Source organism: Podarcis erhardii (assembly GCF_964252035.2).
Source record: "Podarcis erhardii genome assembly, chromosome: 11".
NCBI classification, from domain to species: Eukaryota; Metazoa; Chordata; class Lepidosauria; order Squamata; family Lacertidae; genus Podarcis; species Podarcis erhardii.
In genome coordinates this window covers 2,191,430-2,313,325 of record NC_138501.1, presented here as the reverse complement: position 1 = coordinate 2,313,325, position 121,896 = coordinate 2,191,430, and the positions used below count along the sequence as shown (strand labels likewise).

The 121,896-nt window shown below is 43.3% G+C and overlaps 2 protein-coding genes across 2 annotated transcripts in view; one reads left to right on the top strand and one right to left on the bottom strand.

Annotated features, from left to right (window-relative positions):
- The first annotated feature begins 7,438 nt into the window (after positions 1-7,438).
- On the top strand, positions 7,439-69,675 carry ALDH1A1 (aldehyde dehydrogenase 1 family member A1). The gene is made up of 14 exons (XM_081881021.1): positions 7,439-7,562; positions 28,442-28,515; positions 45,306-45,410; positions 48,059-48,199; positions 50,974-51,103; positions 52,017-52,078; positions 53,813-53,941; positions 57,667-57,780; positions 59,127-59,229; positions 59,436-59,620; positions 61,629-61,793; positions 65,988-66,145; positions 67,492-67,566; positions 69,061-69,675. Exons 2-14 carry the CDS (start codon positions 28,456-28,458, stop codon positions 69,131-69,133), a joined length of 1,500 nt encoding a protein of 499 aa, XP_081737147.1. The 5' UTR covers positions 7,439-7,562; positions 28,442-28,455; the 3' UTR covers positions 69,134-69,675.
- Positions 69,676-82,884: 13,209 nt separating this feature from the next.
- The window catches only part of TMC1 (transmembrane channel like 1), a 70,954-nt gene continuing 31,942 nt past the window's right edge, over positions 82,885-121,896 (bottom strand). Inside the window, exons 9-20 of the mRNA XM_081880952.1 lie at positions 119,871-120,013; positions 115,711-115,855; positions 114,552-114,746; positions 108,627-108,806; positions 104,450-104,602; positions 103,139-103,267; positions 91,836-91,903; positions 89,599-89,838; positions 86,038-86,163; positions 84,796-84,874; positions 84,568-84,682; positions 82,885-83,144 (exon numbers count right to left, since the gene is read on the bottom strand). Of these exons, the coding sequence (XP_081737078.1) occupies positions 82,984-83,144; positions 84,568-84,682; positions 84,796-84,874; positions 86,038-86,163; positions 89,599-89,838; positions 91,836-91,903; positions 103,139-103,267; positions 104,450-104,602; positions 108,627-108,806; positions 114,552-114,746; positions 115,711-115,855; positions 119,871-120,013 (1,734 nt within the window). The 3' untranslated portion in view covers positions 82,885-82,983. The remainder of the gene's footprint in view (positions 83,145-84,567; positions 84,683-84,795; positions 84,875-86,037; positions 86,164-89,598; positions 89,839-91,835; positions 91,904-103,138; positions 103,268-104,449; positions 104,603-108,626; positions 108,807-114,551; positions 114,747-115,710; positions 115,856-119,870; positions 120,014-121,896) is intronic.

Below are 121,896 nucleotides of genomic sequence, written 5' to 3'. Positions count from 1 at the left end.
ACTGCATAATATATAACATTCCAAAAATGTAAAAAAAATCAAAAGGCCACACAAAAGGTAGGTAAGTGAAGAATGATATTGTGAAATTAATTGATTACAGATCACAAAACAATTGTTTCAAAGCTACTTTCATCCACATGAAATTCTTTAGTAAGATGTAGCTCCTCCAGACTCTTGAAAGGATTCAAGAACCTGAGCCAATGGTATAAGGGGGTTGTAGCTGAGTGTGAGCTTCTAAACCAACTGAATTTTCATCCCTTTACTTAAGATGCCCAGTGTACATTCCACCATTCACGCTTATTCCAGGCAGGTCTTTCCCCCTGTTTGTCACCGCTATGTGACAAGCAGAAAGGCAGCTAGTATAGCATTACTTAACATGGATGTATGATGGCAGGAAAAGCTGGATTTTTTGTTGTTTTGTTTTTACATATCACACAGCTATCGATGGCACAGAAACTTTCAAGAAAAATGTACTAATCCAACCAGCAATATTTAACACTAAATGTCAGCAATAGGCTGCTGCTGCTGAGGCAATTACTTACAATGTTCTCTCTTTCTTTTGGAACTTGGGTTATAAGTGAAGTTTGCCCCAGTACATGCAGGTATTTTTGAAACACAACCTGCCCCATTGGTTCTAATTTGCAACAGGGAGTTGAGCTGTGTGGATTGCATAAATACTGGCATGCAGTAAGAGGAGCATTTTGTGTGGACAGCAGGATTCTAGCTACAGAGTCTCAGCCTTCAACCGCTAACCTGTCCTCCAGCAAAATAGTTAATTTTTACAGCAGTTCACTGCTAATCAGTGATGAATTATTTGTAACACTGGAAATCCCTTTTGCATAAGATGCCCTCATAAAAGTCCTAGAAAAGACTTTTGTCCTTCCTATTGAGATCTACTATTCTATACTCTGTCGACGAAGTGAAACTCTTTGTTTCCTTGAAATCATCTCTCTCTGGTCTTCCTTCTTTTCTTACAGAGGGCCCAGCCACTTTCACTACCGTGCAACCAGCAATACAAACTATTATGGTAGCAATATAATCACTGGTGTGGCACAAAGAACCCCCATTTATGGTTTTCCTAAATCCAGCGGGATGTTTTGCTGTGTTCTCCCTCCCTTTCTAATACAATTATGAGATTATAGCTTTACCCTTCAAAAAATAATAATCTGAAGGTTTTCAAAAGGAGCTAAAAATCAAAGGAAGTTAGTAGAACTTATTTGCAGTGTTTATGAGTAAAATGTCCATGTTTTTGGTGTATTCAAGGTTATCATCTAAACTTAAAATGCAAGGGTAAAGACTGATGTGAATTTTAAAAAGAGTTTATTCTTCAGCTATAGTGGAAACGTGCAAGGTCTCCTTATGTCTAAGAAATTATTATGCAGAAATTACTGGATTTAATATTCCTTTGGATTTTCAACTCAATTCTACTTCAAAAATAAAAGAATGGTATCTACAAACTCATGATATGGAAAGAAGTGGAAATTTATAATATGAATGATAAAAGCATGGACCATTGAAGTGATCGCCAAATTTACAATGTATATACAGTAAAATGGGAAAGATGGGAGGTGAAAATAAAAGAATACTGAGAGAAATAGGCCGCTTAAGGTCTACTATACTGCATTTACAGTGAGAAAGGAATGAGGAATGCAACCTTTGTTGCAACAAAATGCTCTTAACTAGTACATGCAGTAACATTTGTTACAACACACTTTCCCTTCTTCAGAACAGTATATTAAGATTGCCAGGAAGAGACTGGCTTGAACTGAAATTCTGCTGTTTGTGACCCTGCATATTTTCCATACAGTCCTTCCCCTCAGACCTTACCCTCCAACATTCCTCAGATGGAAATAGAGACATTTCTCACTCCCCTAACTGACCCTCCTTGACCCCCCCATTCCCTCCCCTCCCCGCATTTCCTATCAGAAGAAGGGCGAGTGGCGCCACCACGACACCTACAGCACACACGGCCTGCACTGTCCTGTCCTGATTTTATTTTATTTTATTCTTCTTTAGTAGATTTACAAAAAGAACAACACACACACATAAATAAATAAATTTTATAAATTTTTATATTACATGTGGATGCACAAAGCATTTTTATTTTAAATCATGACTTTGTGCTCCATTTCATGCCCTCTTCCCCCCCGCCCCCGGCAGTCCTGCCTTCTGCTTGTCCCTTAGAGCTGGCGCATTACAGGGGGTGGGCCTCAGTGGCGCCAGCCTCTCTTCCTCCTTGCCTGCTCCAGCAACCACTATGAGCTGCCCAAGGGAGGAGGCCAGCAGCAGCGGCCATGGGGGAGGGGTTGCTCCCATGCAGTTGCTGCCACTGCAGCTCGGGACAAGCACTGGCTCATCCTCCTCTCCGAGCTCAGTGGCGGCGGCACGGCTGAGGAAATGGGGACGTTCTGTGATCAAATCAGAAGCCAGGATGTCTTTCATAATTCTGAGGCTGTCCCTGGAAAATTGGGACCTTGGAAGGTATGAATACGTTAAATGCATGGACATGGATGTGTGCACGAAGAGTTAGTCCAGGTTGCTAATCAGACCAGAGCCTATGCAACCAATCACTTTCTGTAATCAATAAAGTTGTGGCCTAAATTCTACCAAAAACCAAACCAAAATTTGAGTCATGTATGAATTTATTTAGGGGGGAGGTTTCTGGGTCTGAACACGCAAATGAATAACCCTCGCCATTGTGAAAGGTGAGCAGCAGCAAAATTGCTGTGCAAGCCTTAAACTGGTGCAGCAATTGGACCAAGTGTGGGGCTGATGCCCTCAAGTGATGATAGCAGAGCGAGCTTAGAATCCAGTGGTTCTGAATCAGGCCTATGCCATCACTGCCATGAAAGCAATTGGGCCAGCTTGAGATCCAGTGAATCCTGGGTTGCGTCGGGCTGGCCCCCTCTTCTGCCTTCTTCTTCAGAAGGAAGCTTTTTCTAGCACATGTGGAGGCTGGTGGAGAACACCAGGGCAGGCAGAGGGACAGTTCCAGAGAGGTCTGGATTGCAGTGTAAAATGAAAAGCATTTTCTCCTTCTTCTTTTTTTTAAAGCATATGGATAAAATTGACCAGATCTCAATGTTTAGGTGTTTCTGGGCCCAGTTTAAAGTGCTGTTTTTGAATCATAAGGCCCCTTATGACTTTATGACTCAGGATCCCAATACCTTTCAGAGCACCTCTCTATATAGGTACTGTACTTATGTGGACCTCTCAGTCTTCACTTGAGGCTTGTCTCCCAAGGCAGAGGGCCTTTTTAGTTGTGGATCCCCATCAGTGGAATGCTCTTCTCTGGCAAGGCCCACCTGGTGCCATCAAGTACATCCTTTTGACACCAGGTTAAAACTTATCTTTTCTCCCACGCATCTGATAGCTGTGTGATGACTGGCTGATGAATGAAACAGTCTTGCTGCTGGAGTTAGTGTTATTTTTCTGCTGGGCTTCCTTGTGTGTTACTGGAATGGTTTTGTTGAAACATATTATTTTATATGTGATGCCATTTCAGCTTTTAACCTTTTTATCAATTGCTTATAGACTCTTTTGTAGTAACCAAGAAGAGGAGGAGAATAAGTTATCTCCCACCTTTTCATGACGTGTTGCATATTGTCATCCTCTTCCTTCATTCCCTTTCTCCGGGTACCCCAAGTCCGGACTTTGGACCCCTCCACCTTTTCACTCTTCTCCCTTGTTCTTCTGACATTGTCTGGGATGGTTAGGATACATCAGGTCACACCTCAGCCTGTCAGGACACGGCGCCTCCTTTGCCTTGCTGGGCCCATCGCTTCATTTCATCTGCAAAGAGGCTGGCGACGAGCTGGCCTCGTTAGACACAAATAACGACAGCAAAGCCAAAGGCAGCCGGCAGTTTCCTTCTCAGTTACCTGTCACATTCCCTTGGTTTTTCCTAAAGCAAGCAGTGCTTTTATTAACCCCGGTCAAGGCCAAGGCTGATGAAGACAGATACACATGTATAGACAACAAAGGCTTTGCCAAAGGCTTTGCTTTCGTTTTGTAACTGACCTGAAACACAGAGAACCTACGACCATCCTCCCCTTCTCCTGCCCCCTTGGGTCCCAGATCTCCTCCTGCTGAAACTCCTCCTACTTTTCTTAATTAACCAAAACCCCACTGCTTGAGATCACTTGCTGCCTTTCAGGAGCGGCATTTTGGAAATTGTTCCAAAGAATTCTTGGCCTAGGCTTCTGCCTCCGATTAATTAATTAGTAGACAAATGCACTAGTCTTTGCTACAGTGTTTTCCACTGGCAATGACTTTTGGCTTTCTGTACCATACACACACACAATAAATATATATCTAAGCCATCTTTCCAGACCATGTCCACCCAAGGTGGCAACAATACAACTGTACTACACACATATATAAACACCACCAAAATATAAAAATAGCAATACACTAAAATGTAAACCAGAATAAAACAATTTCCAACCACAGCAGTAAAATTATCTAATAGCAGCCTATCAAACACATCAGTTGCGAGCCATTTTAAACAGTTTTAAAAGACTTTGAATACCGCACCAGAGTGCCCAGTCATCTAATTTTTAAAGATGAGCCTATGTTCAGGGCTTCCAGTGGGTGGGCTCATATGGATGCGGGTGGAACCTCAAATAGCCTGGCACTAAACCACTTAAGGCTTTAAAGGACAAAGCCAGCACTTCAAATTGGACCTGGAAATGCACTGGTAACCAGCAGAACCAGCACAGAACCACCAGTGTAATGTAATCTGACCACCTGGTCCAACTGAGCACTCTAGCAACCACTTTCCTGCACCAGCTGAAGTTTTCACATAGTCTTCAAAGGCAGCCCCATGTATGTAGTCTAGTATGGGTGTAACAAGGACATGTCTATCCACTACTAGGTCTACTTTTTCTAGGTTGGGTCACAGCTGGCATACCAGGACTCCCATGTGCAAACATGGCCCTTCAAGGAGAATATGGCCCCTGCACACACACCAGTTGCACCCCTCAACCAGTTTCTTTACCCACGGTACTGCCATCTTGTATGGATTAAGCTTCAGCTTGTTCTGTTCACTCTAACCCATATCAAAATCTTGGAAGCTGCACAATTGCCAAGATAAACATCCTGATAAATCTGAAAAGAAAGAAAGAAAGAAAGAAAGAAAGAAAGAAAGAAAGAAAGAAAGAAAGAAAGAAAAGGGTGTGGTGAAACAGGATCAGATTCTTCTCAAAGAAATTTAGTCTAGAGGTGTGGAGGAGCAAAAGTGCTAATTAAGCAGGATACAGAAATCTCTTATGTGATCCCATCTGCTGATCCCTGCTGATCCTCAGTAGACAGCACTGTGAAGGATCAGCAGCCACAAGGCACAACTGATGAACCAGCCCCACTAACCTACTTGGGGGGACACCACAGATGCCACATCCTTTGGGATAACCCCAAACTTGATGCCCATTGCTTTTCTTATAACCTTGTCTAAATATCCCCTTTTACTATTTTATGTTTTATTTGAACAGCAGAAAATTCCTCCACCAGTTGAATGAAATCAAGCTGACACAATTTGTGACCTACTAAAAAGAACTCAAACCTTCCAGACATGCACCCTGTCCAAGGCTTGGTCCATTGGAAATCTGAGGCAAGCAGCAAAACTAAGTGATTTAGTGAGCTGGCATGGCTGCATTCATGTAAATGGTTTGTGCATTAAAACAGGAGAAAGCAGGAATTGTTTGGTCAGGAGCTTTATCACACCTTGAAGGACAAAGCTGAGGTGGGTGGCTGCCATCTCATTCACTTTGCATATGCATCCTCTGTGTGCCATGTCTGCTGCTAAGTGGCCTATTTTGTTCCATACTTTGCAACGCGTGTATCATTGCTTAAGGATACTGAGAGATGCCTGAGAACTCATGGGTTCCAGGCCACCCTATAATTGCACCATAGGTTTCTACCTGTGTCAGGCCAAATCTTTGCACAGCAGGTGCTTTTATCAACAAAGATCTCATAGGATGAATGGTTCTTCTCAGGTCTTAGACTGGTACGTCTGATATACTATGCACTAGCTTAGACCAGGGGAGGACTTTGGTAATATGGCACCCTGAGCAATGACAAAATTTGGTGCCCTGCCCAATATTTTCATGCCCCCTCCCTCTCACCTTCTGTTCTGAGACCCCTTGGCTCAGCGCCTGCACGGGGAAACCTCACACACAGCCCTAAATCCAGTTTTGCGTAGACTATCTTGGGAAAACAAAGCCAAGAGTGTATGGAAATAATGCCATTTAAATTTTTAACTATACATTCTACATATATAGTCTCTATCTTCTGCCACTCTGCATGAAGGATGCTGAAAAATAGTTCTCTCTTTTTTTGTTCAGAGGCCCAAACAAGGCATGCTGCTGACAACATGGATAATAGACATTGTGGAGAAACCACACCGCTCTTGGAGGTTTCTAGTGGAGGCCGGTGCTTTGGTTTTGGATGTATCACAGAAGTTGCCCATAATCAGGCAGGGCTTGATGTTATGGCTCTTAAATAAACCTGTACAGCCTCCACATAAGGACAATAATATGTTGAAATGAAGCAGAATGGGCAGAGTAGGGATAGTAGAAAGCCTTTGGCTTTGGAATCTAGTTTAAAATGCATCCAAATGAAAATAGGAACTGGAATTTAACTCCAGATGGTCTCTGATGGCTTCTCCCAGATGCAAGTTAAATATTTACTTACAGCATCAAAAGAATAGCATTTAGCAAACTTTCCCCCTGCTAAGAATGGAGTCTGGCTGTATCCATTCCTCCACCTAACTCTTAGCTGAAACTGAACCCTTCTTGGTTAATGATCCGTTTTCTTTCTGTAGCCACCCCTCCCCCAACCTTCAATCTCTCCCTCTCCCTCCCCCCACCCTCATTAGTTTAACTTGAGTTAATTAAGACTAGTAGTCAACCTTCAATCTCTTATGTGTTAAAACAGAACAATCCCAAACAGAAAGACACACAGACACAACTATGTGATTTCATTGTCTCAGGGAGACAGAAAGCCAGTGGGGCTTCCTTTATCAAGGCTAACATCTTCTCGATGCTTAATCTGGCTGGTTTTAAAACGTCCTGCAAATACAGGATCTAGGATAACAATCTGTCCATGTTTCCTCTCACCGCCCCCATTTCATCATTGGTAAGAATGAGTGAATTGGATTGACATGGAGGTGATGGAAGAAGAGAAATGGTCTGGACGTCAAAATGACAATGTATATTACATGGTTAACAGAATAAATGGTATGTGCAATAGCTGTGGGTATTTTCATCTGCTATGTCAAAAATAAGATCCTCCTCCCCCTCCTCCTCCAAGTGTATCATTCAGTTTCCTCCCAATGGAGATTTAGTGTTTGCTTGAAGGATCTGTTTCTATGAGTAACCTCACTTGATAAACAGGGGGATGAAGTAGGACTCTCGATAGCCACTTGTTGCGGTGACTGCTGTGTGCATATATAGAGAGAGGTCATGCGTGATGCTTTGACTGCAGTGTTGATCACAGACTATAGGACGCAGTGTGCTTTTGAGCAAAGTGCATCCCATCTAGGAACTCAACGTGCACGGGGAAAGGTAGGACCTTGGGTTCTTGATTATCTTTATATATTTCTTTGGGGGCGGGGGAATTGGTTGAAATTGGCACTTAAATCATGCTTACTTTGGAGCGATCTCAGAGAAGATCCTTTACTGCCTATTTAGGAATGCTCTAATTGTATGTGCAATGCAAACAGCAATGCTATAAAATTGCAGCATGTAGATGTTGGCTTCCAAATACATCTACACAACAGTGAATGGTGTGATATATGAAGACGGTCTGTTCAGTTTTTCTTTGAAAGTGAAAAGCAAACAGAACCATCATGCAAATAGTTTACAGTACACTTGAGAAGGAAGCAGACAGAATTGCTACCCAATGAAATAAAAGGAAATGAATTATATTATATACATTATATATATTATACACATTATATTTATTAGGAAGGATCTCTTGCTTGTTTATACTTCTCATTAGAAATGGCTGAATCTGAAATAGGAAAAAGTGAATTGCTGATGATGCCCAAGGTGCATATTTGTAATTATATCAGATGAAATTAGTAAAGCTGATAGGGGGGAAAAACCCTGCTTAAAAATGCCCCTAGATACTGATGTTTCAGAAGTGTTCCTAGAGTTCCTAAAAGCGATCCAGGCTAGGCAGAACATACTCAAATGCAGACAATGTATTGTTGACTTTAGTGATGTTGAAGTTGAAACATTTATTACAAAAACAGCCACTCTCTCCTATGTGTCCTTAGAATCCTGCATAATAACCCTTGAAGGATAGGCGGACGTCTTATGTAATAACATAATCAAGTGAGCCTTTAAGTGGTTTATTTTTCCATTTCAGCTTTTGAAATGCAGATATGAAATGATTCAAATGGTTCAAAATGTAGCTTTTGAAATTATTCAAAAGAAAACAAATTAGACTTTGGCATTCACCAGAGGTAGGAATCAGTGAAAGATGCTAGTAAATTTAATGTCTTAAGGGCGTGCTACATACAAAAGTAAAATGAAATAAATGGATTGCAACATTTTTGTTTTAAGCAAAGCAGCTTTTTAAAATTTAAACTACTGTAGGAGATTTCCTCTGTGCAAAGAAAGACAGAATAATATTTGCAATGTTAAGAACCCTGTCCTGTTATAATTTAGACTAAAGTTTTGACTTCAGATATTCAAATTTGTTCATGTACTAGACGTACCAATAGTTCTAGTGATGGTTGTCAGAAGAACCTGGAATACTTTTAATACATGTTCTTTGATAAATCACTCATTTGCCTTGCCTCACAATCTATGGAAGTAGGGGAGAAGATTCTGATTAATCAACATATACATTTTACCCATATTGCTTGTGACTGAGTTTTCCTTGTTCTTCTTTGCAACATTTTAATATTCCTCCTGACAGATTAATTTACCCCAGCTGAATGTGCATCTCAAGCTTAACCAGCAAGTCTGAACGTCGGCTGGATTAAAATAAATATACTTAAAAGTAAAATGAGTTATTATAAATAATATGACTAGGCATGTTTAAGATATTGCAGGTCTGAAAAGTCAAGGCAGAGGCACTAACCTTTGATGACTTTGAAGTTCACGGTTCAAACAGAAGCATGTTAGTTTACAACACTACAAATAATTCATTTGTGATTATTTTGCAATCCTAGAACAGTATTTTAAAGGATTTGCTTTGCTTTGCCATTTGCCTTTGTATGTTTCATTGCTTTTTGAAATAAACACATATAAAATGAAATATAATCATTCTTGAGTTTTTCACCCACTTTGACTATTTAATACTTCTTAATAACCTAGGCATAGTATTTACTCTGGGTTAAAATTTTATGGAGACTTCCAATACAAATGTCTCATTTTCAAGCATTTCATTGATTTTCTTATCATGCTTTTATCTGTCTAAACTCAACTGAAATATTAGGCTTTAAGATGATTTACACATCAATTATAAATTATGTTGGAAGTAAATGCCAATATTTTAACAGAATGTACTTCTGTTTTGGATGATACCCTAAGCACATTTTTGGAAGCAATCTCATATAAATAAAAACAGAGACTAAGGCTGCAATTCTAACCCTGCTAAACTGGGAGTAAGCCTCATTGAATTCCATAGGACTTAGTTAAGAGAAGACGAGGTTAGGATCATGCAGCTATTTCTAGATAATGTAGATGACAGTCCCATTAATCTTAATCCTAAGAACATTGACCGTGATCTAACGTATGTACCAATAATTTGCTAATAGAACTTTCTAATTCTAAACTGAAGGTCCATTATAACCCCCATTTAAATTAAAGCTCCCACCATATCCTGCAGGATTTTCTCCTTGAGAATGCTTCCTACCATCCAGTTTGGGACTCCTGCCCTTTCAGTCATTTTAATATTCATGCTATAGATCGCTGAATAGTAGCCAATGTTTCCCTTCTGTTCTTAAATAGTTGGATATAGATTTTGCATAAGCAGTTTGCAGCTGCACAGAAGAATGTTTGCAGATAATAGTACAGTACTGTACACCCTTATCCTGAATGCATTCATTATTAGTTTGTTACTATTAACTGTTTCTATGGTGCTTACTTTGATATAAGGATATTAAGGATGGGCATTCCAGGTCCAAACACATTTACATGGAAGTAAGGCCAAGAGGTTTGGTGGGGTTCCCCTCACCCCAAATTGTACTTGATACTTTTATGATCTAAAACACGCTAACACCCGATCTTAATGCACATTTACAATGTGTTCTGCTGTGTTCAGAGTAGACTTGTTGAAATTAATGAACCCACTGTTTGTGTCCATTAACATCAATGGGTCTACTCTGTGTAGCACTAACTTTGAATACCACTCTCAGTTGTTACGCAGAGCGTATTCCTAGGTAAGTGTACATAGACAGGATTACCACTTCAATGGTTTGTGCAGTTTACCTGGATCTTGTTATCTGTGACTTGCATCCTTCCGTTCCCCCAGCTGTACAAGAGCCCCAACTTTACTTGTAACTGGGTTTTCAGGGGGTTCATAGCACCTCTCAAACACCTGCAGATTTTTTTTAAAGCCCTATTCCAGAAAGTGCTAAGGACAAAGGGAACTGCCTTGTACCAAGATGGACCACTGACCCACTGAGCTCAGGATTGCCTACTCTGGGCTTTCAGAGAAGGGTCATTGGCCAGCCCTCTCTGGAGATACCAGGGATTAGACCTAGGATCTTCTGTGTTGCTCTACCACTGAGCTGTGGCCCTTTCTGAGCCCATTGTGATTCGAAAGTGTTTCTGTCACCTCCGTTGTAAAGCTTTCACGAGAGACCTGCTGCTTGGACACACTTTGGAACAGTTCTTGCAGGAGGTGGTGGGGTTTTTTTTTGTTTTTTTGTTTTCGTTTAACCAATAGTGAGCGTGATGTAGTCCCATAGTATGAGGCTACCATTTCTCCTTTAGCAATACAACACTGTACGTCTAGAGACAATGGATAAAACAAAACCATTAGATGTACTGCTGGAAAGTGTTTCATGGTTAATGTATTTGTATTTCTTTAAAAACCAATTAAAAATTGGTTAAAATAAATAAAGAGATGAAAAGTTTTTTTTTAAAAAAAGAACATGGGGGGGGGGGGGTTGTCTTTTGATGGGTGCGTGCTCTTCCCTCCACCACCATAGTATAATTTTCCTTCTTTTTAAAGAAAGAAACAAGCCCCCCCCCCCTCCGGCAATTTCAATTCCTTATTGCAACATCACATTCTGCTTTCTATCATTCTAATAAGATTGACCCTGAGACTACCAAAGCACTAAGAGGGAAGATGCCTCTGTCTTTCTGCAGGGCATCTGTGGGGCGAATCGTTGCCTATATTGATCCTCTATAAATTTAAGTGCAGTCCCCAACATCGAGACTAGTGGTCATCCCCACATCTTCTTTTCTCTCTTCTGAATCTTCTACCAACCATCTTCATTGCATGACTCTTGGGAAAGGAAGGGGGGAAATGGTATCCACACCGTGGGTTGTTTTATAAATCTGTATCATGTCAGTCAATCCTCACACCCCCCCCCCCAAAACTATGAGGACTCAACCCTTGACCTTTTCTTTTAGGCAAGCTCCTTCAAACTCGTGATGGTTTTGATTGCTTTTTTATTATTTTTCTAGCTCTACTGTTTCATATTTGAGATGTGGTGATCAGAACTAAACACCAGATGCCAGTTGCAGCCACGGCATAGATGTATAAAAATGCATTATGATGCTGTCTGGTCTATTTTCAGTTTTTTTCTTCCTAATCCCAAGCATGGAATTTACCTTTCTCACTACTGCCACACACTAACCATGTTTTCACTGAGCTACTAACCTACCACAATCCCAAGCTCTCTTTCCTGGTCAATCACTGCCATCAGTAAATATGTGAAACTAGGATTTATTTATTTTTGCCCCACTGTGCTTGCTTAACACATATTTACACCAAACCACATTTGCTATTTTGTTGTGCATCCTCCTTTCAACAAAAGATCCTTTGAATCTCTTATGGAACTCATCTGATTGCATGTCTGACAACAACTTCAGTGTGCTTTTTATTAAATATATGTGGTTGTATGCAATGCTGCCCATGTGTGGAAAAAAATGGAAGTCTGCTCACACTGTGGAACTTCACCTTCTTTTCATTCTCCCTAGAGCCCCCTGCACACACTCAACATCTATCCCTGGGGGGTTGGGCGGGGAGCTCTGAAGTAAATTTGGGGGGCATGCAGGGGAAAAGAAAGTGATGATCTAGTGTGTGAACATAAATCTGTTCATTCAACTTATTCTTCTGGATCAGAACAAAAGGCCATCCAGGCAAAGGCATCCTGTTCTCACAGTGGCCAATCATGCCTATGGAAAGTTCAACGGCACTTTCCTCATCTGGATTCAGCCCCTGGACCATTGCCGGACCAGGCATCAGACTTCCCATACCCCAACCAGTATAATAAGAGACCAATAAGACTGGGTTTGGGGTCAAAACAGGCCACAACTTTATAGAATACAGATGAAAGAGGTTTGGCTTGGGCATGGGGCAATCTAAATACTTCTGGTCTGCTTGCCGAAAGTGACGTGTTGCCAATCCAGGTGGGGTTCCCAGACTTACATCCAATAGGATGACCCCCGCAGGGACCACCGTCTGGGGGAGTGCCTTCGGTCCTGGCCCTGCCAGGGCACACGGACATGGCCACTCCCCCCAGATCCCTTTAACGGGATACGCCAGTGTTTGGAGGGGCAGGTGGAGACTACAACCTCCTGTCCATCCAAAACAAAGGATTGCCCCAATGCTCCACCAGTTGTGATGATTGCTATGAGGTAGGCAAAACCACTGGGTCAGTGCCAATTAGCCCAGTGGGCAAATTCCTACCCAGCCCCTTAAAGGACGGTGACCACCGTAGCCACAGCAAAGGCATTGACTCTCAGCTTAAACCGAGGGTGGGTAGGCAGGGAAACCCGGCACAGGAACAAACAGGCTGAGACCCCAGGTGCTGGCTGCTTAAATGGGCAAGGAGCAGATCCGAGAGAAGTCCACCGTTGGCTCCATTGGCTCCACGCCCGGCACAGCCCAAGTCCCATTTGCCAAAGCAGGGTGCAGGTAGGATCCAGTTCCGGATAGGGATGGGATCACAATTTGAAATCCCGCGTCGGGGCCCCAGTGAAGCCTCCTCCATCCCACAATGCTGCCGCACAAAAAGGGGTGAGCGGGCTTATAAAAAATGTTGATATATTTCAGGCAATTTGTTTAAGGCATGTGCTTTTAAGATGTGCATGTCCTTATTTGACCTATCTTGACCAAGCTCTGAAAAACAACAGTAGATCAGCACTGTACACAAGCACAATGCAGTCTTTGCTAAATCATTGCTCAGATGATACAAACTTCCTCTGTAATAAGTTTAGGCTTATCAGTGATTTTCAGCCTTTGGCCTTGAAATAAAATTCTGCCCATATATTGTTTTGCATTTACTAGTTGGCACCAACCCTGACAAGAGTCAATGGAAGTAGCATTAGATTTTCTAGCTTATTTTTATTTTATTTTATTTTGCATGTCTAGCTCAGCATATATTGCTTTGACTGTGGACTATTTATTATAGCCCTTCAAACATCTTTCATTGTGAATTATTACTAGGGCAGAGAAGGATGGGACAATCTGTCAAATTCCTGTTTCTCGTTTTTCCAGTCTTCACATTTCCACATCTGATTGCAATTTTTTAAATGTCCTCATAAAAATTAGTAATAGTTTCCCTTTACATATTTTGTGTGCAATTTTACCTAATATTCACTTGTTCACAAGCAATTTTCCCCAATATATGCAGTTTTGGATTTTATTACACTAATATTTGAGCTTTTATGCTTTTATGCTTTTAAAGGTTCACCTTTAAATGTGAACTGAACCAATTTTTTCTACCGTCTGTCTCTAACCTATGAGTCCTACTGTTGCAACCTCCTTTGGGGTTTTAAAGCATCTCCCTTTTATAGATTATTGGTAGTGGGGACTTTGAGGATAAATAAAGTTCATGCATTATGCTAGAAATATGAGGTAGGGTGTGCTTTTGTTGCCTAGGCAACAAGAGGTCACTTCCCGTGCTCTGCTAGAAATTACAACACAGGAATTACAACACAGGAATTACACGTAAAGGAAGAAAGGGGAATGTCTCTTTCTGATTCACCAGGCAAAGCAAGGATACTTTCTTCTCTTCCTGCACTATAATGCATGTAAGTCACAGCCCAGAGGGGGAAGTGAGGAAGAATCACCCAAGTGTCTTGACAACTGGGTAACTTTCTGTCTCTTCCTTCTGTACACCGCAGCCTGTGTATCCCTGCAACACAGTTCAGAAAGAAAGGGAGATTGCTGCCAGGGTGCAGTGAACCCCACCCCATCTAGCCATAGCAGAAAAACCAAGAACCACCGATAACATTCTTGGATTTAAATTAGGCCACAACTTTATTGATTGCAGATGTAAATGAGTTTTTGCTTGGCACTGGGTAGCTACCATCTCCTCCAGCTTACCTGCTGGAGGGATATCAGGGTTCAAGACTGATTTGGGGTTCACCTATGACATACATCAAATAGGTGCAATTCCCACAGACTTGCCACGTTGGAGAGTGCTATGGTCCTCAGCCATTGCCTGGACGTATGGACCTCCCCATGCATCCCTTTAACGGGGTTCCCCACCACCAAGGAGGTAGAAGCAGAGGTTTCACAATTTCCCCTCTGCCAAAGACTAGGAATTTACCCAATGCCATATCCGCACATGTTGTGATGATTGCTGTGAGGTAGGCGAAACCCGCAAAACAGGCCAGTTCTTCTGATGAGAAATTTTCCTCCCTAACCCCACATACAGCAACCATAAGAACCATAGCAAGGTCTATCAAATACCACACAATTGCACAACAGAACAGTGAAAACCATGAAAATATGGGTGGGAGGGAGGGAGATCTGCAGGCAACTGTGGTCTCAGGTGAAGCCCAGACTAGTTTTTGGACCCAGGGAGTGGACCTGGGTGAAGACTCCACCAGGAAGTCTGCCTCAGGTCCACCCCCATTGCCACTCCCCCAAGCCCAGCTATGATTGGGCCAAATTGCAGGTGGGCAAATTTGTTAGGAGAGACAGGAGAGCCATCTCTCAATGGCTGCTGGAGCCAGAGACTGGGAGCAAGGACAAAGAAGATGGGGAGAGGGGCTATGTTAGGCTGCAAAAACCACATCACATCTGAAGAGACGAGTGGATATTCACCTTGAGGTCTAAGCAGCTGGGTGACTCATCCTGCCCACCCTGCACTGTGCCACAACTTGCTTCTTATATGGTTGTAAAGTTTGCAAACAATCACAGAAGACATGAATTAATTGCATATGTGAAGTTTATATGTGGGTATTTTGAACACCACAAACCCCTTTTCAGTGGTGGAGCTTCATGCTCTGGCACTGGGGGGGGGGGTGGAGAGCAGGCGGGGGCGGGGTGTAGTGTGCGTCCTGGGGGCAGGGCATGCCACCTGCAGGGGCGGGGCACCTAGCACAGGCAGGGGGGCAGCCACGATGGAACCCCACTGGGATCAAGCTGCTGGGGGCGGTGCGCTCCCCCTGCACTCCTCTTCCTCCGCCAGTGCCCGCTTTCATTCTAAAGTCTTCATTTGGTGATGCTTTGACTCAGCACAAATTCTTATTGTAAGAACTAATTCTTACTATGAGTGATTGCTTAAAATGCCCCACATACTTTGCTTACCATGACACTGTATGCATTCGTTTTCAAAATGCAATGTGCAATAATGAGAGCTCACACCTTTCTTTGTGGGCGCCCTTTGCAGGACCACACGCAGCACCTCTGGCCACATAGGACTCACCAGCTGGTTGGGCTGGCCCACCTCCTTGTCATAGTCATTGGGGGTTCCCACCGAACCCCAGTTAACCTATCAGCACCTTTGGGAGGTGTGGCCAGTTGCATAAATAGGAGGCGGAGCTGGCAGCAAGCACGCGGTTGGCTCTGGAGCTTCACCCACACAACCCTCCCTTTGTCTATTGCTTGTTTGCAGGTTAACCATTTTTTCTTCCTGTTCAGTGGGCACTGCTACGGACTTTTGATGGTTGCTGTTGAAGAACCGGGAAGGAATTTCCCTACATTGGCAGGTTTTGCCTTCCCCATAGCAATTCGTCACAACTTTGGCGGTTTGAGGCCTTGGCGGAATCCTTTAGTCTATCTTCTGTATATGGGGGGAGGCGTGAAGTAGTGACTCACCCTGCCCCCCGCAGTGGCGATTCCAGGGTCCCCTCTTAAAGGGGTTTGTAAATAGGAAGTCCCCTTCATGGATCACTGCCTTGCCATGGCAAAGGGGCTTGAATAACTCAGAGAAGCTATGAGCTATGCCGTGCAGGGCCACCCAAGATGGACAGGTCATAGTGGAGAGTTTTGACCAAATGTGATCCACCTGGAGCAGGAACCAGCAAGCCACTCCAGTATCCCTGCCAAGAAAACTCCATGGACAAAGACAACAGGCATATAAAAGTTATGACGCTGGAAGATGAGCCCCTCAGGTCGGAAGGCGTCCAACATGCTACTGAGGAAGAGCGGAGGACAAGTACAAGTAGATTCAGAGCTGATGAAGAGGCTGAGCCAAAGCCGAAAGGTCACTCAGTTGCGGATATGCCTGGAAGCGAAAGGAAAGTCCAATGCTGTAAAGAAAAATATTACATAGGAACCTGGAATGTAAGAACCATGAACCTTGGTAAGTTGGATGTGGTCAAAAATGAGATGGCAAGAATAAATATTGATGGGAATGGACGAATTCAGTTCGGATGACCATCATATCTACTACTGTGGGCAAGAATTCTGTAAAAGAAATGGAGTGGCCCTCATAGTCAACAAAAGAGTGGCGAAAGCTGTACTGGGATGCAATCTCAAAAATGATAGAATGATCTCAATACGAATCCAAGGCAGACCTTTTAACATCACAGTAATCCAAGTTTATGCACCAACCACTGGTGCTGACGAAACTGAAATTGACCAATTCTATGAAGACTTACAACACCTTATAGAAATGACACCAAATAAGGATGTTCTTCTCATTATAGGGGATTGGAATGCTAAAGTAGGGAGTCAAGAGATAAAAGGAACAACTGGCAAGTTTGGCCCTGGAGTTCAAAACGAAGCAGGGCAAAGGCTAATAGAGTTCTGCCAAGAGAACAAGCTGGTCATCACAAACACTCTTTTCCAACAACACAAGAGACGACTCTACACATGGACATCACCAGATGGGCAGCATTGAAATCAGATTGATTATATTCCCTGCAGCCAAAGATGGAGAAGCTCTATACAGTCAGCAAAAACAAGACCTGGAGCTGACTGTGGCTCAGATCATCAGCTTCTTATAGCAAAATTCAAGCTTAAACTGAAGAAAGTAGGAAAAACCACTGGGCTGGTAAGATACAATCTAAGTCAAATCCCTTATGAATACACAGTGGAAGTGAGGAACAGGTTTAAGGATTTAGATTTGGTGGACAGAATGCCTGAAGAACTGGACTATATGGAATTGGTGGAAATGACTGGCAGAATCCAAGACCAGGGAGAAGAGTCGGTGGAAGAAGATTGGAAAAAATTTAAAGATTATTTACAGAAACATTGTAAAATTAATGAATGCTAGAAAATGATGGAATGATGTTATATGGCTTTAGCAGAAAGGTGATAAGGAACTAGGTACAGATAGATTGTTAATGTATTAAAGGGAAAAAATAAGGTTAGAATATGTTAAGATAAATTACAGGACAGGAAACAGAGGAAGATGGAAAGGAGTTGCTGAAACAGTTATTTGAAGTGGAATACAAAATGGGAGGTTGGAGGAGGTCACTGAAACAAGGGAATGAAAGATATGATTTTGAAATTAACTGAGGTGTTTTTAATTGTTTTGTTTGTTTTGTTAATTTAATGTTTTGTGTTGTGTTTCTGTCTTTGTGATGTATTGTATTTTAATGTTTAATTTTTTTCTTTTTTGTATTTTTTTTATTTCTTTGTTTATGTAATCTTTAAACCGTTAATAAATATTATTTAAAAAAACACACAACAGAATGCCTGAAGAACTATGGATGGAGGCTCATAACATTATACAAGAGGCGGCAACTAAAACCATCTCAATGAAAAGGAAATGCAAGAAAGCAAAGTGGCTGTCCAACGAGGCCTTACAAATAGCAGGAGAGAGAAGGCAAGCAAAATGCGAGGGAAATAGTGAAAGATACAGGAAATTGAATGCAGATTTCCAAAAAATAGCAAGGAGAGACAAGAAGGCCTTCTTAAATGAGCAATGCAAAGAAATAGAGGAAAACAATAGAATGGGAAAAACCAGACATCTGTTCAAGAAAATTGGAGATATGAAAGGAACATTTCGTACAAAGATTACCATAATAAAAGACAAAAGTGGAAAGGACCTAACAGAAGCAGAAGACATCAAGAAGAGGTGGCAAGAATACACAGAGGAACTATACCAGAAAGAAATGGATGTCTCGTACACCCCAGGTAGTGTGGTTGCTGACCTTGAGCCAGACATCCTGGAGTGAAGTCAAATGGGCCTTAGAAAGCACTGCTAATAACAAGGCCAGTGGAAGTGATGATATTCCAGCTGAACTATTTAAAATTTTAAAAGATGATGCTGTTAAGGTGCTACACTCAATATGCCAGAAAATTTGGAAAACTCAGCAGTGGCCAGAGGACTGGAGAAGATCAGTCTACATCCCAATCCCAAAGAAGGGAAGTGCCAAAGAATGCTCCAACTACCGCACAGTTGCACTCATTTCACATGCTAGCAAGGTTATGCTTAAAATTCTACAAGGCAGGCTTAAGAACCGAGAACTCCCAGAAGTGCAAACTGGATTTAGAAGAGGCAGAGAAACCAGAGACCAAATTGCAAACATGCGCTGGATTATGGAGAAAGCTAGAGAGTTCCAGAAAGACATCTACTTCTGCTTCACTGACTATGCAAAAGCCTTTGACTGTGTCGACCACAGCAAACTATGGCAAGTTCTTAAAGAAATGGGAGTGCCTGATCACCTCATCTGTCTCCTGAGAAATCTCTATGTGGGACAAGAAGCTATAGTTAGAACTGGATATGAAACGACTGATTGGTTCAAAATTGGGAAAGGAGTACGACAAGGCTGTATATTGTCTCCCTGCTTATTTAACTTATATGCAGAATTCCTCTTGCGAAAGGCTGGGCTGGATGAATCCCAAGCCGGAATTAAGATCGCCGGAAGAAATATCAACAACCTCAGATATGCAGATGACACAACCTTGATGGCAGAAAGTGAGGAGGAATTAAAGAACCTTTTAATGAGGGTGAAAGAGGAGAGCGCAAAATATGCTCTGAAGCTCAACATCAAAAAAACGAAGATCATGGCCACTGGGCCCATCACCTCCTGGCAAATAGAAGGGGAAGAAGTGGAGGCAGTGAGAGATTTTACTTTCTTGGGCTCCATGATCACTGCAGATGGTGACAGCAGTCACGAAATTAGAAGACGACTGCTCCTTGGGAGAAAGGCGATGGCAAACCTAGACAACATCTTAAAAAGCAGAGACATCACCTTACCAACAAAGGTCTGTATAGTTAAAGCCATGGTTTTCCCAGTAGTGATGTACGGAAGTGAGAGCTGGACCATAAAGAAGGCTGATCGCTGAAGAATTGATGCTTTTGAATTATGGTGCTGGAGGAGACTCTTGAGAGTCCCATGGACTGCAAGAAGATCAAACGCATCCATTCTTAAGGAAATCAGCCCTGAGTGCTCACTGGAAGGACAGATCCTGAAGCTGAGGCTCCAATACTTTGGCCACCTCATGAGAAGAGAAGACTCCCTGGAAAAGACCCTGATGCTGGGAAAGATTGAGGGCACAAGGAGAAGGGGACGACAGAGGACAAGATGGTTGGACAGTGTTCTCGAAGCTACAAACATGAGTCTGACCAAACTGCGGGAGGCAGTGGAAAGACAGGAGTGCCTGGCGTTCTCTGGTCGATGGGGTCACGAAGAGTCGGACACGACTAAACGACTAAACAACAACAAAATAGGAAGTCACTGGCCACGCACTGAAAGATTGTCAGTGAACTCCCCTGCGTTGCGGGGATATGGGATGGGCTGCCTGCGTACACAAGCGTCTTGCAGCGCACCCTCCCATATCCCATTCACCTTGAGGAGCCCCCGTTCCCTAGCTGCAGGCTGGGAGGGATACGTGCCCAATGCCTAAGCCAAGGTCTTCCTAAATCTGAAAGGTTTAATAAAGTTGTGGCCAATTTTTAATTCCATAACACGTTGTCACGAGTCATTGTTCCTTCTGGTGGTCTCTTGGGGTCAGGGGGTCTCCGCCTGGGCATGCAAAGAAGAAATTCACCCCTTGCACAAGAGGGTGTATATTTTTAAAGATGTGATTTGCTTGGTGTGAACCACAATACACATTGTGCCATTCCCAAACTACAGAGTTTGAGTGCGAACACTGTAACTCTAGACAAATATTTGCCACGGCAGCGCACAGCCTCATAGGTAAAACATGTCTTGCCTTGGTAGGAACTCTCCCCTGCAAGCAAAACCTTTTCTGTGCACACAGCAGGAAAACTGTTTGTGTACCTGTGCACAGAGCCTTTCCCATAACAGAAGTTAGCAGAAAACTCACCATGCGTGCTTTGGATTGTGTCCAACAAGAACAATTCAAAGAAAGGGGTGCCAAAGTCTCACTGGGATCGATAGGAACTCAGCAGACAATAAAGTCTTCGCATTCCATATCTTCCAGTGACACTCCAGAATACCTAACTTTCTATTAATCATTCCTTGTCTGTTTGGAAACTTGTCCTGGTGGAATCTGATCTGTTTGCTGGCACAATTATTATAACCCACAAGCTTTGTAGTAAGTGGAAAGTCAGTAATATTGGTGGATGCTTAATATATTAAGAAAATTTTAAAATGCCAAATCAAGCATTCATAAGCAGAGCGGGCCCTAGCTGTTTTGCCACCTGAGACAAAGCAGGAAATGGCAACCCTCAAAAAATCAAAGTATATAGCATCCAAGTCCATTTATTTTGACACCTGAAGCAGAAAAATCCCATAACTGCAGCAACCTGTGTCTAGCAGTTAAGTATGGAAAGTGGTTTCAGGAAGACTGCAAGTAGGACTGAACCCAGTGTTGCTCTGGGTCTTATGTCCTGCTCTACCTGGAGAGACCCCTGAAAACTGAAGGGGAAATTGCAGAGCGGGAAGGGGCTCCTGACAGGGGCCTCATATGGCAGCATGTGGCTCATGAAACTGGAAACTCCATGCATCCCCTAACTCCAGAAGGGGTGCATTCAGAGGAGGAGACAATACTAACCAAACCATTTATATATAGTACTAACCAAACAGTTTCACGTGACTTCCAAACCCTGAAATGCAGGCACTGCACATATTATCACAACAATGTATTCTGTCATATCTAATCATGCTGACTGGATATATCTTCCAAATGCTGACTACACCACAGTCTTTCTTCAGGATGTCAAGGTTTTGGAAAACCATATCTTTGTGCTGTGGTACAGTCAGCATTGGAAGATAACATGCAGTCAGTGCGGCTAGAGAGATATATTGTTGTCATCATTTGCACGGTGTCTGTTTTCCAGTGCTGTGAAACTACAATTATTCGCTTACTGTATGTTCTATTGGCTATAGGCCACATACATATTCTTTGTCAAGTTCTTAACTCTTTTCATATCTATGTTATAGAAATACAATATGTTCATTTAAAATCTTAACTTTATGTATTCTTTTGCAATTTGGGGTATTGCCACATCCCAACAGTGTGAGGAAAGTCCTGCTTTGTTCCTTGCATGAATGGTAGGGTCAGCCCAAGACATTTTGCTCTCTGAGGCAAAGGCTGATATGGTGCCTCCTGCCCATTTCTCACATCAATGTCAGCCAGACGGACAGCTGAATCTTACTTCAGCACTGATGACAGAACCAGCACCACACCTGAGGGGAGAAGACTAGCTTAGGGGACACAGGGCAGGCTCACCTCAGGGAGCCACATCACTCCAACACTCAAAGGCTACAGGCTTGAAGTTCTTTCTAGGGACTGAACCCAGATTGTGGTAGTAGCTAAGAATGAAATGCTTTTCACCCGATGCCACTCTTTTTTCCGACAGAAACTGTCTTGCCTTTATGCAGTTGAAGTATGTATTTTGTAACGTGCCCCATGGCTTATTTCTGGAGTGGCTTTGGCACTACCAAGGATTTGCTGGAACAAGCAAAACTATGAGGGCTTTGAGCTAAACTGGAAGGACAGGACAGGACAGGTTGGTGGTGTGGTTCTGGGCAGCTAGCCATCTTGCTCAACAGGTGAACAGACCTTGGTCCTCCTGACTGAGGTATTTGCAGGGTGTGAACCTTGAATCTGGTTTCAATCTCACAGTGCAGCTCTGGGGCTTATAAAGTAATAAAAATAAAGTGTCAACTAGACTTGTGCAGAGTGTTTTTCTTCACCTCCAGTTGACTGCATCCACTTTTCAATCTTTGAATGAGAAAAGACTTGCAGCTTACAGCAGGGTTGCCATTTTTATTGATCCCGTTCCTTTGTCTTTCACAGCAGTCTGGTAGGAGAAATTAAGCAAGTGGAACTGTCTCTGTCGTTAGCTCTGCACACCATGAATTTTAGGTTGCTGATGAAGGCAAAGCAGCAGAGCCAGTAACGGCACAATATTTATGCAAGTGAATTCATGGAAAGCAATGCTTTTCAAATGCACATAAACTGGTTATATTATTCTGCTTTCTAACTACATGCAGGAACAGGGAAAATAAAACCTTGCAGAGGCTGGTGTGTGTGTGTGTGCGCGTGTGTGTGCGTGTGTTTGTGTGTGTTCAGTATATGTGCACAGCATAGTGGTGCATCCGTGCATGAGTACAAGGTTGAATTTGTCCATCTCTTTTTATGAAACATTATATATTAGATAGAAATCTTTAAGAGACGCCATATATGTTATAAGGCGAACAGCTCTGTGCCAACCATCTTGTGTTGCAATATGCAGGGCTAAAGGGCAAGGCTGAGCACTTCAAAACCTTGCTGATGTTTCTGAGCATTACCACACCCTGCATCTAGTTTATACCAAAAAATTGCCAGTCGTGGAGGGAGGGAGAACATTTTGCACAGAAAGGCATGGCAGCCCAATCAACATGACATGCATTTCACAAGGAAGGTTGCCATCTCTATCCCCACCCCAATTTTTTTTCTCCCTTTAAGTGGCAGAAATCCAGTTAATGTAGCATTCTTCCTAAATATTTTTGGATCTTCTTTTTGGGGAGGGACGGGGGAGACTGAACTAGGTCTCTTTTTACCTGCAATGTATAGTCAGGAGAAAGGTTTTGCTGTTTGCCAGAACTTTACTGCCTAGTCTTATGCATCTTTAAGGAATGAACTCTCAAATGTATACTAACCTGATGCCACAATGCCCTGCACAAATGCTGCTTGTCCTGTCACAAAATCCTTCCAGTGGACACCACCTCTTCTACCTTGGCAAAGTGATAATTGCCCCAAGCACCCATCTCTGAAGGTCTCCTGCATACATGACCTGCCTGCTGCTGTCCTAGGTTCCCTCCCATGGATTGGACTCCCCCCCCCCCCTGCAATGAGAAATGGACAAATCTCTTGGTTTCACTTTCCCATTTTCCTAATCTCAAATTCATTTCTGCAATCCATTTGTGATTTTTGTTTGTTCATGGGGTGCCCAGAACACTGTCTAGTGCTGTTATGTTGAATGAATTTCAGTTAGTAAGTTTTGAGGACATGGACAATGTGTTTGGATCAATTAGAACTTGCACTCTGGACCCGTACCTCTCTTGGCTGATAAAAACTAGCAGGGAGGGGACAGCTGGCTGGGCCAGGGAGGTGGTTAATGCCTCTTTACAAGAGGGGGTGGTCCCTGCCTGTTTGAAGGAGGCAGCAGTAAGACCACTCCTTGAGAAGCCCTCCATGGATTCCGAAAAATCTAAGGACTCAGCTACATTAGTCCAAAAACAGTGTTTTGAATTTGTTATAAACATGCAACACCAGATGGCAGCAGAGAGAGAGAAAAAATCTATGCAAATTTTACATAGCATTTTTTTCTTTTGTTATAATGATTTAATTTCTGACTTATTTATAGTGGGGGCGTTTCCCCTGTGTGTAGATTCACCCTACCATCAACCATAGCATCCTACTGGCGCTGTTTTGTTGTGGTTCTGGTCCTACATGAATGGTGATGCTTGAATAATGCTCTTCAGCTCTGTGGAATCCTCAACATGGGGTTCCCCAGGGTTTAATTTTATCCCCTATGCTGTTTAACCTTTGGAGGAGGTTGTCAGCAATGTGCTGACAACATGCAGCTCTACTTCTCCTTTACATCTGCAGCTGAGGCAGTGGAAGTGCTGGATCATTGTCTTTTTTAAAAAGAAAAAATAATATTTATTAACATTTTAAAGACTGCAAAAGAAAGACAAAGAATTAAACAAAACAATACGATACGATACAAAAACAAAAACACCACACAACGCCAACCCCCAAACATTAAATTAACAAAACCAAACAAACACAATTTAAAACACATCTAATAAGTTCAATATCTTAACTTTCATTTACTTGTTTCAACGACCTCCTCACACCTCCCTTTTTGTATTCCACTTTAATTAACTGTTTCAGCAATTCCTTTCCATCTTCCTCTGTTTTCTGTCCTGTAATTTATCTTAACATATTCTAACCTTATTTTTCCCTTTAATATATAATTGTCTTAACATATTTTAACTTTATTTTCCCTTTAATACTCTAATAATCTATTTGTACTTAATTCCTTGTAACATCTCTACTAAAGCCATATAGCTCCTTTCCAACATTTTTCTAACACTCATTAATTTTACAATATTTTTATAAATAGTCTTTAAACTTTTTCCAATCTTCTTCCACCGACTATTCTCCCTGGTCCCGGATTCTGCCAGTCATATCCGCCAATTCTCTATAGTCCATCAACCTGGTGATCTTCTGTCCGATGCTCTTAACTCTTTTCCAAGTCCCTTCTGCGAGTCTTCTTCATATTTATACTTGAACTTTACTTTGTCTTCCACTGATCTTATTTTCATTTTCCTTCCTTTGAGGCTAAAGAGTAGATCTCGGGGGAAACTCCCACCTGAAGATGATTTTATTCCTTCTCGACAGGGCAACCAAATCTCCATAGTTAAATCTAAGATCCGAAAGGTATATCAGGACATCTTTCAAAATTTCCACTCTTGACTATTGTTCTTCTAAGTTCCTCTGGTAGTTCCAACAGTCTCTTATTTTGTTCTTTTCTTTTTTCCCTCCTCTTCCAAGTCCGAGAGCCCTCACAGTTTTAATCTCTTCTTGACCTAAGTCCCGGTCCCAAAAGTCATCAAATTCCTGTGTAAGGAAATCTATCAAACTTTCCTTCTCCAGTTCAGGTAGGGCTCTGATCCTCGAAATCTGATTTTCTTTAAATTCAATCATAGCAGGCATCAACTTATGGTCATCAAATTGCATCTGTAAGGCTGGGACTCTCTCTCTCTCCAATTGTGTTACTTTAGGTTCAACGGCAATAACTTTCTCCCTAGCCTTCTCCGCAGTTTGCCATGTCAAAGCAGATTCCTGTGTCAGTTTCTGAATAGTTTCTATATTGGTGTTCACTTTTTGTCCCAAATTATCAATTTTGGTAGTTACCACATCCACCTGGATCATTGTCTTGCCTCAGTAATGGACTAGATGAGAGCCAACGAACTGAAGCTCAATCCAGATAAGACGGAGGCTCTGTTAGTGTGTGGCTCCCTAGACCGGATGGCTGGGAGGTTGCCTGCTCTTGATGGGGTTACACTTCCTCTGAAGGAGTGGGTATGTAGCTTGGGAGTACTCCTGGATCCTTTGCTGTCACTTGAGGTTCAGGCAGCCTTGGTGGCATGGAGTGCCTTCCATCAGCTTCAGTTGGTGGCCCAGCTGTGCCACTATTTGGACAGGGATAGCCTAAGTTTTGCTGTCTATGTTCTGGTCACCTCTAGGTTATATTACAGTGGTACCTTGGGTTACATATGCTTCAGGTTACATATGCATATAGCAGAGTTACAGACTCCGCTATCCCAGAAATAGTACCTCGGGTTAGGAACTTTGCTTCAGGATGAGAACAGAAATCGTGCTCCAGTGGCGCGGCGGCAGCGGGAGGCCCTATTAGCTAAAGTGGTGCTTCAGGTTAAGAACAGTTTCAGGTTAAGAACAGACCTCCAGAACGAATTAAGTACTTAACCCGAGGTACCACTGTACTGCAAAGTGTTATACAAAGTTACAGATAGGTAGCCGTGTTGGTCTGCCATAGTCAAAACAAAATAAAAAAATTCCTTCCAGTAGCACCTTAAAGACCAACTAAGTTAGTTCTTGGTATGAGCTTTCGTGTGCATGCACACTTCTTCAGATACACTGAAACAGAAGTCACCAGACCCTTCTATATAGTGAGAAGTAATACCCCTCTCCACCTTCTCACTATATAGAAGGGTCTGGTGACTTCTGTTTCAGTGTATCTGAAGAAGTGTGCATGCACACGAAAGCTGGAAGGAATTTTTTTATTTTGTTATACAAAGTGTTACAGACTGTTTGGAAACTTCAGCTGGTGTAAGAATTCATTAGACAGGTCGCTCACCAGGGCAAGATGGTTTGAGCATATAATGCCAATGACTGCATTGGCTGCCAATTAGTTTCCAGGCCCAATTCAAAGTGCTGGTTTTGACCTGTAAAGCATTAAATGGCTCAGAACCACAATACCTGAAGGACCGGCCCATCTGAGGACCTTCTTCGTGTGACCCCTCCATGAGCAGCTCAGAGGGTGGAAACATAAGAACAGGCATTTTAGCAGTGGCTCCCAGTTTATGGAATGCTCTCCTCGGGGGGGCTGCCTGACACCTTCATTACAGATCTTTAGGTGCCCAGTGAAAACATTTCTCTATAACCAGGCCTTGGGCTAATAAACATTATACAGTATAGCCTTTTAAATGTGTTTGTGGGGTGGGGGCTATTGGTTTGTTTTTGTTTTATTATGTATTTCGTGTTTTCATTTTGTATGTTTATGTTGTGTGAACCACCCTGTGATCTTTGGAATTTAATATTAATTTAATAAATGATGAAAATGAAAATTTATCAGTGTTTTAGTGTGATTTTTTCCTAATACATATCCGTTTTTGTATGCTATTTTGCAAGCAATTTCCTCTTATACAATGCATTTTACATGTTATGTTATGTTTTATTTTATTATATATGGCATTATTTTCAATAATAATACATTTATACTTTTCAATGCACACATTTTTGTGCTTATTATTTGCTAGAAGAATAGTTTCACAAAATTTCAGAAAGTATACCTGCTTCAGTTGATATCTTGTTTCAGCAGGAACTGTGAATTAGGTCTGGTCTCATGAGAATCTAAACTAAACCAAATATGCTGCCCATACCTAACTTGCAGCCTAGCTCCAGTAATGTGCTCCAAGATCTTGGCAAACAGGAAACCTGGAGAAGATGGTCTGAATCTTTTTTCTAGTGCCAATTGGAGATTTCCCAGTCCTACAATAAGAGCCTGAAGACTCTGTGTTTGCAACCCACTAGCCTGGAAGTTTAGAAGCAGGGTGATGGCAGTACTACCTAAAGGTTGGAGCCATGGGTAATGCTTTACCCCCTCACAGGCCAGGTGCACACAGAGGGCTCTGACACTGCAGTCATAGCATTGCACTCTGGAAGGCACACGCTTGTATATCTAATTAAGAATAATACATCCTGAAGATATTACTGATGAACCACAAAATCTGATTGTTTTAAAAGTGCTGCAAGGCACTTAGTTGGTTTTGCTGCAAAAGCCAGCATGGTTTCCTGCTTCCTAGAATGTTTCCAAGAGTTATTAAAAATGCATTGATTTGACATATTCAAATTAAACACTCTTTTCAATATTACCACAGCAATTCCTGCCAGGAAAAGCTCAACCTGTGGATTTTCACCTGTCTTGTCACTGCTAGAAAGACAGGAACTATTTAAAAAACAACAACAACAACTAACAACATACAGTTTATATTTGTGTAAATTTCCAAAGCTCTGAAGTATCTTCAGAACTCTTTTTAGGTTATCTATACTGATGTTTCTGAGTGTATGTTATTCTTGCAAGTGAAAAGGAGCTGGCTGCTATTTGCACACATAGAGAGTGCCACGACCTCATATGGACTTTTGCACCCAAGTACACAGCCTGCTTTTCTAGGTGTTGCACATTAGCTGTATTCCCCCCCCCCCCCGCTCTGTGCTGTGCAGTTGTTCGTCCAATCATACTCTTGCATGCAAATATACTATAGCCAGTTCAGATAAAAAGGCACAATTATATCGAAGTGCTCAGTCAGGGCAAATATCACTGAACTTTTCTTACAACCTCCTTTCACCTGTGTTTCAGGAACTAGTCCAAACATGTCAACTACCCCGGCTTTGCCAGAGCCCCTCAAGGATCTGAAGATTCAGTATACTAAGGTTAGTTATATTTATGTGGCTTAACTTCCCTCTAGCTCTGCAACTGAGGCAAATCTTCTCGTGTCTTATTGCTGTAGGTCTGTGCAGGTCTCACTTTGGTGGTGGATCTCAGTGCATATAACTTTGTTGCCTGTTCTTACCTATGGATCTCACTGCAGCTTTATTCCCTGATGTTCTCCCCTGTTTTCGCAGAGTGTGGCTGCTGACAGCCATCCTGTTTCAGAATGGTTGCAATTGTTGCTCTGTGTGAATTATGTCTGAAGCTATGATTCTGTGAGCCCAAAGCATTTTAAGGCTTCAGCCTTAACCATGGTACTATTTGTAGACCTATGCATATATACTTGGGAGAAGCCCCATCAAACTAACAGCTGGATCTTATGCATGTTTACTCAAAGCAAGCCTCACTGGGTTCAGTGGCACCTTCTCTGAAGGAAGTATGCGTGAGATTGGGGCTTTTTTGTTTTGGGAGATGTGTATAGGATTTGACTGATGCCTAGGAACAAGTTCTGCAGAAATTATAGCATTACTTCCACAGCGGTGTTTTCAGGACTGGATTATAACAGAGTATTAATGGTTTACAGAAAGAAAGATAAAATCAGCACAGGGCAAAATCAGAATATGTTACTGTAATAGGGAATGTAACATTGATTTATAATTACAATTCATTCCTGAAATATGTAGACTACAATCTTCTGCACATTTACTTGGGAGTAAGCACCACTGAGCACAATGGTATTCACTTCTCAGTAGACGTGTGTAGGGTTGCACAGTTTCTTGGGGGGAACTCCAGCAGAATTGTTGAAATGTGAACAACACACATGCATCGCCTACGTGCCTGGAAGAGAAGTGCATAAAAGCAGACCAGCCACTTGAGAGCAACAATGAGGTGGACAATCCTTGCTAGTAGACTTTCTACAATCTAAAAAAGGCATTGACATGCAAGGCAAAGGGCTGGGGGAAATAAGAGGGTCCCTGGCTTGAGGGCTTGTCGTTAGCCAGCTAAGCTGGAGGACTTGGATGCAGCAGGATGATTCAACCTCCAGTACTGGACAGAATGGCAATAATCTTATTTGAGCTGAACATGTTGCTCAGGTTCTGCTTACAGCGGCATCTGGTTGGACCTTGTGAGAAGAGGATGCTGGACTAGATAGGCCTTTGGCCTGATCTAGCAAAATCTTCTTATGTTATCATGTCATCTGTAATACTGTGCAAGAAAAGACACCCCCAGGCACATTACGTATATAGTTGTATAGTTGCTGCAGTTCAGCAAAAGTGTTCCTCTGTAGCAAGCTTGGGAATCTGGGTGAGAGACACCTCATGAAATCTGTATTTGCACTGCACATGTGGGATGGGGATGTACATTCCTATCGGCCTTGAGAGCAAAAGGAAATGTGCAGCCCAATCCACTCTCTTGAATCACTGATTGCATAGGGCCTGGCTGCAGCTAGACTCAAGCTAACATATTTAGTATTCAGGCATTAATGTACTAGGAAGCAGAAGGCTTCTCAAAATAAAACTAGATTGTTTTCATGTTCTTCCTATATTCCAAGGACATAATAAACCTGTATATCCAGTTTCCAGAAGCTCTTGAAAGAAAAACAACAGTGGGTTGTATCCATTCCACTCACACAAGAGACTTCCACTTGCACAACCAAACTCCCCCCTCTCCTCTCCCATGTAGCTCCTGTGCACCCTCAGAATCTGCCTCGGGGGGCTGTGAGACCCTTTGGAGCAGATACTGGGAGTGTGAAGGAAGGGGAAATCACACTGCATGAGCAGAACACCACTCAAAACATGCAGCATTGACTGCAACCCAAAGAGTCTTGTGGCACTTTAACATCTGTTATGGGATAAGCTTTAAAGGACTGCAATCTACCGGATCACATGTATGAAATGCTATCCTACGTTGCAGGTGTGTGCGTGCATATGTGAATGCAGGATGGGGAAAGGATTGTAAACAGTGAAGTCAAAAGAAAACAAAATGCAGAGAAGTATGATGGTGATAATTATCTTATTAACTGGGCCTTTCATACAGACACACACAACATACATCCTGGCTTTGGTAAAATGATTTTAAAAAAAAGATTAAAAAAAAATCAATTCTGCAGTTTCAGTCCAGAAAAGACAGCGCTTAACAACACTGCAGTCTTCTTTTGAAGTTCCCGTATTCACGTTATGTTGGTTAGTGTCATTGGAAGCTAAAATGGCCTCTTCCTGTTTTTTCTATATTGCCATGCTGCCATTTTAGAGTAGTGTTGTGTAGAGAAAAGCATGTTTGTCTTATAAGAGAATTCAGAAGTGCCATGTTGGCAGATGATGGCATATCACTGGAAGCTGATCAGGTGAATGAATCTCAAGGGTTGCACATGAATAGAATATAGAATAGAATAGAATAGAATCATATTGGATGGGACCCTGAGGATCATCTAGTCCAACTGTTTTTGGGGGACAGGGGGCAGGCAAGTGGGGGAGCTCCCTGGTCCTGAACCAGGTGCACAGCCTGGGAGTCATTTTGGACTCACAGCTGACCATGGAGGTGCAGGTCAATTCTGTGTCCAGGGAAACTTTCTACCAGCTCCATCTGGTACACCAGCTGCTATAACTTGTGGATTGAATCAGCAGAATGGATTTTTATCACACTACATGTGTTAGTTGGTTTATCAGTGACAGGATGTCTGTGCTATCAGCCCCGCTCTTCTGCGAACAATGTAAATTACCACCACCCATACTTACTTTGGATCTGACAGTTAACTCCTCTAACCATCAAGTACCTGAAACTGAGGATACTTCTTCATATCTCTGGTGAAGTGGACTGTAGCCCACAAAATCTTATAGAATCATAGAATCATAGAATCATAGAGTTGGAAGAGACCACAAGGGCCATCGAGTCCAACCCCCTGCCAAGCAGGAAACACCATCAGAGCACTCCTGACATATGGTTGTCAAGCGTCTGCTTAAAGACCTCCAAAGAAGGAGACTCCACCACACTCCTTGGCAGCAAATTCCACTGTGAAACAGCTCTTACTGTCAGGAAGTTCTTGCTAATGTTTAGGTGGAATCTTCTTTCTTGTAGTTTGGATCCATTGCTCCGTGTCCGCTTCTCTGGAGCAGCAGAAAACAACCTTTCTCCCTCCTCTATGTGACATCCTTTTATATATTTGAACATGGCTATCATATCACCCCTTAACCTCCTCTTCTCCAGGCTAAACATGCCAAGCTCCCTTAGCCGTTCCTCATAAGGCATCGTTTCCAGGCCTTTGACCATTTTGGTTGCCCTCCTCTGGACACATTCCAGTTTGTCAGTGTCCTTCTTGAACAGTGGTGCCCAGAACTGGACACAGTACTCCAGGTGAGGTCTGACCAGAGCAGAATACAGTGGCACTATTACTTCCCTTGATCTAGATGCTATACTCCTATTGATGCAGCCCAGAATTGCATTGGCTTTTTTAGCTGCCACGTCACACTGTTGGCTCATGTGAAGTTTGTGGTCAACCAAGACTCCTAGATCCTTTTCACATGTACTGCTCTCAAGCCAGGTGTCACCCATCTTGTATTTGTGCCTCTCATTTTTTTTGCCCAAGTGCAATACTTTACATTTCTCCCTGTTAAAATTCATCTTGTTTGTTTTGGCCCAGTTCTCTAATCTGTCAAGGTCGTTTTGAAGTGCGATCCTGTCCTCTGGGGTGTTAGCCACCCCTCCCAGTTTGGTGTCATCTGCAAATTCGATCAGGATGCCCTTGAGTCCATCATCCAAGTTGTTGATAAAGATGTTGAATACGACCGCGCCCAAGACAGAACCCTGTGGCACCCCACTATTCACTCTTCTCCAGGATGAAGAGGAACCATTGATGAGCACCCTTTGGGTTCGGTCAGTCAGCCAGTTACAAATCCACTGAGTGGTAGCATAGTCAAGTCCGCATTTTACCAGCTTCTTATCATGGGGCACCTTGTCAAATGCCTTGCTGAAATCAAAGTAGGCTACATCCACTGTGTTCCCTTCATCTACCAGGCTTGTAATTCTGTCAAAAAACGAGATCAGGTTCGTCTGAGATGACTTATTTTTCAGAAATCCATGCTGACTATTGGTGATCACAGCATTCCTTTCTAGGTGCTCACAGACTGTTTGCTTAATGATCTGCTCCAGAATCTTCCCTGGTATTGATGTCAGACTGACTGGGTGGTAATTATTTGGGTCCTCTCTTTCCCCCTTTTTGAAAATAGGGACAACATTTGCCCTCCTCCAGTCTGCCGGGACTTCACCTGTTCTCCAGGAATTCTCAAAGATGACTGTCAGTGGTTCTGAGATCACATCTTTATGTTGTGATAAAGTTGTTAGTCTTTAAGGGACCACAAGATTCTTCGTTGTTTTTTCCATATATCCAGCTAAGTCCTCTGCCTTAAAAAAATCCATGTTGCAAACAAGCTTGCCATACAAGCAAAGGATATCATAGCAAATTCTTTCCATGCTTATGCACAAACAAACGGATAAGCAGAAAGGTATTATCTTATCGAACCGCTAAAGTAGTTCTCTCATCTTACCACCAGCACATTGCTATTCCTTGCATCAGAGTATAATTGCTAAAATAGAAAGTATCTTTGAACTTTGTACAGATTGGCAGCAAACGTTTTGAAGATTTTCAGGTCATCTGAAGGAGAAAGGAAAATAGCTGTGCAATTAAGAGAATCACTAGCAGGGCCCTTTGCTTATCACTTTATTGGCCAGAGATTGCTGTGAGTTGGGGGCAGGTAGGACACAGCAGGCTTTTGAGCATTCCAGCCAGTCTGTGCCTTTCCCAGCAGTTGGGTGTGCAAACTCTGGCAGGTGACGGAAGTTTATCTCCTTGCTGCTGAAGGATCACATGCTGATAGTTACACACAGAAGTGTTGTGCAAGGCAAAAGGGCAGGTCCATCAGGGTGGGCTCCCTCCCGCCCTCCTTCCCTTCGATACCTGTCAGCCCTAAGCCACAGTTTCTCACCTTTAAGCGTGTGCTCAACTCTCTCGCATTGAAATCAGGCTTGGCTGGATCACAGCGCCAAAGGCATAATATTTCACAAAGAAAAGAAGGAGAAATTTGGGAGGCCTCTTCTGGAATGTTGAAAGCATGAGGAAAAGGTCTGGAGTTGTGACTTTATTCTCAAATCTGATCGTTCCCCCTTGGTAAATGTTTGGAAGAAACACCCTGTGGAGGGACCCAATTCTGCAGCCTCTTCACCTGCTCCTGCACCGACCGCTCTGTGCCAATCATGGTGTTAGCATTTCCTTGATAAGGCAGTAGAGATGTGGTGAGAGTTTGGCGATATTTAACAAGTTTCAGAAACTGGCAGCAGCGTTCAGCTTTTTAGGATTATAAAACACTCCAGGAAAGTAGGGAGGGGTGTGCATGTGTTTATGTTGCAGGTATAAGGTTCTTACTTCTTTTCTCTAAAAAAGAAGGAAGGGTGAAAAATGCAGGCTTTCCCTTTGAATTATGTCCAAAATAAAATACTTAGTCAGCATAGGAATTTCTAAAATGTGCTATGTCCAAATCCAGATTAACCACCACATCTGATATTTCAATAATGCCAGCTAACTGCCTAATATTTTACTTTCTGTGATGGTGACACAAGGGATCATGAAACCAATGCAGGCATTGACAAGGCTCCCCAGATCGAAATAAATAGATAGCCAGTGTTGAACTTGAAGCACCCAACTTCTAATTTCAGCAACTTACCGGTATTTGCCACTAGCTGAGACTGGCAGAGGTAAAGAACAAAATTAATTTGAGTGCCTCTAAAGGGAAATGGGACCTGAAACGGTTCAGGGAAGACCTGTAGTAGCTTCTGTTCTCTTCTCCCTACCTGGGACTTTGCAATTTGATATATCCACAAAATTCTATATCTGCTCGCTTAGCACAGCTTTTTTTGGAATTGCGTGACTGATTCTGCATAGGCTTTTATTTATTTATTTATTTATTTTTTTAAAAAATGTTTATTAAAAATTTTAAATACAAGTGTAAAAATAATAAACAATATAACATGTATCGTAACATAGTTTCATAACTTCTTTGGACTCCCTCGCGTCTCCCGCTCCCACTTACATCATTGTAAATTTTTACCAGCAATTTATCATCTTATTTACGTTCTTATGCCCCGTTCATTTAAATATAATCTAATAGTTCTCCAGAAGATTTATATTTCTCACTTGTCATCCCAATTCCGTCTAGTTTAGTGGTGCTCAATTATTTATGATCTAGCATCCTTCTTAACATTCAACCAAATTACAGTATTTTTGCAAATACATCTTAAATTTCTTCCAATCTTCTTCAACCCTCTCCTCTCCCAGGTCTCGGATTCTGCCGGTCATCTCGGCCAGTTCCATATAGTCTATCAGTTGCATCTGCCATTCTTCCAGTGTGGGTAGATCTTGAGTTTTCCAGTGCTTAGCGATGAGTATCCTTGCTGCCGTTGTTGCGTACAGGAAAAAAGTTCTGTCCTTCTTTATCACCCTCTGGCCGACAATACCCAGGAGGAAGGCCTCTGGTTTCTTGGGGTGATTCTGCATAGGCTTTTAATGATTTAAAAAGAAAGAAAGATGGGCACACATTTAGCATGCTAATCCTAATCCATTTTCTCTTTCCAGAGGCATACTGAAGTGTGAACATGGGGTGAAAAACTTAGCCCATAAGTGTCAGGCATAGCCAAGCCTGCCTTTTAGGGGGCAGGTGTGCCACGACTCAGTCTAATGCACAATAAAGTTCCACTTCAGTCTGTCCCTCATCCATATGCAGCCTGCAGCCCATTGATCCCGTTCCTTGGGATGCTTTTGCTTCTGATCGAATAAATGATGGAGCAGACAGCAGTATACCATTGTCCTGATCCACAGATCAGGGATTCCAGAAAAGGATGTCAAAACTGCCAAAAGGATTCATTCTAGTGCTTTGTTATGAAAAGGTGAAAACTTCAATGCAATGCCAGAAACCTTACTGCCTTTACAGACTCGGGATAGACACGAAAACAGCAAACATTCATCATGACTGCCTGCCCCAGGGCAAGCATTTTGTGCATTGCTTATACAGAAAACATCATGTGTCAGTTTGGTTAGAAATCCCCATTGGCCCACCTGGCTCACGAAGGCAGGGATGGCAGGCAGCCAAGCCTCATGGATAGCTCCCCTCCCTAGGCCAAGAGCCAAGCATCCAAAGTCCACAGATAAGCATAGCACCAAAGCAAGCCCAAGAGCATATATCAAAGCAAGCAGACACACATATATGAGCTCATTCTTGCAGCCAATAATAGTTAGTCCCGGGGTTCCCTTGCCTACCAAGATGGCATTTACAGGCCTTTAGAAACATTTTCACAGTTTGGTTCTACACAAAGATGTGTGGTGAATTTGCTACTCAGCTCCAAGCAAAATCCACAACAATGCACAAAACAACACAAAAAAAGCAATCCTATTGCTATAATTGTGACAAAAATCATTAATAAGTGGTGCCACCCCCCCCCCCAAAAACCCTTGGAACCACCATGTTTCCTGTCCCAAATTGGCTATATATTGATGCAACACTTCTCATATATCTATTCTGCTTTACAAACCCCTCCTAGAGCAGCTGTTGCTCAGGACAGCCAGCATAGTCAGCCAGATTCCAGAGCAAGCGTGTGTTGGGCAGAGATGGAGCAACAGCACTGTGGAGGTAGCAGCCAGAGGGCTGCTTATTATTGTTATTGTTATTATTATTATTATTATTATTATTATTTACTTGTACCCTGCCCACCTAGCCAGGTTTCCCCAGCCACTCTGGGCAGCTTCCAACAGAATATTAAAAACACAATAAAACATCAAACATTAAAGACTTCCCTAAACAGGGCTGCCTTCAGATGTCTTCTAAAAGTCAGATAGTTGTTTATTTCCTTGACATCTGATGGGAGGGCATTCCACAGGGTGGGCACCACTACTGAGAAGGCCCTCTGCCTGGTTCCCTGTAATTTCACTTCTTGCAGTGAGGGAACTGCCAGAAGGCTCTCGGCGCTGGACCTCAGTGTCCGGGCAGAACAATGGGGGTGGAGATGCTCCTTCAGGACCGAGGCCATTTAGGGCTTTAAAGGTCAGCACCAACACTTTGAATTGTGCTCAGAAATGTACTGGGAGCCAATGCAGGTCTTTCAGGAACTGGAGTTATATGGTCTCGGCAGCCACTCCCTGTCACCAGTCTAGCTGCCGCATTCTGGATTAATTGCAGTTTCCGGGTCACCTTCAAAGGTAGCATTGCAGGAGTCCAAGCGGCAGATAACTAGAGCATGCACCACTCTGGCGAGACAGTCTGCAGGCAGGCTGTGTACCAGATGGAGCTGTCTCAGCCTGTGTACCAGATGGAGCTGGTAGACAGCTGCCCTGGACACAGAATTAACCTGTGCCTCCATGGACAGCTGTGAGACCAAAATGACTCTCAGGCTACACACCTGGTCCTTCAGGGGCACAATTACCCCATTCAGGACCAGGGAGTCCTCCACACCCGCCCGCCCCCTTTCCCCCCAAAACAGTACTTCTGTCTTGTCAGGATTCAACCTCAATAGACGCCATCCAGACACTCATGCAGGACCTTCACTGGTTCCGATTTGAAAGAGAGGTAGAGCTGGGTATCATCTGCATTCTGATGAACACCCAGCCCAATCCCCCTGATGATCTCTCCCAGCGGCTTCATGTAGATGTTAAAAAGCATGGGGACGGAACCCTGAGGCACCCCACAAATGAGAGCCCAGGGGTCTGAACACTCATCTTCCCACACCACTTTCTGGACACTGCCCAGGAGGAAGGAGTGGGACTACTGTATAACAATGCCCCCAGCTCCTCTAGACAGTCCAGAAGGATGTCATGGTTAATGGTATCAAAGGCTGCTGAGAAATCCAGTAGAACTAGGAAACAGCTTTCACCTTTGCCCCTAGTCCACCAGAGACCATCGACCAGCATGACCAAGGCAGTTTCAGTCCCATGATGAGACCTGAATCCCAATTGGAAGGGATCCAATGGGTCCGCATCCTCCAGGCGTGCCTGGAGTTGTTCAGCAACCACTCACTCAATCATCTTGCCCAGGAATGGAAGATTTGAGACTGGGAGATAGTTGACCATATTGGCCAGGTCCAAAGATTTTTATTTTTTTAAAGAAGTGATTTAATAACCACCTCTTTCAGCGGGTCTAGGAAGGCTCCCTCGCAGAGGGAAGCATTCACCACCCCACGGAGCCCATCACCCTTTTATGAGCCTGGATGGGCAAGGATCAAGGTGAGAGGTAGTTGGTTTCACTCATCCAAGCAACCTGTCTACATCCTTGGAGGTAACAGATCAGAACTGATCCCATGCAACTTGACTAAACAGGACTCTAGCACTCTCCCACCCCTGCCCTGCTCCCGCAGTGGAGTCTACCTCTTTCCGAATCTGAGCCACTTTATCTGCAAAAAAACTTTGCAAAATTATTGCAGGAGATCTTGGGCCCCGATGGCAAAGGTGGTTCCATTAGATTGAGAGCCACCTGAAAGAATCTCCTGCTGCTGTTTTCTGTAGATGCTATCTCCACTTGGTAGGCTCAACGTTGAGTTCTAACCCGTGTCCGGTCTGATTCAGAATGAGTTTTCCGCCACCAGCACTCTAGCCGTCTCGGCAATTGTTCATCACCCTCAGCTGGGGAAAACCACAGCACTATCTGGGCTCCATGCAGTCGGAGAGGGCACTTTGGAGCCAGACAGTCAATAGCTCTGGTTAACTCCGCATTCCAGCGGGCCACCAGCTGAAACATCCCCTACCCTCTGGAAACCATTTAGATCTATTAAGTGGCGGGGGCGAACTATCCAAATCTGTCCCACCTCCATGCATAGAGGAATGGTTGTGGAGAAGTCCAGTTGCACCAGGAAGTGACCCAACCAGGGCACTTCTTTTGTTTCACTTTTACTTAGTGTCAGATCACCCACATCCATAGAGATGAACACCACGTCTAAGGCATGTCCATGACTATGAGTTGGGTCAAACTTATTCAGGGACAGCCCCATGGAGGCCATGCTTTCCACGAAGTCCCAAGCGGCCCCTTGTAAGGTCATATTGGCATGGATGTTAAAATCCCCTAGGATAACCAAACTAGGTGTCTCCAGGAGAACATCTGCCATGACCTGAAGAGGCTTGGGCAGGGAATCCTAGGTGCAGCGGGGAGGTCAGTACACCAAAAGGAATCCTGTACTGCCCCTATTGTCCAACTTCCAGAACATGTACTCAGAAAACTGGGTCTTCCCAATAGGACGACTGGTGTAAGCTAATGACTTCCTATAAACGCCCCCTCCCCACCCATATGACCTGGGTTGCTATGCTTAAGAGAAACCTGGTGGACAAACAGCAGCAAGAACAGGCCCATCTGCTTCATCCAGCCAAGTCTCTGTTACCAGATCAAGTCCTCCATCCATGACATCCGTCTTGTGAATCTTTGACCTGACATTGTACAGCAGCACCTTAAGGCCATGTGGGTCTCCCTTGTTGATTCCAATATCCTTCCGGTCAAGACCACACCCAGAGGCAGGGGTAGTCTTCAAACAACAACTAAACCTGCCTCCTCCATTGTCTGGTTTTAGCATAGCTCCTCCTCCTGCCTGTGATCACTGAGATTGGGTGTCTCAGTGCATTCTCCCCTGTGGAACTTGCCCTGGCCATTCTGAATCCCTGCCTGAAGTGAGGGGCAGTGGGGACCTGTGGTGGTGATTCTGGACAGGCTTGGAGCTCCCCAAGGCTGGTCATCTGCCTAGGTAAATCCATAACTGCTGCCCTCAAGGGGCTGAGTTTAACATGTTACTGAAGCCTGGAGGAAAGAGAAGCAGCTGCAACAGTAGGCTGGCTGTTTCTGTCTGTGTTGAAAACTCAGGGAGATGAGTTAAAGGCTTTGCAGGGGTGGGTGAAGGCTAGAGAGACTGATGTTTCTCTGGAAAGATATATGCAAGCTACCGCCTATGACGTTGTAAGGGATTCAGCTGGAAACTTAGAGAGGCAGGAAAAGCAGTTCCTCACCTTTGGTTGTTGATATGTACGCAAAAGTGGATGGCTGCAGCACCCTGGGGTAAAAGCTCTTGCTCCACCAGGTTGGTCACCATCAGGGTGGGATCCTGAAGCTGAGGATAGCACCTCAACTGACGATGGGGAAGGGGAATTGCCTTCAGGTAGCAAAAGTGAGGGAAGGATGAGGCTGCACATCCTTTGGTGAAGTCTAAAGTGAAACAGCCTCGGGGGCTTGTGCTGCCCCAGCCCCACCAATGTAGGTGAATAGCGTTCACACCTGATGTGCTCATGGTGATGGTTAAGAAATTTCACCAGCAGCCACACAAAACACTGCTGGCCTGGCTGTTACATTTGTGGGATGAAGAGGCAAACGCCTGCTGTCTTGGTCTTCATTCTCTGTCAAGACAGCAAGGCTTTGCCGACTTTTGACAGTTTGCACCTTCTTCTGATAGAGCGCTGGAGCTGATCATTCTGTCATTTTGGGCATCACACGGGCCCCCCTTTGGGCCTGGGGATCAGGACAACCAGGGAAGAAGCAAGCAAGAGTACTGAACAGACTCTGGGCCATAGCCAGAACTGCGGGTCCAGGCTACACTACCCATATATTAGTGGCATCCTGTATATTAGCGAGAAACCCCATGCTGTAGCCCCAGGCCGGCATGAAAAAGAGGAGCCTTATTCGTCAGCTATGATTGATATGCCAGGGTTGATGGCAAGTACAATGAAACAATTGCCTGGCTACTTCATCGCATACCTAAAGTCAGCATGGATAGGTCTATCTGTCATGTGCCACAGCAGTTTGGACATAAGAATTGGGCTGAAATCCATTTAATTCCATGTATTCTCACTTGCAAGCATGGAGGTGGGATTGATGTTAAAACAAACAGACTTTTCACACGGATTTCAACGGGCACTAAGCACATCTAGATTCAGTTCATTTTCCAAAATCAGGGTTTATTCCTGATGTCTCTCCATGCCCCAAACTCATACTAAAAGCCAGTAAAAGCCCTTAATAAGACTCATGTGAGTTTTGGGTTAGTAAGGAATTCAGGAAATGGCCTTTGATATACATACACTAGTAAATATTTTACTTGATTATGCTCCGGAGTTAAATAATGATTATTCAACTAATAATGTTGTCCTTTGATTTTTCTGTTACACTTTCAACCTAGCTTTTTAAAAACAATTAAAAATAATTTATGCTGCAATGTTATAAAGGCTTAACTGGGAGTAAATCTCAATGAATTCAGTGGAACTTCCTTTTGCTGTGGGTTGCATTGCACAGCACTAATTTGTAGTTATGTAGAGCGACTGAAAAAATACTTTTTTGTTGCCTTTGGGAAGCTAAGCTGAAAGGCAACGTAAATGTATTATTTACTAAGCAGAAAGAAAAATATAAGACTCTTAAACCAATATGCTGTGAAAGGTGGTCATTTGTATGCCCGTGGTGTTAAGTCTGAAAGAACTCTGACATTAAACTCTTTGTTTTCTTTATGAGCTAAATTATTGGCAACCTTTTTCTACACAGTTCAAATCTGGTAAAGCCAGTGAGGGTCAAATAAAATTGTTCTGCTTCTGTAAGCCATATCCATATCATGGGAGCATCAACTGGCTATGCTTGGTCTGGGAAAGACTTGCTTGGCTTCATTTACCAGAAGCTGCTCAGCATGGACCTTGAACTTTGCATTCAAGGATCTCCCAAGGCCACCTTCCTAGGGGTAAGCTTCCTGGACAAGGCCTCCTTCTGTGACATTGGATCAACTAAGCCAATGGCAATCAGTGGAGCTATGGTACCTTTGCTTGTATGGCATCCCAGCCATCAAAAGGGGCAGAGGAGACCGGGACTTTGGAGAAGACAAATGTAAGCCGCCTATTATAGATGGATAGGAAGACACACAAACATTTTGCATACTTGAATAATGTTAGGCACACAAAGTCTTCTGAACATGTTTTCATTTTACCAAAATCCAAACTCAGTGAGTCACAGACTTGTACAAGAGAGCCCTTTGAGGAAACTAAACCCACAATTAGCAAAATAACCACCATAGAGGACACCTCATCCATGTTGTGCTTTCGAATACTTGTTCTTGCAAAGAGAACCAGTTCAGACAGGCCCAGAACAGCTGTTGATGATGATCCTGTTTGCTTATTTGTTCATTTCTTCTGCCTGTCAATTATGATATGTCCTTCACAATGGCATGCATTCTGCCTTAGCACAAGGGAGCTCAGCTTCCATGGAAGGCTTATTAGAAAGAAAAGTGATGAGTGTCCCTACCTCTCTGTCATCCCCCTGCAAACTCATGAGGGGAAGCCACAGTTCTTAGGATCATAGGAGGTTGTCTGGATGGAGGATCATGCTAATAATGGCTACCAGCCATGGTGGCTATTTCTGCATCCAGCGACAGAAGCAAGAAGCCTCTGTATATCAGTTGCAGGAAATCACAAGTGGAAAGAGCCCTGTTGCGCTCAGGCCTTGCTTGGGGGCTTCCCTTAGGCTTCTGCTTAGCTGCTTTGAGAACAGCATGCTGGACTAGATGGGCCTTTGACTTGCTCCAGTCGGGCTCTTCTTATGCTCTACAGTTACCAGGTCAGACCGTTTGCCTATTTTGCCTATTTTGCCTATTTTGCTTATCCTCCAGGCTCTCAGGCGGAGGTCCCCGCACTGCCTGTCCCATCTCCTATTATTTTTTCCTATTACAGTGGTACCTCAGGTTACAGACGCTTCAGGTTACATACGCTTCAGGTTACAGACTCCACTAACCCAAAAATATTACCTCGGGTTAAGAACTTTGCTTCAGGATGAGAACAGAAATCATGCAGCAGTGGGAGGCCCCATTAGCTAAAGTGGTGCTTCAGGTTAAGAACAGTTTTAGGTTAAGAGTGGACCTCCAGAACGAATTAAGTACTTAACCCGAGGTACCACTGTATTTTAAAAACCCTGCAGTTAAGGGCACATAGCTAGCATGTCATCTAGTTTTGCCCATGTTGGCTGTGCTGCAGTCAAGCTGTCATTTGGAGGTGATGAGAAGAGGAAATAACATGCTGTACCTGATATAAAAAGCCTTTGAGTCAGTGGCCTAAACGTAGCAGTAAGAACTTCCAAAAAAGGTATGTTTCACAATTGTCTTTTTTCATAAACAGATACGAATTTGACTTACCCTTGCATCACATGGCACTGTTATATTAATATTTACGTTTCACGCACTCTCTCATTTTGGGAGCACACCTTGTTGCCAAGCCTGGGTTTTCATTATTTGACACTCTGCTTGCTATCTTCTTGTGCCTAATTTAGTTTTCATCGTAACAGATCATGGTTCTGCCCTTATGTTTTTTTAATCTACATCTGGGCTTGGCTATCGGTTTCTCTGGAATGGATTTAGGCCATCATCCGCTTCCTGCTTGCTTAAAGGTTAGAACTGCATAGGCAAAATGCTTTCCAGCTATTTGAAAATGGATACTTTTAGCTATCTTACATCTGCTGCTGAGTAAATGAGTATGATCTCTGGGTTGCTCAGAACCAGGATATGTTTAAGATAATATTATTACTAATAGTGGCACTCTTGTCATTGTTTTCATGGTGCACCTGCAGCCTAGGAGGCAAAGGGAGGATTGGGAAAGGAACAGGAGACAGAGGAGGAAAGTCCAGGTGCATCAGCTGACCCCTCTCCTCAATCCAGCCCAGACATATGGGAGCAGGAGAGTACCACCCCCACCCCCAGCCATTCTGCACACCTTTGAAAACAGCCAACACTCATTGGGTTTGACATTCACAGGTTGTCCACCTACATGTAGATATGGGGACAGTGGAGAGGGGGAACTGGCTAGGTGGGTGCAGGCAGAAGATGAGCCCTTGGTTCCTGGGGCCTCACATAGGAGCTGCCTGAGGAGAAGCACCATCCACTTCTGACATTCATTCAGGAGCACTGCACCATCATGGACTCCTGACTGGTCCACGGAAATGAATGAAAGGATGAATTATGATACTTCATTAATAGTATTTTGGTCATTTATGACACAATACATCCTGTGCAAATCCTACTGCAAAGTTGAGAGCCAGTGTGGAATAAGAGAGTGTTGGACCACTCTCTGGGAGACCAGAATTTTAATCCTCTTTCAGCCTTGAAGCACACTGGGTGACCCTGGGCCAATCACTGTCTCTCAAGCCAACCTACCTCACAGGGCTGTTGTGAGGATAAAGCAGGGAGGGGAGAACCACCACTTTGAGCTCCTTGGAGGAAATGATAGTATATAAATGTAAATAATAACAACTGTGGTAAATAGGAAGTGAGGCAACATGCTTCACTCATGACAAGGACTTGAATGACACTGGAGGTGGGGGGAGCAGCTTTGGATGGTGGCAGTGGGACATCCGATGTAAAACAAAAATAGTATAAGGAAGGCATGGGATCCAACCAGGCAGTTGTGACCTTCCAGGTGCTTGACAGCACTTCCTGATTTTTGCTGCCCCAGGGAGGAACTAGAAACAAGGATATCAAGCACCTCCTGGGATGCTGTACATGACAGGTGGGTTCTGTCTGTATTGGCACCAAGTGGGAGCAAGAGAGAAAACAGGCCCGGTGCCAGCAGGCAGTCTGCCTGGGGCCTGGCAAAGGCCCCACCTACTCAGAAAGATCCCTCAGCGGCCTGACTCAGCTGGGCTGCCCTGGGTAAATTTAAATGGCAGAAGCCACCACAGATGCGAGTCAGGCTAGGCATCACTGCCAGCCCCACTCTAAGATAGCATCCAGGGTGCTGGGGAGGAGGACAGTCAGTTATGATACTGCTGTTGCCCTGGTGATGGCAGGGGGGCAACTGCAACTGCATGAGGAGATGTGAGTGCTGTCAGGAGGTACATAAGGGTCCCCTGAAGGCTGAGGAAATAGAAGGTGGTTTTAACAAGCAAATGGAATGGTGGGATGGGGATCTTTAGAAGTCAAGTGAGCGGCTAAAAAAATATTGGCAAGAAAAAAAAATTTTAATTCCATCTCTTCAGTGTAAAACAAATAATTCGCGCATCTCTTTAGTCTGCCATCTCCACTAATTAGCCTTAGGATCAGTTTAAACAACCACTTTGTTTTCAGAAACCAGGAACCAATCTCTCTCTCTCTCTCTCTCTCTCTCTCTCTCTCTCTCTCTCTCACACACACACACACACACACACACACAAAGACATTTGGTTTTAATGGCAATACCAGTATTTTCAGTGCAACTCAACATGAGCCAGGAAGATCTGAAAAAGATATCAGGTATTAGCACTCTTTTCGTATTTTTTTAAAAAATTGTGACAGGGAGATATAGTTGTGTAGAGGCCATAGTTCTGAACTCTCTCTCTAAATAGTTCCTACTTATGACATTTCTTTAAACAAGAGCATGGCTGTTATGTGTTGTTTTTTTCATTTCAGAAAGTTGTGTGTTTTGCAGGGTGGAAAAATAAAAATATTGATTGATTTTATGTTATTTGATTTAATGTTTGTATTCTGCTTTTCCAACAACAAATGTTGAACTCAAAGTGGCTCAAAATAATAACAATAATATTTTTAGAAACCCCAAACATTGCAATCATTATGATATCAGACACAACAACATATAAATAAAAGAAAACTACAGCAACAGATTAATCAAAACAGTTAATACATTTCAATAAAGTCATAGTGACTCGGAGTGTTGCCAGGATGCCCTCTTGGTTATCAGATGCATTGTTTTGCAACACTGCAATGGATGGAAATGGGATAAGGAGTCACATAATGTCATCAATTTATCTGTCTGTCTTCCATTCCCTTGCAGATATTTATAAACAATGAATGGCATGATTCAGCTAGTGGGAAAAAATTCCCAGTCCTTAACCCTGCGACTGGAGAGAAAATTTGTGATGTTTCAGAAGGAGATAAGGTAAGTTTTCCTTTCTATGGACTTTATCTTTATTTGGGTGTAAACCTCTGCCGCAGGTCACTATCTAGGGGAGAAGAAATAATGGCACTGAGAGATAGCTCACTTGGCAGAACAAGACTCTTAATCTCAGGGTTGTGGGTTTGTGCCCCACGTTGGGCAAAAGGTCTCCTGCATTGCAAGGGGTGGACTAGATGGCCTTTGTGGTCCCTTCCAACTCTACAATCCTATGAAATCAGTCACATGGTGTGGCAATCGTCCAAGGACTGGAGAATCAAAGCCACATTCTGGGGCTGTGTGCACATTACCATTGACTCCGACTCCAGTGCCCTCCCATCATTGGTGTTTAAACCCAAGCACACATGACACTTGCCGTAAACTACCTTTCTTGATAAATATTGTTGTTTGATGTGTTTTCTCTTAAACCAGCTTCCATCCAATTTGGAAACCTAAGCCACAGCTAAACTGAGGTGTGTACATTTGAAACATCCATTACGCAGGTGCAGGTGACAGCTTCATTGAATAAGAGTTTGAGGGGCTGCAGGGTTGGGAAAATAAATCAGGTGATAAGCATAGGATGAAGCCATCACTACCCCCTCTCTAGTGTGTACAGTAGTGTAAAAATGTGATTTCAAATTCAGCTGGGGAGGGGGTGACCTTGCTGCATTTTAAGCTCCTGATGTGAACGTAGCCGAGGTAAGTAAGGGCATTCTGGCTCACTTGCAAAAAGTCCTAAGAATGGGACTAACCTGACCCAGGATGGGCTGCCTGCTAACGGGATGACTGAGCTGAGCACCCATCCTTGAAACAACAGATAACTGAAGAAGGGTTCTAAGAAGACTAATGCAACATGTTTTGAACAGATGTAGGGTTGCCACATGTCCGGAATTTGCCGGACATATCCGGCATGTATGGAAACCCATGTTGGCAGTGTCATTTTTGGCGATTTTTTTAATGTGAATGTGCCGAAAAAGCTCAACAATTGTCCAGATTTTCATTGTTTGAAATATGGCAACCCTAAAACAGAGAGGACTGTTTGGACTCCTGATTATTGTGTCCAATCCAAGTGAGCTTTTTAAAAAGCTCTTTTTAAAAATAAATCCTGATTCTGAATGTGTGTAGGAGATGCTAGTTACATGCAGTGCTGATTGGCTAGTGCCTATAATATCATCCAAACTACCCCCACCTAGATCCTAGAGCAATTTATAAAGAAGAAATATGGATAAACTGTCACTTCCGTTTATCACCAGCTTCTTTCCCCAGATAAAGATTGTTACAAATCAGGTGGGTCCGCTGCTTGAGCAATCTTGAATTAAACTGTGCCAGTGATTTACTCAACATTTGGGGCTCTCATAAGGTTTTAAAAAAGAAAGGTTTACAAACCGTTTATTGATTTGTTTGAGCTTTCTCTCTTCCACCCACAAAAAAATTCCTAATGTAGATTGACAATTAAGTAGGCCCTGAATCCAGCAAATTATAAAAAAAATCAGCTAATTATACAAGTAATTGTAAACTTCAGAGCTTAGTACTTAGGCAGTGAGCCAAAAGATTTTAAGACTTTAATCTGGATGTTCAATAGCGCTAACAAAGAATTGTGCATTACTTTAAAAAAAACAACTTGGAAAATCAAAAGGGGATTACAAATCAAAGACACACATGGGAATGGGAAACAGTATCCTTTCAATTAGATTGTTCATTTAGGCTGCGCTCTCTAAGACTAAATGGCTTAAAGCATGATTGCATCTATTTCAAAAATGGTCCATGGGATGTAAAGTACATTTACAGTCTAATATTATGCATGTCTACTCAGAACCAATCTCAATGAGTTTTATGGCGCTTACTCCCAGGAAAGTGTGTATAGGGTTGCAGTGATAGGGATTTACTCCTTGTGGCTGAGGGGTCATAGAATGCTGTGTGTGGACCTCCCTCCCCACCAGCAAAAAGGAAGGTCTGTAGGTGAGAATGGAAAATTCTGCTGCTGCTAGAAATGGGGGATTAGGAGGCACAGTTGCCCCCCTCCCTCAAATGGACTCCTAGTTATGCCTTTCCAGGAGTTTGTTTGCTCAAAACCTATCAAAACAGGACACTTTTAAAAAACTTAAATCAAGCATTTAACTGAACAAAAATCTTCTGCTACTCACAGCAACAACAAAAAGTCCCAGAATTCTTAAGTGTTCTGCAGGCAACATTTAGCACAGCCTCGCCTCTTGCTCATGGACCTAACACAGAGATAAAGAAAAGACAGATATAAGTTCAGAAAAGGATATAAACAGCAGAGTGACAGAAGGCTTTGTGGGGGCCCTGATCCAGCTCAGGGGGTTTATTGGCATCACACTGGCTGAGGGAAGGGGAAGCATCCTCTGCCTCACACCTGCTACTACACACCTCTAGTAAATAATGTCTGCATGTCAGCACTGGGTCGCAGTTTTTAGCACCTATATTACATCCATGGTTTTTCAAGGAAGAAGAAGGCAGGATGGAGCAACAAGGATGTGGTATTCTCAGTGTTGCACTGGCAGTGGCATATGTAAAGCTGGAGATGCACTACTCAGATTTCACTAGAATTCATGTACCACTGGTATGGTTCAGTCAGAATAAATTGAGCATCATATGCTTAATACTTACTGCATTTAAATGGATTTTCTGTACAGGCAGATGTCGACAAAGCTGTTAAAGCAGCAAGAAAAGCTTTTGAACTTGGGTCCTGCTGGCGAACCATGGATGCTTCAGAAAGAGGAAGGCTATTGAACAAACTAGCTGATTTAATTGAAAGGGATCGTCTCCTCTTAGCTGTAAGTCTAAAACATGGACCACATTTTAAACAATTGAAATATTTGGAGACTGGCTTATTCTGAACACAGTTGAGTATATGTTTCAATGTTGTGAAAGACAAATTCCGAAATCTGTTTTAAAAAGTCGGGGAAAGTTGGTAGGGATGAACATTCATTCTAAAATACCTCAGCTGATCGAACGGCATAGTAATATCTAACCACAAACAATCCCATCCTCAGAAACAACGGCTTGTTGTTGTGTTCTGCTTGACATTGGATTTAGACTACTGTCTTCCTTTCTGTATTTAGCAAAACTGACAAAGTTGGCTAATGCCATTTAAAGGTCATGTCTCCCCACTGCTGCTGTAGAAGAAGAATAAAAGGAACCTGTCAATTAGAGCTCCTATAGCCACTTTGAAAGCAAAAGTTGGGATGGGCGAGCAGACCCACATCTCCTCCACTGCCAAATCAGTCAGTGTGCTTCCAACTGACTCTTGACTTCTATACCTATCTAGACCATGGGTGGGGAACTGTGGTTCTCCAAATGTTATTTGACTACAGTCTACAACAAGTGTGGACAACCTTAGGCCCTCTGGACATTGCTGAACTGCAACAAATGTGGCCAACGACTAGGGGTGATGGGAGTAGTAGTTGAGTAACATCTAGATGGTTCACAACTACCAACATGCTGCCTGGAGCTGATGGAAGATTTAGTCCAACAGCATCTGGAGAACTGCAGCCCCTCCCTCCCCTGAAAATCTGGAACTATGGCATATATATAAGTATGTTAATTTTTGGTTTGATTCCAGTGTTGCTATGTCAAGAATTGCTTTGTTTTGCTATATCCTCCCAGAGTTCTTCATTAGTGTGGTGCTGTGTCAGCACTGCAGCCTCATCTCCAATTGCTCTTCTCTGGTGTCTGATAATCAGACATTGAATGTTCAATTCCATTCTTAAAATTTTAACCTGTTATATTTAATGTGAATAATCACTACTAACATATTTGTTGTCTAAATACTACATAATAATTGAAAAAAATATTTGGCCCTGTAACCTGAGAGAAAGAGATTATCATCTCCCAAAGAAGGGGAAAATTTTCAGAAATGGAACAAACTCATGGGCTTATCTCAGATAAAGTAAATGTATTTGCTGGCAGTGGAAACTATCCTTGGGTTTAATCATTTCTTTTCTACTATTTCCTTAGCCAAGAACAACAAATCTACTGTTAGGCTAAAATATGTTTATTTTTCCATAAAGACATACCTTACTAATCACAATTCTTCCAAGCAGGCCCATCTTCTTGTTTTGAATTAGTTCTGCACTTCAAACACTACACATTAAAATCCTTTCAATATTTTTGGGTAGTTTGTCTACTCTTACAGTGTATTTTTACGCATGTCTACTCAGAAATATGCCCCATTAATTTTAATGGGACTTAATCCTGGGTAATTGTGTATAGCATTACAGCCTTACAGTACACTCCTAAGCCCACTGATCTGTGCTGCTGGAGGGGCCAGGATAAGGCCATGTTGGCCCTCCACCTGGCTCAAATGTTTGATCACAAGGCACAAAGCAGATTCCCCCCCCCCCCGAGCCTAGCAGGCCAGGAAGCTACCAATAGTGGTTCTCCTACCAGCAAGAACTAGGGGTGAAGCCTCGAAATAGGCAGCGTAATGATGGCTTTGGATCCACTGGATTCATAATCCTGCATATCCCCCAAGGGGTTCAAAATGAAAAGCCATTGTGAATAGGTGATGTTTTGATTCAGGATGAGGCCACCAACCAAATGCTTCCAGGATCAGACTAAAAATTGAGGCTCAGAGGAAGGGGACAGAACTAAAATAACATCTAACCACATTTGGGCTTATAAATGGTTATAAATTGCCTATCATTCAGTGCCAAAAGATACTTTTTGGACAGAGATGAACAAGGGCTTCTTTTTGTGGCATGTGTGTGTGTGGTTTTTTGTTTTTTGTATATTTGATATACTTGTTTTTCCCAGCTGCTGTAAACCTTTTGGAAGAGAGCACATTAAAAGTTTATGACTGCAAATTCTCTGCACCGTTAAGCTATTAAATCTCACTGAAGTCAATGGGATTTGTACAGCCTAAGTGTTCAGCCTAAGTAAAGTCATAAACAACTTGGTTGGGACTTCATTCAACGTGCAGCCCTTTTTTGTTCTACAAAGAGGCAAATTTTACTCTAGAAATCTTTCTGGTAACATCCTTTGTCAGAATTGTGTAATGGAAGATTGGCAGACCTTAATGTTTACTTCATCCTGCAGTGTTTGATCACAAGGCACAAAGCAGCCATTCTGGATCAGCCACTTAAAAAAGAAGCCCCGTGGGTGTTGCCAAGAGCTGGTCTCTCATGAGTTAAAGATTCAGTTTTCTGCAAGCACTTATTGTGCAAGACATGCCCATGCCTTATGCAACGACAAATTGCTGTGTCATTTATTTGTATTTTTGAAGGTAAGGTTAGTGTGCTACATTAAGACTTTGATGAATACACTAGATTAGCGTCTACAGGCCACACGGAGGGCGATCCTTCCAGTGCTACCTTCAATGCCCACCTTAGTTTCAACAAGATGCCAGGCCTATAAGCCAGAGTTGCAGAACAGTAGCCCTCTGGATGTTCTTGGATTCTAGCTCCCATTAGCCCCAGCCAGCATGGCCCATGGTAGGGATGATGGGAGGTCACTGGTTCCCAACCCCCCCCCCCCACTCAGTGGTTATAGACCACCATATTGTTTTACTTATTTATAATGATTAATTACTCAACATATTTTGTTCTAGACAATGGAGAGCCTTAATGGGGGTAAGCTTTTCCCCACCTCCTACTTAATGGACTTAGGCGGCTGCATTAACACTTTGCGCTACTGTGCAGGCTGGTCGGACAAAATCCAAGGACGGACCATCCCAATGGGTGAGTCATTCTGATAAAAAGTTTCTGAGCAGAGAGCTGATTTGGATGAGATGTTCAGGAACATTTTTCAGCTACATGAATGTGTCATCTGAGAAAAGTGTAACCTTAAAAATCTGTTACATAAGTGCAGAGCTGTGGTGGGTAAAGTTTTATCAGCCAATATTGCCTCTTTTAAAAAAAAACCACCACCACCACCAAAAAAACATTGTTGACATATTTTGTATTACTTAGCTCCATAATGCTTTTTAGTGAACTTCCTACAGCTGCAGCAAATGGCAGAGTCCTGACAGAAATATTTTTTTTAAAGAGGTCAGCAGTCTTAGTCATCACCCTTCTTCCATCCCTAGGTTATGTTTAGGAGTAGCCAATTCTTATATCATGTTTGTATATGATCCTTATATTAGGATTTCTGCTGCACAGTGGTCCTGCTAACAGGAAATGTCACCATTGATTCCATCCATCCCACTTGATTCAGATATTACAGCTGGTTAATTGGACATCTGGGCTAATTTAAATGCTTCACTGCCCTCCTGACTAGCTGCCAATTGGTTGGTTTGTTCTCTGCCTTTCCCCATCTATCTATTTTTTCCTTGTGAGCAGTAACTTTAACTCCCTGCCATGGCAATTTTGTTATGTTTGTGTTGTTAAAATTATCAAAGTGGGGGGAAACTCTGCAGCCTTGTGCAATGGCAAAATACAAGAGCTGAAAGATCTCTCTTCTACATGATTGCTTATAGAATTGGAGCATTCATTCTGCCCTCCAACCTTATGTGTTTGGTCGAATCTAGATATGTTTACCTTTTCTTTTGATAGTATCATATTATAATAGTATGGAACAATGCTGAATAATGTGAGACATTTTCTTTTCCTTAGCTATGCTTGCATCTTACCCATGTGTTCTTATCTTACTTAGATGGAAACTATTTCACATTTACAAGACATGAGCCTGTTGGAGTATGTGGACAAATTATTCCTGTAAGTTAGATCAATTGATATAATGGAGAAAATGGGTTGCATCCAACATTGACCTTGCAAAAGCAGAAGTCTTTCTCTTTGTGGATAGATTTTTTGTCTAGCAGAGGCTTCTGCCAATGGAAAAGGTGGAGTGATTTTGTCTATTTCCCCTCTTCACTGCAGAGTAGATCACCCTCCATGCCCTTTTTGAAGGTCCCCAACCCTCTGGAGCAGATTTTAAGGGCATAGTGGAGAGGAAGAATTGCCAAAAAAAGCTACTGTTACTTACATTAGTAGAAGCCTCTACTAAATCAAATGTTTGTCTACAAATAGAAGGACTCCTTCCATTCACAGAAGGGCATTTTGGAAGCATCCGTGTGTCTTTTATTTATTTAAGTAACATTTGTGGATATTTGGGTAGGGGTACGCACTGACCTCAAGATTCAGTTCATATCTCAATTTGGCACCTCACCTTTGTTGAAGTTTGTTTGTAGGCTGTGCAATTCAACTCATCTGCTTCAGTCCATTTCATTTCCCCATCTTCATTCACAGACATTCTTTTAAAAATAGCATAACTTTCCCTCCACTTCTGCAGACGTGGATAAAATTTCCAGGTACGACAGCCCCTTCAGAGTAGATAAAGCCTGCCTACTAAATTGCTAACAAATAGGTCCAGGGGCTTTTGTTCTCTAAAATATGCTTTCTCCAAAAAATAATCCTTCTCTAACTTTTTTTGTGTGGAGCTGAATTTGATTAAATTTCAAAGCATGGTTGCTCCTTCTGAATTCTGCCAAATTTCAGAATGATGGAGGGTAAAATCCCTTAATGTTTTGTGAGCAATCAGTCTGAAAACTGTGGACATCAGCCAAATTGCAAACAAGAAGGTCTGCAAAGAATCTTGAGAACTGCAGTTTATCCCCAGAAACCCAAAGCATTCTGGGAACTGTAGTTTACCCTTCACAAAGCTACAATTCTGGCACTCTTAACAAACAGTACTTCCCATCATTTTTTTGGAGGGGCAGAGCCATGGTGTGGATGTTATCTAAGTTTTCCATGTATTGATGAGCAGAGTGCATGTGCCATTGTCACATCCTAGATGCTGCCTTCTCTTGGTTAGATAGACAGGCTGCTCGCAATCATAAAGACCTTACACACTGATTGCAGCTCAGCAGCCAACTGTGTTGTAATATGATTGAGACCCCAAAAGGAGCTATTTTGTTGTGACCATCAAAGCAACCTGCAATGTCCTCCTTCAGTTCCTGCAAGAGGTCCATTTCACAAAGGGAATCGGGGAGGGAGCTGTTTATCAGTTCAATTAACACACTTCCAGTTCAGAAGTTGTTTCAGGATTTGGAAAGAATGAGCTTATCTTCCATGAACTGGAAGGGTGGGTCTGCTTAGCAGATGTCATAACCAAAGCCCAGGAGGTGTTCTCAGGGAAACAAAGATTGTGTCATCCTAGGCCACTGCCACACAGAGAATGGGGAGCCTTCTGTGCAGATCTCGCAGGCCGCAGTGGTTCTGTCATCAGGGTCAATCCATGAGATAAGCCCCGAGCCAGCACATTGAAAAGACACTTGGGCTCAGTTTAACCAAATCCTCAAGCCAATATTGACTTTTCATCGCTTATTGAATCTGAAAATGCACAAGACCCACAGAGCATTAGGGAGCATAAAGGATGTGAAGAGAATATGAAAGATAGGAGAATGTGTTGCTGTGATTTGTTGGTCATCTATTCTTGTGCTGCCCTTTCAGTGGAACTTCCCACTGGTTATGTTTGTCTGGAAGATTGCCCCTGCTCTTTGTTGCGGAAACACCGTGGTCGTCAAGCCGGCAGAGCAAACTCCACTAACGGCTCTTCACATGGGGTCTTTAATTAAAGAGGTGAGTTGCCATAGCAAAGCTGCCACGTGCATGTTCCCAAATGTGAATGTGAGTGAGCCCTTACCTTCGCAGTGCTTCTGAACAGTGAGGGCTGTTCTGTTTTGTGTCAGTGCAGCTTGCAGCATGTCTAACCTTGTCTTGGGGAATTGTAATGCACTGCAAACCACTGGAGCAAGTCAAGGGCATGAAGCCTCACATAGCTTTCCAGTCTAAATTGCTCAGAAAACAAATCATTAGCAGCTTAGCAAACTGAACATCTTGGCAATCATCAGGGCCTTCTGGAAGCAAAAGCAAACAAGAGCTCAGAAAAGCAGAATGTTGGTCTGGGTGGTGGGGGCGGGGGAGGTGGTTTTTCATGCAAGTATCTCAGTAATGAAACTCTTGTCTGTAATTTGATATATTAATTTAACTTTGTGACTGAAATATTTACCCTACCAAGCACAAAACTGACAAGCATCATGTTTGGTGTGCCCAGGATAAATACACACTTTATAGGGCTGTAATGCAAAATGTCTTTGCTTAGAAGCAACTCTCCTTCAGATCAGTAGGATGTAGGCTAGATGTACCAATGCAGCCAAATGAGATGGTAACGTAGGGATACATAGATCTGCTGGTTTTCTTCTTGCAGGGAAGTATTGGTTTTTGTTTTAGTGCAGAAGCATTGAACAATTGGCTATGCCACCTGCAATCCAAAGTTCAACAGCCCACTTTCTAACCTTGGTACACTCTCCCACTCCATTCTGCTGCATGTAGAAATCAGACTGCATTAAGGACTCATCTTGTCCCATGCCTGGAAAGCACACATCTGAGCAGTTTTCCACTTGGCCCATGCCTCCTAGGCACAGATCAGAGAAGTTTCCCCCTTGCCCAACAACTCTCCCATGGAAAACTGGCTCTTTAGTGCTAAATTGGAGCAAATGTCAATCCAGAGAAAACGTGAATTGCTGTTTGCACCGATTGAGCACTAAGGAGCGGTTTTCCCTGCGGGAAAGCCGTGAAACAAGAGGAAGTGTGGATAAGCCCTAGGTTTCTATAAAACATAGTTAGACTGGTGTGTGAAACTAACAGGTACAATAATTTTTAAGCATTCTGTTGGATCCTTCAGCACAGTGGTATTTGCTATGCAACCTGGAGTGAAGAATAATCTTACGTGGTTCCTGAGCAGAAAAATAAGCTAAGAATACTCCCAGCATGGAGAGGTAACTGGAGGAGCTAAGGCTAAGGTTGTTGTCTTTACCATGCTTACTCAGAGGCAAGTCCTGTTGAAATCAGTGGAGCTTGCTCATGTAGGAGGTTAGGTTTGCAACTAAAATCTTTTCCCTGTCCCCTTTTGTACAAAAGGAAAATAAACTGAAGATAATTGTGGTCATGGCAAGTGTTGCTAATAAGTAACCAACCAAAGAACTAACAAAAGTGATTCAGCATATCTTGTTCTTGCCACGGCAACAGTGACTCAGCAAAAGTGAGCAAAAAGTGAAATGCCACTTGCAATTAAATGGTTATGGGTCAACAAGTAACTCTGCCTGCAACGGGTGACTCACACTGAAAATCACCATTTGGAATTCACATTTATTTTATTTTTTGGTATTCACTAGCATTTCTCTTCTCCACTTTTCATAAAGCGATGAGAGTCTGCTCAAAAGTCATAGATTGTCAATAAACGAATCCTTAAAGACCAACATTCTAATATTAAGGGTGTGATCATGTTATGGATATTAACAGATTTTTAAACAGATGGAGCCCTTCCGCTGAATGAAGCCTGAACATAAACAATACAGCATTCCAGGGTGGGGCAAGATGAAGGGGAAGGGGAAAGGAAGTGATTCTGTAGTAGACAGAGAATTTTCTTCCAGCTGAATAGGTTTAGTTTTGCAGCCACCAAAACGGAATAACCATGGAAAGGAAGAGAGGCCCGGAGTGTTTTCTGTCCTCTTACCTCACTGGCTGCTGATAGGACAGAGTCTGAGATCATGGTACTAGTTATTTTCTAATGCCGGTCTTGGATTAGTGGTCTAGGCTTCAGATTCTTACACACAGTCCTAGGGTTTAAACTAAACCTATTGAATAATATTGAGTGCCTCCAGTTTAACTTGTTTGTGAGTCCATGATCTGGAAAGTTCCAGAAAAGTTCTGACTTTATGCTACCAAAAGGTTCACCAACTACCTTTGAACTTGAGCCCCCTTCAAAGCTTATTGTACTTTCTAAGTCCCCAACCCATTCCTGATCAACTCCCCAAGAAGCAAGTGAACAAAATCCTTATACAGTATGCAGCTGTGCATGTGTGTGTATGTAAGACTTGGAGAGCAACCGGACCAGGACATGACAGATCACAGGACTTCTGATTCACAAGCCAGTCAAACCACATAGTTTAAAAACCTATGCACTCACTCAGCTTAAAAGACAATACTAGTACAACCGATTTTTCGTTGGGGCTGTATTCAGTGGCATGAAAACAAAGACTATCAGGTACTAGTGGCATGTTCTAGGCCAGAAAAAAGCCTCACATTTTAAAATAAATATGCCCTTTTCATCACAGACTATATGCTGAGAAGGCAACAGCTTGCTTTATAAGGCAATCCGTCAAATATTTTTTCTTCACAACAGAGCCTCTTTCAAGCCCAATGCATTTGCTAAAATTAATTGCAGCAGCACAGAATCCACTTTGGCATGGCTCTGCCCCTCGCAACACCCACAGCTTGTAACTTCAGTTCAAACAGGAAATCTGGTGGGCAGGAAATGACATATGGTTGTCAAGCCTCTGCTTAAAGACCTCCAAAGAAGGAGACTCCACCACACTCCTTGGCAGCAAATTCCACTGTCGAACAGCTCTTACTGTCAGGAAGTTCTTCCTAATGTTTAGGTGGAATCTTCTTTCTTGAAGTTTCTTGAATGGTTGCTTCCGAGGTGGCCTCTCCTTCCCAGTGATGCAAATGCAGGTAATAATTGCCAGCCCTTGGTGGTTCCTATATAGGGATATTTTCTAGGACACTTAGGGATCTGGGACACTTAGCCATGAGGTCATGGCTAGAGGGCTGGAGTTAAGAGTGGGGAGACCCAGAATCAAATCCCTGCTCAGCCACAAAACTTGCTATTTGACTTTGCCCCAGTCCCCACCCCACAGGGTTGTGTTGCAAAAGAGAGCTATTAGCCTTCTAGGAAGAAAAGATAATGCATCTCAAGAAGGAACTTCAACTGCTTTTGTTAGTATAACACAAGCCTAAAACCTCTGACAACAGAGGTTCTTCTGCCTCTGGAAGGGAGGTGGCTTCTTCTGCAAGTACAGTGCTACCTCGGGTTAAGTACTTAATTCGTTCCAGAGGTCTGTTCTTAACCTGAAACTGTTCTTAACCTGAAGCACCACTTTAGCTAATGGGGTCTCCTGCTGCCGCCACACCACCGCTGCGTGATTTCTGTTCTCATCCTGAAGCAAAGTTCTTAACCCAAGGCACTACTTCTGGGTTAGCGGAGCCTGTAACCTGAAGCGTCTGTAACCTTAAGTGTATGTAACCCGAGGTACCACTGTATTAGCTTTTTACTCACCACAAAGTGTTGCATGCATTTTACCACAAGTTTTTGTGAAGGTTGGGGGTTGGGGGAGAGAGGAGTATGCACTCTTTCTTTGAGTTTCTTTGAGAACGGATGGGATGAAATATCGTAAATAACACAGGTGCAGTAACTGTATGGCTGAGAGGTACAACTGTGTTCTTTCCCCTCTGGTATTCAGGCAGGATTTCCACCTGGAGTAGTGAATATTGTGCCCGGGTATGGACCCACGGCTGGCGCAGCCATTTCCAGTCACATGGACATAGATAAAGTGGCCTTCACCGGCTCTACTGAGGTATTTGCCTAACCCTGTGATTAAATGACACCACAAAAGTCCTCAACCCACCCACACAGAGTCTTGACAAGTGATTTAATGCCTAGGTTGTGTAATTATGTTAACCTTTTTCGACTGTGAGCTTCCTAAACAATGTCGCTGAAATGATTTGTTGCTTGTTATATTCTACCTCAAACACATCTACACATCTACATAGTGTTTGAATTGAAGGAATATCTCTTCAAGCAAAAGAATTTTTGGATATAAAATTGATTCTTCAAAGCTGAGGAGAGGGTGAAGTTTGGATTTTGGCTTAGTCTTTTGTTTCCCCCCTCAAATTTCAGTTTAAAAATAAAAATACACATTTTTATTTTTATTTCATCTCTTTTTTATACAGAAAGTTGCATTCTACAAAAATAGGTAGCTTATCTCCCTCATCGTGAGCATGCTTCATATTTTAGAAAGGACTACTTTTAATGAAGAATAATGTGGAGGGGGACCAAGATATTTTTCACTGTGCGGGGTATTTGACAAAAATGCATCTGTACACTTTGACCACATTTTAGCCCCCAAAAGTTGATATAAGCAACTACTTTCCTTGATGTAGTTAATTAATATTCTTAGACTGAAGCTGCTATTGAATTGGCTGTGCCCCATCTGCACTGCACATTTAAAGCAATATCATACCACTTTAAACAGTCATGGCTTCTGGGAACTGTTGGTTTCTTCAGGGTGCTGAGAGTTGTTAGGAGGCCACTTTTCCCCTCACAGAGCTAACCTTCTCAGAGTGGGTTCACAATCCAGGCTTCTTCCCTGGGAACTCACTCCCCCCTTCACTTACACACACTTTGGGCTGGTGAGAGAAAGGTGTATAGCTGACCTCATATGCCACCCAACCCCTTCACTTCACACACTCCACACAGCCTGGCCCATCTGGGTGGCAGGACTCCCATTGACTTTCCAGGAGCCATCATTTGAACCCCAAGGATTATTGATATATTGTGTGAGAAGTCCCCCAAAGCTTGCAGAACACCAATATTTTGTAATACATCCCATTAGTAGAGCACTGTTAATCATAGGAATCTGCATTGTTCCAGGTCAGGCTGTTTGTCCATTGGGCCCGGTATTGCCTGACTAGTAGCGTCTCCTAGACAGAGAAAAGTTCTCCACTCTGCATATCACAGTTACTGTATTTTTAACTAGAGGTGCATTTTGCATGCACTACATGTGCCCAACCACTGAGCTGGAGGTCTATTCTCCACTCTCAAATTGACAAGAGAGGTCAGCCTGAACCTCTTGCAAAGCAATGACCACAGTCTAAATATGGTGTTACACACAACAGTTTCAAGTTGTGTCTTCTCTTTTAGGTTGGCAAGATGATCAAAGAAGCTGCTGGGAAGAGCAACCTGAAAAGAGTCACTTTGGAACTTGGTGGGAAAAGTCCCAATATCATATTTGCAGATGCTGATTGTGAGTGACATGCTTCTCTTAGATTTCTTGTCTTCAAAGCTGTCCCCTTCCACTGTGTTGCAAAGCCTTTTAATGTTAGTTTGGGGAGGTGTCTAAGCAAGTGAAAAACCAGATTGTTAGATTACGTTGCAAGGACTGCTGTTTTTGATTTACAGTATTGACTGAGATGCTCAATGTTGGCCTCTTCTGTGTCTCTTTCTTCGCAGTGGACAGTGCTGTGGAATTTGCACACATTGGCCTGTTTTACCATCAGGGACAATGCTGCATAGCTGGGTCTAGAATTTTTGTGGAAGAGCCAATATATGATGAGTTTGTACGTAGGAGTGTTGAGAGGGCTAAGAAAAATGTACTTGGAAACCCATTGGCTCCGGGAGTAAATCAAGGTCCTCAGGTAAGGAACGGTGTTTTGTGCCAGGGTTATCACCTGGGTCAGTGTTGTCAGCCACAGGTGGACTCAAAATGCAGACATCCTGGGAGATGGCATGGAGTATTTCTTCTTATGCCACTGCAAGTCTGCAGAAAACCACAAACCCTTCTGAGCCAAAGTAGCTTTATAGGATCTTTGTGACCCCTTCTTCACTGCATTGGCTCCTGCCCTTTTCTGACCCTATATAAGTTGTCTTTCTTGTCTACAAACTTTGTGCATCAAATCAAAGCTGTGTGCAACTCTCTTGACTCCCACTTTAACCATTCCCTGACTCTCTTGATTTCTGGTCAAGGCAAGCTTCCTCTCCCTGTTTTCCTCTGCACACTTGTCCAGGCTGCCTTTAAGGAACTGATTTCAACCTCCTTTTTAACCAACAATTCTGCCATGCCCTTTGGCATCTGTCATTAGGAATGAGGCTTGCCTTGTTTATTATACATCTGGGTTTTTATTTTAAAATGCATTTCTGACTCTTGATTTTGCTCATGGATGGACAGTCCTCTTCCTACAAAACAGACATATTTAATACAAATAATACTAGCCTACTGCTTGTGGTGAAACTAGGAGGTTCAGATTAACATGGAACTATTTATTAAGAAACTTTTACAGATCTTTGGAGAGTGGGACTAAATTTCATAAACTGCATTTAGCATTCAAATGCTTAAGTGGGCAATATGACTTTGAGGCTTTGGGCAGCAGGAAGTGTTGATGTACAAAACCTTGGCCTATCCCATCTGAATCGATAGGATGTGAAACTGCTGTAAATATAGTGCAAATGTTAGCCCTGTTCAAGCCATACACATGTGTTAGCTGAAGGAGCAGGGTCCCATCATCATTGTCTCCAGCCTACGGGTGAATGTTCAATGTGCTTTCTGGCAAGAAAACCTTTTGTATTTGTACACAGTTCAAAATCACATGGAACCCCTAAGCATGAGCAACTGCTCTTGTGACATGTTCCCTTTACAAACATCTACACTCAACACACACAGTCTGGGGGTGTTACGGAAACAGGGGTGCAACACTGGGTCAGGGCAGAAGTGTGTGGCTGCTCCTGCTGCCAATTATAAGTACAGTATGGTGTTTGCATTCTCATGAAGGTATCCAGTCACAAGAAGGGTTGCAAAGACTCTCCCCACAATCTGGGTCAACAGTGTTGTGGGTGGTTTTCAAGCATTCTACATTAGCCTTATTTCAAAGGTTTTCATCCATCTCCATCTCATAGCCATGACATTGGAATCAATTCTTAGGTGTTCTGAAACACAGCCCAAACCCAACACCTACATTTGGAAACATCCTTTATTATTATTATTATTATTATTATTATTATTATTATTATTATTATTATTATTTATTGAATTTATATACCGTCCTATGCCTGGAGATCTTCTATAACCCTCATGTGGGATATGTCAAGGATCTAAGACTCCGCACTAAAAATCCCAAGTCCATAATTCTTCTACTTTTCCTTTGGTCCAGAAAATGCCGGAAATGAAGATATAGTACAAATTAAGCAGGAGGGTTTCCTCTCTAATCACCTTATAAAACTGTTTTACTGACTAGCTTTTGCTAACTACTGCATGTAATTGCAGTCTTGAAATCAGTTCTGAATTCATTTCTGAAAAGTCATTGGTTTGAGCATGCCATCCAGAAATATTTCTTAACAGAAATTGGATGAGGCAAAGGGAGAACTTAAATACTTGAATGTAAAACTGAGCAGAGAGAGTTTACGAAAGTCCATGGCTCACAGGAGTGCCAAGCCTGTCTAAGCAGTGCTGCTTAAAAAAAGAAAAATTCTTTTGTGCTTAAAGTCCTAATTACTGAACTTCATGGGGAAAGGTGGCAGGGATCCAACCACTCAGAGGCAACTTGTTGCTCCATCTCTTGCTGGTAAAGAGTTTTTGTTTCTGCTTTGTTAATCTTAAGGCCAAAGAAATATCTGGGAGAGTGACTTATCAGTGCAATATTTCTTATTTAGATTGATAAGGAGCAGTATGATAGAATCCTGGCACTAATTGAGAGTGGGAAGAAAGAAGGAGCCAAACTGGAATGTGGAGGAGGCCCCTGGGGAGACAAAGGCTACTTCATCCAGCCTACAGTTTTCTCAAATGTTACAGATGAGATGCGCATTGCTAAAGAGGAGGTAAGCTGATTCAGAACATTCTGCATGTTGGACTACATTCTATGTTTCACTTGCCATGCAAGATGAGCCTTTTAAAAATCAAGCACGTAGATTGCCCTCATAAGGCATCGTTTCCAGGCCTTAATTTTTCCTGCAAGCAAATTCTAAGATGGTTGTGGATTTGTGCTTTTGAAAAGAAAAATACTTAGACCTGGAGTACTGAAGACTGATTTGTACAAACAGTGACATTTATTGTTTAAATATATTCTGGCAATATATGGAAACGGCTCCGTTGGCTTCTATAGATTGTTGTAACAATTGAAATAAAATTAAAGTGAGTAGCTGGCATTCAGCTAAATTTTACTCAGAGCAGACCCACTGAAATTAATGGGCCTAACATAGTCACATTCATTCATTTTGAAGAGTTGTCTCTGAGTACAACTTACTTGAATACCAGCCAGTATTTGCATGTCACAAGCTCAGCACGTTTTACTGAGTATAGGATGGTGCTGCATGACTGCAATCCTGCAGTACTAGTACTAAGCACCAGACGAGCACAGTCGGACTCACCTCTGAGTAAACTTGCATGGGATTGTCCTGTGGTTTCAGCTTCTGTGCAAATAAAGGTTTTATGCAGAGGGTCTGAGAGCAGAGAAAAACGAGGCCTGGTTTAACACATCCTTCACCAGCCTAGCACCCTCGGTGTAGTTGGACTTCAGTCAAAGGCCTGGAAACAATGCCTTATGAGGAACGGCTAAGGGAGCTGGGCATGTTTAGCCTGGAGAAGAGGAGGTTAAGGGGTGATATGATAGCCATGTTCAAATATATAAAAGGATGTCACATAGAGGAGGGAGAAAGGTTGTTTTCTGCTGCTCCAGAGAAGTGGACACGGAGCAATGGTTCCAAACTACAAGAAAGAAGATTTCACCTAAACATTAGGAAGAACTTCCTGACAGTAAGAGCTGTTTGACAGTGGAATTTGCTGCCAAGGAGTGTGGTGGAGTCTCCTTCTTTGGAGGTCTTTAAGCAGAGGCTTGACAACCATATGTCAGGAGTGCTCTGATGGTGTTTCCTGCTTGGCAGGGGGTTGGACTCGATGGCCCTTGTGGTCTCTTCCAACTCTAGGATTCTATGATTCCTATCTGCTGCAGCCAGCACTGAAGCTGATAGGAGTTGTAGTCCCAAACATCCTGAGAGTGCCTGGTTGGTGGGAGGCTGGTTTCCAGCTTTATTATCTTTACCAAAGACATTGATAAATGTGGCAGTTTATAAAACTATGACTGACTTAGAGAGAAAGTATAGTTTTTGGAAGTCATAGTAAGCACCTTACAAACGAACCAGACCAGAAGGTGTCTTAACCTGAAGAACTTACGCATCAAAGGTAGTTGAGGCATAAGCTCAACTACCTTATGCAGAAGAAGAAGAATTGCCCATAGTGTGTGCACGGATCCCAGTGTTACCTCTGCTAAGCAAGCTTTGCATGTTTTGTATTGTTTCAAAGGACTTCAAAACCTGGTTGACCAGTGATCAGAGTGTGACAATAGAAAGTGTGAGAAGTGAGCTTTCTTCCAGACTATCACCTTTCTTTAAAAGCAGTTGCCTGTCTCTAGTGCCCTCAGATGTGAAAACTAGAAATATAATCTCCGGAGATATTGAGGGTGCCTTGTGATCTTTATTGTTGCTTCTGGCTGCTCTCTCTCTGCGTCTGCAGGTGTGTGTGTATTTCTAGCCACCCTTCACCCAAACAACTCCGGTCAGCAAACTTGGTTCTCCCCCTGCCCATTTTATCCTCATAACAATCCTGTGAGGTAGTTTAGGCAAGGGGTACCATATGTCTGGCAAAATTAGCATGGGGGGCGGATTTCAAAAAATCTGCAAATGTCTGGGGTTTTGCCAACATAACCAGAAAGTGTGTGTTTGAGTATAACTCTTTGCCTTTTGTGGGCGGCAAGTTTTGTATTCTTGAAATATGGCAACCCTAGTTGAGGCTGAGATAGTGACAGGCCCAATATCACTTCTGTGGCTGAGTGAAGAGTTGAACCCAGGTCTCTCTGATCCTGGTTTGCACCACACTGACCTCTTTCCCAGGACAGATTTGACCCAGCCTGGCAATCCTTACATTCTGATTTAGGAAAAAAACTGCCTTTTCTTGAATTCAGTGAATAAACAAAAAGTTCATGTGGGCATTTCTCTCCACACAAACTCTAGAAACAAAAATATTGTACTTTTTCATCGGGATGAAAATAATGAGGGTCACAAATGGTTCAATATTTATATAAAATGGTGAGTCTAGTGGAAATGTGTTCTTGTAACAATAGTTTGAACAAACAAAAGGAATAAAAAGATTTTTTAAACTTTGTTTTCTTACTTATGCAGAAACTTGTAGATAAGCAAATCTCCAATAAACATTTATGAGATGAAAACACAAATGTGTTCTTAATTTTTAAATAGAAGCACACAACAAGGAGTTTAATAACAATTTACTTGCACACTCATCACAAGGATGTATTTAGACAAGATGCTTTAAAATCCAAGTATAAATATGAGGTGTTCCCCCCTCCCAATAATGACCCAGGCTAATGAAGAAATGGAGCAGACTTATTAGAGTGTGAAAATGTGTGAAAGTGACATAAAGTATAAATAGAATTCTCCATCCCCAGTTCAAGTATTCCTTTCCCACCCCACCCCTCCTTCTACATGCAGGCATTGTGAAAGAAGTTTCAGGTTTGCAGGTTTCTTTCTCCACTGTGTAAATCATAGCATCAGAGAGAGCATGGTAGGTTATTTCACAGAATCACAGAATTGTAGAATTGGAAAGGATCCTAAAAGTCATCTAGTCCAATCCCCTGCAACGCAGGAAACTGAGAGCTGGAGCTCCCCCAACAGATGGCTGTCTGGCCTCAGCTTGAAAATCTCCAGCAAAGGAAAGCACACATGCACACACAAGGCAATTGGTTTCATTTTCAAACTGTTTTCACTGTTAGCTTAATCTTGCTAATAGTAGATTTGCCTATCTCCCCTTTAATCGAGGGGCATCCTCACGAAGTCCTCCCGTACCTTCCCCTGTTTAAATGTATGTGTGTGTTTTCAACCTTGGCTATTTTACGCTTTCTAAGGATTGAAACTAGGGACGCGGGTGGTGCTGTGGGTTAAACCACAGAGCCTAGGGCTTGCCGATCAGAAGGTCGACGGTTCGAATCCCCACGACAGGGTGAGCTCCCGTTGCTCGGTCCCTGCTCCTGCCAACATAGCAGTTCGAAAGCACCTCAAAGTGCAAGTAGATAAATAGGTACCACTCCGGCGGGAAGGTAAACGGCGTTTCCGTGCGCTGCTCTGGTTCACCAGAAGAGGCTTAGTCATGCTAGCCACATGACCCGGAAGCTGTATGCCGGCTCCCTCGGCCAATAAAGCGAGATGAGCGCCACAACCCCAGAGTCGGTCATGACTGGACCTAATGGTCAGGGGTACCTTTACCTTAAGGATTGAAACAACCCATGCTTAATGAAGGAAAGGTCCAGTGTCATCATTGTGATGGTACGGATGCTTTGTGGTTGCCTTTACATCCTACAGCTGCAAATCCACATTTTGCTTCTGAGTAGACAAGTCCTAAGGCTACAATCCTAATCCCATTTACCTGGGAGTCAGCCCCACTGAATTCAGTAGTTCTGGGTAGACAGAATTATACAGCAAATTATCTTGTCCTGCATCCTCAGGCAGCAGAGAACGGGTGTTAAACTTCTTCAGTGTGACAGACCTTTGGATCTTTGAAGAATGCTGTCATTTCCTCTCTTAGTCTTCTCTCTGGGTTAAACATATTCAACCCAATATTCAATATTTCTTTGGAGGACTTGTTTTCCAAACTGCTGAACATCTTTCTGGTTCTCCTCTGAAGGCAATAGCTATAATAGGAGATCCTACATTTAGTGTATTTGAATCTGAAAACTCCATGAACCATGCTATAGAGAAGCTCTGCGTTCCATTTAATGGAGTTATGAAGATTAATGTGATAGGGAAGGAGCAGGCAGGTTGGTAAGTTTCATAGGGAAAATGTGGGTCTAAAATTATAAAGTAACCACTGTGTCAAAGAGCACTGATTTGATCACTAATGAGAATAATACTTTAAGACCTATGTAATAGGGAAAGTATACTTTGCAAGAAAGTATCTATTGATTTTTGCCATGCTAATTGTTGATTGCTTCTTTTGATTTCAAACAGATTTTTGGGCCAGTTCAGCAAATCATGAAGTTCAAGACTGTTGATGAAGTTATAAAAAGAGCAAACAATACTCATTATGGTCTAGCCGCTGGAGTGTTTACCAAAGACATTGACAAAGCTCTGACATTTGCAGCTGCTCTTCAGGCTGGAACAGTCTGGTAAGTACCCTTGGTGTTGTTATTTTACCCAAATTAACCTTACATAGAAGGCTTACGGCACGATTTAATGGGTATTTGTGATCTGAAGGCACACAGAGTACCTGAAGAGAGAGAAAAGCTGTGTAACCTCAAACCTGAATAGCATCTTTGAGACATGAACCTATTAAGTCTGCTACCTCTTCCTACATCTTTAGACTGTAGTTTTAACAAAGAATCTTTTTTGCTTCAGGGGTCATACCCTTATCAGAATTGGCATCACACGCCACCCACCTGTCAATCATCTGACATCCCAATGACATCAGATGCAAGGTGCTTTGAGGTCCCAAAGTTGGTTATTTCCTCCATTTTAGCAAGAGATTCAAGGCAAACGGCTTAGTTTTAGCAGCAGTTTCCGTGTAAATGCCGTTCTGAATCAAGAAGGGGTTTGCATGGACTCCTGTGAAACTGAGCAAGGTTTAACCTCTGCTTATCAGCTGACAGATCCTGTTCCAATAACAGGCATGTGCAGCCAGCACAAAATACAACCCTGCCCATCGGATGGCATCATGAGTTAGGCACAATTTTGAAAAACATTTCTCAAGGGATGCAGTTCTACAGCTTCTGCTTCTGTGCCACTGCTAACTCACATCACCATCTGCCATGCTGCAAATGGTGGGAGCACATGAGGTTGGGCATTTGAGGAAGATCTCAGCACACAGGTAGGCACAAATGGGAGTAGGTGTTCTTTAGGGTCTGATGACGCAGACCATTTAGCGCTTCAAAGGATAATACCAACATTTTCATTTTTGTGCAGGAACTGCCTGGGAACCAATTAAGCTGGTGAATCACTAAGACTGTTGCATTTTCTGAATATTTTTCAAAGGCATCCCCACCTACAGTCCATTAGAGTAGTAGACTAAGGCATGCATCATTGTGACAAGGCCATTCTTCTTCAGGAAAGTGTGTAGCTGGTAAACCAGCTCAAGCTGACACACTGCAAAAATTTAGAGGCAAACAACCCAAGGAATCCTTATCAGAGCAGGGATTTAAGTCTGAAAGCTCACTATCCATACTAATCACTGAACAACATGCTACTCCACATGTAGACAGTACTGTATTTCTGTATTTTCTATGAATTGGGTTGAATAATTCAACAATTTCTACTGTTAGGTAGCAGACATACAGAAGAGCTTGCAGCAGTTCTGAAGGCATATTTGTATTTTTGTGACATGAGAGAAATTCATGTTTATTCTGATTTTTAAAGTATGCACATAGTGCAAGATTCTGTAAAGAAACTCAGCTAGCTCTTATGACCTAGCAGAATTCCTGCCCATGACTAAGTTGCTCCATCTTCTCTTTTTCTTCAGGGTGAACTGCTATAGTGCAGTGGCTGCTCAGGTTCCTTTCGGAGGGTTCAAAATGTCAGGAAATGGCCGAGAGCTGTAAGTAAAGTCAGTGGGGATTTGTTTCAGATACAGATTTCAGAGATTTTATCTGAGCAAGTTCGTATTTGCACAAAATGTCACCACTACAACATTCTTATTTCCAGGAAGTCTGTCTTTGCTCTCCTGGCATTTCTGCTGCTTTGGCTTATAAGAACGAGTAACCAGTCAGGGAAGACAGGAAAGGAACATCACTGTGTAGAAACTGTGGGTTGTATTAACTCATCCTATGATATGCTGTCCATATCAGTTACAGTTAGGAAGGAAATAACCTGTGCTGTTTCTGTTTTGCAGTGGTTTCTTTTCCACCAAATGCCAAGTTATTCATCTCACTGTTCACTATTTAATATAATTTACATAATTATTTATCAATTTAACATAATGAATGATGCAATTACTTCCACACTATTCATTTCAACACAATTCAAAATGGGGGTGGGGTGGGAACCATCATCAAGTATATATATTTTTGGGACTGAGAAACAACAGCAAAGACTGATCAGTATTTGCTGGACTGATTTCCATTCTGGGCATGGCGTGAATAAGTGAACATCAGCAGCTTTTGCTTCTGTTTTCATTGGAATTCTTCAACATTGCTAATTACATTTTCTATCCAGAAGTTTGCCCTGTTGGATATTCTAGTGGCATTTGTTTTCCTGCTAGAATGGACTGTTTTGTAAAACTGAAATGAAAAAATGTGAATGTACAATTCATTTCAGTTTTACAAAACAGTCCATTCTAGCAGGAAAACAAATGCCACTAGAATATTGCCTGAAGCTACCCCAAACTTCCATTTAAAGATGTCATAAAATGGTATTTGATAGCACAGATCCATACAGAATGCAAGCCTCTGTGCCTTCTTGGTGAGCAAATAGCCTTCTTTGGCGAAGAAGCTGATTTCTATTCTGAAATGTTATCTAGCCCAGATCATGCATTAGGCCTCAGAGGAAGACAATAATTTCTGTAGAGTCCATGGCTGGGTGCTGTTGTGTCTAAGAGAATTTGGACACAGTCACTAGAAATACGCACTTTGTCAGACTCTCTTGAAGCTTCATGGCAATGAATAGAAATTGTACTAGAATGTTGGTCCTTTCACTTCCATAAACAGGAAATGCCTTCTGTCAGACTTGATTGAAACACCCCCTTATCAGTCAACCAATTGACACTGCCAAGTTCTCATTTGAAACCCCCTCAACCAACCAGTGTAAGCTGAAGGAGGCACATGGTTTAACTTTCAAAAGTAGCTCATTGACCGTAGCATTCAAATTCCACTCCTAGCCACTCAGTTGCCAAGCCAAAGCTTTCCAGGCTCTGACTGTCATCATAAAAAAAGGCTGTCACAGAGACTGACGTCTCTGGCTATCCAAGCTTCCTGTAACATCTGATCAAAATACACTCTCAGATGATATTGCAGCTCTTGGACATTGAACATGCTAGATCACAGATATATGAAATATTGTTGCTATTCTGATGGTCTCTCTCTCTCTCTTTAAGTGGAGAATATGGCCTTCATGAGTATACAGAAGTCAAGACAGTCACCATCAAGATTCCACAGAAGAATTCATAATGTCACTGCAGGGAACAGGAGGACTTGACCACATCAGATGCTAATCAGACTTGCAAGGCCAGCTATAGAGGAGAACATTTTGTAGCAGATGTTTTCATGTAATTTGGGTTTTCTTTCTATCTGTAAAAACAAATGTGTTTAGCAATTAACGGTCATTTAGAAAATCTTAAATCTGCTTAACTAAGAAAGGGAAATCTTAATGTCTGAATCTAATTAACAAGTTTTGAATTTTGATGAAAAATCAATTTTAATTTCCCCCCGTATTTGAATATATTTGAATATATCTGTAGTGCTGTGGGAAATAAAATTGTGAACATATCATATTTACACAATTTGCTTTAGTGTGCTGTTATAGAATCATAAGCTGTCATCTCTTTCTTTGTTAAGAGCTTGGCAAAAGTATTTAAATATGGCTATCTAATAGAGACTTTGTAATCAAGAGCAAAAATCATTAGCAATCTTCGGGTACATGTTGTAACTTTGATTCTGTTCATAATAACTACTGTGGAGAGGCATTTTGGATGTAAACTTTTAAAAATCTATCCTTTTCTACTGTTATTCATTCAGTTGTCTGTTTCCATTACAAACTAAAGCTGTATCCTACACACACAATCTATGTACAATTCCCTGGGAGTAACACCCATCAAACACAATGAGGCTTATTTGGCAGAGGTATGTAAGGCATTACACCATAAGACGTTATGCTTTGTCATTAAGACATTGAGAATTTTTACATGCAGAGTTTTGAAAACTAAACTAATTCAGTTGGTAATAAGACATACCGGTACCTATACTGCCCCATCTACAAATATATTTTATATATTCCATTTATATACGTTTATCCAAAGATCCCAGAGTGGTGTACAACATTAAGAACATAATTTATGCAGCATAATAATAAAGACATAATACACAGCATAATAATAAAATAATCATAAAGATACTGCCCCACATTTAACAGGCCATAGATTATTTAATGGCTGAAGGTAAAGAGAAATGTTTTCGCCTGGCACTTAAAGACATGTAAAGATGGCACTGGCACCCACAGATGAGGAGCCACCACAGAAAAGACTTGTTCTTGTGTTGTAACCGCTGGACCTCTCTGGGATGGGGGACATAAAGAAGAGCCTCAAATGACAAGTGAAGGGTCTGGGTCGGTTTGAATGGGGAAAGGTGGTCCTTAAGGCATTTATAGGTCAGCATCAGCACTTTCAATTGGGACTGGAAACTAATTGGCTGCCAGTGCAGTCGGGCCAGCATCAGGGATATACAGAATGCTCAAACCATCTCATTTTGATGAGCAACCTGGCTGTCAAATTTTGCACCAGCTGAAGTTTTCTAACTGTCTTCAGAGGCAGCCCCACACACAACACCTTGCAGTGATCCAACCTGGAGGTTACCAGAGCATAGGCCACAGAAGTTAGGCAAAAAGCTGATGGAAGGCACTCTCTGCCATTGAGGCCACCTGAGTCTCAAGCAATAGCAGAAATTCCAGAAGTACCCCTAAGCTACGTATCTGCTCCTTCAGAGATAGTAACCCCATCAGCAGCAGGTAATCTTCCATCCATCTGATCTAGGGAACCACCTACTAACAGGGCCTCAGTCTTATCTGGACTGAGCTTCAATTTGTTGGCTCCCATCCAGTCCATTACTGGGACAAGACATTGGTCCAGGACATCCACTGCCAAATCTATAGATGTAAAGGAAAATTAGAGCTGTGTGTTCTCCGCATAAAGCTGAAACCACACTCTAAAACTCTGAATGACTTCACTCAGTGGCTTCATGGAGGATAGAATTGAACCCGGAGAGACCCCACACTGAAGGCCCCATGGTGCCGAAAAACACACCCCAAGCATCAGCCACTGAAGATGACCATCCAGGTAGGACCAGAACCACTGCATAGCCAAGCCACCCACCTCCAACTCTAATAACCTTTCCAGGAGGACGTTGTGATCAAAGGTATTGAAAGCTGCTGAGAAGTCAAGGAGGATTAACAGGGACACATTGCCCCCCCTCCCAACAGAGGTCATCATATAAGGTGACCAAGGCAGTTTTTGTGCCAAAGTCAGGCCAAAACCCCAACTGAAATGGATCTAAAAAACCAGTCTCCAATAACTCCTGGATCTGGTCAGTGACCACTCACTCAAGAACCTTGTTTTTTTAAAAAAAGGTTGGCAACTGGCTGGTAGCTCTCAGAATCTAGGGACTGTTTCTTAAGCAGTGGTCTTTTCACTGCATCCATCAAACTAACAGGAATCACCCCCTCTCATAAAGAAGCACTGACCACCTGCCCATCTCAGAAAGCTGTCTCCTCCCTGCTGGATTTTATCAGCCAAGAGGGACAAGGGTCCAGAATGCAGATAGTTTCCCAAAGCAATCTAAGTGTTTCTCATGTCTTGCTACAATGTTGTTTTTAACAGGATATACGCTTGGTCTTCATCACCCCAGTTATATAGAAAATTCCAAGTGGGTCTGAACCTCAATGCTTAAAATCCCTGATAGATTATAAGGATCCAGAGATCATGCTAAGGGTGGCCAAATTTTGTGTGGCTGCCATAAAACTCAGGGAACAAGCTGTGCATTACAAAGACTAAGGCCTCAGATGCAAACCCTAGATAATATTTTAGAGACTAAGACCTAAACCACATTTCTAATGGCTGTCATATTCGTATTGTTTATTGCTATATTCTATTGTAAATTCAAACTTAATTCTATTGTGTTTCATGTTTGTTTAGTACAGTATGTGAATCTGGTCTGGGACCGTAATAAACTTCATTTCATTTCATTTCAATCCAAGTGCCTTGTCCACATCATCAAATCACAGCAACTGAAATTCATCTAACAACACAGAACTGGCCACCGTGCTCGGGACATCTCTTGAGATTCAAATGCTGTTACAGCACAGACAAGGTGATTTTACCCTCCAAATGCTTGGCAAGCAAGTCAGAGCAAACTACCCTCAGTCCTACCACCTCTTTTAGCCAATCCACAAAAGTCCCTGCACTACCCAGAAAAGCTCTGCCAGGTGGCATAGGGAGGATGCCATGGAGGTAGCAAAGCATGCTTTTTTGCTGCCTTCACTGCCACTGCCATTTGGCTGGAGTTTTCCTCCACTTGCATTCAAGCTGTATCTCAGCTTGATTCTTCACTTAAGTTTGAGAGGATACCACGTGGCCAGACGGACTCCATGAAGCAGGAGAGGGGACTCGGGGCTATTGTGTCAACAGCTGTTCCACTGATCAAGCAGGGCTTCAACGGGAGTGCCTGCCATATCAGTGGGGAAAACTCCCAGAGTCGACTGGAAACCACTTGCATCCATCATTCATACTAATAGGTCCCCCACCTCTGCAGAGGGGAAAGGGTGTTGAAAGCCTAAAGCTCAACAGGAAGTGGTCTGACCATGACAAGGGGCTGGTGTCAATATCCCCCACTTACAGCTCACTCTCTTCTGGCCCAGTCAAAAAGACAAAATCCAGAGTGTGAGCAGCCATATGTGTCAGACCAGTGACATGTTGGGACAGCCCCGTTGTCATGGCAGCCATGAATTCCTGAGCCACCGACCTTGGCATGGATATTGATGTTCCCAAGAACCAACACTCTGGGAGTCCTAAACATCGTCGCCAAGACCAGGTCCCCCAGCTCAGGCAGGGAGACTGCTGGGCAGCCAAGCAGGCAGTAAACCAACAGAATCTCTAATCTGTCCCAATTACCCAATGCCATAAATAAATAATTAAAACATAGCAAATGTTCTACTCTGAACTAAGCCCGGCTGAATTCAATGGGACTCACTCCCATAAAAGTGAATATGGGAATGCAAAATAAATGTCCTGAGAAACAAGAAAGGTTTTCATTTGGCACTGAAGATATAGCAAGCTCAGCACCAGACAAACCTGCCTGTGAAAAGAAAACTGGGGCCAGAGCATCACCATGGAGAAGGCCCTGTCTCTGCTGATGTCAGTTTATCTCTGTTTCTCATTCCCGACCCCCAAAGAATCTTAAATTCATCATCACTTCATGGATTTTACTCCAATGCTCTATGTGCAGCTTCCTTTGTGCTTGATCCCAAAGCTACATTTAGTGCAGAATGTTGCAGCATGATTGCTGACAGCAGATCCTGCTACCAGCCAAGTTCTAGGTGCTACCAGTGGTGGAACTAGCCGCTCGGGCACCCGGAGAGGCGCACATGCTGTGCACCCAGGGGTGGGGTGATCCGGTGAGGCAGTGATTGCGTCCAGGGGGATTTTGTCACACACACCCTCAGGATGACACCCGGGGCAGACCACCCCCCCTTCCCCTGGGTGCTACTGTTAGTATCTAAAGCCCTAACAACTTGGGACCTGTTTACATCTGAGTTCTTGCAAATGCAAAACAGCAACTATGTGCCACCTGTAACAGTGCGAATTCTGCCAATCAAAGCAGTCAAGTGGGCACATGTGAGTTAAGGCAGTCTCATAGGTAAACTGATCCCAAGTCGTTAAGGGCTTTGTATACTAGATAACCACCTCAGATGCATTGGGCAATGATGTATATTGGGAGCACAAAGGGGGTGGGGAATCAGGAAGTATTTCAGGTGTTGAAAGAGCTAATTTAGCAATAGGAATTAATACCTACAAACAAATACAGATTCCTCATTTCCATCCAAAGGGCAATTCAGCCTACATTCTTTTCTCCTCTATTGAAACCAACGCCTGTTCTATATTATTAATCTGATTAATCTGATGTGCTGAATTTGCCCATGGGTCCTGCCAAAGCAAAGAGATACACCTTTTGTCAATTTAGAATTCAGGCCAGCCTAAGACTGAACATGTTAGTGTTTGCTCAAAACATTTGAGATATGCTTGAAGGAAGAAAAGCAGCAACTCAGCAGGATCCATCATAAGATGTGGAAAGGGACAAACAACCCATTTAGCCAAAGATCACATTCCACATCTCTGAGCCCAAACTACACTTTGAAAAAGGACTGCACAAAAGCTCATGAACACCAGAGCAGATTTTTCAGTTTATCAGCATTTCGATAATCTTGGCCATTTCAGAAAAATATAGCAAGGGGGTGGAATCCAGGCTTCTCAAATTCAAGAGCATTGTGGTGTGGGCTCTCTTTGTATACTCTTCGGATTGCATAATCTGAAGATGTAAACAAGATATCTGGAGAGAGGAAAACTTCCAAGCACATTATTGATGCTTCTTGCCCTTATTGGACTGCTGGAAAGCAACCAGGGCACTGAGGAGCAGATATTACAAATATTAAGGGAAGGTGTGGTTCTGACACTCCTGAAAGTCTTAAACAGACTAGCACTTGACCTGCCTGATCTGAACATTGCAAATTGGCAGTATGCGGGCAAGTTGCTTAAGTATGTAGTGTGTCACCCAACTTCTGAGTTTATTGGATGAAATTGGTTTTTTAGGTGCTTTCCAATCTGGTTGCCTGTCTAGTTCTTGAACAGGAACTGCCATGGATGATCTTCATCAGGAGGTGGAGAGGGGGAGCAATTCTCTTCATTGGAAATGTCCTAGCCGGAGTGTGGCTTGGTGGGACCATTTTGTTCTAACTTCAGTCCTTCCAGGGAAGATGGGCTGAGGAGATGGTGGTAGGAGATTGCTGCAGTTTTTGGTAAGGTTGCCACAAGGATGCTGCCATGAGGATGCAACTTGCCTCCTATGCTGTTAAACATCTATAGGAAATTAATACCTGGGTATCATGACCTGGGACCCAGGTGAATGCCATAACCTGGGGCAAATGTCAAGACAGCACAGCACACCACTGCATGCACCTATGCTCACATCCTCAGTAACTGCATGCGCAGTACATGTCTCTGATACCTGGGTGCCATAATTCAGAGGTGCCATGACTCTGAAAATGTATACATGAGTTGTCCCCATGTTCTGTTATCCAATTATATTGCAGGAAAGCTTCACACATGTGACAATCAGGAGCTAATCATGTATAGAAAATGTTATAAAGGTTTATTGGATTTTGTATTCTCTGCCCAGTCTTTCAGAATTGTCCACTGGGTCTCTTTATTCACACAGCTGCATGGGCTATATCTGAATCCTTTCCATGCACTGTGTGTCTTCTTTTTGCTTGAAGAATCAGCATTTTTGTTGCACCCTCCTTTGCAGGATAACAAAATGACTTGGTCATGTTCTATCTTCGGATCCCAGAGAGGCAGAGGAAGCCTTGAATCAGTGTCCTGTGTCACTTTTGGATTAAATGAAGGTAAACAAACCAATGACTGATGCTCATAATTATGATGTGAATGTAGTGTTGGTTTGGTTTCTGGTGATCTTAGAGTAGTTATAGAACATACTTTGGATGGGGTTGCTGGAGGGGTCACACTCCAACATTCAGTTGCTCTTTTGGGGTCCAGAGGCCATGTTCAACTTCTTCTTCTTCTTACTTGTAAACTTAGCTACTAGGTTTTTCGTGAAATGTATCCCACCCCTCCATCAATTTATCCACCCAAATTCTCATTCTGCAAAAATGGGCAGAGGGAAAGGGAGCACTGAAGTGGGAAGTAAAGGAAGTAAAAACAGCAGCAGACAATACCACTGGGAAAACATGGTTCTGGAACTGCCAGTGGAAGTTCATGTTTCCCATGAGTCCCTACAGTGGATACTAGGACTCCATGAAGCCAGTGAGAGTGAGGGCAATGCTTCTTGCATTCACCCCAGGGGCTCATGGGAAAGAAAAAGAAAGGAAAAGTGGCAACTGCTGGCTACTAGGACTGCTGCGGCTGTGATGACCCAGGATCTGGAAAACACACAAAAACAGCTTTTAAAATAAAATCACCAAAAGAATTCCTGTTAGAACTTTCAACCAGTCTTAATTTCAAGTAATTGCTACTTATGTGATAATTTCTCAAGGGCTAGATGCAGCCAGCCTTTGGGGGGAAAGGCAGAGGAATGATTATTTTTCCTTGCGGTTTTTCTCAACATGGCCAGGTAGCAAAGAGGAAAGCTGCACCAATTTAATTTCTGTCTATGGTGAAGTGCTTAAAAGCAGCACTGGCATCTTGTTGGGGGAGGGGGTGGAGCAGGCAGATGTGGAAATGCCCAGGAAGAAGTCGACTTTAAATCCTCTAGGTCTGGGGTGTACAAAGGCATTACAATGCGTTACATTGCGAACCTATAGGCATTTGCTCAGAAGCAAGTGCCATTGAATTCAGTGGGTTTGCTCCCAGGAAAGCAGTCCTAGGTGTGTAGTTTTATGTCACAGAACAATAAGCCATGACTGGGAAAGTGCTGCTTGACAGCTAGGGATAAACATTGGATGGAAACACCCTGACCAAAACAACCACAGAACCATGAAGCGAGAGCCTGATAAAACTCAAGCAGCTGTGAGTCATGCAAAGCAAACCACGGCAAGTGGGCATTGCCAGAAGGAACCCAAGGTGCTCCCACTTCTTGCCACGGTGCTTCTGTGCTTGGGCAGCACCAAACAAAATGCAGCCTAGGCACACTTGGAAGCTCAGGTCCATCAACTTTCAACCTTAATGATCAGTGACAGGTCATTTTCTCAAATCATGGCAAGAAATTTCACAAAGGAAACTGGTGTTTTTAATCAAGGCTTCACCCCTAGACACCCCCAAAACACACCTGCTGGTAGCTGACTGGTGCTTCTTTGCTTCAGCCCAGGAATGGATTAAGAAAGTTGCTTTTGGCAGACCAGGGGAGCAGTGAGAGAAACTGGGTCAACCTTTATTTTTTCATACAAAAGATCCCAGGTTTAACCCTTGGCATCTCTTAGAGTGGGGACAGGCTTCTGTTAGAGGCAGCAGAACCTCAGTTAGTTAAGTATTTTTATTGCTTTTTATTGATTTGGGGGGCAGTTGCCCCCTACCCCCCCCCCAGCTGCACCCATGAGGGCTAGCAGAGAGCCCTGCCTGAAATCGTGGAGAGCCTTTGCCAGTTACTGTAGTAGACAATACTGAGCTTATGATCCAATTCAGCTTCCTATTGTCATTGTGAGCTGGAAATAAGCTGACCATTTAGTAGATATTTCAAAAACTGCTGCCTCCTCAGGCTTTTATTTTGAAGGACTCCAATGCTAGCCACGAACTGATTTTTTGCATTCAGATCATAGCAGAGCGGCTGGGCAGGGTTCACAAACAGCATATCAGCCTAAGTGAGAGGATGTAGGTGTCCCAGCTTCCCAACGCAATGGGTTGCTGGCCCTTACCAAGAGGGAGCGGGGAGGGCAAGGCATGGCCCGGTGCTGTGTGTGACCGCTGAGCCACCATGCACCACCCCAGCCAGAGAGCAGTGGTGTTCCACCTGCACCACCTCACCAGCTGCTAGCCATGGTTGAATGTGGCTCAAAATACCATACACCAACCAGACCAGGTTTTGTGGAGGGGCAAGATGACCTCCTCCTCCTCCTCCCTCCTGTTGCCAATGCCCATTTGTTTACCATCCCACATGGGGCCTAACTCTACAGTCACTCGAGAAAGTGAAAGGTGAGCAGAGGCTCCTTGCTCTTGTCACTGCTTTGCTTCCTTAGAGGGGACAGGTTAGCAGCCAGTGACAGCAGAGAGGGTGTGCAGTTAAGGCCAAGGAGGCTGTGGTACTGCCCCAACTCCAGCTGGGATGTCAACCTCAGCAGGTGCTGGAAACAGTGAGCCAGAAACAGAGGGACTGGATGCAAAGGAGAGAGATCCTGCACCTTTAACAGAAGCACTGAGGAGGAAAAATTGGCAAGTGGAGATTTGTGCAATGGATTTCTGAGGCTTATAAGTGATTAAACATATTCATAACTGCAAAACACTTTTTTGTTTAGGCAAGACTAACCTGACATGCAATCTTATTACATTCAGGTTTTTTTAAGAAAGATCTTGATTTTTATCTATATTTTTGAAAATTTTATTATGTCCACTATTTTTAAAGTCTGTTTTTATCACTATTTTACTGAATATTCTATATAATTTCATGAAAACTGCTTAAAATTATTATTATTATTATTATTATTATTATTATTATTATTATTATTACATAAATCTTGCTAAAGGACTCAGTATATTGTCCTAAACCTTGGTTTTATATACTCCTCAAAATCACTTGGAGTTGCAAAGTGATCTCAGAGTTGGAGAACTGGGGAGATTCACACTGACTGTCTCCTTTTTAAACATATGAAGCTATTCTGCCTAAAACAGTCACCTTTGGATGTTCATAAAATAAATTATTTATTTTGAAGGTGAAACATTTAATAACAGCCCTAGACCAGACACCAGGGAAATGTATAACAAACGGGAAGCCAAAACACAAATCTTTGCAGAGACAAGAGCCCATGAACAGGATGAATCCAGAAACAAGCTAAATATTTAAAGCTAAAAATCCCCATAGTTTAAGGAAGGCATTGTGCAAATAAATAGAAAACATCTGTTGAATTTTTCTTCATTACAGCTTGAGGGGGAATCAGTTGCTATTGTGAAATGCCCAGATATATTGACCATGCAGGGACTCAGTGTCAGATCAAATGCTTCACAACTAACCAGCTGATCACAGCAGAAGAGGCAAGATAAACTGTTCTTAATAAAACATTCTACATGATGGGCAGCAGATTCGTTTTCACAGGTGTGTAACGTCTCAACGCAACTGGGTTCTTGTTGCAGGTAAATCTGTAATGGGAATGACTTAAGCCCTCTTCGTGCCTTCAGTCTGAATGAACCAAGTGGTCTGCAGCAGCATGTACGATAAGCCCTGTCCCCTTGATGATGCTCCAGCACCAGGCACAGGGCAATGTAGGATTGGTGCTAGTCTGCCTCAACTCATTTTCCTATTTAATCCAGATTTGGGGGGGCGGGGATAAATCACAGCAGGAATGGTAAATCTGGATATAATGGGATGGTGTTCTGATGAGGATTATGTCACATGGATGCTGCAAAAATCTTGCATGCTGTCATGTGGGGGATGCCCTCCTCTCCAAGGCGCCACTGCCCACCTGCTTGCCATCTGCCTCTGGACCAAAACCACACAACTGTGCAGCAGAAGAGCTCCATTTCCCTACTCTTGTCATTTCTTGCATGCTCAGAGGTGAACAGGCATCAACAGGGGAGAAATTGCTGGACCAGGAGAATCCACAGAATGGCAAATGCGCCCTGCTGCAAGGGTTTGGGTCTTGGCAGGTGCTCAACGATGCCTGATCCACATTTCTAGATCAGGTCCACCTAGTCCAAAAGTGGACAATATGACATCTCTGGAACCTCATATACAAGATGTAAAGATGATGCTTCTGGTATAGCAGCTATGGGGAACCTGTGGCCCTCCAAATGTTGCTGGACTCCAACCAGCCCCATCTAAGCAGTGCTATTTTTCTAGAAAAAGAGGTGCCGGAACTCACCATGAACACACCTCTCATTCTCTTAGAATGGCAATGGTGTCCATCTGAGAAGGGCTGGAACTGAGTTCCAGCAAGTTCCAGCTGAAAAAAGCCCTGCATCTAAACATGGTGCACATCTAAACATACCAGCTGTTGTTGTTTAGTCATTTAGTCGTGTCCAACTCTTTGTGACCCCCTGGACCAGAGCACACCAGGCACTCCTGTCTTCCACTGCCTCCCACAGTTTGGTCAAACTCATGTTGGTTTCTTCAAGAACACTGTCCAACATCTCGTCCTCTGTCGTCCCCTTCTCCTTGTGCGCCTGATCTTTCCCAGCATCAGGGTCTTTTCCAGGGAGTCTCCTCTTCTCATGAGGTGGCCAAAGTCTTGGAGCCTCAGCTTCAGGATCTGTCCTTCCAGTAAGCACTCAGGGCTGATTTCCTGAATGGAGAGGTTTGATCTTCTTGCAGTCCATGGGACTCTCAAGAGTCTCCTGCAGCACCATAATTCAAAAGCATCAATTCTTCGGCGATCAGCCTTCTTTATGGTCCAGCTCTCACTTCCATACATCACAACTGGGAAAACCATAGCTTTAACTATACGGACCTTTGTTGGCAAAGTGATGTCTCTGCTTTTTAAGATGCTGTCTAGGTTTGTCATTGCTTTTCTCCCAAGAAGCAGGCGTCTTTTAATTTCGTGGCTGCTGTCACCATCTGCAGTGATCATGGAGCCTAAGAAGTAAAATCTCTCACTGCCTCCACTTCTTCCCCTTCTATTTGCCAGGAGGTGATGGGCCCAGTGGCCATGATCTTCGTTTTTTTGATGTTGAGCTTCAGACCATATTTTGCACTCTCCTCTTTCACCCTCATGAAAAGGTTCTTTAATTCCTCCTCACTTTCTGCCATCAAGAATGTGATTTTGGCCATCAAACTCCATGGACAAAGACAACAGGCATATAAAACATAACAGTATGTCCTTTTAAAATGTGGGGTTCTTTTTAGGGGCTTTATTGGGTGGTTGTTGTTTTTATTTTGATTATGTATTTCGTGGTTTTATATTTTGATTTTATTCTGTGAACCATCCTGATACCTCTAGGTATATAAATTCAATAAATAAATAAATAATAAAATAAACAGAATGCCTAAGCATAGAAGCTCCATCTATTGTTCATAATAGTTGGCATCTGTATTTTGTGCAAGCACATTGTTACAAACGATTACTGCCAGACCAACTCTCCGAGGGCTTCTAGCAAGAGGAAACTTGTCATCTCACTAGAAGGTGGGGCAGAGATCAGGGCAACCTGAAGCCTGTGGATCTTATATCAGCTAGCCTCTGTTGTCTCAGGCAAAGAATAGTTAGTAAACTGCCATCTTGTCTGAAGTATTGTTTCCTGACCTAAATAAAAGTTACATACAGAATTTGTCAGGGTGGTGGTGTTTGTTAAGCCATCTAAGCTATGTGCATCTTGGTTCGACTATGTCAACAAGGTATCAACGAATAAAAATGGAGCAGTGAGCTTAGCCAAGCCAAGTTGAGATCTGCCCTCTGGTGGTTCTGTGGTTTCATTACATACAGAAGAGAAGGCACATTAAAAAAACAACCAGTGGGCTGTTCATAATAAGTCATTTTTGTATAAAGCAGTGTTTCCTCCAACTGTTTTTGGACTAGAGCTCCCATCTTTCCTAGCTAGCAGGACCAATGGTCACACTGCTATCAAGGGAACTTTTCCTACCCACTCCTTTTCATCTCTAAAACTTACGATCTAGATAAGAATTTATAAAATTAAAAACCCTTGAAGTACACACAAAAATATATTTGTATTTTTAAAAAAGAAAACATACTGCAGTCTTTAATATTTACAGAGAGTACAGTTTGTAATATTCTCCAAATTACATCCCAATTAAGTTAACGAAACTTGGAAACTTAATTCACCAGTATGTTCCCCTGCATAAGGTCCACGGTTCTAAAGTGCTCCAATACCTTCACATGAGCTTGTGCAGGAGAACTTCCCATTGCATTTTAACCAAGGCGTTGGGTAAAATGCATTGCCATCTACAAGCACTCAAATTAGAAGTCAGCATTCCTTCTCTACAACTCACTTCAAAGTAACATTGGCTTGGATTCTAACAGCTTCCCCAAAAAGGCTTTTGTGCCTCTCCCTTTCCTTCACTCCCCCAACCCATTCCTGAGGAAGGGGGAGACTCTCTGGAACAGTAGGAAGAAGTCAACCCCAAATGAGGAGAGCTTTTCACACATGCAACACAACCTTTGAACCCAAGCCATGAGGGAAGGCTTTAATATTATTATTTTTAATATGTAGAGTTGACTGACAAATATTTCAAAGCAAATATTGGACACACTATGTAGATTTGAAAGTCACTCAAGTATTCAGGTTTGTTTGTGGTTTTAGACAATGCTAGCTCTTCTACAGAAATATTTTCAAAGCAACAGCACACTGACTTCATTTTCTTTACATTCTAATGGCATAGGTTACATAGCCACTTGACTTTCAGACTTCTAGCTCTGTACTAATGTGTATTTGCACCTGGCTTGACCTGCTACTGCCAGCCAGTCAGTGACACTGGCCCCCATTCGCTCCTGGACTTGAATCCTGGCCATCGTGGCTCATGAAGCTAGGTCCCAGCTATATCACCTCTGATATTCCTGCTTGTTCTAACCCCTGCATCTTTCTGTGAGGGTGCAAAATCTTATTGGATACTTCCCTTTACTACAAGTACGTGGAGTCTAATGTTGTTTAATGAGTTGGAACACTTTGCTTATCAGTAATTTGGAGGTGGTCCTCATATGCTCAGAGACTTTGCGCCTGTTCATCGGGGGAGATAGGAAGCCCAGAACACTTGTTCTTTAGATGTCCCTTTTATGAAGAGGCACGTAGTGAGACCATTGATGAGACCACTGGTGAGGCTCGCTGACCTCACAGAAAAGCAAAAATTTGACCTTTTCTGGTTAGGCATAGATCATAAGACGACCCAGACGGTCACCAGATTCTGTGTACAGATCTGTAGGTGCAGACCATCCCCCGACCCAAACTAGGTCATTAAGATAATCCCCAAACTCGGTTCCAAGGGTGACTCTGGGTCATCTCTCTGCGGTAGCTTATCCTAAAGTTTTAAGTGTCTATACGCTTATTGCATTTATAAATTTTTATATTTATTGGTGTACATTGTTTTAAATGTTTATTTTCCTTCTGGGGTTGTACCTCCAAGTGTGTTTTATAAGCTGGTCTCCGACCATAATAAATTATCTATCTATCTGGAGGTGGTCCTGGCGTTTTCGCTTCGGCAGCCCATATACTAAAATTGGAGCGATGGAGGTGGTCCTGGCATCCTTGGCGACATGCCCGCAAAGTGTGGGTTTCTGGGAGTGTATCCATTCATGCCACTGACCCTTGGAATAAGGTTACCAGATTTTTTTCAATGAATCTGGGGACACTTTTCAACTTCAATGAATTTTGTGTGGGGACTGAGATGAAAATCCGGGGACTGTCCCTGGGAAACGGGGACATCTGGTAACCTTACCTTGGAGCCGCTGGCCGGGTCACTGCTATCTGTGGGGGAGGCACAGGGCCACCTCGTCCTCTGCCACAGGGAGGTTGGCTTCCATTTGCAATACCTGGTTTTTCTTCCTTCTGTTCACCTGGCTTTTTCTTGGTCTCATTTGCTCCTTTTTCTTTATCTGAAAACATTGTTGGGGGGAAAACAGGACTTATTTTTTGAACCCAAAGCCAGAATGCAAATTCTGGACTGAAACATGGCACATGTAAGACATGCTTCTGTGGTTGGCACCTAGTGGTCAAAGGTTGGAACTGAGCCTGCTCTAGGCCTGTGGTCTTGGGAGGGGTTCCAATACGGATAGCAGACTAAAAACTGTGTAACATAAACAAAGAAATGAAGCTAGTTATTGTTTCAGCCTACCTACGTTATAGCACCCTTCACAAACATTTGCCAAAAAGGTTAGGCTGCAAAGGAGCGACAAGAGTATCAGTAGTTTCTTATCAGGCCTCTGCTTCAAACAAAACAGTCTTTAATGTTCTGACTGAGCTGAGGGAAGGCAATTGCAAAACTAGTTTGAAACCAGCTAGGAGGTCTTGGTACAGTATGTAAGGCATAAGACATTGGACTTCATGCAGTTCTCCTCATCCTGATAGGGAACTGCAACTTCCATCGGTCCCAGCCAGATTGCCAAGAATCAGGAAAAATATCTGTAGGATGCAGGACTGGAAAAGACTACATTAGGATGCATAACATGAAAGGATGTCACATACGTTTTTTGGTTGAGAGACTGCTAATCCCACCCACCAAGGTCTTGTGGCCCCCTGCCCACATTAGGCAAGTACATATGTAAAGGGAAGCCTCTTAAGAATGGACTTCTATGCACATAGATTCCAAAATGGTGGAAAGCCATTCTGTGGAAGTCTAATCACATTGGTTTTCCTTTGCTTCTGCTTAGCCCCACAGCCCCATTCTACACCCCCTCTATCTGTCCATCCCCCCCAGCCACAGCTCCCCAAAAGACCTATCTGGAGACTTGGGAAAATATCCTGAACACCCCCCAACTGTCCTGATAAAACTGGGAGATCCTGTTATTTCACACAAGAGACAGCAGACATTTTAGGTGTCATGATCTCACCCCACCCCCAAAAAGCACTTTTGAGGGCTGCAATCTCGCATAAGTCATGTGACTCGTGCAGGAAGGTAGCCCCAGAAGACGGCACCCCAGTTTTTTGCCTCGAAATGTTAGAGGGTATGTGAACAATGGGACAAAGCTGAGTTTCTGGAGGGTTGTCCAAAACTAAGCTGCTCTTCACCTGGTTTTCAACAATCCTCCTACCCATCCCACATCCTACAGAACAGCCATCTGCAAAGGTTTTTCAAGGGGCACAGATGGCTGCAGTGCAGAGAAGGAAAAAAGAAAGTTTTCTTTTGTGAATTCCCTTCCATTCACTTCTCTTAGTATCGAAGTCAATATAATTTTCTCTGTAAATCTCCTTCAGTTTGTAAACTACAAGTCCCAGAATCCCTGGCAGGAAATGATGCTCTGTGCATCACTGTCAGCTGAGGAGACAGCTTGCTGTAATGGATTTCAAACTCTTCCTCACCTTGACCCTCTTTTGGATTGCTGGGTTTGGGCGCTGTCTCAAAAGGGTTTTCTTCAGCCTCCCCCCGGGCTTGCTGTGCCTTTAGTTTGTTCCTCCTTTTGTTTTCCTCAGCTTGCTAATGTGAAGAACAAAAGTGAACATCCCAGAATTAGTCTCACGAATAATCACCATCTAATGAGAAACAAACAAACAAAAAACCCCATCAACAATCTTTTGCAGCATCCTTACATTTTGCAATTTCTTCTTGAGCTCGAGATTCATATCTTGGTACCCTTTTGATATAGCGTTGAGGTAGTAGATACTCAGGCTAAATGGGGGAAAACCACATATGCTATGTCACATAATTATTACAACCATTAAAAACCATTTTTAAAGTAGAAATAGGGAGAAATTTCATTCAGTTCGCATTTTGAAACAAAACAGTTATTTTTCTGTTATTTATTTTATTTCTTATCTGCACTTCACCATAAGGTCCCAGGGTGGTTTACAACAAATATAATATTAAAATCAGCTAAAACTAATTACTGTCAAGGGAATAGGGTGGATCTTAAAAGAAATATCTCATGTGCCAAAGTCCAGGGTAAAGAGGTTGGCATTTGAAATTCACACTTCTCTCAATATTTTGACATAGTTCTCTAATGACAATGTGGATATTAGAGGAAAGTGTGAATAAAACTGCATATATTAATGAAAATAATGTACAAAATGCAATATAGAAGAATACATTCATTTCACTTGAGATAATCCAAAATTGACAGATTCATGCATCTCTATTTTAAGCAGAGTGATATAACAACCATCTTCCTTACCAGAAGCTGATGCAAGTGAATTGCACCCTAGACAAAAACTATGGTTTGATGTTTCTGGAGTCCTTGCAACGCTGTGTCAAGTACTACTTTTACACAAACACATCCTTTAGTTGCTATTTCATCCTTGCCCCCCACCCCCGTTTAGCTGCTTTAAAGGAACTCTGAGGTGAAGCTGCCGTCAACAATAATCTCAGAATTCTGGCAGGGATGGCCTAAGACATGGTCTTGCCTGAGGCCAAAGACAATATGGCATGCCCTCACCCGCTCCTTCCATTGGCAGGAGCCAAGTGGCCTGAAAGATGAATTGTACTTCTAACACTGGCAGTGGAATAGCATCTTCCACCACACCTGAGCGTAACAAGGAGCTTATGACAGGCCTGAGGCACACAAAACGGAGGAAGGGAACAGCTGGTGGGATCAGGAAGAAAGGGGGGGTGTTGCTGTGCCCCCTGCCAGCTTCTGCTCCTCAAGGCAATTATCTCAATCTGCCTAACAATAGAGCCAGCTTTGAATTCAGGGCCATTAAAAGAGAAGTCCACTTTCTCCGCCCTCCATCCCTTTAGCCCTCCTGCCTCCACTGGGTAGTGAATGCATTCTACGTATGTCTAAAAAAAATGGGGATGTATTTATTTTTAAGCATATAAATGTGTGCTGTACATACACCATCAGTAGTATGAAGGGCAGGATCACACCAGGGTTTGAGAGAAGTCTGAAAACCTTCCGAAACCAGGAAGGGAAATCATGCTCCAGAGTTTCTCCAATGACCTCAAACATTCTGGTTTTCCCACTGTTAGTGCAAAGACACACAGAGATAAAGGGTGGGAATGTAAATAGTGTTTTTGTTAAAGTAATACTAATAACAAATACAAATATTATTTATTTGTGTAGCTGAAGCAATTACAAAAAACCATGAATAATTCACAACCATAGTAATGCCAGAATATAACCCAATCAGTCTTTATTGCTACCAGATATATTAAACCACTCAAGGAATTTTAGCTTTTGGAGGGGAACAGGGGTCTCCTAACAACTCTCAGCACCCTTAACAAATTACATTTCCTAGGGGTTTTTTTGCGGGGGGGAGCAATGACGATAAAAATGGTATAACAGTGCTTTCAATGTATACATACTGCAAATGTGGCAGTTCACATGACTGGATGCTTATTCGTCTTTTCAGAAAGGGTGGTGGGCTCCTCCATCCCCAAATACCCCTGTTATGTACTAAGCTTGGATCCTAGAACAATAGGCAAGTAGGATCCCAGAATGCAACAACTGATTGGCTTGCAGGAAAAGACCAATCAGGCTCCAGGAGGGAAGCAGAATCAGCCAATCAGACGGGACTCATTGTGTAAATAATGTATATAAAAGCCTGAGGTTTGGGGGCACAATTCAATCACTGTTTTACAAGCTGCAGTAAAGAGCATGAAATCACTACAGGACTCCCAAGTATATTTCAACCCCCTACAAGGAAAATTTGATTTCACAGAGGAAGATTGTAGCCTAGCCTTTTCACTGATACGTTAATTTTCTGTATGTTGGAAATAGGCGTGCATGAGCTTACACCAAAAGTCAAGGCATTCTCTCTAATCAAGTGATACACATAGCAGGGGTTTCTCCACAGGGCTGAGGGCGCACCAGACGCATCTTCCTTCCTACAGCCCAGGGCAAGTGGCTAGGCAGCAGCTCAGAGGAGGGAGAAGAGCGGGGCCTTGTTCACTTCCCTCCTGCTCACTGACATTCAAACAGGGGCACTCACATTTGCAAGCAACTCAGGTGAATCCTGAGAACATCTGGAGAAGAATTTCTTACTGCTGACCCTCCTGCATTAAAAGAGCCCTGGAGGGTATTACACATTCATTTGTTATGGGGCTGCCCATGAAAGTGCCATGTGTTGTTTCATGTGCGCTTTTTACAAAATAGTGCAAGAGTGGAAGCAGTTGATGAGACAGTAGGGTCATTTATATCCTTGCACAAGTTCTGGGGCTGCATATATACAGATCCACCTCTAGATGTCACACATGGCTTTCCATAATTACAAATGAAAACTAGCAATCCTCAGTATCCCCTGTTTTGTAGCAATTGACTTTCCTGAGGTCTTTTCCAGATTTTGAAACAAAGGAGCATGTTAATGAATCTGGGCCTTATCTTGAGTCTGAGAGCAAAGGACCTGGGTTTCCATACAGCTCAGTAATAATTACTGGTATTGTTGTTTACATCAGTGGCCCTTTGCTGAGTAAGAAAAGCACAAACTTGTGAGATATTGCCAAGACCCACAGCCACATGGCACTGCTGTGCAACCCGGGTGAGGGATGTTTTGGTGGGATGGCGGCGGCAGGGCAGGCTGGTACTTCCTGTTTCACCTCAAGCGGCAAAGAGGGAAGCACTGGCTCTAACTGGAAGGGGAAGAGATAGGGAGGTAGCATTCTAAGTATTTTGGGAAGCAGTCTAGGCCAGCACTGGGATACTAGATCTAGCCAGCAGGCCAGGACCTGAAGGTTGTGGACATGCTCCAGTTTACTCTGCATCCAGTGCACTCCCACTGCTGGTTTGAGAAGCAGTGTGCGCACAATGTTTGCCACAATCCATATTTGTCCCTACTCTATCCCTATCTTTCCAACATAAATATCCTTCATCTTGCCAATCCCAGTAGAGCTTGCTATCTGCCAGCCCAGCTTCCAAAGAAACAATCAGGAACTCACTTGAAGTTGTCAATTGTTTCTCTGTAGCCATGTCATTATCTGCCCCACACTTAATGTCACATATCACATCAGACGTGGGGCAGGTGGGTATGATATGAGAAAAACAGTCTCTCTGGCCAAACAAACCTGTGCCAGGCAGTGCAGGAGAATATGCACAGTTGTGGAAGGAAGCAGAAAGACACAGAGAGTAGCAGAGAAGTGGCATATCCTGCACGGCAACATTTCTCTGATGAAAGTAGGGACATCCTATTCCACCACCATCATTTTATTATTTATAGCCCACCCAGCTGACTGGGTTGCCCCAGCCACTCTGGGCATAAACTTTCCTACACAGAACTTCCTTCAGATGACTCAGGGGTCACATAACTCCATAACCTCCAATATTTCTCTGACGAAAATAGGGACATCCTAAGGAAAAACGGGACAGTCCGGGATCAAATCAGAAACCGGGACAGCTTCTGTAAATCCAGAACTGTCCCTGGAAATAGGGACACTTGGAGGATCTGGGCAAATAATAACAAAACTCCAAAGAGGTTTAAAAGGTAAAGACAAATAGCTTGTTCTGGAAATGCAAAGGGGATGGGAAGTCAGTGTAGAGAGTTGAGGACAATGTGACCCAGCTAAATTCACAAACACTGTTCATTCAAATAAAGCAACAGGCCATATTCTCTTTTTTTAAAATGCCATAGATCTATGGGGATATGATTTGTTTTGGCAAGCAAAATATTTTGTATGACTTCTGGAAATTGAAACAAGGCATGAGTAATAGGCCCTTCAGAGACGTAGAAATTTAAAAATCAGGAACAATCCCACATTAACATCTAGTTCAATTTGACCTGTACTTTCCCCTCCTACATTATTTTCTCCCACAGTTATTGTATCCCACTTATATATATTTGTTCCTGACTTTTTCCCCATTCAACATAATAAATGCTACATGCAGAATGCAAATCTGAAGCGCAGCTGAGACACTGCCTTGTCCAGGTACCCCTGTGCAGCAGCATCTTTTACATAGTTACTCAGAAGTAAGTATACCTTATTCAGTTCATAGTAGAAAAGAATATGTTCTGCAGAGTCTGGCACATTCAAAGAACATCTGCAATGTTTCTGGGGATGTTTAAATATCTGTCCTTCACAAAAGCTGAGGGGAAAATGTTTACTCAGGCTAACATAAAGGCCCTGCATTGGACTGGAATTATTAATTTTTAAATATAAGTGACCCTGTTATCTGTTGGCATACACAATATACCTTTAGAGCACATTTGAAGCCCATTTCCCCCCTCTAAGAATTCTGGGCACTGTAGTATACTTGTCGTAGAGTTCAAATTTCCAGCAATAATGAACAAACTACAGTGCCCAGAATTCTTTGAAGGGGAAAATGGGCTTCAAATGGGCTTTAAAGGTATTGTATGTATACTGTCTTTGTCACACCTATCTTTCATGAAAGTGCATCCAATGTTATAGTTATTTGTTCAGTAATCCTACATCTGACTTTGAAGAAATGGATATAAAATGCAGTAAACCTGAATGGACCACAGTCAAAGGATGGAGGGACGGAAACAACTGTGTAGACAACTGGCAGCGTGGAGAGGAAGAGAATAAACAGCAGCATGGCCATGTAGAAGTTGTTTGATCGTGAGGCTTTGAAGACTCTCTCATGGGGAACATTGCAGCACATCACAGCCCAGCACTGCAGGTACATGGATGTATGGAGACGGATGACGTTGATTGCCGGCAGACATGGTGCATAAAAAGAGCCCATCCTATGAACATTCAATAAGCCATTTTCTCATAAAAATCTACAAAGGGGGTTCTATGGTAGTAACTCTTTAGCTTTTATATCCCTTTGCTTTCCCAACCACAAACCCTTGGATCTTCTAAGGATTTGCCCCTCCCAACACTCTGCTAGTCCATATTGGTTCGTATTTGGAGATAGGTGCTTTCAAAACAGCCATGTTTATAAAGATTAAGTTAATATAGTTCTTATCTTATCACAGGTACACAATAATAAACATGATAAGCCCCCCTGGGAAAATGCATGCATGCATGCACACACACCACCCTCCACACAGTTCATCCTCCTCTGCTACTCTATTCCCCCAACCTGGTTGGATTGATCTATTATTATCATTTATTACAGTTGCCAGATTGTTCGCATTGTTTCCTGAATCAAAGTGTATTTCATTTTGTCATAGTGTGATTGTTTAGCGATCCCTACAGGTAGTGCTTACTGGTATTTGCAAAAGCGTGAGATTAAACTATAGGGAGCTCATGTAGTTTTTCTCTGCTCTTGTTTTCTCTTCTGCCTGGTATAGAATGGATTAAACTGAATTGGGATCTAGCAGAGCTAAAATGGAATTATACCAAACAAAAGAGAAGAAACATTATGACAACGTATGACCTTAATTTTGAGGTAACTATCAGATTTTTTCCTAACATTTTATGCAAATTTCAGTTTGCATTGAAAGCTGGTGTCATCTGTTTCTGGGAATGCATATGAAATCTGATGTTAGAGCACGCCCCCCACCTGTCCCCAAATTAATATTTGAATGAAATGGGGTGAGTAATATATTTGAAAAAATAATTTCTGGTATTTCACTATTCTCCTCCTTAATGTAATAGTTCAATATCATAGCTGGAAGGTCAAAACTACCACATGTGTAATATGCTGATGTGGAGCTATTCTGGGCAAACGTTGGGGCACAGAATTCTGCATTAGCTGCAATTTCAAAATCAACCTTAAGGGCAGCACACACAGAGCGCACTGCAGTAGTCCAGTCTAGAGGCTGCCAAGACCTGCACTATCGCGTCCTTTCCAGGATTGGCTGTAGGTGGTGTACCAGTGGAAACTGGAAGAGAGCCCTCCTGGCCACTACAAACTTCTGCACCTCCAGTGACATGGATGGATCTAGGGGGAACTCTCTCAAGCATGTCTCTCCCATGTCTCTACAGCCACAACAGGTGCTGTAACCTTCCAATAGTTTGACTTTACCTCCAAAGGCACATTCTTCCATTGTCTCCTAAGACAGGGATGCCAACCAACCACTCTGAAGCTATGTTCCTGCTTCTTTATAATTGTTTGTTTTATTCATAATTGAATAGTTTATTCCTAAATTAATAACTGACTGCTGTAGCTGAAGGGTCAAACTGAATTTATTACAGCATAAACGCAGAAACATGTCTATCGTATAGCATTGAGCTCAGGGGGATCCACAGCAGTGCTTGCCAATGGTGGAGTGTGAAGGCATGGGTCTTTCTTGAAAGGTAAACACCAACTCCCACATTCATGATTTGCCACAATATTTATAGCCTCCTGTGTTTTTGTCACATTGGAGGAGCCAAATGTAAGAGCAAGGAAGCAACACCGAATAAGAAACTAATAATGATTGCCCTGTATATGCCCTGTATATTCCAAAAGTCTGACAACAACAATAGCTGAATTTGTCACACCTGAAAGGTGGCATCCAACATGACTATGTCTTCAGAGAAGGACTCATGATTGAGTCACCATTTGTTACTCTCAATTTATAACAGCTTATTTCACAGCGTCCAGGCATGATTTCAGTGAAGTCACACCACAGTAAAGCTGGTACAATGAAGTGGAGAATCAAGACCAGAGGTGACAAGTGTGATTTTCCACATTTATATCAGAGATTTGACAAGCAAAGCAGAAGAATTCAGTCACATTGGCAAACCTTAACCTTAAGTACAGCCACTTCTACAAGATCTCTCATGCAGTATTCCACCAAGACACACTTACCAGATCATGCCTTGATTGAAGATCAGGCCCAACACATTTCCACTAATATCAAATTCTGAATATGAAGGCTGAAGGGAAAGCATAATGAATTCTCTTAGAGTTGCAACAAAGCTTTAAAACAATGTGCAAAGATTGCATATTGATCATTTTGCATTAGGAACAGTTTTTCCCCAAGCAAATGAACAAATCTCCAGAACTGGGGCAATAATATAATCTGAAAAACATATGCAAAATAATATTTAAATGACACCTGACTGTAGAGTTTTTCATATAGAGTTCTAGGCCTGCATGGCACTATAATAGATGTAATAGAATCTAACATGTTGATTTTTAAACAATAAAATGAGTTTTAGGGGGTTTTTTAAGTACAAAACAAGTAATAACCAGTGTTTCTTTCTGTTTCAGGTCATAGATGTTGTCAGAAAGTTCAAGATCAGACACAGAACTGTTCTCCCCCTTCTGCCTCTGAACCCCACACTAAACTGTACAAAAATAAAAACTGAACTTTGTTATGTATGCTTTGTTTCACTGAACCAAAATATGTAGCATATGGAAACAGCTTCTCTAGCCTTCCCCAACCAGGTGCCTTCCAGGTGCCCTGTTAGACTACAACTCCCATGACCTCTCACCATTGGCTCTGCTGGCTGGGGCTGATGGAAGCTATAGTCCAAAAGATCCACAAATAGCAAATTACATACATGCCTCTAATTTAGGTTAAGATTTTATCTGTATTCACAATGTGGGGCATTATTATGGGGGCAGAAAGTGGGGCGCAGCACCCAAGTTATGGTCTGGACTCAACTAAGTACAGTGGTGCCTGGGGTTACAAACAGCCTAGTTAATGAACATTTTGGATTATGACCTGTTATGGGTTAAGGGGGCTGCTTGTGCGTAAATGGTTGAGCTCTAAACTCATGCAATCAGTTTCTAAACTCTCCCAGTCAGCGGAGCCATGGATGCATGGCTACCTCAATCGCTGGCAGAATCCGTCAGTGGGCGTTTCCGGAATTTGCGCCAACATAAGAGTTCTTTGACGGAAACTCTCCTTCGGGATTCTCGACGTGACAGTTTCCTGCGCAGAGTAGGCGTCCCCAGCGGAGGTCCTGAGCCTTCCGCGCTGTTCTCACTGGAAGCATCTTGGAGCCATCCCTCCGATTGAGTTTCTGCAGGAACTCTCCCTCTCCCCCTGCTGGTTCCTTCCTCCGCATCCGAGGGTCTCAGCCTCTGTGAGCCCTTCCACCACCTGACTCTCCGATGGCAGTTCCCTGACATCCACCTCCCCTCCAGGACCCCCCTTACCCCCCGTTTCCCCCTCATCTCTGGGTGGTGAGACTGGGAAACCCCGGAAAGAATCCTCCTCATCTTCGGATGACTCGAAAACTGCTCCCCACCTACTATTGTCCCTTCTTCCCGAATACTCTTCCCCATCTGAGTCTTCGTCCTCTTCCTGTACTGATTCTGGAAACCCCTCGAACTCCTCTTCCTCGTCAGTGGTGCCGAATTGTTCTTCCCAGAACCTAGCCATGGGCTGAGGCTTCCGTGGGAACCGGCAATGAAACGTTCCCACTAAAACCTCATCTCTGACTGTTTCTGCTGGTACCCAGGTATTTTCGGACTCCGGTTCTCCTTCCCAAGCCACTAAATACTCCACCTGTTTGCCCTTCCACCGAGAGTCGAGTATTTCTGCTACATGACTGCTGCGCTCCCTCTCTTCTACTTGCGGTGCTGCGGGAACCTCACCTTCACGTCCCCAAAATTCCCGCCCCTCCCGGTATGGTGATAGTAATGACCTATGGAATACAGGGTGCAGTTTCATGTTGTCTGGCAGCCTGAGTTTAAAGGCCACCGGATTGACCTGTTGTATGACCTCAAAGGGTCCCAATCGTTTCGGTCTCAATTTCTTGCACCCTCCCTTGAATGGTAACCCTTGGGTTGACAACCACACCCGGTCCCCCACCCTTATGGTTTCTCCTTCCCTTCTGCTCCTATCTGCCTGCTTCTTGTATTCTTCCTTGGCCCTATCCAAATTCATTTTGAGCTGTTGATGTATAGCTTCCATTTCTTCCACAAAATGTTCTGCTGCCGGTACGCTCCATCTTTCCCCTCCTTCCCCTGGGAAGGCCCTGGGGTGGCACCCATAATTGGCCATAAATGGACTCATGCCCGTGGACACATTCTCCGCGTTATTGTAGGCGAATTCGGCCAGGGCTAGTTTCTCTACCCAATCATTCTCTCTGTCATTCACATAACACCTCAGATATTGCTGCAGAATACTGTTTGCTCTTTCCGCCTGCCCATTGGTTTCTGGGTGTCTGGCGGTCGAGAAATTGACCTCCACATGCAGTAAGCTCATGAGCTTTCTCCAGAACCTGGAAGTAAATTGTTTCCCTCTGTCTGAGACCACCCTCAAGGGGGCGCCATGCAACCTAAATATGTGTTTTATGAACAACCTGGCGGTTTCTTTGGCCGTTACCGCATGTGAGCAAGCTATAAAGTGGCACATCTTGGTTAACAGGTCTACCACTACCATTACCGCAGTTTCCCCCTTGGATCTTGGTAAATCCGTCATAAAATCTATGGACACTGCCTCCCATGGCCGTTCGGGTGTGGGTAATGGTTCTAGCAACCCTGCCGGTGCCGCCCTCTCCCCCTTTGCTCGTTGGCAGCGGTCGCACCCCCTTACATACTCTCGTACATCTTCCCTCACCTTGGGCCACCAGAACTGTCTGGTAACTAACCACATTGTTTTGTGTTGCCCAAAGTGCCCCGCGGTGGGGCTGTCGTGCAGTTGTTTGAGTACTCTACCCCTCAACTCCCCTTCTGGTATGTACAAGGCCCCTTTGTAATACAATGCCCGTTCCTTTCCTCGAACCCCCCGGTGTTCTCCCCGGCCCTCCTGAGCCCTCTGAGCTTATCTTGGGCGTATTCATCGTTCTCTGTCCCTTCCAATAGTTCTCGTTGCCCCACCAATGCTGCCCCGCACACCCAGTGGTCCTCGGGTATGACATGTCTTTCTTCGGGCGCTCCCTCCCCCTCCATATACTCTGGCTTACGAGAGAGGGCGTCCGCCCTTACGTTCTCTGCCCCCGGTACGTAGCGAATCTCAAAATGGAATTTGGAGAACTCCTGTGCCCATCTCACTTGTCTCTGGTTCAGTACTCGGGCCGTTCTCCAATATTCCAGGTTTTTGTGGTCCGTGCACACCTGGACCTTGTGCTGCGCTCCAATCAGCAGGTGTCGCCACCACCGAAACGCTTCATGAATGGCGAGCAGCTCCCGGTCGTACATTGTGTAGTTCCTTTCAGATTTATTCAACTTCCGCGAGAAGAAGGCACACGGTCTCCAGTCCGACGCATCCTTTCCCGGTTGGAGAAGCACCGCCCCTACCGCTCGATCCGATGCGTCCGTTTCTACCCTCATCGGTTTTTGTAGCTCTACATGCAAGAGCTGTTCCTCCGACGCAAACGCTTTCTTTAGCTGTTCAAACGCTCGCTGCGCCTCTTCCGTCCAGGCGAATTTCTTCTTACTACTGAGGCAATCGGTGATGGGAGCCGTTAAATGGGCAAAGTTTTTGATGAACTTCCAATAGAAGTTTCCAAACCCCAGGAATCTCTGCACGTCCTTCCTGGTTCTGGGTGTCTTCCATTCCAGTACCGCTTGGACTTTGCTGGGATCCATGGCCAATCCCTTGTCTGACAAACGGTACCCCAGGAATTCCACCTCTCTGGTATGGAACTGGCATTTCTCCAGTTTTACCCACAGCTGGTTTGCTTGCAGCCTGCTTAGGACCTCCCGGACATCTCGGACATGCTGCTCCTCGTCCTCTGAGTAGACCAACACGTCATCTAAGAAGGCCACACAGTTCTTATAAAGCAAAGGTCCCAGGACGTGATTCATGAAGGATTGGAAGCATGCTGAGCCCCCCTGTAAACCGAAGGGCATAACGAGATACTCAAAGGCCCCCAAGGGGGTGAACATGGTGGTTTTCCATTCATCCCCTTTCCTCATCCGTATCAGGTTATACGCCCCCCTCAGGTCCAGTTTGGTAAAAATCTTTCCCTTCCTCACCCTGGTCAAAATGTCATCAATTCTGGGCATGGGAAAGGCCACTGGTTCTGACACTGAATTTATGGCCCAGAAGTCCACAACCAGCCTGGGTTTAGTAGTGTCTTTTTTGTCCACAAAAAACACTGGGCTACCCCCCACCGCTCTTGGCTCCCTGATGAAACCTCGTTTCAGGTTCTTGTCTATGAACTCCCTTAACTCCTGCATCTCCCTGTCCGACATGGCGTACAGTTTGCCCACTGGTAGCTGGGCTCCTGGGAGTAGGTTAATTTGACACTCAAAGGGTCTATGCGGGGGCAGTCTATCTGCTTCCTTTTCGCTGAAGACGTCACTCAGGTCGGCGTATTGTGGTGGTGTCAGAGTCACCCGTGGTCCCAGCTCACAAGAGACCAAAGTCCACTCCAGCTTATGTACAAAAGCTTTTATTGAAGAACATTATTAGCTTTACATCCGAGTTCCGTGACTCTACGTCTGTTACGCTTAGACCGCTGAAGTCCCCTCTGAGTCAGTACCGCCTCTACACCAGTTTAAGAGGCTTGTACTGGTCCACCTCTTTCTCTCTTTCCTTTTCCGCAGGGTCTTTCTGCCCCCCTGTGTTCTCTCCCTTCGGGACTCTCCAGAGGCTGAATCCTCTGCCGCCTCCTCCCCCCTCCTTCGGGCTTTGGGACCAGGCTCCTCCCCAGGACTCTCTTCATTTCCGCGCGCCTCCCATTTTGAACTTGGCGCGCGTACGTTGCTCCTGACCTTCCCTTCGACAGTTACACTGCCCTCGATACTACTTTCCTCCCCTTCCGGCAGGACGTTTTGCCCTGATCTCCTTCCCCTCTCTGCTTCCTGTTCTGCTCCTTCTGACACACTGGTCACTCCTCCCCCCTCACTCCGTTCCAGCGGAGCAGCCGGTCTCGCTCTCCAACTCCCAGTGGGGGTTCCCCCTTCGTTTCCCTGCTCCTGACTGCTTCCCCCTCTAGCTCCCCTTGGCTTGACCAGAGGGGCTCCCTTTTGGGAGTCCTCCGATTCACTGGACGGACTCATGGACAATCTTGGGTCATTGTCATCCTCTTCCTCGTCACTCTGGAATCCTTCCCCCTCACTCTCTGTCTCCTCCCTCATCTGCGTCTCTCTCCCTGAACCCCTGACAGGTGGTATTTCTCCCTTTTCCCCCACCACCATCCCTGCCAGACTTGCCCTGGCCAACCCCTGAGTTTCTCTTCCCTTGCAGTGTTCTAGGCAATGAACTGACCCAAAAGAGACTGTCCGCTGGTGCCATCCCACTAGCGGGACATGTAGCGCCAGCCAGCTCATTCCTAATATGATGGGCGGCCCGGCCAGGGTGGCTACATGAAATGCAATGACTTCCGTGTGCCTTGCCACCCTCATTGTCATGGGGACCGTTTGTTGGTTCACTTCCCCTCCCAGAAGTTCCCTCTCATCAATCGTTGTCACCTGCAAGGAATTACTTAAGGGCAGCGTCTGTATCTGGTGCTCTGATGCAAACTCCTTACTCATGAAATTGCAGGAGCTGCCTGAGTCTAACAGGGCTTTTATCGTGAGTGGATGTCCATTGGGTAGCTCTAGCAGCACCTCTACGACTAGAGCCGCTCTTGGGGGTTCAGGCTTGGGCACGTTCACTGATCCTTGGCCTGGCTTCTGTGCCCTGTCGCTGGCAGCCAGGCGTTGGCTTTTACCTGCTCCTTAACCCCCTCCTCCTCACTCCCAACAGCCCCCACCATTCCTTGCCATCCCTTCCTTTGTGGGCAGACCCTGGCAAAATGTCCTGGCTGTTGACAGAGGAAGCATTTTTTGGCGCTCTTCCCCTCCTTCTTCCGCCCTTCGTTGACGTTTGAAATTCCACACGCGCGCGCAGTCCCAATCTCCATCGGTTCCACTGGCGGGGAAGGTTGCTCCGGCATCTCAGGAATGCAGAAATCACTCCAATGCTCTCCTCTCCCTTCCCGCTTCTCCAGAGCCCTTGCCTCCTGCCGTGCTCCAATCGCAAGCGCCGCCTTGGTCAGCTGATCCATGGACTCCGAACAGGGCGCACGGGAAAGTTCATCTTTCACCGCTGGGGCTAGCCCTTCTTCAAACAGCATTTGTATCGGGTCCGAAGACAGGTCCCACCCCAATTTATGTATAAGCATGGTAAACTGTGTCCAATACTCTCTGACGGACTGATTCCCCTGTTTGCACGCCATTAACTGTCTGCGTACCACTCCCTGTTCAATCTGGCTGGAAAACATCAAGTCCATCGCGATAAAGAATTTCCTTAAGTCTTTTAAGGCATCATTATTCGATGCCATCAGGGGCCTCACTCAATCTCTAGCCCCTCCCTCGAGGTGCCCAATCACAAAAGCCACTCTCGATTCCTCATCGGCAAAGTCATCAAACTGCAGGTTCAGTGCGTACTGCATTTCTGTCTTAAAGGCTTGGTAGCTTCTTGGGTCACCCCCGAATTTCTGTACCAACCCCGGTACCTTCCTTGCGATGGGGGTGGGCTTCCCTTGTGCATCCTGAGCTCTCCTCTCCTCGAGACGCGCCGTTAGCAGTGCCAGCTGGTGTTCCAACGCTCTGTTTCTCTCCTCCAGAGTTGGTCCCGCTCCAGCTCCTTCCGCTGCTCCGTCTCCGGTTGGGTTGCTCATGATGCCTCTCTTTCGCACAGGCAGCGTCGAAGACTGACGGATTGCTGTTATGGGTTAAGGGGGCTGCTTGTGCGTAAATGGTTGAGCTCTAAACTCATGCAATCAGTTTCTAAACTCTCCCAGTCAGCGGAGCCATGGATGCATGGCTACCTCAATCGCTGGCAGAATCCGTCAGTGGGCGTTTCCGGAATTTGCGCCAACATAAGAGTTCTTTGACGGAAACTCTCCTTCGGGATTCTCGACGTGACAGTTTCCTGCGCAGAGTAGGCGTCCCCAGCGGAGGTCCTGAGCCTTCCGCGCTGTTCTCACTGGAAGCATCTTGGAGCCATCCCTCCGATTGAGTTTCTGCAGGAACTCTCCCTCTCCCCCTGCTGGTTCCTTCCTCCGCATCCGAGGGTCTCTTAGCCTCTGTGAGCCCTTCCACCACCTGACTCTCCGATGGCAGTTCCCTGACATGACCACTTCATTTTTTTTCAAAATAATATTTATTACTTTTAAAAGGAAAAAAGACAGAAGAGAAAAAACAAAAGAGAAAAAAAAGACAATACAATACAATATATAAACAATACAAAACACAACCTAAACCCATTAAACTAAACACATTAAATTAAACTAAACCAAACCCACTCCCTAACCCTAACCCTAAATAAAACAAAACAAAAACTATTTAAAATAATAATAATAATACACCCCCCTTTTCAATACTCTTTCTTTCATTCCCTTGTTTCCTCGACCTCCTCTCACCTCCCTTTTTGTATTCCACTTCTACTAGTTATTTCAGCAAATCCTTTCCATCTTTCTCTATTACATTTCTGCTAAATCCATAAAATATCAATCCACCATTTTTCCATCACTCATTAATTTTGCGATATTTCTATATATAAACTTTAAATTTTCCAATCTTCTTCCATCAACTCCTCTCCCTGGTTTCGGATTCTGCCAGTCCTTTCTGTCAATTCCATATAGTCCATCAACCTGGAGATCTTATGTCTGAGGCTCTTAACTCTTTTCCAGGTCCCTTCTGCAGATCTTCTTCATATTCTTTAATGCTAGAGAGCAAATCTCGAGAGAACTCCATCCTAACAATACTTTTATTCCTTCTGGACAGTTCAGCCAAATTTCCATAGTTGAAGCTAGGGTCTATAAAGTATTTCAGGACGTATTTCAAGATTCCTCCAAATCCAAAGGCCCCCAAAACTTCAATCTCCTCCAAATCCAAGTCCATGTCCCAAAAGTCAATTAATCCCTGGATCGAGGGATCTTTCCAACTTTCCTTCTTCAGTCCAAGCCGGGATCCGATCCTCAAAATCTGGCTTTTTCTAGATTCAATCATAAAAGGCCTCAATTTATAGTCCTCAATTTGCTTCTGTAAAACTAAGGATCCCGCTTGTGTTATTTTAGGTTCAAAAACAACGACTTTCTCCTTTTCCTCCACCATTTGTTCTGCCAAAGTAGGTTCCTGTGCCAGGTCCTGAATTATTTCTGTGTTGGTGCTCGCTTTTTGTCTCAAATTAGTCACTTTCTGTTCCAAATTATCAATTTTAAAAGTCATGTCATCCGTCTTTTTATGAAGCTCTTCCAGCAAATAGTTTATCTTACATAATGCAGTCACAATAACTTCTCCTATCAACATTTTGAATGGTCCAAGGTCAATCTCTGGTTCTCAGAATCCTTATCTTGCAGCTGGAGACCTCCCAGTTACACTCCTATAACAATTTCAAAGGCTCCCTCTAGAAGGAAACAGTCTCCACTTGTATCAGTTCTTTCAAGCACAACTCAAGCAATAAACATAGTTTCGATTTTCAATTACTTTTTCCTCCATTTTAAATGCAGAAGAGGACAATGGAAACAGTATCTTACTCTTATTTTAGCTAGCTGTCAAATCTGTTCTGTCAATAAACTTTCCCCAAACGTCATCTGGCGGCCGGTTCCCAGGTTTGGAGCTGTGGTAATTTGATTTTCCCCTCACTCCTGCAGGCTTACTAAGTTCAAAATTCCCCCCCTCTTTACCTGCTTCCAAGGGGGGTTTTGTATTTTTAACCGATAGAGATTTAATCCTTTGTCAAAAGCTTTCAAAGACTTTAGCTTGTAACGTCTTTGCGTCAGTCTATTTACAAAAGCGGAAGGCAGACTTCCTGTTTATGACCTTCCCGCTTCGGCGCCAAATTAAGGTATTTAAAGATCCAATTTTCCGTTCTACTCATGGGTAGTTGTTTAAAATCCAATTGTTCACAGGAAAAAGTCAGCGCTCTCCAGCAACAGCAATGCGGCTTCACTCCGTGAAAGAAGCAGTTGATTCAAAGCACCGCATCGCTCACCCCATGTCGCTCTGGATCCCCAAAACAGGGTTTCCCCGCGAGTAGGGGAGGCGCAAAAGGTGCCAGCCGAATCCCAGGTTCGCAAGCTTTCTCCCGCTTGTGATTTCAATGGGTCTCTGCCTTCGCCGTGGCGGTCAGACCCTGTTTTTCACGGAGTAAGTTCCTCCCGATCGGAGGAGCTCAGCCATTGCCAGAGGCACCAACCCAGAAGTCTGGATTATGATCACTTCAAACCTGGAAATGAGTGTTATGGGTTGCATTGGGGGGTTTTGTGGGGGGGTTGTGGGGGTTTTTGGCATACGAATGGACGTTCGGGGGTACACTTCTGTTTTGTTGGCACAGCCTTCTGTCACTCAGCCTCCCTTCCAGCTGAGGGATCCCTGCCCCCTCCTGCTTGCACACAAGTAGGAGTTGGGATTGGGGCTGCTCCAATAGGCAGCGTGAAGCCTCCCTTCACAGCTGAGATATCCCCGGCCCGGCCCTGCTTGCACGCAGCCAGGCTGCATAGTTGCTGGGGAAGGTAGAGGCAGACCGGAAGCTGCATCTTAGAGCCCCTGCACCACCTGAAGGCAGCCAGGTGTTCCCCAGCAAGCCAACTGGAAATGAATCAAAATCACAAGAAAACATAAAACAACACTGACCCTGAACTAACCCTAATTCTAATCCTTACCCTAACCCTAACCCAGTCCTAAAATTAACCCTAACCCTAACCCAGAAATGCTCTTGTTAGATAGTAAAATTCATGTGAAATTGCTGTCTTATGGGTTGCTTTTCACCATCTGGAACGGATTAATCCATTTTGCATTACTTTCTGTGGGAAAGCACGCCTTGGTTTAAGTACGCTTTGGTTTAAGAACGGACTTCCGGAACAGATTAAGTTTGTAAACCAAGGTACCACTGTAGTCCTGCCAGCAGAAAACTTCCCCTAGCACTATGGGGCTTTCTCCCCTCCCTCCTTCCCCTAATGCACCCCCAATTGGTTTGGGGTTGTCAGAAGTGCCCCTGGAAGTGCACCAGGGGGAGGAGAGGGCAGATCGTTCTCCCAGGAAAGCAGAAATGCTGGCTCTGATGGAGTGAGCTGCTTAGCACTACACTGAATTCCTCCCTTTAAAAAGTTAAAGTTAAAATTAAAGAAGTGTGAGCACTACTTTATATAGTTATAAGCTTTTTGCTGGCAGCGACTTCTATGTCTTTAACAGCTGCACTTTAAGCAGAATATATATATATATTTAAATTAACCAATGGATGTTTTCCCGACTGATGAGGTGCTGGGGGGAAACTCCATATGCTGAATCCCTGCTTGCCACACAGCTGTTGAAAACACAAGAGCCCAGCCAAAAAAGTGATTTTCTACATTATAAACCTAAAACGTCTGGCTGGCCTCAGATGCTCTGTGTTGGCAAACCTGCACAAAGCCCATCAGAATCCCCTGATACAAAGTTCTCCCTTAATGGCGAGGTTAGAAATTGGACAAGTCACAGTCATTAAATCTCAAATAAGACATCAATCCATCATACTTGGCTCACTTGGCACCATTAAAAAACAAATGCCTTGCTGCTAGCCCAGTACAAATTGCAGGCAATACACACATGATATACAGAGAAGGTGCTGCCTTCTTTCTTATGAAATATTATCAGCGAGATCTGAAGTGGAGCCTGCACACATGAGGATGAGGGGGCTGGGCTTGCCTGCCTCTGCCCCATCCTCCCTTTGGGCCATTTTCTGCCGAGACTGGATGCCTAAAGAGAACTGTGTGGATACTTGCATTTTGAAGACCTGGCCATAGCTTGTTTCCTATCTTGTGACATTTTGGTTGGACTAATAGAGGTACTGCCCTACTATGGAATATTTTGTCTGTGTCATTCTTTTTAGATTTCAGACATATCCAAGATGTTTGCTGTTGCCACCACAGAATCCTGGACTTGGTGAACCTCAGTCTCATTCAGCATGGCATCCCCTGAGTTCCTTTTCCTTATGAAAAATAAATCAAATGCAAAATCTTTCTTGGGAGTGGACTCTGTAGATGGAGCTCTTCAGACAAAGATAAGATTGACAAGGCATTATCAGCATTATGTTTCTAATGCATTACATTTATGGTATTGTGTTCAACCAGGCATTTCCCGTATATTCTCCATAAATTCAACAGTATCGTGTAGGACTGCTAGTATAGTATAATACAGCATAGTACAGTGTCAAGTACTGGAACATTTACATTATATTATTGTTATTATTTCAGAAAGAATTCATTTTTTAAAGAAGGAGGAGCAAGAAGTCAAATACTTACAAAGCCATATTCCAAGTCCCAGCACCAGCAGTAATTGAAAAACCTGACAAAGACAGCTTTTAGGAAATCACCAATTAAAATTGTGATGTAGGTCGTCACAGTGTCAGAGACCGTCAGCCGCACAAATTCCTGCAGAAACAAGGTTTTCTTTTTTAGAAGCAAAGGGTCGGGTGGCTTCTTTATTGAGAGCATTTGGCAAATGCCAAGGAAGCAGCGCTGCTTATCCTCCTGCCATTCACTCCTGTTGTTTGAAATGGGCCACGGGAACACTTACAAGAAACTTAGAGGACTCTTACGTTGTGCACGCGTGCTAAATGGGGAGCAGGATGCTGCCCTAAAGTGTTTTGTCAGCAGAAACATCTTGAATCGTCTTCAGGTTAAGAACAGAGCTCCGGAACGAATTAAGTACTTAACCTGAGGTACCACTGTACAATAATAATTTTAAAAATTGAAAAATATAAAATACCAAATTCTGATACAGAAGGAAAAATGCACATCCTTGGCTAATTTTACTGTGTGAATATATCCAAGAGCTTGATGCATCCTGGGAGATGGCCCAGCTGTGATATCATGACTTGTTTAAGACCATGCAGTAAAGGTTGAGACAGAATTATAGACTAGGCCTCCTCTGGCCAAACCAAATAATCCATCCACAGGCGGGCATGTCTCCATATACTGGGTTTCCCTTAAGTTTGTGGTTTGTGTTGCTGCCCCTGACACTACTTCAATCACAGCTAAGGTAGAGATCAGGGATTTGGCTGGAGGAGGAGGCTTGTAATTCAAGTCAGGAAGACTTTCATGACACAGTGATTTAGTAATGCTGCCAAAACACCAGAGCAGTCTGGTTGCAGACCCCAAATTTCGAATCATAGATCCCCTCTATTAGAGTGAGCTGTGATTTCCACCCCATCCCAGACTAGGAGGAGGCTGATGATCCCAGAAATATGGGTTCATCCACATCTATTTCTTGGGGCCAGGACTTGGAATCAAAGCAACAAAATATCCTTCCTCCTTCAGATTCCGGGCTGAAAGTTAAGTCTGTGAGGCCAGAATGCATTAAGAATGAACAGTGGCGTAGCGTGGGTTGTCAGCACCCGGGGCAAGGCAAGTAATTTGCGCCCCCCTAACCCGTGGATTTGCGCCCCCTAACCCATGGATTTGCCCTAACCCCAGATGTTGCGCCCGGTGCGGCCGGCCCCCCCTGCACCCCCCACGCTACGCCACTGAGAATGAATACTCTTGTGAGTATCAGCAAGCAAGCATCGTTCCAAAAGCTTTGGGTGTTGTTGTTTTTTTTCAAAATGGCTTTACCTGACCAACCATTGTTTCCCAGCAGGGGCCTCTCGGGACATCCGCAAGGCTCACGTGTGGGGGAGGGCCAGTGACGTTTTCAGGGAGGGTCCCATTGTACAAGTTGGTTAGCCAAATTGTCATGTTCTGCCTCACAATCTTCTCTTCTTCCAGCTGGGAAAAAGGAGATGTTTTTCAATAGCACAAATCAAATTACACAGAGGCTGCAGCGAGGGGTAGGGGGGAATGCGGTAGCTACAGACCTGGCTAGAAACCAGAGAGTCCAATGTTTAGATCATTATTTATTAAAAATTTATGCCACTTAATATAATAAAAATCTCTATGTGGTTTACATAAAGACAATAAAAATATAACAACAGACAATAATATTTCATAAAAGTGAAATAAAATGGAACACAACCATATATCAAAACAGTGTATAAAACATAATTAAAAACTAAGAGTCAGATTCCAGGAATGGCTGGGTAAACACAGAGGTCTTTAAGAAGCATTTCAAAGTCTCACAAACCACCCAAGGGAGGGCATTCCTGGGAATACCCACTTCCATGCTCTTGCCAGGAACAGCCAGGGCAATTCACTGGTCCTGGAATGACCAACTAGATCTCCTTGGAAGGCATTCAAGATTGGCTTGGTCTTGACCGGAGGAGACAAACAAGTAGATATCCTGGTCCCAAGTTGTTTAGAGCTTTTGGCTCAGTAGCTAATTAGTGTCAATCGTTAGAGATCATTTCTCCAATGAACCCAGTAGGTGGCCTTAAGCAAGCCACTTTTGCTTAGACTGACTTATGACAGAAATAACAGTATTCACCACAACCTTACAGGGGTGTTGTAAGAACCAGTGAGATAATGTGTGTGAAGCATCAACACCAAGGTGGTCTGGCCCGCAAGACCATTTTTGGCAGCCCTACGCAACATTCAAGAAGAAACATCTTAAACGCTTTAAAATTGTTTTTTTTTTTGTCTCGTGTGTTGTTAACAGAAGCACATACATTATTAATTGTGTAATACAGTGGTTTTCAACCAGTGTGCCATGGCACCCTAGGATGCCTTGAAGAATGGTCAGGGGTGCCATGGGCAACACTGGCCTCTGTCCCTCTTTCCTTCCCTCCCTCCTCTGAAGCCCTCTTGCATCTCTGCCTCCCAAAGGCTTGCACAGCTGTGTATTGCAGCAGCCCTGGCCATAAGCTCCCAAGGAGAAGGAAGAGGAGAGAAGGCTGAGGGAAGCAAAAAGGGCTGAGGGCTGAGGGCTGCCAGCTCTGCAGGCAAGGGGGGACCTAACTGGGCTCCTGAGCCCCACAAAGGAGCCACAGAAAGAATGTAGTTGGTCAAGGGAACTCAGAAAGGTTGAAAACCTCTAGTGTAACATATATATATATATATATATATATATATATATATATATATATATGCTTTCGTAGATTTTCACGGGTACAGGAATGCAGGTTTTGGTGTCCTCGGGTGTCTTCCCGTGTAAAAGTTGGGGTGTCTAGGCGACGTTTCGACGAGGTCTCACTCGTCATCTTCAGGCAAAACCTGCATATATATATATATATATATGCTTTCGTAGATTTTCACGGGTACAGGAATGCAGGTTTTGGTGTCCTCGGGTGTCTTCCCGTGTAAAAGTTGGGGTGTCTAGGCGACGTTTCGACGAGGTCTCACTCGTCATCTTCAGGCTGGTGCTTTCGGCTTCTTGTTACTGGAACAGAGCAGGATCTCAGTGTTTGAGTTCCTATAAATACTGTAGAGGGGGTGTGGTGTATAGCCTCCAATGTTCTGGGCAGAGAGGAAGTTCCCAGGCTAGTGTGCCTTTTCTTCTTTTGTTCCTTAATTACTTGAGAGATATCTTGAGTGATTTCTTGAGTGATATCCTGAGTACCACTTAGGTGGGTCATTAGGTGTGGATTAGTTGTTAAAGTCTTTGTGTCTTGACCTCTTGAACTTTGTGAAGAGTTTTCCTGAGAAGATGGCTGTACTGTACTTAGTTGTGCTCTGGCTTGGCTTCGTGTATAGGGGCGAGCTGTGGTTTTGTGGCTTGTGTCAGCCAGATCTGTGTAGGGATTGCAGGGGGGTGCAGCATCCGGAGGTGCCACCATGGATTGGCTACTGGATGGTGTCTGTAATTCATCTGTGGAGAGGGTCTGGGTTTGGGTCTGGTGTGGTTGATTGGTGTTGGCGTTCTGTGTGTCTCTGGATCTGGTGTCAGTTTTTGTGGGGAGGGCTAATTTCCAGATGTCTGGCAAGCGGGATGTGTCGTCACGCTTGTTCATGTTGTGAGGGTGTTTCTCTATCTCGATGGCTTCCATGATTATTCTCTTGTGGTGATGTTCCGTGTTAAAGAGCAATTTGGAATCTGCAAAATTAATTTCGTGTCCTGTTTCTTTCATGTGTTGGAAAAGAGAGGAAGTTTTTTCTTCTTTTTTGACGGCATTCTTGTGTTCTGCGATACGTGCATTTATTCGTCTGTTTGTTTGTCCAATGTACGTGGCTGGGCAGACTTTGCAGGGTATTTCATAGATCCCTTGGTTTTCCAACTGGATTTTATCCTTGGGGTTTCTGAGGATATTGGCTATTTTTTGGTTGGTGCAAAAGGCTGTTTTGATATTGTGTTTATGGAGGATTTTGCTAATTTTATCTGTAGTGCCCTTGATATAAGGAAGGAGGGCCATGCCATTGTTTTCTTCTGTGTCTTGGTTTTTGGGGGGTGTTTCCTTTTGGATTAGCTTCGTAATCCTGTTTTGCTGGTATCCATTGGCAATTAACACGTTTGAGAGATTCTGTAACTCAGTTGTCAAGTGGTCTTTGTCAGCCAGGCGTTTGGTTCTGGAGATGAGAGTCTTGGCTACGGAGTTTATTTGTGCAGGGTGGTGGTGTGATTGTGCATGTAAGTAGCGGTTGGTGTGTGTTTTTTTCCGGTAGATAGTGTGTCCTAGGGAGCCATCAGGTTTTTTGTAGATTAGGACGTCAAGGAAGGGAAGTTGGTTGTTGGCTTCTATTTCCATAGTGAATTGTATTTTGGGGTGTAAGTTGTTGAGATGTGTGAGGAAGCTATCCAGTTTTTCCTTCCCGTGTGGCCAAATTACAAAGGTGTCGTCAACATATCTGAGCCAAAGTTTGGGTTTGTGTTCTGACTTGTCTAAAGCATTGGTTTCAAAGTGTTCCATGTACAGGTTTGCGATGACCGGTGAGAGGGGTGATCCCATAGGTGCTCCTTCTATCTGTTTGTATCTTTGTCCATTGTGGATGAAGTACGTGTTGGTTAGGCAGTGGTTGGTCAGGTCCAAGATGTATTCGGGGGGATTGTATTTGTTTTGAATAGCTGTCAAGGCTTCATTAATGGGCACTTGTGTGAAGAGAGATACAACATCGAAGCTCACAAGTAGGTCATTAGGATGTAGGTTTTGCTTCTTTATTGTTTCTATGAACTGGAAGGAGTTTGGTACGTGTGAAGAGAAAATATATATATATATTTTACACACACACACTCTTGCGGCCCACTTGATATGAAATGCCCTGATCTACACTATATAAATGCACTATGGTGGTGGTGGTTGTTACTACTACTACCCCCCCCCCCCGGTAGCCTTTCCATTTCAGCCACACAGAAATAGCTAAATACTTCAGAGGAAGGTGGGGAGGTGATTTTCACCAACTGAGCCTTGCCCTTCCTGCTCCCAGTTCCCTGAAAAGGGTGGGAGACCCTCCGTGTGGGCAGGTGAACCAGCAAAACCCACCAGTCCTTTCCTCCTGTGGGTTTTGGCCCCTTCAGCTACACCAGAAGCGTTTTAGTCATGCTGGCCATATGACCCGGAAAGCTGCCTGCAGACAAATGCCAGCTTCCTCGGCCCAAAAAGTGAGATGAGCACAGCACCCCATAGTTGCCTTTGACTGGAGTTAACTGTCCAGGGGTTCTTTACCTTTACCGTTTACCTTTACTGGCAGAAGGGATACTCTGAATCAAACTCCATGTCCCCAAGCCAGCTAAAGTTAGTCATGGTTAATTCCAAGGGAAGCTCACTTGTTCTCTTGGTTTCCATTAGACTTATTTGTGACTAATTTAGCTGGACTGGAATATAGAAGTATATCTTTGTAACCTTCTGGAGCTCAAGACTTCAAACTGGAACCTTCTTCTAGAAAGCTGCAAATAAACAGGACATGTAAAAATTAGCCAACTTGCCTTGAGATTGATTTCATCCATGAGAGCAATAATAAATGTGTACAGGTTGCCCAGGAAGAGAGCAAAGATGCGCCCCAGCTGCCACCGGAGGGCGATTCGAGGGTGATAGTTTTCCAGAGCACTGATGACATCAAATACAGTGGGACAGAACATTCCCAGTAGAGACATAACCATGTTTACCTGGAGAGGGAGGGGATAAACAAGTTTTAAAAGTTTCCCTATGCTCTCCTACTAGCAGTTTTAGTACATAGGCAGCCACCATGGGGCTCTTCAGCCCTGATGTTTTGCATCAGTTCTCAACTCCCATCAGCTGCAGCCAGCAGAGTCCATGGGCAGACATGATGGGAGTTCCAGTCTACAACCTGAGAGGCATCACTTTAGTACACCTAGTATACAAAGAAAGTGGATCACCAAACCTTGTTTTTGTTTTAAAGTAGATTTTAAAAGCTTCTTACATCATTTCCCGGTTTTTTGCGATGTAATTCTCCATACAAACAATGTTTACAAAGATGCATAACATCACAGCAAAATGTGCATAAAAATGAATATATTAGTGAAAATAACATACAAAAATGCACTAAGAGATTTTTGTTTGCAAAAATCTGTACATTAGTCAAAACCACATATTCAGTGAAATTCACAGTAAATGATAAAAAAATTCATGATGATTAAAAAAGCTGCAAATGCTGCAGTAGGTTATAGAATTGAATTTAAGACAGGAGAATGAGAAACTGAGCGAATTGCAATTGACAGATCATGGCATCCTTGGTCTGCACAGAACAAGAAATGGGACAGTATGTGTGTCCACATACTTATATTCTTTTCAGCACCAGCTAAAGACCTTTTCTTATTTTCCAAGGCTTTTTGGATGTGCACACACTGATATATGGAATTTTAGATCTGCTCTTAGTAATACTGTGTTATACAATGTGCCTGCTGCCCCACACATACACATATAATTTGCTTTTTTATTGATTTATTGATAGTTATTATATTTTTATGTCTTCTTGTTGTAAGTGCCCCAGAGCGGTATAAAAATAGTGTAAGTAGGGGGGCCACTAGGGGGCGCATCGGAAGATGGCTGACAATAACATCTCTCCGACCCACACAAGGTAATTTGGAGGCTATGATGGGAGTAATTACCCTCCCTACCCCCCCCCCAGGATGGTGGGGGGGACTGCCCTTGCCTGCTGTGCCCTATACCACCCCCGAATTTGTGGGGATGGGGGCACTAGGCACAAAGCCCTCCTGTGGGATTCCGGCACTCCTGGACGCCGTCCCTGATCTGCGCCACTAGCTGCAAGAACTTCAAAAGAAACAATTTGAATGAAGGAATGCACATATCTCAAGGAAGGAGGGGGAGTAAAGACTGCTAACAGAAGAGATCTCTGATAAAACAAGACAAGAATAAAACATGAGAAGATACGCCAAGATACGGTATGGCAAATGACTGATGGGGGAGGGGGGAAAACTTTCCTTTCTTTCCTTATGTGATTAAACAAGAATCCCCTCCCCTCACGAGTCAGAATTGTCGTTTTAAGGACTTAAGCTGTGGATTTAAGGCTGTGTGGAGATAAACTTTCGAACCAAAGCATGTTTTAAGAAGAGCGTGGAATGTATAAGAGCTTTGGAATGACGCAGTTAAAAATGCCGTCGCCATATTGGGAAGTTCTGTCGGAGGACTTAAGTCTGAGAGGAGAAATAGAGAAATAGAGCTGTTTTTATATTGTGGGTGAAACTCCTCAGTGGGACTTAAGAGCGACAGTTCTGTAATTAATGATGGAAAGAGCGCTGTTATCTATGGAAACCATCTGGATTTGAGGATTGGAAGAACGGAAAATTCACACAGGATTATTATTGGTGTTTATCGGCTTAAGGAGACTATCAGAAGAGATCATAAAGAAAAAAGAGAAAATATATGAACAAGATGTGATGTGGAAACAGCAAGATAAGACTGGATAGAATTATGAACTCTGTTTGGACTGATTTGGATTGATTTGGACATTAACGCAGTAGCAAGAAGATGATCAGAATCCCCCTTCGGATCTTGAAATATGGGTCCCCCCAACAAAATTTAAAATTCGGCTTTGTAATTCGGAATTTATGTGATGTGATTTAATTTGATTTGATTGGCCGGTTAATAAAAATTATTTTTTTAAAAAATAGTGTAAGTAAATAAAAGAATCTGATTGTGTAGCTGTGATTAATAAATTAATAAATGCATTCATTCCATTCATCAGACTTCTAGTTCCTAGTAGCAACAAACTAGTAACAAGAAAATGCAGCTGAGAGAATGATTAACTGCCATCAAAGAGTAACATTTAGCCCCAGATTGTGAAGCCTGCAAAATTATTGTCTATAAAGCAGCTGTGTTTCTCCAGCTTCTGTGTGGTATTATGTTTTTCAGTAAACAAGGCTGAGATTACAGCCAATTCTAAACTCTAGTGTTAAGCATTCCCTGGCATGACAGCACCATAAAGAATATTTAATCTTGACTGTTTGCCATTAAAATTATACTTTCATTAAGAATTAACAGTTTAGTGCATATAAATCATGGTTTGGCTACCCATTGTTTGTGCCATGATGGTAATCTAACATCTTCAAACAGCTGCAAAAAGCAAGAATAAAAGTTTTCGTTCATGGAAACATATCTTCGTTTTTATATAATTAGCTTAACAATCAGATGAATGGGCTATTTTGTTATTTATTGCAATTCACTATTGAGTTCAAAATGATCAGTTGCTGAATAACTCAGGATGTCAGCTATACATTTCATAACAAATTGAAAAATCCTGCCGCATTATCTGAATTTGCTGCAATTTTATTTTTTATTGGGCTTTTTTGCATTTACATCCTATGTTTAATTTTTAAATAAACCATGGCAGCTTACAATAAAACACCTCATACAAACAATGCCCTTAATAATAATAAAAAACACTGCTAAAATTAGAAGATGGGGATTTCAACTAAACCTTGGGAAGAGCATCCTGATGGTGTAAGCTGTTTAGCAGGAGGAGGCAATGGACTGTCCTTAATCAGAGGCTGCAGAACCCCCTCTCAGGACGCTGTAGGTGTCAATTTCCCTGAACTGGCAGGTGCGGGGAGTTGGGCTAGGTGACCTTGGACGTCACTTCCAATTCTTATGACACTAAAATATTTTCTAGAACATCACTCCTGTGATGCAGGCCGAGCTGTGGGTGCCTAATACCATTCATATTGGCTGGAGGAGAGCTTGCTAAAATGCAGGAACTGCATCTAATGTCATAACGACCCTCTGAGAAGCAGCTAAGAGGAGAGGAAACCCGCCAGAATCTGCAGGGGTGGTCATCCCAAACTGGAGCCTTTTGGTTCCTCTAACTGTGACCTCTAAAGAGAGCCCGCCACAAAGATACTTCTGAGGGACCAGCCCTTCCTATACCAGGGGCCGCACACTCCCTTGGTGTCCACTTGTCAGTGAACATGAGACAGAAAACTGGAGCTGTCTTGGTTCCAGATGAGTACAGGCCTGAATTAAAGCCCCGTGGGTTCCCTCTGTGGTCAGGACAGGGCCTCCAAGCGTCATGAATTTCCCTAAGTTGTGCATGCAGGCAACATCTGGGGCAGCACAGCACTTCAAAAGTCCATCAGGGCTCTTCCACAGCTGCCTTTTAGTGTCCAGGACAAAATGTTGAGGGCAGCACTTTAAACCACATGGAAAAACATACTGTTTTTCAGTAATGGTAACAGAAATCCCAAAACTAAGTAGATATTTTGGCTCAGCTGTTAGGGCATCTTATTGCCCTTTTATATTCCTAATGCAACCGATCGATGATATACAGATTTCCACAGACTTGTAACTGGGAATACATTTTCTCACAAAGAAAGAGTCTGTTGCTTTCAAAAGCAATCCCTAGCACCACCCTATGAAGCAAAATGATTTGCCACAGCTTCAGTGTGTGTGCAAGCAGAATTAAATATTTGACTGGCATCCATCATGTCTTTCTGTTGTTTGAACTGAAACACCTCCTGCTGGAAACCAGCAAACAAATAATACTGCTAAGTAATTATGGTCAATGCTATGGAGATTTCTCTCCCTTAGATGTGCTGAGAACTTTGCCTTCAACATCATTGCTAATGATATTTTAAACCTGATTTTCCATCTCAACTTCACTGCGTGAACTGTTTGGTAACACCAATAAAATCAATGTCATCTCATCATTGCAAAACCATTCTGTGTAGTCTGATAGAGAAGAGATCATTATGGGTCTCTTCAGCTTCGAATAAAATGGCAGCTTAATTTTTTTATATACAATATACGGTACTAGATTGTACCTGATTATGTCATACTCAGAGTATGCCTACTGAAATCAATGGACTTCAGTTAGTCAACTAGCTCAAGCCCATTGATTGCAATTAGTCAATTCTGAGTATGAGTTAGTCAGGTATAGCTCTTTATGTTTTAACATAGAATTCATTCCGCAAGTCTTATTTCATTTTCTGATTTATTGCAAAAGAATGTGATTTACAATAACAGGAAATATTTTTTAAAACATGTCAGCTATTTTATGATGTGCAACCTAGGCTTTCATGACCATTTTGATACAAGAAGCAATATGTATCTTAATCTTTTTTATTTGCTATCACATATCCACTTTAAGAAAGCTATGGACTGTTAGTATCCTTGTAGACTTTGGCAGGCTTCTTGTTCAGCTGTGTGGGCATTTCAAGCTACATCAACTACGTAATGTAGTTCCTTAAGGCTGAATCTGCAGTTCCCTTGTCCTCTATTCAGACAAGCTGACTGTGTTTCCTGTTACACTATAGGAATGATGTCAGACTAATATATAAAGTAAAACATGTAACAATGGGAAACGGAGAAGCGAAGAGGAAGAGAACGTAAGTCTTACATTGTAAGGAAATCCGACTGAATGGAAGCTATCAGACCAAAAGTGATATAGTCGGAAATCGTTTCGTCTTCTTTCTTATTTGCAAGGTAAAAAGAACAAAAGATCCTCAACAGTTTTAATCCTAGCAGATGTTGTCCTGCTGCTGTAATGATGGCAGGCCAGTTAAAGAGTGAGTAGATCCAATACTGGCCAGGATCGAAATGGGCTTGCATTTGCCCATTAAGTGAATAGGATGTTTTTGGAAAGAGCAAACCCTATGTGATGCCATATCATAAACTCCCTCAAGATTTAAGATTCTGTTTTTTATGTGTTTTTTATTTATTGCATAGCTCAAGTTTTTATTTTTATGTATAATTCTTACGTATACTTTATGTTCATGTGTTTCTCTTAGGTGCCACCTGTATTTGGTTGCCTTATTCATAAATCTGAATATTTCACAATCACATAAACTGCTTTTGCCATCCATTATGGGAAGGAGGGAGAGAGAAAGCACAATGCAATTTCTGTACAAAGAGAGAGAGAAGGGGGTAGGAGATGGGGGAGAGGAAGAGAGAAAAGAGATAGCAGAAAAGGGGAGGAGGAAGAAAAGGCAGTGACAGCAAGTCCGAGCATTAGGCAGAGTGAGGCGACTGAAGCAGCAGATGCTGTGAGACGCAAAGTGATGGCAAGATATTGGAGGACAGAGTTGGGTTTACTGCTTTACAGTGGAGGAGAATATGCTGTCCAGTGTTGACACAAGATTCAACTGCAAGTATGAACTTTTTGTATGTGGAAGTGGGAGCAGCTTTCATCTTGTACTCCACCTCAAGCAGCAAAATGGTGGTGCTGAGTGATAAGAAGAGAGAGAAAAGCCTCCCTAACCACTGTTCTGGCCCACCACTAGCATGCAGCCCTGAGTCCAGATGACTCCTGAGGGAATGTGGCTCTCAACAAGGGGGGCAGGATCCCTCACCCCTGCCCTACATCAACCTGCTCGGTAAAGACAACACAGGCTTCCTACATACATCTGTTTTAGAAAACAAAACATGCTGGTACGAACTTCATTCCTCTCCCACCAGCCATAGTTTTCAAGGCCTTCCAAAGCAAATTGTTGAGATCGCCTCACAACAAAGTAGATGAGGTAGCCACTCCCAGCTAGTGTGCAAAAGGCAAAGAAATTAGCGAGAACCCTCAGGAATCGGGTCAAGTGGACGTTCTCTTCCTTCCGGCTCTCTTGCTCCTCCACAATTGCTTCCTGTATTTGTTACAAACAAACAAGAAAAACATTCATCAGTATTCATGATACCAAGAAGTATAATAGCATTCGCCTAAATTAGCCACCGCCGACCTGGTGCCTGGACTAAACTCTCATCAGTCCCAACCAGCAGAACTGTTCAAACCATCTGGAGGTCAACAGGTTGTCCATGAATGCAGACTATTTGAAGATCTGTCTCTTCCAGTATAAGCCTGACCACTCACGCCATTCATAAGGGACACGGCTTTCCTCCGTGTCCTTTATCCTTCAGAGGCTGGCTGGCTGAAACAAGGAACAGGGAGTCATGGCTGGAGTAGGAAAGAGAGGGATAAATCTCCCCTCCAAGATTGCTGCAATCCACATAGCAATTGGTGTCTCGCAGGGCTAGAATTAATTTTTAAAAAACAAGAGATGTGGCTCACTTTAAACATTATGCGTAACACATTGTTTGACCCTGACGCGTGACTAACAGCAGCAAGGTGTTTAATGGGATATGTAAGCAAAGAAACTTGCAACCAACTATATTGTGGCACAACAAAACGGGGCTGAAAGCCAAGCAGCCCAGGCGTCTGCGTTTGCCAGTTCAGTGGGCAGCTTCCACAGCTGCAGGAATATGCCAGGCCTCCTTTTTCCAGGACTCTTCCCTCAGAATCAGTTTGCGTAGTAAGAATCCAAGAACCATCTTTGTTTACAGGCTGTTGACAAGGATCTTCTCATTCACCAGGCCTCATAGGTCTCTTCCAAGGCCTTTCAGTCTCTTTTCCCTCCTTTTTTCAGGAAGCCAGCCTCCCTCCCTGGGTCAGAGATGCAGCAATCTACCCCAGTATTGTCTACATTGACTGACAGCAGGAGACACTTCCAGCCCTGTCTGGAGATGCCAGGGATTGAAAGTGGTACTTTCTGTCTGCAAAGACTATGTGAACCTCGGTGACATTCATACCTGAGATCAGACTTTATACATTACCTTAAAGCTAGTTGTTATTGATGCAAATTTGTTATCTGCTGTTTCAGGATTGCCAATCAAGTAATCCCAGCTCGTGAACATTTTCCAGCTGAAGTTAAAACTGTTATCATCTCCACCACCATCATCATGGGCATTCTTTGCCATTCTGAAAGGGGGGAGGGAGTATTTTTTAATATGCTAAAAAGGTAATGGGTTGGGCCTAGAGTTGCTCCTCCCCCATCACAGATGGAATTGAGATTCAGCAAAGTCACTCCAGTGGAAGAAACCCCCCACTCCCAGTGCCAGTGCTACCTCCCCCCCTGTTCAGGAAGATGCTGAGCCCCACCAGAGTGGCGTTTCAGAGGGATGCAGGGAAAGGAGGACTCCATGAGAGCAGCACCTCCTTCCTCTGGTGCCCCAGAACTCTGCGGATCTCAGCTCTGGATGCAAACCAATGTGTGAAACAGTCCTCAGAAAATCTCAGGAGGGTGGGGTGGGGTAAATCTCGCTTTATTTTCTAAGGGCTGTCAACTGATTAAAACATTTTAGCTGATTATTGGTCATCTGCTTCTGACTAATTGTTTACTCAGTCAATCAAGTTTAATTAAATTTGCATATTGCCAGAATCTCAAAATACAGGTGCTCCTTTAAGAAACTGAGGAAGTATAACTTACAATTTAACGAACATACGTCACACCATTAAAAAAAGAAGCTTTAATTGCATAATCTGCAGGTTAAACAATTAGTTGCAATCCAATCCAATGCAGGTTAAACAATTAGTTGCAATCCAATGCTCATTTTCTGGAGAGTGATCCACACTGAATAAAGTGGGACCTACTTCTTTATTAAGGAACTTAGGAATCTGCTTTACCGCAGAGTGAGCACCTCTGGCAAAGGTCTTTCTCATCACCTGCTACCTGATCCACTTCACTGGAGTTGCAATGGCTGTGGGACTTTTTGCATGCAAAGCGGAGTCTCTTCCACTGAGCTATGGTCCCTCTGGGATTCACTGGACCCAACAGCATGGCCTGTGGCCCTTCTCTGTGTTTGTTTGTGACACCAAGCGGCGTTCCTGCTCAGACATCATTGAGGTTCACTAAAATTGTGGAGGAGAAAATGGTGCTCCAAAATGTGACTTTATGCATTGCCACAGTTAGGGTCCTCCAGATTGATGTATTTTTGTGGGTGTATTCTACAACACGTTCTTCACACCATTAATAGCACATTCATTGTGGGTTTATTTTGCCTTATTAGTTGCCAGTTGCTATAGCACACTACTGCTGTCCAGAGGGGCAATAGCACAACAAAAGTGGGACAGAAAACCAAACGAACCCGAGAGCATTTATGAAAAGTTAATTTTAGCAGGAAGTTACAGGATATGTGCTGACTCAGAATGAAGCTGTATGGCCACCCACGGATGGAACTGAAAGCATATGACTGCCCACAGAGCATCATGAACACAAATAATCAAGAATGCACAATAAAAAGGATGACTGAGGGGCCCTTAAGACCAGCAGGTAACTCAGTCAAAGAGCTAAAAAATGGACTGATGGGAATATTGATGACTGATTTGTACTTTGATAATTTCTGTAAATGTCATACCAATTTCATTCTCCCTTTTCTCTCCCCAGTTGTTATGCCTTTTTAGGTACTACCACAAAAAAGAGCCAAGCAAACAAAAAGCTCACAGTTACAGTTGGATTTTGCACTTATCATATTGTTTTCTGTGAAATCATCAACAAGCCAAAGAATATAAGAGGATTTGCTCTTAAGGTTACCTAAATATAGATCAAGATTATCTCGTGGCCAGATGGAAATTTAACACATACAGTGCATGTTCACCCCAGGGTGTTCCTTTTGTTTTGCCTCCAGGGATTGTGCTGCAAAGATTTTTTGGTGGTGGGGAGAACCCCAGTGGGTGGCTGGCAGCTACTCAGCTATAATTCCCTGAGAGGATTCAGTAGGAAGATTTTTCACAAATACAGTATCAAAGAAATATTTTTAATGGCTCCCTCTTAACTGGGTTAAAACAAAATGGTAACTTCTGAAGTGAAATCTTTTGTACCTTAATCAAGCATACTCTGGGAGTGAAGAGACTAAAATAAATGGCTTTTTTCAAGGGTTCAGAATGGGGGTGGGCAACATTTTTCAGTCCAAAGGCAGCATTCTCTTGTGGGGAAGCTTCCGCAAGCTGCAGACTAGTGGGAGTTGGGCTAGAGACAAAGGAGAGTGGAATAACTGGTCTGATTCTCACATTTGCACAGTGGGCTGTATCCTGGCCATGCAGACCACGGAACAAAGAGGAATCTGCCAGAGGCAGATTTAGGGCAGCACAACTGGTTCTGCTGCACTGCTCAGCCTCAGTGAGGATGGACCCTATGTGTGTCAATGGGGGTGCATGCATTTGGGGCTCCCTCACATGAAGGGGAATCCTGGGCCAATCACGAGTGCTCTTCTCATTGGGGAGCCCTACGCATGTAGAGCCCATTTTCACAGAAACATAATATAGGACTGACAGGGTGTGCGGCCAGCCAGTGTGATCCCACTCCCTGAGTCAGTGTGTAAGGAAGGGTTGTGCCCACCTTGATTTGAGCATTAAACAGTGGGGAGGGTGTGACATCCTTTAATAAATTACCAGTCAGCTAACTGACTGACCTTTCCCTCGCCCTGCCAGGGGGTGCCAGGGTCTGAACCTGGGACCCTTAGCATGCAAAAGATGGGCTCCTTTGCTATAACCCTTCTTCTTATCATGCCTGAAGTGAACATAGAAACCTGTACCTGCAGCATCTTCATTACGGCTGATATATTTAAACATTCAGGGAAGGTGTCCTAGACTGGGGCACTGAATGCAGCAGGAGGCTGGTGCAAAGAAAAGAGAGGGCCGGCCAGCCCAAGGTATTTTGCTTCCTGAGGCAAAGGGCAAGATGGCACCCAGCCCTATTCCATAGACAAAAGCTAACCAGACAGGCATTCGAGTCTTAACTTAACACTGGTAAAGGAATGGTATCTTATCAAAGGGTCTGAGAGCAGCAGGCTAATTTAGGGAATGCAGGGCAGTCTGCATGGCGCACAGCAAAGCTCCCTCCCTGTCTCTCAGCATCACCAAAGGTTGGGCTGGCCCTGAAACTGGAAGGCAATGGTGGAGCCAAGCTCTGTGTGGGATTCTCAAAGAGAAAGCACCAGCAAAGATGAGGCTTTCAAGTTTCACAGTTAGTAGCAATGGCCACAAAAACCCCTGCAACTTGTGAACAACCATTTACAATTTATTCCATATTTGGATTCCTAACCATACGTTCCTGTTCTCTTCTCCCCACCATCTCCAGCCCGCAAGGCCAGATAAGGAAGAATGATTGTAATTTTTGAGTGTTACTTAGCACTATGCTAGATGGAACACTTTACAAAAAAAGAAACTCCCTTTGTTACACATTTGTTTCACACATCTTAGCTGTACAGAAAATGTGATGCTATTTTAGTTTAGGACACCTCTGCCAGACTGTAATTTGTTCCAAAGTGAGTAATAAAATAAACATTTGCTGAAAAATGTTAAATAACAGTAAAGTAGTTCAGGATTTCCTGCTCACCTTCTCCCGCACCCCAAACCCTACATTCATTAATCCTGCTGTTGAAGGTGCTGCACCAGGGATTCAATACAATCAAATTCAAGAGAAACATCCTTTCCCTCCCCACACCCCAACCTTCCATTTTATATTGCCATACAGCAACTGGACTTAAGCTGACAATGGGAAATGGTTTAATTTTAATGTTAATTTTTAGAGATTTGGTGGGATCTGTACTAAGAGGGGGGCAGGATGGAAAGGGAACCTATCTGGAATTGATTTTATGCATTTAGCTTTTCAGTAAGAGCATCGAGGATGAGACAAGAAGGACAGAGTCTGAGCGGTGCAGTGGTTAGTGTATGGGACTAGGTTGGAGAGTCTCTGCTCAAATCTCCACTCAGCTATGCAGATTACTGGGCAACCTTGAACTAGTCACAATTTCCCAAGCTAACCTACGGTACCTCACAAGGTTTTGTGAAACAAGGTAAGGACAATAATGCATGCTGCCTCGAGCATCTTGGAAGACAAGCAGGGTATGACTGCAATAAATACTAAATAGAAATGCAACTCAGTCTGTGAATATATATCCCATCCTTTATTTCATCAACATCAGAAGAAACTTACGTGCGGATGACAACCATGAAACTGTAACCGATGGACCCAACTCCCACCAAAAAGTAGGAGAGAGGCAGCCGGAACTTCAACCACCCGATTGTTCTCTGGTTATTGTAATAGCCATAGAAGAGGACAGAATACTGTGCAAGACCCTGAAATGTCAACGACAAAGAACAATTTAGATATCTTCCTCTAACGTCAAGCAAATGCAAATGCAACTTAAGCACAGGGATACTTTTAAACTGAACTAATTTGACTCATGCATTGAGTTGGCGTCCAAGAAGCTGACACAGAAGAGGAGGGAGGAAAGATACAAGGGGAAAGGGTGGCGTGTAGAGCTAGTGAGTAGATGGCAGCCACCTTCTGCCCAAATCCCCAAACACAACTTCTAGCCAACTCCTGAGGTTGCCATCAAAATAGAAATTTTTTTGGGGGGGGGGGATTCAAAACACACAAGAAATGGTCTCACCTCAAAAAAGATATAACAGAGTTCAGAAAAGGGCAAGCAGAATAATCAAGGGGACGAAGCAACTGCCCTGTGAGCAGTTTAGGGAAAAGGTAAGAGGTGACATGGATGAAGTCTCAAAGATTATGCCCGGCATGGAGAAAGTGGACCAAGAAAGGCTTTTCTCCCTCTCATTAGAACTCATGGACACCAAATGAAGCTGAATGTCGGAAGATTAAAAAGTTATTCTTCGTGCAGAGCAGAGCTAAACGATGGAACTTGCTCCCACAGGACACAGCGATGGCCAACCAACATGGAGAAAAAGTGACTCCTGGACATGCTGGCTCAGCTCTGCCTCTATGGTCAGAGGCCATCATGCTTCTGAATACCACTTGCTGGGAAATGCAGGAGGGCTGAGTGCTCAGGTGCACAGATCCTGCTTGTGGGTTTCCCACAAGCATCTTGTTGGCCTCTGTGAGAACAGGAGGCTGGACTGGATAAGCCACTGGCCTGATCCAATAGGCTCTCCTTACGTCCTTAAGATGGAGTAGGTTGTAAAGCAAACTGAACACAGCACAAATGTTTTTCTCATCATCCATCCAGGTGCTTGTGTAAGAAATACACACAACATTTCATATGTGACAGGCAGCAGATGCAGTATTTCCTAAGTGGAGATTAACCTCTGTATTAGAAACCAACATATGCCAGGGAGTTCATTATATCAATCAGTCACTAGATTTTATTCATGTAGGGGATATAACAGATCTACCCTCTTTGAGATGTGAGTCATCTGAAATATTGTGATGGAACTTAAGTGGGGATGCAGCCTGTGAAAGGCCATGCAGGGCTTTATAAATCAAAACCAGGGCTTTGTGTTGTGTTGGAAAAGCAATACCTAAATCTAATAAATGAAATAGAATCATAGAATCATAGAGTTGGAAGAGACCACAAGGGCCACCGAGTCCAACCCCCTGCCAAGCAGGAAACACCATCAGAGCACTCCTGACATATGGTTGTCAAGCCTCTGCTTAAAGACCTCCAAAGAAGGAGACTCCACCACACTCCTTGGCAGCAAATTCCACTGTCAAACAGCTCTTACTGTCAGGAAGTTCTTCCTAATGTTTAGGTGGAATCTTCTTTCTTGTAGTTTGGAGCCATTGCTCCGTGTCCGCTTCTCTGGAGCAGCAGAAAACAACCTTTCTCCCTCCTCTATGTGACATCCTTTTATATATTTGAACATGGCTATCATATCACCCCTTAACCTCCTCTTCTCCAAACCTTCTCTTCTACCACTAGGAAATATTCTGATTTGCTAAATGAAATTATTATTGCTTTCCAAATATTTTTTTTAAAAAAACATATTTTTTTATTAAAGGTGTCTCCCCAGTGCTTTCCAAAATTAAGTAATGGGGTGCAAATGTTTGGTGATGGCTGACAAGAAGTAGTGATACAACTGGACAAGGGTTTCTTTGAGTCTTTTAGTTACAACAAACATCTGTCTCTGCTGGAAACCGCTTCCTGAGGTGGGCCAGATAGCCGTAAAGCTTGCAAATGGCCATAATGAATTCAAATCAGACACCAAGAGTTCAG

What these genes read in the sequence shown, in the direction of transcription:
- ALDH1A1 (XM_081881021.1), top strand. Translation starts at nt 28,456, where the DNA reads ATGTCAACTACCCCGGCTTTGCCAGAGCCCCTCAAGGATCTGAAGATT. An exon ending in GGGATCGTCTCCTCTTAGCT is followed by an intron (nt 48,200 to 50,973) that starts GTAAGTCTAAAA and finishes ATTTTGTTCTAG; the next exon opens with ACAATGGAGAGCCTTAATGG. An exon ending in CTTCAGGCTGGAACAGTCTG is followed by an intron (nt 66,146 to 67,491) that starts GTAAGTACCCTT and finishes CTTTTTCTTCAG; the next exon opens with GGTGAACTGCTATAGTGCAG.